This window comes from Tiliqua scincoides, chromosome 2 (assembly GCF_035046505.1).
Source record: "Tiliqua scincoides isolate rTilSci1 chromosome 2, rTilSci1.hap2, whole genome shotgun sequence".
NCBI classification, from domain to species: domain Eukaryota; kingdom Metazoa; phylum Chordata; class Lepidosauria; order Squamata; family Scincidae; genus Tiliqua; species Tiliqua scincoides.
This window is the reverse complement of record NC_089822.1, coordinates 127282462-127426640: the sequence shown is the minus strand read 5'-3', so window position 1 is coordinate 127426640 and position 144179 is coordinate 127282462. Positions and strand designations below refer to the sequence as shown.

The 144179-nt window shown below is 45.6% G+C and overlaps 2 protein-coding genes across 2 annotated transcripts; one reads left to right on the top strand and one right to left on the bottom strand.

The window, feature by feature from the left end:
• Positions 1-64441: 64441 nt before the first annotated feature.
• Positions 64442-88423, top strand: LOC136639450 (retinol dehydrogenase 16-like). Its single transcript, XM_066613643.1, has 5 exons — positions 64442-64528; positions 70469-70799; positions 73594-73852; positions 84634-84797; positions 86705-88423. Exons 2-5 carry the CDS (start codon positions 70487-70489, stop codon positions 86920-86922), a joined length of 954 nt encoding a protein of 317 aa, XP_066469740.1. The 5' UTR covers positions 64442-64528; positions 70469-70486; the 3' UTR covers positions 86923-88423.
• A 1768-nt stretch (positions 88424-90191) lies between these two features.
• LOC136639835 (unconventional myosin-Ia-like) lies at positions 90192-137952 on the bottom strand. Its single transcript, XM_066614406.1, has 29 exons — positions 137905-137952; positions 124568-124732; positions 123506-123621; positions 123108-123202; positions 121070-121174; positions 120042-120088; positions 119597-119660; positions 119002-119100; positions 117380-117483; positions 116455-116602; positions 115582-115700; positions 114847-114933; positions 111267-111332; positions 110766-110870; positions 109555-109617; positions 107090-107290; positions 105570-105796; positions 104633-104833; positions 104049-104142; positions 103357-103506; positions 101788-101856; positions 99911-99997; positions 97375-97449; positions 94882-95016; positions 94529-94635; positions 94306-94438; positions 92499-92651; positions 91469-91596; positions 90192-90635 (listed from the first exon to the last, which is right to left on the bottom strand). Exons 2-29 carry the CDS (start codon positions 124685-124687, stop codon positions 90515-90517), a joined length of 3219 nt encoding a protein of 1072 aa, XP_066470503.1. The 5' UTR covers positions 124688-124732; positions 137905-137952; the 3' UTR covers positions 90192-90514.
• Between the last annotated feature and the right edge of the window lie 6227 nt (positions 137953-144179).

Genomic DNA, 144179 nt, shown 5'->3' with positions numbered 1-144179 from the left:
GGAGCGCATCCAAGCCAAAGGCTGCTACCCCATTACATTCATAAAAATAGTTGTGGTTTCAAACTACGAGTACATTCAGGGTTTGCTAGGAGCTGGAGTGACTAGAAAGAATTGTGTAGTTCCTTATATGTAGGTCTTACAATCAATGATTGGCTCATGGGATCAAATCACTGCTGATATGAGCAATGTTGGGACATCAGAGCCACAAACCTTCGTAAGAGATTGTCCTGTCCATTCTCCTACCAGGTACAGCTCAGCCAGAGGAAGCCAGGCTGCTAGAGTTGTGCCCACTGTGACCCATTTGCCAGCCAATCAGCTTCCACAGCAACCTGTACTGCATGTCTGACAACTGCAGTCAGTTAAGAATTGAATGTATGCTCCTGTCACTAAATGGTTGTGTCATGTACAGATTTCACTGCAGCCTTGTCCTCGGAGCTGACTCAGGGATGGCGAAAATTGGGTGCCTAGCCCCAGAGCAATATACTAGTTATAAGTCTTCACCACAACAGCCCCAATGTGATACAGGCTCCGGCAGGATGAGCTGAGCCATATCCCAGCAGTAGTTGTTAGCTCCTTTCTTAACCAGGCTTAGTTAGGGTTCTTCCCACCAGCAGTCTGTGCCTTTGTAGTCAGATGCTTGAGATGCAGAAGCTGCTGCATAAGTAAGTAACCCACCATGACTCAGCATAGCTGAATTCCTTGCTCTGCTAGAGGGAGAGTGCAGGAATTTTTAACACCTCACTCTCACGCACACAAACACAGAGTTTGTTCTCAGTGCAGGAGCAAGACAGGGATTCCTGCTATGAGCCAGTACTTTCAGCAATCTCAAGGCACTGCACAATGTTATGGACCATGTCCCTTGAAGTCATAAGCACAGGCGGAGAGCAGCGGCAGGATACTCCAAAAATCTCAGAGGAAATCTGATGCAAGAATGGGCTGCAGCTCAGTAGGAGAGCATTGCTTTACATATGTAAGAGCACAGGTTCAGTTCCTGGCATCTCCAAGCAGGGCTGGGAAAAAGCTTTGTCTGAAGAACTGCTGCCTGTCAAGAGAAACACTGAGCTAGATGGAGCAATTGCTTTGATGCATTCAGCAACTGTTTCAGACATTCAGAATCCAAATGGGTTCAGATGACAATGCATACTGTTTGTTGCTTCAGTCAGTGCTGACACAGTGGTAAGTTTAAAGGCCTCACAGAATTCTTCTTTGGGTTGAAAATGTCTGTGTGGCTTCCAAGCTAACTCCATTTATCAGTAGGGACCAGAAAGGAAAGGCCTGTGGGCAAAAATATGGCAACCACAGAGATGTCACCTCCCTCCCCAGTCAACAAACCACAAAGCTGAGAGTACAGTGAAGCAAGCAGACAAGCACCCCTTCACTATGGTGTTTTGCCAGATCCCCAGTCCAAACTTCACTTAGAATTATGCCCACATTATGCTAAACAGCTCCCCTTCTTACCCCCCAAAATGACTCTAGTTCTGCCTTGCAGTACTGCTGGACCCCACCACCAGGGCAGCTCACCTGTACAACCTACAGAGGCCCTCCTTCCTCCCCTCTCATGCCAGCAGCTCCTCCTACCACCACTACAGCAGCACCTTGGTCCTACGCAGGTCTTAGGCATGGCAGCCAAACACCAATCTCAGTGTCTCCAAAGTCCATTCACACATCAGCATTCCTCAATTCATTACTCCAGTCCTCAAACTTTCCTCCTTCTACTACCCACACCAAACTCCCCCTTCATTAGGTGCTTTTATGCCTGAGGGCCCTATTACCTTCAAGTGGCTGCAGCTGGATACCCAGGCCATACTCATACTCATATACTCTGCTGGATACCCAGGCCTTACCCTTAAAGGGCCACTGCTGACACCACATCCTACCTCCTCGCCAGATCCTTTACGATTCCAATACATATGGGTCAAACTCTATTCATATCTCAGTACAGAGTGCTGTGCAAATAGTCCCATGAGTTATGACTAGACGGTTTTGAATATGGTGTTATTTATTTTACTCAGAAATAAACCTATTGTAATCAGTAAGACTTAGGTTGTAATCATATCTTACCAAAAACAAACACCTCTAGTTGTGATGCAGTAAACAGAGTCCATCCCTTCCTCCCCTCTCTATTGATTTCTACATTGTCTATATTGAATTGTAAGATCCTTGGGGCAAGGACTTTTCTCTCTTGCTTATGTAACTATGTGAGGTGCCATGTATAGAGATGGCACTGTCTACATGATGAAAATGAATTTTCCAGTATCTTACCTGTATTAAGTAGCTTTGCTAGAATCAGAAGCAACCATACTATAGTACCTAATCTGCAGTATCATGCTGTGGACAATTCTGAGAAACATGATTCAAGAAAGGGGGTTCAGAGGATAGGCACTAGGAGACAGTGGAAGAACTGCCATCTTTCCCACTAGCCCTACTGGTTTTCCTAGGAGCCAGAAACTCAAAAAGTGATGCTTTCTCCACCATTTATCTCCACGCCAGGACAAAGTCTCTCTTACTTGATTGTTGTGCATTATGCTGCTGCTGGTAAACACAGGAGAGCAAGGCCAATGGCTGCTATCCTCAACCTCATATCTCTTAGACAGGGTGGGGGGATACTATAATCAGCTCACTAGGCTCAGTATGGGGAGGTAGCCCTGCAGCTACTGTATGTATTTAGAGAGCATCTGGTGCCAGAAAGTCTCAACCTTCCTATCTGAAACATGCCCCATCCTGTTGGGCAGGAAGCAAACAGAAGGAAGCTCAGTATGGGATCCCCAAAGAAACAGGATGGGAGTGAGACTCAGACCACACATCATGCCACCACTGTCTTGGTTGAGTTTTGTTTAATTGAACATGTTTGTACCTTGCCGTTCTTCCAGATTGCTCAGGGATATTCATGTGGAGTTATTTTTTAAGTCATTGTGACAACCCTATGACTAGATGAGAGAGAGAGAAAGAGAGTGCCTGCCTGCCTGCCTGCCTGCTGCCATCCCATGAGCTACATGACTGAGAGGAGACATGAATCTGAGTCTCTCTGGTCCCAAGCCCCACCTTTGTATGGTTCTTTCTCATCGCTTTCCTTCTCAAAATGGCCTTCCGGCCAATGAAGTTTCTGATCAGGGTTTCAGTGTTTATGCATATTGGTTGATACAACCCCACTCCCAGCTCTCCTAACAGGAAGAAGAGATTGGAAGTACTTCTTCATGGTGCTTATTTTATGGCTAAGATGTGCCCAGGTAGGCTTGAGAGAAGGATGTGATTATCATTGTTCATAGCTTCCAGAGTACTTGAATCATCCTTTTCTAAGGAAGACAATTTAGGCCAGAGATGTCAAAGTAAATGGTCAAGGGCCCAATCCTATCCAACTCTGCAGCACCAATGCAGCTGCAACGTGGCCCTTAGCTTGAGGAGTTCCTTTACCTTGAGGAGGCCTCTGTGACTACCTCCCCACCGCAGGATGCAGCACACACCCAATTGGCATGGCTGCATCCGCATGGAAAGTTGGATAGAATTGGGCCCTTTGGACTCTCCATCCAGAAGATACTTGAGAACCACAACTGTTATTTTGTACCAGGAACCCCCCACCAACTTTGATGTGGGAGGGGACCGGCAGAAGGGCTAGTCATGGTTAGCTTCCAAAAATAATTCTTACCACTTAGTTCCACCGTGCCACTCATGGCTATCTTGCATATCAAAATTGAATTCCCATCACCTCCTGGGGCTGAGCACTTCCCTGTGAGTCACAAGTCCTCACCATCTAAGTCTTCTTTCCATATGCCAAGATCTTTTGAATGCCTGACAGCTGCTTTTCAGTTCTGCCAGACAGTCTCCCATTGACCATATGCTGACATTGCCGTCACCACCCTTATTCCGCATCAGACCCACTTGGCTGCACACTGGAGATAAGTATCTCTGGTCTCGTTCATGACTTCTGACACTATGACTTTAATGCAAAAGTATGAGTAGGAGTATGAGAAATTAAATGGAATGGGGAAGAGACTGGATGCCCTTTGGCATGCCATGGCAGTCATTAGTAGGTCAGCTCATTTGTCCTATTAAAGGCATATCTTCCCAGCCTTGAAGATGGCTCAACAGTGTGTGCAGAGTGTAGTTAGAGCACTGAGGAACATATTAGGTAAGGCAAAGGAGGTAAGGTAAGGAACATATTAGGTAAGGCCTCCAAGCCTAGTTTGACCATCCTGCCTTAGCTTCTATCCACACTGATGCAAAAGCACACTGAGAGTAAGCATTGGTCAGCTGCACACTGATGTATAACTGAGTCACAGGATCCACACAACAACTCAGCATGAGTTCTATTGTATCAGAAGTGGGTTGTTCCACTCATCAGTGGTTTGCAAGGGACACAGCAATTCGGGACCATTCCTTAAGCTGTCTGCTGCATTGAAAATGGAGTGTCAGAAACTGCGGACTTGCTCCTTTAGCCCAGAGATCTGTACAGAAGTTCTATGGGTTTAAACATTTTTATTTTTATTTTCAGTGTTTCTTACAATATGGATTACGTCTACCTTTGTACCACCTTAGATCCTATCTGCCACCTAATAATTGGTGTTGTCTTTGGTCAGTTTCCTCTCCTAGATTCTCAGAATTGGAGGAAGTGAGCTATACACAGCCTTGAAACAAGTGGAAAAAGCAGAAGGCAAAATGATGTGGCACTGCTGTGCAGGAAGGAGGGACTTTACTGATTGGTTTTGTAGGCTCATTTTAAGAAATGTCTGCTTGATTTGGTGCTTGAGAAGTAAATAGGGAACCACTCAACCCCACAACACAATTTTTAAAAAATTAATTCAACTAAACTTCTAAGGGCACAATCCTATTGGGTTCAATAGGACTTATTCCCAGGAAAGTGTGGATAGGATTGCAGCCCAAGTTGCTTATAAAACAGGGGGAGAATAGTTCATTGCACATGTTATGTCTTCTTCTTTTTTAGGTACACAAGCAAAATAGTTTTCACATGTCTCTATAAACCAGTAACAAATGTATGTCACACACGTGTCATGAGGGTATGTGTTAGAGAAATGAAACTGGCTATCACTCCCAATTGCAATACACATGCTACAGACATTGAACCCATAAGAACATAAAAACATAAGAAGAGCTCTGCTGCATCAGGCCTGGGGCCCATCTAGTCCAACTTTCTGTATCTCGCATCAGCCCACCAGGTACCTCAGGGAGCGCTCAAGACCACAAGATACTTGCACCTCAGTGACACTCCCTTGCATCTGGCATTCTGTTTACCCTCTCACCACCCAACGAAGACACCAGACTTTACATGGGTTTAACTTGTGCTACTTTATTAAACACAGTGACCAATTTTTAACGCATGAAACCTAGTGAACACACCTTCCCTCCTTCGCCAGTCTGGGGTAGGTGAAAAAAATCAGCAAAATGTGACACCCACATCAGAGCTGTACCACTCTGGCCTCATGTTGTGCCCACTTAGAGCGCATGCACATTGGAGCTGTGGGAACTGGAGCGATCGGAACCATGGAGAATGCAAACAGAACACTATGCACAAATCACCTGCTGCCCCTCATGACATATATGACAAGATGGTTTGTTAACACTCGTCCTCTCAGAATTCTAGTTGCAGCTACTCTTGCCCAGAGGGACTCCACTCACAAACATCCAAGAGGAACGTTCATACCACCAACCCAACAGGGGGAGCAAGGACAATGCCTCCCACACAGTTCAGCAATGAAGGGCTTACAGTGCCCCAGCACACTGATGCTGCATGTCTGTTCCATGTCTCTACCCCTCCCCCACCAAATAAAGGCCCTTCTGTATTGGCAAATGTGCCTTTGCTTTAAACCGTGTTGCCTAACCATCCCTTCTTTTGCAAAAGCTAATCGCAGTGAGTGTCTGTGATCTCTTAGCGAATGCCAGGTGCCCCAACCATTGCCACTGCTGGCCACTTGTCAGGAGCTCTTTTATTTTGAGCTCAGCCACAGGGGGGAGAACAGTCATTTCTCACAGAGTTCCAGTGCAACCTCCGTTGGGGATGGAAAGGCAATGCTTTCATGCACCATGCTCTCACCCTCAACAGGGCACTGCTGCACATGCACCCAGGTATCTCCCTCACAAACACTGAGTATGCATCCCAATCCAGAGATGTAGTAGCTTCTGCCGCCTGAGTCTTGCTGTACCCTCTGTGCTTCTCTTTGCTCTCCACAACTAGTTGTCCAACAGGGGAAGAGGACACAGGACCTTCCACCTGGCGGGCTGTGCAAACTTCAAGTGAAGCCCACAGCATGCCTGGCAGCAGTGACCATTGTTCTCATGTGGGGTCACGGACCTGTTAGTTCCAGATAGGCCCTGTTGCCCTGCAAACCCCATGGCAGGCAGCAATATCTCTGATGCAGATCTCACCAGCCCTGGTTACTTGGCTGTCTGTTGGGTAACTTGGAAAGACTGAATCACTCTCTTGGGATGACATAGTTGCCAACTCCACTAGTGTGTTTCTCTTTGAGATTCTGGGGATTCTAAATGTTCCATCAGATGCTCTTTTCCTATCTCCTATTATGGCTGAGTGGTTAGCAAGGAGCTTTGTAGATTGGCCAGTGTGGATTCAAGACATACTTCAACCTCTTCTGTTGTCTCTGCCATGCATGTTTCTGGCCTGTCACGTGAAAGGAGAATCTGCTGTTGCTTATGCCAAGCCCCTTGGCTGGACTGATGCCCTGCTGCTGCTGGCTCTCAGCCTGTGTCTCTGTTTATGTCACATGACTGTCTTTGCCCAGGGGAGCTAGTTCCCTTCCTTTATTCTGCTGCAGGTATTTCTTGGAAGTGTATGTTTGTGTGAGTGGCATAAGGAACTTAAGCTGTAGGTGCTGGGATTCCTAGCAGTCCTCAGCTTTTACCACTTTGCTCTCTGGACCAGGGGTGTCCAAAGTTTTTGGCAGGAGGGCCACGTCGTCTCTCTGACACTGTGTTGGGGGCTGGGGAAAAAATAATAAATTTACATTTAAAGTTTGAATAAATTTACATAAGTTTACATAAATGAATATATTAAAGATGAACTTATATGAATGAATGAAGGTCTTGCAATAGCTCAAGGCCTATAAAAGGCCTTGCACAAAGCAAGGCTGGCCTTTCCTTTGCTGCCGCTACTGCATCACAGATGTGAAACAGCAAGCAGTGGAGGGAGCCCTTATCCCACAGCTCATGCGAGGGGTCAAACAGTCGCCCTCACTCAGAGAGCAGTTGCATCGGGCCAGTGTGGGCTCAAACAAATCTCCAGAGGGCCAGAGTCTCATTGGAAACGAGGGGCTCCCTGATGGCCGCATTGAGAGGCCTTGAAAGCCACAAGTGGCCCCAGGGCCGGGGTTTGGGCACCCCTGGTCTGGACCATAGCAGTGCAATGGCTAGTGCTGTGGTATACCTGTTCATGTTTGTGGTGGGGGTTGTCACTGGGGCATTTCCCCATGGTTGGCAGTAGTAGCTATTGCTCTGCTATTCCTTGGGACCACCAGGAGGGTGTCATCCCAGCAGTAGCTAATGATTCAAGCTGTGCCTACCACCACTCCCTGTTTGGTTCACTCTGGTAGCACTTCTCTGGCTGCTGGCATTGGCACTGAATAGATTACAGTGACTCTCACACACATCAGGCTGATGTCAATGCTGCCATCAGGTCACCATTCTGAGATTGGTAGGATGTGTCAAAGTCTCCATGGACATTGGCAGAGTTACTGGGAGGCCTGCACCAACATGGAGTTGCTTGGGCTCTTGTTTCCCTCTCCCCTTTGTGACGGACAAACTTAGGATACAACAAGTATTGCACTGACACAGCAGCAACAAAGGTGCAACTTCAGCAGAGCATTGCATCATAAAGGCTGCTAGTGTGCCTGTTTGGTGCACTAGCAGGGATTGCCAGGGCTTCCCCCCAGCAGCCGGCAGCAGGTGCTAGCTGCCAGCGGATTGGCTGGCTATCCTGAGGAAGGGAAGGACCAGAGATCTGCTCAGGTGCACGTACATTCGGTACATTCAGACACTACTGGAGGTATGGAATTTGGAGTTTTTTTTAGAGGGTGATAGTGCTTGGCTCTTTGGCCACTGGTTTGGGCTCAGGAGGGGATCACCAAGGATCTAACATTCTTGGAGCTCTTTCCAATCATGGTGGTGGTCCATATGTGGCCTGAGGAATTTGCCAACTCTTCTGTTCGCTTTTGGTGCGATAACCAAGCTGTCGTCCACATAATTAACCAGCAGGCCTCCTGCTGGGTTATGAACTGGGTTAGAGTTTTTGTTAAGCAGTGCCTTGCTATCAGTGCAGTCTTCTCAGCAAGGCACGTCCCTGGGGTGGAAAACAGTATAGCTGATGCTCTCTCTAGATTCCAGGAAAAGCGTTTTCAGCAGCTGGCGCCCAAGGCCAGTCACTATCCCAAGCCTATGCCTCAATGGCTCTGGGACCTTGGTATGATGAGGCCCAGGAAGCCACCTGGGCATCGTTGGCTTCATCTACAGAGCCATCTACCTAAATAAGATCCTTGAGTTCTGTGCATTTTGCAGGTCAGCATCTTTTCTAGAACAGGGACAGTACACACCGCATATACTTATAGGACTGCGTGGCAAGGGTTTATCCTGCAAGCTCACGTCTGTTTATCTGGTGGCCATTTCCTTTCAGTTGAGGGCCTGGGGAGTTCAGGACTTCATCAAAGAGTTTAGGGTTCAGAAAATGGTGGCAGGACTATGAAGGGGATCCCCAGTGGCTCCTGATAAGCACAGGCCGATTACCCCCACTATTTTGCATAGGTTGAGTATGGAGTTTCGTTCTGTGTGCTCCTCAGCCTTTGAGTCGCTGTTGTTTAGAACAGTGATGCTTGTAATGTTTGATAGGGCTTTTCGTCCGGGTGAGGTGTTGGTTAAATCTACTTTAGCATCCCCTGTCAGAGCCCTTCAGTGGGATGACTGTGTTTTGGAGCAAAGAATATTGTCCCTGCACTTGAGGGTTTCCAAGACCAACCAAACGGGGCGCGGGCAGTGGGTCCGGCTTAAATGGGCTCCTGCGTGGCACCTGTACCCAGTATCTGCCATGGAGCAGTATTTTCCGTTGGGTCCTCCAGGAGCTGGTCTGCTGTTTCGTCACTTGGATCACTCCCCCCTTACCATTTATCAGTTTGGGGCCGTTTTTAAAAGGGCCCTAGCTTATCTGGGTTTGAGACCAGACCTGTATGGGCTTCATTCTTTTAGGATCGGGGCTGCCTCAGCAGCGGCTCACATTGGTTTCTCATCCCAGGACATCAAGCGCATTGGGAGATGGCACTCAGGCACTTTTAAGTGACTTTTATGTGACTTTTAAGTACTATGTTAATGTGATGCCTTGTTAGTGAAGGCTGCGCCTAATTTTAGGCGTGAGGGGGCAGTTAGTCAGCAATTCTATTTTTCAAGCCCCAGTGGGCTGCGCCCTGTTGGTGTGACATGTGTGTGTATGCCCTGGTCTACTCGGGCCATGGACAATGAGGGTTCAGCCATGACTGTGTTTGCCAGTGGTCCATTTTTGAAAGGGGCAATGTATTTTCTCTACAAAGTTATAGACCATGACTGTGTTTGCCCTTGGTCCATCTATGGAAGGGGCGATGTGTCTCTCTACAAAGTTATAGGCGTATTTTTATACCTCTGTTCAACTGTTAACTTATTGTATCTGGGAATTATGAGTATTTTCTCACAGAGTTTCTCTTGTCTTAACAGGGTCGCGAGGGAGGTTCCTAGCCAGGGTCCTGATCTGCGGACATTCCATAGATTTTTGGGCTTGGAAGCAAGCCATGTCATCTAGTTTCGGCTCCTAGTTGGACCTGCGTGATGTTGTTCACATTGACTGATTGGCTAAGAGTGGCAAGTGTTGGGGTCAATTCTTCCCAGCATTTTTAGAGTTTATTGCACTCAATCCCCTGCCCCAGGTAATCATTATTCACTTGGGTGAGAACGACTTGGGCCAGAGGATGTCTATGTCCTTGAGGCTCCAGGCCCATAGGGACTTTACAACTCTTGCGAGTTAGTTCCCTGGGATTTTTATCCTGTAGTTCGACCTTTTACCTAGGAGGGTCTTGAGGATGGGCTAGGAGTATTAGGAGGATAGACGTTGCTCGCAAGAGAATTAATGCTTACCTGGGCAGGGTCATCATGGAGCTCGGAGGAGCAGTGATTCATCATCCTGGAATCCATTTTGACCTACTTGCCTTTTACCATGGTGATGGAGTGCATCTTTCCCCCCTGGGTCATGGCCTGTTTTTATCTGACTTGCAACAGGGCTTGAAAACCCTTTTGGGTGCAGGGAAGGCCAAGCACTAGGCTGACCTCCCCTTGTGGCATTAGAAGTGCAGGGTGGGTATGCAGAAGACCTTCTCGGTGTCCAATCTAAGTCAGCAAGGACAGGGGTGAACCAGAACTGCTCCCATTATACCTGACCAGTTTGAGGAGGCCGGCTGGCAAGCCCCTTGCCTGAACTGGTGGGCCTTGCAGGGGTGACCTGCAAGGCATAGCAGTTCTGCTGACTTACCCACTTCAGGCATTGAGAGGCGGGCTTAATAACATTTGAGTTACGCCTGGAGTCAGGTGGATGCCCTATCAGACTGGGGGACGTAGATGGCTAGGGTCGTTTCCCCCACGTAGGACCCTGCACTTGAGAAGGGTTTTTTGTTTGGCCGTTTAGTTGCCCTGTTGCAATATTTTGTATTCAATAAAGTGGTCCATTTTTAATTCCATACCTGTTGTCGGCTGTCTTTATTTGGGGAATGCGTGGTAATATAATCTTTTCCACAGCATAATATATGAAGCCACTGTGTGTTGCCTATAGTCAGCAGTATCTTGGGCCAGTATATGCAAACACATCCCACTCTGAACTCACAATTAAAAGAGTCTCCCTCATTGGGGAGGGACAATCACATTGTCACATCAACAAAATGTTATATCTGAAACACAATTTCACTGTAGGAAAAGAGCTTTCTTGGGCACAGGCTTCCTGATGTACCCTCCCCACAACAATTGAGCAACAATAATATTTATGAGGCCCAGGGAACTAGTGGGGCATCTAATGCTGCAGCATTGCTGCAGTCGAAGAGATGCAGAATAAATTGACTGATTTATTCTCCCATGAATGGGAGACCACTGGGAGTTCCAAATGATGCTAAAAGATTGCATCTCTCTCTCTCTCTCTCTCTCTGTCTCTCTCTCTCTCTCACCATGTACCCTACATGGTGTTAGTCAGAATGTTTAAATGGGGGCTAGTATCTACCCCACAGTATGATTGTGGGTTCTCCCGCCAAACCTTATACCACATTATGTATGGCTGCAAACTGAGGGCATATACTGGCCCACGGTCTGACTTTTTCAATGAAGGTAACTCTGTCCTTGAATGGCTGGACGAACTGGACATTGACATTTGATGTAGTCTAATTAATATATAAGTCCATGTATTTATATATATGTATATGTATTAAATAAATAATCTCTCTCTCTCTCTCTTTCACACACACACACACACACACACACACACACACACACACACACACACACACCCTTTATGCTTAGCACTAGCAAGGATTTCTGAGTCAGCCAAAAAAACAAAGCAAAACAAAAAAAGCACCAGGCAGTGCTTCCCCACGTGTAATGAAGGCAAAACAAAGGCACTCTGCTTGGCTTCCTATGTTCACCTTTGTCACTGGTCCAAGAAACAGAAAGATCAAAGGCAAAAAGGAGGGAGCTGGGCCACATGGGTCTCTGAGGCTTCCTGTTGGACATTCCAGGGACGCCAAAAGCCCAGGAAATTAGGGCAAGGTGCTGCCAATCAACAAAGAGGCAATCCAATGGACACTTGCGGTAGAGGGTGGGATGCAGGTTTTGGCTCCTAGCAACTAGCACCCACCTCTCCCCCCTTTCTCTTTTGAACCAGAGTTAAATAGGGAGGGCAGTTAATGCTGTCACCACTCAAGACTAGGGAGAGAGACTATAGTAAGAGTAACAGTGAAAGACTACCTTGGGCAAAACTGCCTCCCAGTACAGTGAAGAGCTCCCAAATAACAAAATGATCCCTGATGGTAAAAAGTGGGTGGTCTGTGGACAATCAACTGCCTCCTGAGTGAACCAAGATTAGAAAGGTGGGTGAAAATAAAAAGAGTTTCTTACTAGAATGAAAAAAAAAAAAAACCAAAACGGGTGGAAACAAAAGAAAACCAGGCACTTTGGGGATCAGGCAATGGGCAAATGGGCAAAACAAGGTGGAAGGCTTAGAACAAAGCCTGGCATATAGACTAAAAGGCATGGGGTGGATAGAGTGGCTCTTGTCTCTCTCACACAATACCAGAACCAGGAGACATCCACTAAAATTGAGTGGTGGGAGAGTTAGAACAGACAAAAGGAAATATTTCTTTACCCAGTGTGTCATTAGTCTCTGAAACTCCTTGCCACAGGATATGGGCACCTGGCCTAGATGCCTGTAAAAGGACAGATTTATGGAGGAAAGGTCCATCGCAGGTTACAAGTCATGTTGTGTATATGCAATCTCCTGAGTTTAGAAGTTGGCTACCTCAGAATGCCAGATGAAAGGGAGCGGCAACAGGGTACAGGTATCTTGTTGTCCTGTGCATTCCCTGAGACATCTGGTGGGCCACTGTGAGATACAGGAAGCTGGACTAGATGGACTTTTGGCCTGATCCAGCAGGGCTCTTCTTAAGTTAAAGCAAATTATAAATCTTTCTGTGTACCTTCCCTATCCTATGTAGTCACTGCAGGAAATTGGTTCATACACCCTCATGAAGCAGGCAACTGTCACCTATTTACCTGCTGCTCTGGATGAGAGACCAGGACCAACTGTAATGGGACTTTCCTGACTTTGCTTCTTCTGAGCTCTGGGCATTTCCTAGATTGACCAGCTGAATTCTTACTTGGGGATCACCTGAACAATTCAGATTTGTTGCTCTGAAATCAGGTGGGCAATCCAATGAATAAATTCAAAGTCAACTTCTTTGTTTACTGGTCAGCTGGGAAAGAAGGTCAACAACAACACAGAATGGCTGCTACTCTGAGATGACTTAGCATCACCTTCTGGGTGTTGATCTATTACAAAAGCCTCCTTAGGGGAAAGGAAGGTCAAAAGCAGGTAGAAAATAGGGAGAAATCAAGAATTTTTCACCACAGCACCAAATATATGCTTGGTAACCCACAGACCTGGTACAGTACAAGCATTGGACTGGGAGAGAGGGAAGAAATGAAAATCATAAATATGGTCTTCTCAAGGTGTTCTTTACTGCACTGCTTGCAAAGGGATCTGATACATTTTATTTTGATCTTTGTCCAATACAAAAGTTTAAGGAGGAAAAGAGTTGCACTGAATGGGAGAGGACAGTACAGAGATTTGGCATAATGATGACGACAAACCTCAGGGTGGCATGGCTGTCTGTTTTGCTATAAGGAAATTCACAGAGGTGCTGCGTAACCAATCCAGTATCATTTCACAAAGGGCAGAGAAAGATGCAGACTCCCAGGGAGACTGGCACAGAGCTGAGGGGATGAAGTTGGTGCCCACAATTCAGGGGCTGCTGGGTTCTACCTTTGTCTTTTTGGGAGCCCTCAGGCATTACCCTTCCCTTCAGTATATTATTACCATGATCACACTGCCTGCAATCTTAGTTTGGCAAGGCAGCTGTACTGTTCATGTGGTGGAAAGAGGTGTGGCAGGGGGTGAATGGTAGCTATGCTTCTCCCCTCCAATGGATACACAGTTCACAGCACTGACAATGTGGAAAGCTGCTGTATTCCTGTGATGGCCATTGCACCCTGCGTGTGTGCAATTTAATTGCAGGCATTGCATTCACTATCTGAAAACCTCTGCTTTTTGGCTACATTTCTGAACCTCAAGCAGGGCCAGTACCAGGTTGTGCCTGTGTGCCCCTTCTTCCATTGCTGTGCTCAACCCCCACAGCATACCAGACAGTGGCAGGTGGACAGCAGCAGTGCCTTCCCCTCTGACCCTTGGGGTGGGTGGGAGAGGAACTGCCACAGTCACTGCTATGTCTTTGGTGGCAGGTCTTCCCCACTAGCCAGTGGGCTTTTCCCCAAAGGCTCCTGTGTCATGAAGAAATGTGAGGAGGAGCTGCCATAAATGAAGGCTGCAGTGGCAGAAATCCATCCATGGATTTGTGCTGCTGTTGTCGCCACACAAGGGTTGGTCTGGCGGGTGTGGGCAGGCAGGGACCACTGCCCACCTGTGACGTCCTTAAGTCTTCAATATCCATTTGAAAACATATGTAGGTGCTGCCTAGTGGAACCTCAAGAGCTAGAGGAGGAATGTGTAGGACTTCTGGTCCAGTTCCACCACCAGAGTTCTCTCCCATCACAATCAGCATACTGTAACACATCATGCAGTAAACTGTGGCCCAAAAGTGGGAATGGAGCACACTCTATGAACACTTCAAAAACCTATACAGACTCCCATGTCCTTGATGAGAATAGAATAAAAATAATGGAAGCACTTTGCTTTATGCTTCTCAAGTGACTACGGGCTCAATTCGATGGCTTCTCAAGTGACTACGGGCTCAATTCAATGGCTCCACATCAGACCCCTTTGACATCCGAAGCAGCGTGAAGCAGGGCTGTGTTCTTGCACCAACCTTGTTTGGGATTTTCTTCGCTGTCCTGCTGAAGCAGGCCTTTGGAACCACAACAGAAGGCATCTATCTCCGGACCAGATCAGACGGAAAGCTCTTCAACCTCTCCAGACTGAGAGTAAAGTCCAAAGTCCAGCTGAAATGTCTGCGTGACTTCCTCTTTGCCGACGATGCAGCTGTCACTACCCACTCTGCCAAAGATCTCCAGCAGCTCATGGATCGTTTTAGCAAGGCCTGCCAAGATTTTGGACTGATGATCAGCCTGAAGAAAACACAGGTCATGGTTCAGGATGTGGACTCACCTCCCTGCATTACAATCTCTGCGCATGAACTGGAGGTTGTCCATGACTTTGTGTACCTTGGCTCAACGATCTCTGACACTCTTTCTCTTGATACCGAACTAAACAAACGCATCGGTAAAGCAGCTACCACGTTTTCCAGACTCACAAAGAGAGTCTGGTCCAACAAGAAGCTGACGGAACATACCAAGATCCAGGTCTACAGAGCTTGCGTCCTGAGTACACTTCTGTACTGCAGCGAGTCATGGACTCTTCACTCACAACAGGAGAGGAAACTGAACGCTTTCCACATGCGCTGCCTCCGACGCATCCTCAGCATCACCTGGCAGGACAAAGTTCCTAACAACACAGTCCTGGAACGTGCTGGAATCCCTAGCATGTATGCACTGCTGAAACAGAGATGCCTGCGTTGGCTCGGTCATGTTGTGAGAATGGATGATGGCCGGATCCCAAAGGATCTCCTCTATGGAGAACTCGTGCAAGGAAAGCGCCCTACAGGTCGACCACAGCTGCGATACAAGGACATCTGCAAGAGGGATCTGAAGGCCTTAGGAGTGGACCTCAACAAGTGGGAAACCCTGGCCTCTGAGCGGCCCGCTTGGAGGCAGGCTGTGCAGCATGGCCTTTCCCAGTTTGAAGAGACACTTGGCCAACAGTCTGAGGCTAAGAGGCAAAGAAGGAAGGCCCATAGCCAGGGAGACAGACCAGGGACAGACTGCACTTGCTCCCGTTGTGGAAGGGATTGTCACTCCCGAATTGGCCTTTTCAGCCACACTAGACGATGTTCCAAAACCACCTTTCAGAGCGCGATACCATAGTCTCTCAAGACTGAAGGTTGCCAACAACGGGCTCAATTTTATCCAACTTTCCAGCACTAGGGCAGCCGCAGTGCAGCCCCGAGGTAAGAGAACAAATGTTTCCATATCTTGAGGAGGTCTCCAAGACTGCCTCCCAAACACAGGAAACAGTGCATACCCCATAGGCACAGCAGCACCAGCACTGGAAAATTGGATAGGTTTGAGCCCTTAGGCTCATGAAGGTAAAATGCCATGATTATATTCCTGGTCCCCACCTCTTTCTGTTGCAATTCATGGCTCTGAAATATCTTAAACAGAAAAGTCTCTTTCCTCTGTTCCTCTGATACAGCTTTTGACTTTGAGGTGCCCTCCAAGCATCACGTCCCATTGGCAGCAGGAGGTTGGGTTACAGTCACCCGAATGAAGATTCAGTTTCTTAGGCCTGAGAGGGGAAAAGCTCACAAAACTAGAGGCATCAAGGGTGCTTTCTCAACACTCTGTACAATGTTTGGGGAGCGCTTTTCAAACTTTTTAATCTTTCCAGGGATCCCATCTCAGTGTACCTCTTAGCTGAGTTGACACCTTCATTCCCTTATAGGAATTTGAGAGCCCAATCCTATCCAATTTTCCAGTGCTGGTGCAGTTGTGCTAGTGGGGTGTGTGCTGCATCTTGTGGTAGAGGGGCAATCACTGGGGCCTTCTCAAGGTATGGGAGCATGTGTTCCCTTACCACAGGACTGCATTTTGGCTACACCGGAGCTGGAAAGTTGGATAGGATTGGGCCCTGAGTGTTGATCAGTGATGTGCCTCCATCTGACCTTTGTCAGAGTCATGTGTCAAGAAGGAGAATACTGGGATCCATTTGGAACATACAGTACATATCTGTATAGGACGCAACGGCTGTATGTCAGTAAATCTTCCCCATACCAAGGACTGCGCTGCCAACCCAGAGGTGAAAATTAGGTGGAGGAAGAGTGGCATATAAACTATACCACGAGGGCAGCACTAGAGTTGAACAGTTGGGTGTTTGGAAAGCGTAGGCCTGGAATTTCCCTCTCATGCCATTCTGCCTCATGCCACTCCCTCTCATGCCATTCTGAATGTGGCCCTCAGCAAAACAAATTGCTAAGCTGGGTTGTCTAGTACCAAGGTCCCAGTTTAGCCTCCAGATGGCCTTGAGGAAGGGAAAGGAGGCTGAGGTTGCTCAGCAACATAGAAACTATCAGCTCAAAGCTAGTGGAACTAAGCATATTCACAGTTGCTAGGCAACCACAAAGTGCTTTCTCAAACACACACACAGGGGGAGGGGCAAAGTTGTCAAAGCATAAATTGACAGACATCTTCAGGTGAGAAAAGCCAAGACCAGGCACAAATTTGAAAAGAGGAAAGTGTACACTGGTAAACACACAGCTGTCACACAGCATTCATTGTTCATTCACTGTTCTCTATAACCAATCCTCGATATGCTAGTGGCAGGGCCCAGTGTGGTTAATCTACCTAGAAGCCTGGATCTGGGAGAACAGCCAACGTGCACTCTGAGCAGAGAGCTCCAAGCGATGATCCTTGGTGGATACCATCCTGCCCTGCCTTGAGCCACATTTGAAAGCTCATACATACGTGACAGCATTTTCTGTCTGCAGCAGTCACAACCCATGTAGTCTCATTATATGACCAACACAACACATATGGGGAAAAACGGCAGAAAACAGCAGTAGTGGTAACTTCCATGAATCGGTTCCTAATCACACAATACGTTGTCCATGCAAACAGGCCACTCTCCCAAGCTGCAAATAAACAGCCCAGTTGTAATGTGAGAATTAGTCCTGCACATTAATCCAGCAGCTTCCAACAAAATCTGGAAGCATACAACAACTGTCCTATTTGCCAGGGATAGCTCTGATTTTGGGTATCTGAAAAAAATCACTGTTCCTGTTTTGTCTTTATTTTTCCCTGCTGAGGATGCCCTGTTCAAATTGCACGTAGGTGACTTGCTGGTGTGTTGTCCTTCAGGCTTAAGCTTCTTCTTCACATCTCTAGAAACTAGATCATAGTAGGGGAGGGGGGCCTTTTGTCAAGTGCACAGGGAGATAAATGTATACATATGAACGTTAAGGTGCTGTGGCACACGTAGCTTGCCATTTTCACTCTGTAACTTCTGAGGTATATTTCAAACTCTGTGGATAACATATTGCAAGACAGCTGTGTTTTTCTACTATTTCTTCAATGAAAAGAGCAACCACTCTCCTAGCTTTTTAATTTGGTGGCAGACAGGCAGCTGTCAAGAAAACAAACTCAGCATACAGCAGGGGAAATGGAGCCTTTGGTAAGTTCTTAACAGTGTGAAGGGGCTCAAGCAGTGGTCCTTTGTATGAAAATTGGGGTATTGGAGGGGATTGGAGGGGAACATGAATTCTACTTCTGGACGGTCAAATGACAAAAGGGCAAAGCCAGTTGGTACTAGGAAATGGTTTATGAAGCATAATGTTGGTCTTAATAAACCTCCCAGAATTTCCAGTCTAGTTTCAACATCTGCATTTATTCTCAAGGCAATTCTGCACCCAATTATACAGCAGCTGATTGTGGAAAGGGCTTCTTTCTCCAAGCTTGGCTATTGTATAACTAGTATAACATTTTTCCCTGAGGACAAATGCAGATGTTCAAAACACAGAGATTAAACAGGCGAGGCCTTCCCCATCACTTTTTTCCCATGCCAGGAAAAGCGTCACCAGACAAATGCACCAAGGCAGGGACAATACAGACCTAGGCAATTTCACTTTGTATTACAACATATTCTCTGTGCATGCTTTGAGAACATCATCATCATCTAGTCAGCTGCTGCAAGAAGATTGTGCAGACTGACTACAAAGAAAGGCATGACAAAGTTGCAACAATAATTCACTGGCACTTGTGTAAAAAGTATAAACTGCCTGCAGGTAACAATGAGTGAAACCACAAAACGGAAAATGTGACAGAGAATGAAGAAATCAAAGTGCTCTGGGATTTTAGAATACAAACCGACAAACATCTGCCATACAACACACCAGACATAACCATCATGGACAAGAAGGATAAGAAAGTCTGGATAGTAGATGTTGCAGTACCTGGTGACAGTAGAATCGAAGATAAAGAACTGGAGAAAATCACCAAGTATAAAGACCTACAAATAGAAATTGAAAGTCTGTGGCACAAGAAAGCAAGAGTAATCCCAATAGTCATAGGGGCCTTGGGTGCTATCCCAAAACAGCTGGAAAAGCACTTGGATACCATCTGGATGAGCTCAAGCACCATCAGTCAATTACAAAAGGCTGCCTTACTAGGAACAGCACATATACTATGGTGATATTTGTAACATAACAACATAAAAACAAAAAATAGCTGCCTATCCTATGCCCTTGGGGAGGCTCAATAGGTGGATATATACAAAATCCAGTTAAAAACAACATAACTGCGCAAAAATTTAATAAATAATAATAATAATAATAATAATAATAATAATAATAATAATAATAATAATAATAATAATAATAATTTCACATGTCATGTGTTCCTGGGCTGTGAAAGGAAAACAGGTTCCAAGGGTTGCCAAGAGTTGTTTTGTTTTGAATGGCCTTGCCGTTAAAGACGAGGAGATATTTTAATCCCCATGTACAAAACAGAAGGAAGGCTTTCCCCCAATAAGCTCTCTGTTTACTGGTTCTGTGGTACAAACCAGACACATGTTGGGAGATGATGCTACATTCCATGGCAGGAGCACCTCACAAAAGGGGGCAAAAAACATTACTTTCTGGATCAGTCTTTTAAGGCTGTGTCTGCCTCAACACAACACAGCAGTCCCTAATGTTAGCCCAACAGCTGCTTCTCTATTCCAAATTTTTTTTTGGGGGGGGGGCACATTTTAAATGGAGAAATAGCAGGGATGTTCTTAACCCTTCCTCTGCCTGCTACTTTCCTCCTAAAATTCACCACTGCTCCAGGTGCTTCCCTGCCGACCCCCATCCCCCAGATTCCAAATGCACATTTACCTTGCAAACATAGGTCTGCAGGATACGACAGAGGATCAACTTGGGTGGTGGTGGTTCCTGGATAAAACAGGTTGAAGGATGAATTAAACACCTCCTCCTCTCCTCAGCAAATCCCCCATGCTTTCCAGTGGACAAGCAGCCATTGGGCTAACACCATATGCAGCTGTTATGTAACATGTAATTTGGACCTGTGCTTTGATGTAGTGGAATATTGGCAGGACAGTCCAGGTTCGTTATGGGGTTAACCCTTGAAGACTATCTTGAAATGATATCTAGTGCAAAATGTAGCACCTTGTCTTCCAGGGAGAGGAGATAGGACTGAGTGTGCTCCATTCATTTGAGTACATTTGCACCAGCTTTCTATGGTTTTAGCCAGGGTTGTCAAACTCATTTCATACGGAGGGCCACATAGCATTCATTATGCCTGCTGAGGGTCGGAAGTGATGTCATTAGCCAAGAAGTGATGTCATTAAACAAGTCATAACCAAAAAAACACACTTTTTTCTCACTTAGGAACTCATTAGTTGCAAATGACAAAAGAGAAAATATACGAATCTTGATCATACTTCAAGATATGGGAGAGCCCAATTTTCATGTGGGCTGCCCTTTCAGCAGTAACACCTCAGCACTACACAGCAGCTGAAAGCCTGAGGGCCGTATAAAAAGCTTCTGCGGGCTGCATCTGGCCCCCGGGCCTTATGTTTGACACCCCTGGTTTTAGCTGTGAGATTGCAGGTGGTGATCACATGCAAAAAGTCACGCAGTCTGTGTTCAATGAGTCTTTGGGAATGCCATCACCCATACGAACCCTTCATAAACCCCCTACTCTTGAGGAGCCCTTGAAGAGACGCTTTGTTTTGTATCCCAACTGTTTAGGATGCAGGCTAGAGCCTCGTTTGTTGGGTCTCTTCTAATTCTCTTCTAATTGAGGCCTGCCTGAGCCTGTCTCTGTCTGCCTTTAGATAGAAGGCAGGTGAAAACTTTTTGCTCTGCGTTGTGATCTGATCTGTTCCTATGCTCTTTTGTTAAATATTTTTGTAGTTTATGCATTTTAGCAGGAGGTCTGCCTGAAGATAACATCCACAAGGTTGCCAGTTCCAGGCCACCTGCACCGTGCGACCTTGAAGCAGCTGACAAGCTGAAGCCGAGCTATTCCATCTGCTCTGAGCGTGGGAGGATGGAGGCCAGAATGTGAAGCCAGATCGGAATGAAACACCTGAATGTAGTGGTTCTTGAAAGAAAGAACCTTCTTTCAATTGTAAAAATCCCTATTTAATAAGGGATTTAGATAAGCCTGCCTATGTAAACCACCTTGAATAAAGTCTTGAATAAAGACCAAGAAAGGCGGTATATAAATACCTGTTGTTGTTGTTGTTGTTGTTGTTGTTGTTGTTATTGTCTTCAGTTGTGTTTTCTAGAGGCAGTTGACAAAACACACTCATTGTACCTTATAAACTCAAACTCTCTACAGTACTTCTTTAATTTCTCACCTTTCTTCCATAGAACCAAAGGCAGCATCTACTATGTTTGCAGGCAATTACCCATGCAGGCACTGACTAGCTCCAGACCTGCTTAGCATCAGCACTGTGACTGCATCATATGTTATCTGTCCATACCCTGGACTTTTAGCTTAATACCCCTGGATTCTTGGTACTTCTGAATCAGCCCAGTTCTGTAAATGATAGTCAATTTTTTTGACATTGTGAAGAAACAAGATGACCCATGCTTTACAAGTCAAACTGATTAGGTTGGGTTATGGCTAATACACAGTATAGAATCAGGGTCAGATTTTGTCCATATTGGCAACTGGTACATGGAGAAAATCAGTTGTATGCTGAAAAAACAGATGCAGTTGAGGGGGACAGTTTGATGTGGGGTGATCTGCTGGTGCTAACTGCATGTACAACTCCCAGCAGTACAGCATATCTTCCAAGAAACCCATTCTCTCAAATCCCCTCTGCACATGCTCAGAAGCACTCTCTAATTCCCAGGTTACAGGATAAAAGTGCACATGCAGAACAGGGCTGAGTTTTGTTGCTCTTATTAAATATTGTATAAATGAAGAGGAGTTACTAGATCTGGGAAATCTAAAGTTAGGTTGAAGGAGCATATTTGAAAATTTTTCCAATCAGGTTAAAATTTTACAGCTCTGGGGCCCTAATCCCCCTACTCATGTCAGCTAATGTGTAGTCACTCTGATGTAGCCAAGAACTGCCACAGTTTGCAAGGTATCTCGGTCCCACCAGTCAACCCTTCGATGCAGGATCAGCCAGGAGGCAGGCAGGAAGAAAGAAAGTCACCCACGACCACCACCAGGCAGGCTCCACTCCCGACCTTGCAGGGAGGCTCACGTTACCCATTCTCCAGTGACATTAATAATGCAGGCCGGGCCGTGTCATGCTCAATGGCTTGCTGCTAATTTGCTGTTCTGTCCCTTTGTGTGCTGGCCGAACGGGACTTTAATGGATGTAATGATGAGAGGGGGAAACCTGAGAGCCGGATCCCAGTCCCAACCATGCCGCCAGCTGCGTGGCCCAGGCGCAGAGCACGCCACCCCCTCTGCATTGCCAATAGAGTGAGCCTTAGGTTTCCACAGGATCAGGGAAATTTGAGGACACTTTGTTCCTGCCCCTCCTCTCACGCCCTCTAGTATCACTTGTCCCAAGGGCGCTTTCTGCTTCTCCCATGTGGGCCTCCTCTCCACCCCAAAGGGGTCCAGGTGGGATGCTGCATCTGCATCCAGAGAGCACCAAAAAGTGTCCTGCTGCAGGCATATGCAGATATCCTTTGGAGACAATGTAGCAAAACCTGCAGGGCTCTGTTGCAGCCAGTGCCCACCCAAGCTTAGCCTCAGCATCTGTTTTTAAGTGTCAGGATTCAGTCTTGACAGAAACAAGTAGATAGGGAGGTAAACACAGCCAAGAGTCTGGTAGCACCTTAAAAGACCAAACCATTCATAAGATAAACTTTCATGGACCACAGTCCACTTCATTAGACACACAGAGTGAAATACATCAGGTGAAGTGGAGTATAGTTCACAAATGTTTAGGCTGAAATAAATTGGTTCATCTTTTAGGTGCCATAAAACTCTTGGTTGTTTTTTGGAGCAACAGACCAACATGGTTACCCAGTATCTGTAATAGGGTGCCTGTACTGGGCTGCAATAGCGTCAACCCCCTGCCCCCAGTGTGTTGGGTACTTCCACCAGTACTGATGTTAGAGTAGCTTGGTATAATTATTCCCAAGGCCTGGTCTGAAGACACATGATTGAGCCACTATGTCAAAGTTTTCCACGCTAGAGGTAGTTAGGAAAGAGATCAAGAATTAAGACTGCTAATATTATACTGTCCTATATAACAGCCCAATCCTATGCTTCCCCCACAGATTTAGGCTGGCCAGAACAGCTTGTGGTGCATCCTGCGAGGGGGAGGTCCCAGAGGTCTTCTCTGGGTAAGGGAATGTTTGTTCCCTTACCTGAGAGTAAGACTCTGTGGTGTGGAGGGGATCTATCAGACCCATGCCAGCAAAATCACTGGTGCAGATCCACATGGACTACGTCTTTGGTCAGGCAATTGGGATATTTGTCTACTTAAGAACATAAGAACATAAGAACAGCCCCACTGGATCAGGCCATAGGCCCATCTAGTCCAGCTTCCTGTATCTCACAGCGGCCCACCAAATGCCCCAGGGAGCACACCAGATAACAAGAGACCTCATCCTGGTGCCCTCCCTTGCATCTGGCATTCTGACATAGCCCATTTCTAAAATCAGGAGGTTGCGCATACGCATCATGGCTTGTACCCCGTAATGGATTTTTCCTCCAGAAACTTGTCCAATCCTCTTTTAAAGGTGTCCAGGCCAGATGCCGTCACCACATCCTGTAGCAAGGAGTTCCACAGACCAACCACATGCTGAGTAAATAAATATTTTCTCTTGTCTGTTCTAACTCTTCCAACACTCAATTTTAGTGGATGTCCCCTGGTTCTGGTGTTATGTGAGAGTGTAAAGAGCATCTCCCTATCCATTCTGTCCATCCCCTGCATAATTTTGTATGTCTCAGTCATGTCCCCCCTCAGGCGTCTCTTTTCTAGGCGGAAGAGGCCCAAATGCCATAGCCTTTCCTCGTAAGGAAGGTGCCCCAGCCCCATAATCATCTTAGTCGCTCTCTTTTGCACCTTTTCCATTTCCACTATGTCTTTTTTGAGATGCGGCGACCAGAACTGGACACAATACTCCAGGTGTGGCCTTACCATAGATTTGTACAACGGCATTATAATATTAGCCGTTTTGTTCTCAATACCTTTCCTAATGATCCCAAGCATAGAATTGGCCTTCTTCACTGCCGCCACACATTGGGTCGACACTTTCATCGACCTGTCCACCACCACCCCAAGAGCTCTCTCCTGATCTGTCACAGACAGCTCAGAACCCATCAGCCTATATCTGAGTTTTGATTTTTTGCCCCAATGTGAATGACCTTACACTTACTGACATTGAAGCGCATCTGCCATTTTGTTGTCCATTCTGCCAGTCTGGAGAGATCCTTCTGGAGCTCCTCACATTCACTTCTGGTCTTCACCACTCAGAAAAGTTTGGTGTCGTCTGCAAACTTTGCAACCTCACTGCTCACCCCTGTCTCCATGTCATTTATGAAGAGGTTGAAAAGCACCGGTCCCAGGACAGATCCTTGGCACCCAGATCCCATTGACACCCACTCTCTGCTTCCTGGCCTCCAACCAGTTCTCAAACCATGAGAGGACCTGTCCTCTAATTCCCTGAATGTGGAGTTTTTTCAGTAGCCTTTGGTGAGGGACCATGTCGAACGCCTTCTGAAAGTCCAGATATATAATGTCCACGGGTTCTCCCGCATCCACATGCCTGTTGACCTTTTCAAAGAATTCTATAAGGTTTGTGAGGCAAGGCTTACCCTTATAGAAGCCATGCTGATTCTCCCTCAGCAAGGCCTGTTCATCTATGTGTTTTGAGATTCTATCTTTGATGAGGCATTCCACCATCTTACCCGGTATAGATGTTAGGCTGACCGGCCTATAGTTTCCCGGGTCCCCCCTCTTTCCCTTTTTAAAGATAGGCGTGACATTTGCTATCCTCCAATCTTCTGGCACCATGGCCGTTTTGAGGGACAAGTTGCATATCTTAGTCAAGAGATCAGCAACTTCATTCTTCAATTCTTTAATAACTCTTGGGTGGATGCCATCAGGGCCCGGTGACTTATTGATCTTTAATTTATCAATGAGGTCTGAAACATCTTCTCTTTTAACCTCTATCTGACTTAACTCCTCGGTCAGGAGGGGCCATTCGGGCAGCGGTATCTGCCCGAGGTCTTCTGCCGTGAAGACAGATGCAAAGAACTCATTTAATTTCTCTGCCATCTTTAAGTCTCCTTTTATCTCCCCTTTCCCTCCCTCACCATCCAGAGGGCCAACCGCTTCTCTGGCGGGTTTCCTGCTTCTAACATATTTGAAGAAGCTTTTATTATTCCCCTTAATGCTGCTGGCCATGTGTTCCTCATAGTCTCGCTTGGCCTCCCATATCACCTTCTTACATTTCTTTTGCCACAGTTTATGTTCCTTTTTATTCTCCTCATTAGGGCAAGACTTCCATTTATGGAAGGAAGCTTCCTTACCCTTCACAGTCTCTCTAACTTGGCTCGTTAGCCATGCGGGCACCCTCCTGGATTTAGTGGAACCCTTCTTTCTTTGTGGTATACACATCTGCTGGGCCTCTATTACTGTTGTTTTAAGCAGCCTCCATGCACTCTGGAGAGATTGGACTCTTTTTACCCTCCCTTTCAACCTCCTTCCAACCAGCCTCCTCATTTGAGGGAAGTCCGCCCGTCGGAAGTCAAGGGTTTTTGTGAGAGATTTGCCTGGTATTCTTCCCCCAACGTGCATGTCAAAATGGATCACAGCATGATCACTGTTCCCCAATGGCTCAGTAGCATTTACATCTCTAACCAGGTCCTGTGTACCGCACAATATTAAATCCAGAGTCACCTGCCCTCTGGTGGGCTCTGTGACTAGCTGCTCTAAGCCACAGTCATTTAGCAGGTCAAGAAATCCGGTCTCCTTATCGTGACCAGATAAGTCTGAGTTTTCACAGACTGAGTGAAAACTGCCTTTTCACCTGAGAGTCCTGCATTCAAAGCACAGCTCAACTAGGAAGACGAACTTGGGCAAGTAACTCATTGTGCACCCTCAGCTTTTTGTGGAGTGACCAGCTGCAAAGAAAAATGGAGCTTCTCTACTTTGACAAACTGGGTCAGAAGCAGAATTTGGGTCAGGTGCTGCATGTTATATGGGGGGAAGGTTGTCCCTGTTTACATGCCTTCTGTTGTACAATGAAAGGAATAGGAGCCTTGTTCTCCTACTGGTAAAAAATGGAGGGAAGGGAGATGTTTAGAGAGAAGCATAGAGACATTTTATAACTTACACTCAGGGCCCAATCCTAACCAACTTTCCAGCACTAATGCAGCCACAATGCAGCTCCAAGGCAAGGGAAGAAACTTTCCCTTATCTTAAGGAGGACTCCATGATCCCCAGCCCTGCCACTGCAGGATGCAGCACACCCTATTGACATTGCATCAGCATTAGAATGTTGGAAAGTAGGATTGGGCCCTCAGACTGCAGCTTGAGAATGGGAAAGAATAGAAATTTAAATACTGAATAAATCATCAGAAGCCTGCCCCAGATTCCAGAAAAGAGAGGCACTTTCACAACTGTTGCATATATTACCCTACACATGCATAAATACCGTGGCTTCTGGCAAAGAACCCTGGGAACTGTAATTTGTGAAGGCAAAGAGAAAACTTTGCCAGAAATCTTAGGCCCTTCTTCACAAAACCCTGAGACACTGCAGCTGGAACAAATATTCACACATCTTTAACATTTTGTGGAAATTTCCAATTTCACTAGTCAAATTTTGAATGAGACATTTCAAATTTGGGTTTAGAATGTGAACTTTTGCCTCAAAATAAGGAATTTTGTTAGCTTCTCTTAATTATTTTTTGGCAGGTATCAAAGTTATTTCTCCATAAAGTCTTTGGCACAACAACCTGAGATGACTGATAGGGAGCCCTGATGTTGGTGCCTCCCTTCTTTTTCCAGACCTGCTACTATGCCAGGGGCAAAATCAGTAGTCACTATTGTCAGCACCAGGACAAAGCCAGACCGCAAGAGACTAACTTCAGAAGCCTCTTTTCCAGCCATGTGGCCAATTCCCATAATTGTACCACTGTGCCAGGTAATCCAGAGACTAGGAGGACAAGGGTAAGACTCTGACTGAGTTCAACCAACTGCAAGCAGATTTCAGGATAAAATATAAATTGAGTTTATTCTGATATGGGGGGGGGGTGGATAAAGAGTGGAGGAAAGAATATAACAAGCAGGCTTGGGAAATGCCTTGATTATTAGCAGTGCCCAGGTGTAGCGCTTAGCAAAAATACAAGCGGGCAATTACAGGCAAACACAAAAGCAAAATAATTCCCTAATTCATCTAAATCTCACAGCTGCCTAACTATATTTATTCCAAGATCAACTTGAAGAGTCCATCATACCTCTCTGATTCCTTGGGGGCGGGAGTGAAAGTGTGGCCACGCACAGATGCAATCTCTGAGGAAACCAAGTTAAAACACACCTAAGCAATCTTGAGCTTGACTTAAGAAACCCAGGTTTGGGCCACCCTTTTAGATGATGATAACCTGGGCAACACTACCTGCCCTCTGACCTGGTCAGATGGATTTGGATGCCAATTCAGCTGCTGCATGCCAGTTCCTGCAGGTGGGCTGACTAGGGCTATGTCCTGGCTGGACCCAGACAAAGGTAGCAGTGAACCCATGTTTGGCTGATGCAGTCTTTCTGCAGTGGTACTGATTTCAATGCACCGCAATGGCACTGGTTTCAAAGTGTCACAAGGAAGCCTCTTTCCTGTTAAATTTCGCATTGAGACTTAAGACACATTGGGACACACTGAAACGTCACATTGAGACATATTTCTCTTAAGAAAAAATATATAGGGGAGAAGAAAGGAGCAAGAGGAGCTCAGTCATCCCATTCCCAATCCAAATTCCCTACAGTAACAAAAGTTTAGGTATGTGTGACTGAAATAATTGTGTGTGTCCCCATTTATCCCTGCTTCTATTTCCCTTCCCTTCCACTGTCCCCTCCTTTCTGCCATTGTCTCCAGAATGTAATTTCTTCTGTGCAGAGACCTCTCATTCTTTGTAAGTGCCATGCTTCTACAATGCTAGGTAGGTAGGGAGAGAGAAAGATAAAACTGTCAGTTATCAAATAACATCACGCTAACTATCATGATATGTCAACTTTCAAATAATGTCAAATATTGAAATAAAATGTAATTGGATAAATTCACAATAGTCTGTGATGGCAACCACTGGCAAATGTTGAAATTTTCAGAGAGTACTCTATGCACAGGATATATGACCACAAGATTTGCAAAAGAAAATTTTAAGGATAATTTTTAGAGCAAATTGATTTCAACTCTAGAAGCCCAAGGGCCCCTCATTAGATGCATGAGCCGGATTAAAGGGCACATAATTTAAGAACATAAGAACATAAGAACATCCCCACTGGATCAGGCCATAGGCCCATCTAGTCCAGCTTCCTGTATCTCACAGCGGCCCACCAAATGCCCCAGGGAGCACACCAGATAACAAGAGACCTCATCCTGGTGCCCTCCCCTGCATCTGGCATTCTGACATAACCCATTTCTAAAATCAGGAGGTTGCGCATACGCATCATGGCTTGTACCCCATAATGGATTTTTCCTCCAGAAACTTGTCCAATCCTCTTTTAAAGGCGTCTAGGCTAGACGCCAGCACCACATCCTGTGGCAAGGAGTTCCACAGACCGACCACGCGCTGAGTAAAGAAATATTTTCTTTTGTCTGTCCTAACCCGCCCAACACTCAATTTTAGTGGATGTCCCCTGGTTCTGGTATTATGTGAGAGTGTAAAGAGCATCTCCCTATCCACTCTGTCCATCCCCTGCATAATTTTGTATGTCTTAGTCATGTCCCCCCTCAGGCGTCTCTTTTCTAGGCGGAAGAGGCCCAAATGCCATAGCCTTTCCTCGTAAGGAAGGTGCCCCAGCCCCATAATCATCTTAGTCGCTCTCTTTTGCACCTTTTCCATTTCCACTATGTCTTTTTTGAGATGCGGCGACCAGAACTGGACACAATACTCCAGGTGTGGCCTTACCATAGATTTGTACAACGGCATTATAATATTAGCCGTTTTGTTCTCAATACCTTTCCTAATGATCCCAAGCATAGAATTGGCCTTCTTCACTGCCGCCACACATTGGGTCGACACTTTCATCGACCTGTCCACCACCACCCCAAGAGCTCTCTCCTGATCTGTCACAGACAGCTCAGAACCCATCAGCCTATATCTGAGTTTTGATTTTTTGCCCCAATGTGAATGACCTTACACTTACTGACATTGAAGAGCATCTGCCATTTTGTTGTCCATTCTGCCAGTCTGGAGAGATCCTTCTGGAGCTCCTCACATTCACTTCTGGTCTTCACCACTCAGAAAAGTTTGGTGTCGTCTGCAAACTTTGCAACCTCACTGCTCACCCCTGTCTCCATGTCATTTATGAAGAGGTTGAAAAGCACCGGTCCCAGGACAGATCCTTGGCACCCAGATCCCATTGACACCCACTCTCTGCTTCCTGGCCTCCAACCAGTTCTCAAACCATGAGAGGACCTGTCCTCTAATTCCCTGAATGTGGAGTTTTTTCAGTAGCCTTTGGTGAGGGACCATGTCGAATGCCTTCTGAAAGTCCAGATATATAATGTCCACGGGTTCTCCCGCATCCACATGACCTTACACTTACTGACATTGAAGCGCATCTGCCATTTTGTTGTCCATTCTGCCAGTCTGGAGAGATCCTTCTGGAGCTCCTCACAATCACTTCTGGTCTTCACCACTCGGAAAAGTTTGGTGTCGTCTGCAAACTTAGCCACTTCACTGCTCAACCCTGTCTCCAGGTCATTTATGAAGAGGTTGAAAAGCACCGGTCCCAGGACAGATCCTTGGGGCACACCGCTTTTCACCTCTCTCCATTGTGAAAATTGCCCATTGACACCCACTCTCTGCTTCCTGGCCTCCAACCAGTTCTCCAATTTCTCAAGGAAGGGCACCCCGACCATCCTGCCTGCCTAATCTGCCTCATGGCAGGTGTTCTTCCCATCATGAAATGAGAGGTTGCATCAGAGGCCCCTGTGGCAGCCTCCGATTTCCCAGCAAGAGAGAGGCTTGTCAGGTTTTTCAGCATGGGGGGAGCAAACTTTCCCCAGTCAACTGCCTGGGGGAGATGACATCATAACTGGGGATGCCTCCCAGTCCCTTGGCTGGGAAGAGTCTGCCTTCTTCCCCCCTAGGCTAAAGAGGCTGACTCTACCCGCTGTACATGTATGCCTTGTCTGTGATGCTTGCTGGCATCTACTTACAGCACAATCCTGTGCATGTTTACTCAGAAATTAGTCCTACTGTGTTCAATGGAGCTTACTCCTAGGAAAGTTTGCAGCAGATTGCAACCTTAATATAGCTAATACTGAAACTTACCTGTGAACAGCACCTAATGGTTGACTAACAAATTTGTCCACCTTGCAGCTGTGCTTGCCTTTACTGAATTTTATAACTCCAGAAAAAATCATTGTACAGGTTGATTACCCCTTATCCAGAATTCCAAATTTCAGAATGCTCCCAAATCTGGAACTTTTTGGAATGTAGCACAGCTGGCTACCTCACTGGATAAAGAATGAACCTGCCATTGGTGCAGTCCACAATGTGGTGTTTGGTGGGAGTGAGACCCCAAGCTCACCCTTCCCCCTCACCTCCTGCAAGGCCCCTGAGCCACCCGCTCTGCTCCTCACGACCTTATAAGCCGCCTGGCTACCTTGATGGAAAGTGCCCCAGCATGCCTTGCACTATGCCAACCCATCTGGATTGGCACTACCCAGTAAGGCAGCACAGAAGGCAGCTGGGGGGGGGACTTGCAGGGGGTGATGGCAATGGGTTAGCCAGGAGCTTCACCCACAGTGGACAGCACAATGTGGACTAGGCCAACAGCAGGTTCATTCTTTACCTGCAAGAAGCAGGTTACCATCCCCGTATCTCATTATGTTCATGCAAATATTCTAAAATCCAGAAAATTGCAAAATCCAGAACACTTCTGGTCCCAAGCAGTCTGGATAAGGGATACTCAGTCTGTATTTTCAGAGTGAAGTGCTGTGTGTTACTCAAGGCATATATATTTATGACACCTAAACATGAATGTGTGCTTCCTGAATTGCAGCGGCATAGATTCATGGAATCAGGGATGTTTCCCAATTTCTCTGGTGGGAGGGACAAACTAACCAACTCCAAAGGAAAGTTGTGTTCCTCTGATTTGCCATACTAGGACTCTTAGCATTTAGCACAACTGCAGATCCTTAGGTCTGCCTTACAAAGTACAAAAGATACTTTAAGTGGATCACTGGGCATGATGTATACCATCATGGAAAAACTGGGATTTCACTAGTGTTGGTGCCTGTTTAAGGAGGTTTATGGAGCAAAGAATATTAAAAATAAGTAGACTGAACAGTAGAGTTTGGAGTACCTGAAGGTTTTTGATAACATGTAGATCCATGGTTGCAATTTAAGCATATCCTAAAGTTCACGTGCGGTAGTGACACATAATTGTACGAATATCATCCATGTCACAATTTTTGCTTTCTTTCCTGCACTGCAGCAGTTAATGGTGCAGAATATACACAAAATTGACCTACCCTGTTTGCTTCTATCAACTGTGGGAATGGCTCTCAAAGGTACCCAAAGATTCAGCACCCTCTAGTGTCTAGATATGGGAAAGACAGTTTCTCCTTGTTCCAGTAACATATTTTGTATCTGCAGCCATGTTCCAAGGTAGATTGACAGTGTGTCTGGAGTGACAGTGTTACACACATACCAAGGTTGGGTACTGCTGTATATGCTCAGGGCAATGAAGTCCCTGAGAGAAAGATAGGTGTACTTTCCCAAGGACATACCATGCTTGTTGTGAGAAGCAATCCAGTATAGATCTTCACACTGATATTGCACCTACCAATCTCAGCAATGATTATGAAGAAGAGAGCACCTCTGAATGTGTGGAGAGTTCATTTCCTTCACCATTTCCTTCACCCACTCTTGGATTATGAGGCAGCACATTTGGACATGGCTTACAGGGAACCTGAACCAGACCATTCTCCTTTGCATCTTTAAGAACATATTGCTGGAAGAGTGACACCATGGGAGTCAAGCTACCCAGTCATGCAAGGGCCCAATCCTATCCAACTTTCCAGAGCCAATGCAGCTACAATGCAACCTCAGGGTAAGGGAACAAACATTCCTTGCTTCTGTGACTGCCCACCACTACCATAGGATGCAGCACAAGCCCATTGGCATGGCTGCATCAGCGCTAAAACGTTGGAGAGGATTGGGCCCCAAGTATGTTAATATTGGCCTCCACCAGTAGAGACTGTGCTTAAAGGCTTGTGGGCTGCTCTCTCCTATTGTTACCAGACCTCTCCTTCTTTTCCTGTTTTCTGATTTCTGCCTTTGTGTAAAAATTACTGCAGTTCTTTCTTTGTCCAAGTAAAGATCTTGACAAAAGTCACTTTGCTGTGTGTAAATTGCTTAATTAATACAGAGCAAACTGTGTGTTAATTCCTGCTTAATTCCTTCAACTCTGTGAACACATACAGAGAGTTACCTCAGTCCGAGACCATAGGACCATCATGGGTCCATCAAGATCAGTTCAGTTCAGTTTTATTATGGTCACCAACCAGCATAAAAATAACAATACATTCATAGTATACAACTGAACATACATACGACCCATTACAGCATCCTAACATAGGCTCTTGACAACATAAAATACTAACAATTAATAGATCTAAGTCTAGATAAGACTAAGTTTGGTCTAGTTATTGTGGATTGAATGGAGTACAGTAACTGAGGAAGGTACTTCTGAAAGTCTTCTAGTCCATATTGAATTAAAAATTTATTCAGAATATAAATACTCCTCTATGAGCAATCTGGAAGTCCACAATCCACTCTCTTCCTCCAGATGCTAACTGCAGCAGTTAAAAATTTAGCCACCCTCCGTGTTACCTCTGGATTTGCATCTGATAGAACAGAATGACTATAATCTTGACCTGGGCATTTGGTGAGCTCTGCTAACAGTGGGGAGAGAAGGGATAACCGTATATCCTTATAAAAAATGCAATCCAGCAAAACATGACTGCTGGTTTCTAGTTGGTTTGCCCCACAAGGACACAGTCGCTCCAAAAATGGGACCTTCCGAAAGCGTCCTTCCACTACAGCTGAGTGATAGTGTGATAGCAAACTATCACACCGCCCCAGTGTACTAAATGCCCTTCTGTGCCTTGGGATTTCTAACTGGAAAAGGTAGGGAGCTGGGGCAGCTACATATCTGAGCTCCTCCTTGATACAAAACTTTCTGACATTATTAAAGTCTTCCTGGCGCTCTATGTCAAAGATCCGCTGCTTAATCCTAACTCCCGCCTGAGCCAGTCCCATGTCAGACAAAAATGGCATGGAAAATCCCAGAGAGGACAGTTTTCCTTCCAGCCCTATAATCCACCTGGATTTATACTCCTCTTGGAGGATTAGGGGAGCAATCCCTAATGGGTATAAGTGCAGTCTTAATCAGTAAGAGCAAATGGCTATCCAGACATGGGCCTCTATCCTAATCAGGCCTGATTCCAGATGTAAAAAAGTGTTTGAGACAGTACTGGATACACGAAAAGCGGCCCTAATAGACTGGACACACTCCATTATCGTGATGTTGGGGAAAAGGTCCCAACTGCACTCCATACAATAATTGGGCCACCACCTTTGCCTCAAACAATTTAAGGGCTGCTGGCAGATACTGGGCTCCTTTACTTTGCATAAATTGGAGAATAGCAGATGATGTTTGCTGACTGCTTAACGCGACATTCTCCATGGGCTTTCCTAGAACCATTTGTATGGAATACCACCCCCAAATATTTAAAGTGGGACACCTGCTCTATTTTATGGCCATCAATCTTCCAGCACCAAATTTTTGGTTTCCTGGAGAAGGCCAAGATCTTGATTTGGGCTAGCATATTTGATTTTTTTTAATTCAGTAAATGGAAGCTGGACTGGGCCCATGTGGATCAGGATCATGGTGTGAAGGAAGGGGATTTAACTCATGGTCTAGAATAGATAAAGTTCCTGCAGTGACTATTTGCTCAGGAAAAAAGTCCCTGTTGGTGTCAGTGGAAGATTCCCCTCAACCCCCCCCCCCAACAAATAGCAACTGAGCACAGAGGGAAAGGAGGAGGAACCAGATTGGAATTGTGGTAAGGGAAGCAGCTGAACCCTCTGATGTTGTGGTTCTGACCCACAGTGCCCTGACATGGCTGCTAATAACTGAATAAAAACAAACAAGCACTCCTGCCCCAACCATATGTTTGAAGTAAGATGTAGTGCAACCTTAACATGGATCTCTTTCAACTCTAATTCATCCTGGTGATTTGATCTGCCCTTATGCTGCTTATTATTAGTGCATTTCATGGTTCTAAATTGAACGTGCAAGCTGCCTTGAGGGTCTTTGCCAAGTAGAAAGGTGGAATAAGCATATTTTCAGCAAACAAGCCATACCTATCCATACTGCAAGGATTTGTAAGAGCTGAAACGGAAAACCCTCTCAGAACGGAAGCTGTTGGAAACCAGCCTCAGTGTGGGGATTCCAACAAATACGACACTGTCCTGGGAGCCAAGCAGAAAGACTAATCACATTCCAGAGTCTGCCATGCCTGCTTTTATTGGGGCAGGAAGGGGGGGGGAGGAGACTTCAGCTGGGGCATGATTTACATGGTCCAGGTGCAACTTGGCTGTGTACCCAGGCAGAGTCCCAGGTTGCAGTTCCAGTTCCCTCATTAAAGAGCTGTGAATATTTCCCTCGCCATGCGGTCTATATTTAGCATCCCTTGTGGATGCCGGACACATTCCCAGCCTCTCTCAACCCTAGTTAATCTTCCTCCTGGGAGCCTGCAGTCAAAGCAGCTCTTTTGTTTACCACCCTACGCTGGCTCATTGTCAGCCCCAAGGACATTGTAGGCAGGTTCTTGCCACTGGTCAGGTATGATGTCACTGGCACAGGATTATGACATCACCAGGAACAGGAGCGAAGAGAAAAAAGAGAAGACAAGATGCCAAAGACTGTGCACTCCACATTAGCAGGACTATTAAGGGAATACATATAGCCCTTGTGTCCCACACCTGCAGAGACATGAGCATTAAGACTCTGGGGAGTGATCTATACTGTTGCTACTACCAAAAGAGAAATAGCAGCCGGGAATCGCTCTCTCTTGAGAGTTTTCTGTCTCCCTCTTGCTAGTCCCATGGGACAAAAAATAAGAAATGGGGGTAGAACACAATGGTTGCTTTCACACTAGCCCCAAATTACCATCCTTAGACCTGAATTAACATCTTTAGGCCACTCACTTTTTGCACAGAATCCAGAAGACATTGTTGATGGTGCATTCCATTCCAGTATTTTCTGTGTCACTCTTACATTTTTACAGTTCTGATTTGTGGCTGATAGGGGGTGGTGGTAATAAAATCTAAATGCAACACCAGCCTATCCAGTATGGACAGACACTTTTCAGGTCCTCTGCCTTCAATCTAAAGCCTGGCTGAAGAAGAAGAAGAAATGTATTTCCTCTTATTTCAAGTAGAGCCTGGAGGATCACCTGTGAGGAATGCTACAGCAGTTAGCAATTTCCTGCACTGAGCAAGGGGTTGGACTAGGTGACCTCCAAGGCCCCTGCCAACTCTACCATGTGATGATTCTATTTCAGCTTCTCCATGGAGGGGGGCTTTAATCACTGCTGTCCTTTCATTTTTTTCTTTACATTTTAAAAATAAGAATTAGTGCATAAGGAAGGAGAGGAAAAGTTCCTGCTGCCTGCACAATCTAAAAGGAAAGACAGACACACATCTGATAAAAGAAACTTTAGTTCACCTTTACCACAGAGTCCTCATACCCATCAGCGGACTGAACGTAGGAAGCTGCCTTCTGGTGAGTCAGACCTTTGGTCCATCTAGAGCAGAGGGTTCTAGTCGAACTGGAAGTAGCTCTCCATGGTTTCAGAACCTGAAAGTTTTCCCAATGACTGTCAGCCCATCCATTAGGTGAGCAAATGTGGGTTGCATCAGGAGCAGTTTGTAGTAGTGTGAGAGGGTAGCAAACTTCACCCTAAGTCTGCCACTGCTATTGCCCCCTCCAGCCCACAATGGAGGCAACCTGCACTGATCTGCTACCCACGTGCTAAAAGCAAGCAGAATGTGGCTACCTGCCTCCTTACCATGTTTCTCATGCAGTTTCTTCAACCACAGAAGTGCAGGACTTCCTGTTTGATTTATAAGGACTATACAAATAAAAGAGCTCCTTCATTTGTCCTGCCCCTTTAAATCAAATGTGGAAGTCCTGCACTGCTGCAACTGAAAAAAAACACACATGAGGAATGCAATAGGCAGCTGCTTTTTCTTTTTCTTTTTTAATTGTGCAGGGGTGACAGACCCAAGGCAGCATTAGGCAGCATTCTGGGTTGCTCTGCCATTACCTGGAGATTCCAGAGACAGAACCTAAGAACATCTGTATTCACAGCAGTGCTCTGCAACTAAGGCCCAAATTCTGCACTGACACAGCTGTATCGCATGTGCTACATGCTGCAGTTGGGGGGCAGTCACAGAGGCCTCCTCAAGGTAAGGGAATGTTTGTTCCCTTACCTTGGAGTTGCATTCCCCTTACGTTGGTGCTGGAAAGTTGGTTAGGATTGTGCCCTAAACTGTATAGAACACAGTCTGATCCATCAGTGTATTTTGTACGTTATTGAGCACACATGCTTAAAACTCATTTCTGCCCAGCCCACAGGTGTAAACATTTGATCCTTGTTGCATACATGTAAAGTTGGGCAGAAATGGTTTAAGCTCACTTGACGCAGATTAGAGCCTCTACGTATGCACTCTTGCAAGAAGTAAGACATCCAACCCATCTCTCCTGCTGGCCGTCCTAGGGCTGGACTGCACTTGGGGGCAACAGGGAAGGCAAACCTCCCTGGATCAGTCCCAGGGTTGGCTCCTTTCTCAATGGGATAGTTTTGAAGACTTGAGCCATGGCATTTCTTGTTGCTTAGGATGTGGTAGAGCCAGGGCTCTCTGCTCCAAATACCAGTCTCTCAGCGCTATTTACAGCCTGCAACTTTGGAATTTTTGAGCTGCTCTGGCATGGCCCAATTGCTGGCTCAGATCCGTCCCACATACTCTGTAAAGTCACAGATTCAGGAAAGTTGGATGGATGGTTACTGGGCAGGCCTTGGGCCCAAACGTCCTGGGTTTCCTCCCCTATCTTTAGTTGGGATTATTCCCAACTGGCTGGTAAAAGCTACATTTAGTCCTCCCCAAGACTGAGCAGTCTCTCTTGTAACTAGAAAGACACCAAATTCTGCAGTTTCATTTCAAGCTTAAGAAATTGCTGCCCAATGATGCGTATACACAACAGGGACCAAATGTGTACACCTGTGGGCCGGGCAAAAATAGTTTAATTTAAGGATAGGGTGCTATTAATGCAGCTTTCTATTTGCTTTGAAGGGAACCAATGTTGGTTTAAAGACTAGTACTGTCTGGAACTTACCTGCTCCATCCTACCAAATTTGCATATTGTAAATACTGTATATGACATAAATGAACAAATATCACATGCAAAAAAATCATTAGTCTCCAGTTTTCTCCTGGCCCTGTAAAAAGCCTCCCTTAAAATGACCTATGGGAGGCACTCTGCATATACTCAGAGGCACCATTATCATCATATTGACCATCTGCAGCCCTGATTCCCAGTAAAGCTGCAAAGCTGATCAAGCCCTGTTTAGTATCGATGACTGCACATCACACCCACTTCCAGCAGGCAAACATACCATAAACATTTCTTTCCTTGTCATTGCCTGCACCAAAGAGACTGTCTCCCTCTGTCAAGCAAACCGCAAGTGTAAGACTTTCTCCTTTTGACTTCAAAGGAGGCATTTCAAGCATTAAGGGGTTCCAAACATGCCGAGCAGGAAAACTGGGAAGTGTGTGTGCACATGTGAGCAAGAAAGAAATAATTCATCTTAAGGTACATTCACAAACAGCCCCATTGTTCACCTGTCTCCCCATTAACTCCAGCAGTTCAACACTCCATCACTCTACCATTTGAACTTCAGTGGGGATCGAGATGTTGCTTCTCTCCAAGTTTTCCCCAGTCTGCCAAAAAGGAGCAGCAGCTCTGTCACTTTTTCATTGAGTAAGGTGCTAAGGAGAATTACAGTTGCCTCCCTTTGACTTCTGTGCTTTCTAATAGCTGAATGAGAGGCAGAAATTCCCCAAGTGCTGTGCCTCCCTGCTAAGCATAGCATCACCTGTGGAATTTCTGCTTGATGAACAGCTGTTAAAGGTGCAGGAATACAATTAGAAAATGGCAGTGCTGATACCTCAGAGGACAATACTGCTTTTGAAAAAGAACTCCTTCGTTCTACGCAGGAGAACAGTGGCATTTATAGCCTGTTCCATCTGCCCTGTCTTTTTCATGGAAAAAAGCAGGGATGCAGCATTTTTTACTTGTTCAGACACCTATGCTTTTAACAGCAGTCTTATGCATAGAGTTTTATCAGGTGGCATTTATCCTAATGTTAACAAGTAAAATAAAAAGGTGGCAACTCCAAAAGGACATCCACACTGCAATGGAAACATGTGGTGCAACTACCATAACTTTCCCCAAGTAGTTGAAGAGCTGTGCTACAGTTCCCAGGATTTACTGCAGGGAGGGAATGACTATTAAGCCAGCTCAAGACTCCACTGTAGGTATTCTTTAGCCATAAATTATTGCTGGAACTCCAAGGAGTAATGCAACACACCAATCAACTGTTGGTCAGCTGAGAATTCTTCAGCAAAGCATGCCATTTGAGTTATATAGCTGCCACCTTTCTTGCTGGCTCTGCTCCTGTGCCTTTCTCAGCAACTTGGCACACACACTGAAATTCAGCAGGTGAAGCTGTTCCTGGCATGGAGATAAGTCATAGGGATAAGCATTACCTCTTACATTTTTGTGTATGAGACTCCTGTTAAAGGCACAAGAACATGGCCAATAAAATTGTTGGCAATCCTAATACAAAAAGTCCCTTAATGGGCAGGGTGCCTGCAAGAAATGGAGAGGGGATTCCAGAAGAAGGTATTCAAAGGCTCTTATCATTCCCAGCCCCAATATAATAGCAAGCCTAGGTGTCAGTTGGCCAAAAGGTAGAAATTCAGTAGGTGAAACTTTTCCCTCATGCTAGCAAAAATTTCTGCCAGGCATGCAGTAATGAAAGGCACAGGAGGCCTACCAGAAGAGTTGGCTAACTAGTCCTTTCCATAAAGGTCTCTTTCAGGACAAGGAAAGAAAGAAAAAAAAACCAATTGCAACTTTTTAATGTGACTTGGAGTCTTGCGTGATTGTGGCCACAATCCTAATCAACTTTCCAGCCCTGACAAAAGGGCAATGCAACTCCAAGGTAAGGGAACAAACATTGCCTTACCTTGAGGCCGCCATGATTGCCCCCTAACTGCAGAATGCAGCACATGCCCCACTGGCACAGCTATGCCTGTGCTAGAAAGTTGGTTAGGATTGCGACCTGTGTCTGATTGCTCAGCTGCTAGATGCTTATCTGGTGGGTTTTTTCCTAAAAGTTGCTGCTTATTTTATTGTTAATTTGTCTTGTTTTATATTTTATTGGTTTAAATTTGATATAAGCCACTCTCGGTTTCCCATCAGGAGGGAAAAGCAGGGTCTAAATATTTTTAAATAAATAAATAAATCCTTGTCCTCTGATCCCACAGACAGGTGTGAGTTGTGGTTTTTCCAGGGCCAAAGTAGACAGGGTATCAGGCCCTAGTTAATACTGGGACTGCAGTATAGGGAAGGTGAAAACTTTTGCTTCCACACCAATCCCCACTTTAGGATTGCCCTCTCCAACACAGCTATTAGCCTGTGAGTATCTCCCTTAGCAGTTAAGAGCAGCACAGGAGAGGAGCTGATAACTTAGATCTGGGCACAGTGGAACAGCATTTGAGCTCCTTGCCTCTGTGCCATAGCTCTCATCAAATCACCCCTTCCATAGCTACTTTTTCAAAAAGACAAAGACACGGGGAATTCCAATTACTGTACATTTTCCCGTGCCATATTGAGTTTGTCCCTCCATGGTGGAGAAAAAATACTCTGTGTTCAGAGACACTTTATTATTTTTCCCCAAATTCCAGGTCTGAGCCGTTGGAAGGAATTAGATCTTGGGGGTGATGACTGGCTTAAGTGAAACTTCACAAGAAGTATGACTGGCACTGAATGTGTTCACATGGACTGCTGCGATCACAAGTGAGTGTTACCCATTGGTGGGAACAAAAAAGGAGTGGTCCTCTCAATTTGTGGCTGGGAAAGGAAGAAGAGAGTCTTGTGATTTAGGAATGGGAAGAAAACTAACTGCAACAATATAGAGTGCTACTAGATGCAAAAACCCTTATTTGGGCTTGGAAAGAGAAAAGCCACAGACTGAGGAACTGCCATTAAAAAAATCTAAAGCAAATACTTGTACTTAATATCAAACTAGAAGTTGATTTGCAGAGTCTGTTCCACACTTAAGGAGAAGATTTCCTTATCAATCCATCAGTCATTATAAACACCAGCTGGGAATATTGTCACGTCCCTTACCTGAGCCCAACATGGGAATGAAATCCACGGGCTGGGGAACAGATCACATGCAGACCCAGGAAAGGTAAGAGATCACAAAATGGAGATGCTACAGGAGGATACAGAAGTCCCAGGGAGGTATGGAAGCAAAACTCCAGCAAAGGTTAAACATCATGTAGGCCAGTTACTTTTGGAGATGGTCAGAAGCCACAAGGAGATCCGGCTGCAAGAACTGGAGATCACGTGGAAGCCAACTGTGAGAGTAGTCAGAGGTCACAAGGAGCCAAAGCCACGTGGCAGAATGCTGATCCTACCAGAGTGTCCCAGTTTGCTTCCCGAAGCTACCACAACATGACACAATGGGGTCACTGTCTCTCATCAAAGGCACAGAGCAAGAAGGCACCCAGTGCAGAGAGATGACAGCCAGGACTTGAAAAGCGGCACGCAGCCGTCAGTGTCTCATTAGCAGTCCTTTTACAGGAGGAGGGAGACAGAGAAGAGAGATAGGCAACGGCAGACAGATCCCCAAAGCCTGACGGAAAACAGTGGGAGATGGGAACCCTGGTGTCTTGCTGCCCAGCCTGGCCACACATGAGCTGTGAGCAGCTGACGCTGCCAATGGATGGTGCCGGGAATTCCTGTCCTTGCTGAGGCAACAAGTTCTGGAAGCTGGGCTGGGGAGGGGGAAACAGTTTGCACAGCTGGGATGTGGTGTTGGCTTTCATCCCTGAAGTCGAGCTCAGCTAGGCCTTTCTAAGAAGCAACAGAGTGGGTGTTGTAGGCACAGAAGAAGCAAGGAAAAACTTTAGAGTTCAGAAAAAGTACCATGGCACAAAGAAAGATCATGGCCTCTTAAGTTTTCCATCTTGTGTGTTAACTGCAAGGGATTCTAGCTCTCTGACATAGAAGTACAATTCCTGGGGAGAAGGCATGGCTGGCTATTAAACTGGTTCAAGCTTGAGGTGTAGATACAGTCTCTCTCTCCAAAAAAAAAAAAAAAAAAAAAAATAGCACTGGAACTCCCAGCAGTAATAAGGCCTGGGTTCAAATTCATATTGTGTCTGTTTTTGAATTGGCTTTTCTCCTGGGGCTTATCCCCTGGGGGCTGGGGGATAAGAATAGGCCCTCAGTTTAGATGGGACTCGTCAGCCTGGGAAGGCAGCTCATCTGAGAGAAGGAAAACTCTGATCCCAAACCTCCACTGCCTTGTGGCTACATCCAGTTATGGAAAAGGCTTCAGGAGTCAACCTCGAGGCAAAATCCGGAGCCGGAGTCCCTGAGGCAGTTCATGGCTGAACACAATTCTGGCAACTCCTGCGACGCCGCTGGAACCAACCGTATTGGCCTCTGCCTTTCCATTGGACCATTTCAGCGACGTGGAGAGGGGGGATTTGCTGCATGGGTAACAGCCTATCCTCCATACCTACTTTACCCAGGCTTCACGCACTGGAGAGTACACTCTGTTCCAGAACCACCATTCAGAGCGCGATACCATAGTCTTCTGAGACTGAAGGATGCCAACATTTCTCCCCACTGTGAAAAGCTTCATTTGCTTTTTGCAGACCCAAAAGCAGGCCAGTGTGGGGCCTGATCAGTTTGCAGCCTTATTCTACAACAGCTGGGTTTTAAAGAAGCTATATGTTGCATTCTAATGTCTGTAGGGTGTGGCATTGCCAACTGACTGGACAAAAGGCTTGGCTTATTCCTATGTCTTAACAGTAAGCAGTTTTACAGAAATTGACCAAGCTTTTCCATGGAAGTCAATATTGTGTCACCTGCCTCTGTAAGTAGAATGTACAGGGTGACCAGATACAATGGATACTGAGTGCCTATACCTTTAACCATTGTATAGAAGAGGGAGTTTTGGCAGGTGCAGCTCAGCATGGAAGGGTTTAAAAAGCTGCAACTGCTAGAATTCTCTCTTCCGTACAATGGTTAAAGGGGTAGGCACTCTGTCCTCCATTGTATCTGATCGCCCTGAGAATGTAGAGCAAGAGCTCTTAAAGGAGGGGCCCATAAACATGCTGGCAAAGCCAATGGGGAAAGAAGGTGGGTCTTTTTCTGCATTTTTACTGAATATTTGGGGTGTTGCCAGGTATCCCTGATTTTACATTAATCTCAATTTAAGCAGTCACAGAGAGCACTGTGCAGACATTAATGAGTGCTTTAGATAAACTCCTCCCTTTCCTAGTCAGGACTTGCTTAGGCCCCATGCAACAGCAACATCTTTACAGTAACTGCCTTCTACCGAGTCAGACCGTTGGTCCATCAACCTCAGTCTTATCTACACTGACTGGCAGCAGCTCTCCAGGGTTTCAGGCAGACATCTTTTCCAGCCCTTCTCACAGATGTTTTGGGGTTAAATCCGAGTCTTTCTGCACATAATGCAAGTGTTCTGCCACTGAGCTAGACCAGTTCCCAAGTGCCCAGAAACCTCCCAAATTCCCTTCACAATTCTTCGTAAATAGCACAGGAACCCAGCCTCCTTTGCATCCTCTAGGTCACAGCCTCTAGGTCACTCATATGCCAGAGATCCCCAATGTCTGTTTTGTTGCATGCATGATTTACAGACTTAGTGAGAGACTTTTGCCCTGCCTTTTTGTTAAACAAAACTGTCATCTATGCAGGCAATGAATACAAGGCAGATAGTGGCCCCTTGTGACACACCAGTGGTGTCACTAGGATTTGAGTCACCTGGTGTAGGAGGCCTGTGCGTCACCCCATGCAGTGGGCGGGGCAACACTCCAGGTGGTGGGCATAGTGATGTGCCATCGTCCTGCCCCCACTGGTTTTTTGGCTGTACCTTTTGTAAGAACACAGATATTTCAATGAGGTTTGTTTCATTGCATTCTGCATGAAATTACACATTGATTGACATATAACATGATGGTATTATTCCTCCAAATTCTGATTTTAGTGATTTTCAAAACTTGTAGAGTCTCACACATATGCACCCCTTGACAATTTACTAACACCTTATTGCAGCAGTTCTCAAACTTTTAGCACTGGGATCCACTTTTTAGAATGACAGTCTGTCCAGGACCTATTGGAAGTGATGTCATGGCCAGAAGTGACATCATCAAGCAAATTTAAAATAATTATAAATAATTAAATTAAAATAAAAGGAATAATTAAATAAGGGGGAACCAGTCCTGTTCCACCAAGTGAATCTACTCTGAAGTAAGACATTGTGGTCAGTGGGGCTTACTCTCAGGAAAGTGTGGGTAGGCTTGCAGCCTGAGCGCTCAAGCCTATGCATGTCTACTCAGAAGTAAGTCCCATAGTGGTCAATGGAGCTTACTCTGTAGTCTGCCTGCAATAACAACCCCCCAAAAAGAATCAGTGAGATTTCCAGCCCTCCCAGTGCCCAGTTTAAAGTTCTTCTATTTCAAGCATATCAATACAAAGACCCACCTGGCTTTGCAAGTGCAAAATAGAAAACTTTCCCCTTACCAGTTCAAGCCTCTTTTTGTGTCCTTTGGGGGGGGGGGGAAGGCTGCCTTCTGGAACATATGTTGAGCTTCAGTTCCATTGGATTGGGACCATTCTGGTGTCCTCACATTCACCTTTGCCCAGCCTAATCACCAGGCAAGGCTTGTCTGCCTACTCATGAGTAAATGCAACCGTGAGGCTGCTTCGCTTTCCATAGGGCTGGGAGGGAGGGACCTCTTTCTCCCTTTTGTGTTTTTGGGGGCTGCATTCATTGGATCAGGACCATTCTGACGTCCTTGGAGCCCTTTCAGCCTGCCCTGAGTCCTCACAGTCCTTGCCTGGACTAAGGCAAGTTTGCCTACTCATGAGTAAATGCAGCCACATGGCTTCATTTCAGGGTCAACAGATGCAGCTGGGAGGGAGGCAGGGACCTCCTTCTAGTGTTTTTTGGGGCTGCATTCATTGGATTGGGACCATTGTGGTGTCGTTGGATTCCTCTCAGCCTGCCCTTTCCGACAGACTATGGCAAGTACGCCTACTCACGAGTAAACGCGCAATACGGCTCACTTTCCATAGGACTCCATGTATTTTTTCTTTCCGGTTTTTTGGCCGTAACTTTTGAACAAAAAGAACGATTTCAATTCCGTTTTTTGCATTGCACTCCGCGGGGAATTCCGCATCCAATGGTGTATGGCACAGTGGGGTAGCTCATAAAAGCTGTGAAGTTAGCACGTCAACCCCCCCCCCCCCCCCCCGCACCCTCCTAGCAACACCAGTGTAACACACCCAGTGCAGTTGACATGGTGCTTCGCTCCCTCTCTCCACAAACCATCTTTAATTCTGGGATGACCGAAGTTTCTTCAGGTGGTCTCTGAAGCTGCACTAAACCAGAGGTAAATGCTCAACATCTGGCGGTTTCCTTGATATTTCCACTGCATGCTGAGGACATAACCTGGATTTCATGGTTTGAGCTTTCAGATTCAAAATTTAAAAAATAGACTTGCTTCTTCATCAGAAAAACAGACTAATCCATGGCTTTGATGCAGTGTAACTAAATGTAAGCTTTGAATTCCAAAAGGCAGGACATATCGGAATACCAGTTGGTGGAGGACAAGCAACAAAGAAGGGTGGTTGCCTTCATGTCCTCTTTGTGTGCTGCCTGATGCTGCCCATGGAGCACTGGACGTAGTGGTAGTCTTCTAATGTCTCTTCAAATGAACCCATATATGACTGTTCAATCATAACCACAAAGCACAAATGCAATTACTGAATTTTAATTTGGAAACTTATCAAGCATCCTCTGCTGTGATGGCCTTAAGAAATCAAAGTGTTGAGGCCTGTAAGGAAGGGATTGGGACCTTGGGTCCAAACCCATTGCAGTGGTCCCATAGGTATCAAAGATCAGGACCACACTCCAGGCACCCTGTCTTCATTCATTTTAAACCGCCCTGACCGGACCCTGCTATCCCAGCTTCTAGCAGTCCAGGGGTCTCCATGCCAAATTTAGGTTCTTAGGTAGGCCAAGCACTTAAGGGGTCTAAATCTCAGTTTAAGTACCAAGCCTATAGTTCATAGGCTGCAATCCTAATCACACTTTCCTGAGAGTAAGCCCCATTGAACAAAATAGATCTTACTTCTGAGTAGACCTAGTTAGGATTGTGCCCTTAGTTGCAGTTCTTTCATTCCTTGCAATTTCAAGGGGGCACAGTGTACCTTAAGACAGCAAGGCAAAGTTCTTAGCTAATTAAACCAAATTACCGAGTACCAAATCTTGGTAGAACTGCCACCACCCTGACTACACCAGTGCCTCAGCTCAGGGACCCTGAGGCCCTATGGACTTACACCAGCTGGCCCTAGACTTCCTCCAACTTAGGGACCCAGACTTCAGGGCTCTAGTCTAGACTGTAACTTAGACTTTCCTTGGTAGCTCAACCAAGCAACTAGGCTGGATAGCCTACTCCTGTTCCCAGTTCTCAAGACTAAACTCAGGCCTGTAAATATATAATTTGGCTTATTAAAGAAAGTTAAGGTTACTTATATTGTGGTGTTTTAGTGCTGTTTAAGCAGAAGCACACAGAAAGCCTTGATAATATGGCAATTGCAGGCAAACCTCCCTCTTGTTACGGCATGCCGGAAGGGGTGCTAGTTCTCAGGCCGAAGTGTGACAATAGCTGATACAGCACTCTGTGAAGAAGCACCCATTGTTCTCACCCCTGTATGAGATTCTAATGTGGCTTTATCTGAGAACTGAATGTAGCTGTTAATGTTGCAAGTACAATAAAAACGCAGGAGGAGGCTAGTAGAATCAGCTTTTCTCTCTCTCTGCTTTGAATCCAAAAGTCTGTCTCCCGTCTCTTCCTTGGCTCCCTGATTCTTTCCTGCACTTATCCAGCAACCTAGCCCGGGGGCTTGGTTGCTCCCCCAAGGGTCACTGCAACATTATGTATAACTCAAGGCAACAATTGCAAGACATACAAACTTCCAGAAATACATCAGTTCTAAAATTACAAAGCTAGCTTTCCAGTTACAATTGTCTGCATATCTGTCTCTTATCTGGGTCCTCTGACCACTGGAAAGCAAACAGCTCCCAGGCTAAGTGTCATATCAAACCAGGCACCCCTGATAACTAGTAGAAGCAAGCAGGGTAGCACCCAAGACTCACTGTCCAAGAGAACGGAACAACACCATCTGAGGGTCCCTTTTTATCCCCTTATGTTAATTATACCTGCAACAGCCATCCAAGTTAGCTGGATGGTCTGAAACTTCAAGAAGGGCTGACTAGCAGGCTATGGTTGGTCACTGTCCTATTCCTCCCAGCAGAAACTAAACAACTGCAGGGAATCTTCATTGATGAGCACATCCTTGAACCAGCAAGAAGCACTCTGCTCTGTGACTGGCTACCTTCTCTCCTTGGCCACTGAGAAGCAGACATCACATTATTTTCTCAAGCTGATTACCTCATTTCCCACTACTGCAAAGAAGTAGTTGTAGCTCTCAAGATCGATTCAGGCCTAGATTTTACCTGTTCATGACATCCAGGCCCTGATGGAAGAGGCCCTGATGGATCCCTGCCAGTGTTCCTCCTTTTCCAGTCTGGCCTCCAAACGCTACCTCTTCCTTCCCAGCCACAGGAGAAAGGCCATAATCGTCAGAGGATGCCTGTGGGGCTGCACATTGACTCTGAGGGCACCTTATAGTACTTTGGGCTGGGCAGAAATTAATACCAGGAATATAGTCAAGGGATAGAGGAAGCAGAGCTCTGGGCTTTCTCCTACAACAGGGATAGACTCAGTCTGCCTTTTGAAACTTAAAAAAAAAAAAGATTTTAGCTGGAGAAGCGTCAGGTTCTGCAGGAGGCAAACTGAGAAATTTGTCTAGGGGCATATGTTCAGGTCTAGAGGTTGTTATCTTTCCTTGCATGAGCTAGACCATGTCACTTATGTTACATTAAGGTTACACTCCTATGCAAATTTATCTGGAGGAAGTTTAGCTGAACACAGTGGGACTTAGTTCTGAGTAGACATGCATAGGCTAGCACACGAATATATACCTATATTTATCTGATATGTTTTTAAAATCAATTTTTCTATATTTGTTTTACATTACTGCAAGGGTTTGGGATCAAATGAGCAAGATCTTTAACCCATTTCTGCCCAGCCCACAGGTGTACACATTTGATCCCTGTTGCGTATATACAATGTTGGGCAGAAATGGCTCAAATGAGATGAAATAAATTTCAAAGACTGAATGAATGAATGAAGTGGGAAGAGAATACTCTAAAAAAGAAATTAAAAGTTAATATTTTTGTTGCATAGTCTTAGTGGGGTGTGGCTATGAGGTCATAATATGCTCCTGCACTTCAATATTTTTGATTACACCACTGGTTAATAGAAAAAGTTTAAATACTAGATGTTTCAAAGTGAATTTTAATAAGACATTGCCCTCTTGTGGCTGTTCTCTGATACTGCAACAAGGCACTGAGTATCTTTCTCATTTTGCTTCTGCTCCTGGGTATTTTTGCTCAGGAGTCAGATCTAGTTGGAGCAAGGATAATTTGAGTCAGGGTTTGCCATGGCTCAACCTAAGCAAGCCTAAGCCAGAACAGACATTTAGGGAGGTGAGAAATGTGCCTGTGTATTAATTTTCACATTTTTATACCACCCTTCCTCCAAGGAGCTCAGGGTGGTGAACAAGTGGCTATGGGCCCAATCCTATCCAACTTTCCAGGTCCGGAGTAACCACGTTGCAGCCCAGTGGTAAGCGAACAAATGTTCCCATACCTTAAGAAGGCTCCAGAGATTGCCCCTACACTACAGGATGCAGCGCACAACCCACTGGCACAACTGCATCAGCACTGGAAAACTGGCTTGGATTGGGGCCTATATTTCCATCCTGGGGGATTTTGGGGCATCATGACTGTCCATAAAAGCACTGGTGATTCCACTGCAAGATGGAATTCCACTCACATTCTCACTCACTGTTGCCTTTACCTCTCCTTTTCTTCTCCCTGCTGTCTCCCTCCAGTGCTGACAAGAAGATAGAAAGCTCCTTAGAGCAGGGCCTCTGAGAATTATTTTATTAAGGGGTACAAAGTTTTTTGGGCCCCTTCCCAAAGGGGGAGGGGCAATGGGACAGGCAGAACGGGGGGGGCAAAATAGGGTAGGGGGAGGGTGCTGAAAGCCAGAATAGTCTTTGGAGCCCAGGTCTACTAGGCTTCTTGAGGCAGAGCCCAGCTCTGCCCGACCATGGGGCACTGGCAGCTAGATAAAGTAATATGGAAAACCGAACACGCTCCTAAGTCTCTCTAAAATCTTTGAAATATAGAAAATCCATGGCAGAAAATTAGCATCATTGTAGTTAGGCTCACATGAGACTGGACAGTGTGCTGTGTGCACCAAAATGAACTTCTGCAGCAGCTGTAGCCCCACAGCTGTGTCCCTGAGCTCCTATACGGCTCCTTCATGGTAAGCAGATCCACAAGACAGAGAGCTCCTGTAGCAGGCCAGTTTCCTTCCAGATTTGACACTGTGTTAAGGAGGGTCATGGATGCATTCCTGGGCCTGGTGTGTATGGTTTGCAGCCACTGCATGCCCGCCATGGCATGCCCGCAATTGTGCCCCCAGCATCATGTGCAGGCAGTGAGTTCAGGTGAGACAGGAAAATGTAAGATCCTAGAAACCTCCTTTGACTCCTGGGCCCCCTTTCTGAGAACCTGGGCCTGGGTACAAATTACCCCCTTTACCCTCCTCTCCTATGCTTTGCCTTAGAGCAAGGCAGAACAGGACAAGGAAAGCTTGATAACTCTGTAAAGTGCAGTGTACAGTGATGGTACTGTACAGATGACATATTTCTTCAGGGCTGATCGGCTTTTCCCCATTTTGTGCGGCTTAGAATTGCTATTTGTAGCCCTTTGAGCTGCAAGCCTCTTTCTACAATGAGCTGGTCAACAGAGCTAGGAAGAGACGAGAGTCACATCAGTTGGGAGATATCATAAGATTCCCTATCAAGATACTCTTTGCCCTTGTAACATGGGGTCGGTTGAATCTCTTTTACATATATTTTCCTTCTGTCCACGGCATAACAGTGCCCGCTCCACCTATCTAATGCCCATCTTGGTTAATAGGGTGGGTCTTCCAGATATGGTAAAAATCAAGCTATTATTAAATGATTGCTCGCTTTTGGAATTAAAAAAAGATTTCAAAATTTTTGACGGCGGTGATAAGCAATCCTACTAAATGATGTTCCCAGTACTATAACTGAGAGGGTGGTAGTTTATCTGTGCAAATAGACCCAGGAGAGGCTATCCAGTATATTTTATACGTTAGGCCAGTATGTTCTATATGGGACAAATATATTTGATTTATTTGGTTGTTATGTATCTTTATAGATCATTCATTATAGTCTTGTACTCTCTACAGTTGTTCTGTTTGTTGTGTTTCTGTTTGTTAGGTATGCCAATAAAGGTGTTATCTACTACTAGAGTCACATACCATCACACAATTTATTAACATTTCCCATTTAAAATGAAATTTATTTTAGCCTCTTAACTTCCAGTGGTACGTACGGAAGATTTTCATCACAGAGATGCTAAGAGACAGAGCTTACCACATTGAGCTCCTACAGCATCATTGACAATGGTAACTTTCAACTTTCATCATAAGCAGGGCTGGCCCATCCACTGAAGTAGTTGCCTAACAGCCCAATCCTGAGCTTCCGGGCATGCGGGGCTGCAGCGGTGCCAAAAATGGCTGCTGCCACATCCTGCACACTCCAGGCAGCCACTGCCTACTCCTCGGGGGAAGGGGACGAAAGCCCTGCAATGGGGCTACTCAATTCTACAGCGACCTAAAGGTTGCGTAGAATCAAGAGTCTCATCGGGCGGCCAACCCGTCACAGAGGCTCTGGATCCGGTGCAACAAAGCTCCACCGATCCCACCTCCCTCCCCCAGAATGCCTCCTCCATGCCCTCCCTATGTCTCCTGCCTCCCCAGAACGCCTCCTCACCACCTCCCCCAACACTTCCACCTACCTCTCTGCTGCTCAGCGGTCCACGCATTCGCCCAGCACTAGCCCAGTGCCAGCCAGTCCAACCTAGAGAATTTATGCCCACTTTAAGCTAATTAGTTCCCCTTTTCACTCAAAATAGCCCTAATTCTGCAGAAAGTACTGCTGGGTACTGCCTTACCACCAGGGTAGCTGGTGATCATTAGCTATGCTTCTGGAGCAGACATGTGGAGAAGAGAAGGGTAGTGGGCTAGACTACTGGAAGAGAAGCTGGCACATTACCAGTTAAAGGGGAGTCCTCAGGGGGCAGCATTTAGCATAGCACCCCAGGTACCAGCAGGTCTTGGGCAGGTCCTTACCAAAAGGGTTCTTTCTCTCTTTGGCACTTGTTGTGTGCTTGTGACATACCGTTGTCAGTTAGAATACATAAACTGCTTCTGCCAGAAGGTAGATGATATTCTTTAGGGCAGACGCTGGGCCCAAAAAACCTTTGATCATCCTTCCCAGCGTTTTAAGCATCTTAAAGTATCTCAACAGACATCATATGGGAGGGTCCTTGGAATGATGAACAGCTCTGCTAGAGAAAGTCAGAGCAAGAATCAATATTTGGGAGCTAAAGTTGGATGAATTCCTTTTTGGGAGCAAGGCATCAGTGTCTTTAACGGAAAGGCTTGGGCAGACTGTCTAGGGAGAAAGATGGATTTCCCTTCACTTATAATCCTCCAGTTAAGATTTGATAACCCTTCTATGAGAGACACTTTAGCCAAGCACACGAAAATGAGCTTAATGCAAAAATGATAAGTGGAGGGAATTAATTCCCCTGCCAGCTTTGGAGATGAGCGAATGTAGATCACAGTTTCTGCAACCTCATTGGTCTGACACAGCCATTTTGTCACTCAACATTCACAGCAGAAGCCTATGCATGTTACTTTGAAGTAAATCGCACTGTGTTCCGTGGGACTGGTTGGCAACTTTCAGTCTCGAAAGACTACGGTATAAGCCTACAGCACCTGGTATTGCTGGGTGGTCTCCCATCCAAGTACTAACCAGGCCTGACCCTGCTTAGCTTCCAAGATCAGACAAGATCAGGGATGTGCAGGGTAACAGTTGCTGACTCCTTGGCAAGTGTGCATAGGATTGAGTCCAAGGCACTGTCCTTCCACCATGCCAGTGTTCCCTCCTAGCTACCAGTTTCAACAAGGCCCAGGCCTAGCTGTACCTCCCCTACGGTTTGCCGGCCCAATGAAACTTTCTTCATCTCATTTCCCTAGAACTTGTAGTCAGAAAGTAAGGCAAGACAGCTACCTCCAACAGCAGATTTGGGGCACTATCTGGGCAGCAGAGTGGCAGACAGGCCTGACGCCACAGCACACAATCCACTAGGAAGATGGTGTTTGTTCTTTTGGTTAGTGCTGTCCTGAGAAAGACATAATATATTCACAAAAGATAAAATAGCTTTCAACATGAAAGGTATGCATGAGCCTGCATGAAACGACAGACTCTGCTTTGCGTTCACGAGCCAGCACTGGGTGCGATGTTTATTTTCCTGGGTGGTCAAACAAGTAGCTACTGGTAAGCCTAGTTTAAGCTTTGTCAGACTTAGGCAAGCCAGTGCTGGGGAATGAGAAAAAGAACTAGGTTGAATCAGGCACATGTAGTGCGGAGGTGGCAGGTGAGGCAGAACTGCCCTGTTGCAGTTCTTGGAAAAGCACCTCAGCCACCCCATCCAATTAGACCTGAGAGGCTCTCCTTACACCCAAGAAAGCAGGAGTAAGGACAGCCTCATCAGGAGTAAGGGGGCAGGGCAGCTGTGGTGCTTTCCCATGAACAACAATGGGGCAGTTCTGCCTCACCTACTGCTGCCCTACACTGCATGTCCCTGGGGTGAATGAAGAGTAAAGACATTTTACAGAAGCATTAGCAGAGCTGAAAAGAGGGAAGGGCAGCTCCTTCCATCCGTGCTTCACAGAAGAATTCTATTGATCACCCACTGAACGTACAAAGCGGTGCTATCCAAAATCAGACAATTGATCTTTCTAGCCCAGTATTCACTTACTACCTGAACCTTTTAACTAGAAATATTCTAAATCAGTGATTTTCAACCTTTTTCATCTTGTGGCACACTGACAAGGTACTAACATTGTCAAGGCACGCTATCAGTCTTTTGACAAGGCACACCATGGTGAGGGCTCACATTCCCTAATGGCCCTACTAATAAATGTCCCTCCCCCAAACTCCCGCAGCATACCTGCAGACTATTCACGACACACCAGTGTGCCGCGGCTCAGTTGGTTGAAAATGGCTGTTCTAGATTGACCCTGGGACCTTCTACAGACAAAGTACTGTAGGTGCTTTGTGGCATGATAATAAACAATGATAGTGTTCAGCACCCATCTTCCAGAGGTCACAGAACATTTTTTAACATCTTGCCTCATCCCTGAGCATTAAAGAATAAGGGAAAGGAGGATTGAGGGCCCAATCCTATCCAACTTTCCAGCACCAAGGCAGCACCAATGGAAGCCCACCATTCAGGTTCAGAGCTCAGGACCCTGGGTGCTACTCTTTCAACAGTTAGGAATAGTGCAAGGAGGGGGGGGAAATGAAGCTACAGCAGTGACTCTCATCCATTTGACTGTAATTGCTTTGCCCTTTCAGCCATTTTCAGTTATAACCACATTTCAAATTTCATCCATCTAGGTCAGGGGTGCCCAAACCTTGGCTCTGGGGCCACTTGCAGCCCTCGAGGACTCCCAATTTGGCCCTCAAGGAGCCCCCAATTTCCAATGAGCCTCTGGCCCTACGAAAACTTGTTGGAGCCCATGCTGGCCTAATGCAACTGCTCTCAGCGTGACAGCCAACTGTTTGACCTCTCGCGTGAGCTGTGGGAGGAGGGCTTCCTCCACTGCTTGCTGTTTCACATCTGTGATACAGCAGCAGCAACAACGGAAAAGCTGGCCTTCTTTGTGCAAGGCCTTTTATAGGCTGTGAGCTATTTCATAACCTTCATTCATTCATATAAGTTCCATCTCTAATATATTCATTTATGTAAATTTATTCAAATTTGAAATGTAAATTCTTTTTTTTTCCGGGCCCTTGGCACAGTGTCAGAGAGATGATGTGGCCCTCCTGCCAAAAAGTTTGGACACCCCTGATCTAGATGAAACCTCTTCTGATCAATTTCATCCAATCTTCCACAATGTTCATCAACATTCTGATGTTTATTTTTCTATTATTTCTATACTGTATATTTAGCTTTAGTACACATTTGCATGTGTTATATAGTTAGTTATTTACGTTTTTCACCGGCCAAAATTCATTTGCAAGTTAAATAAGGCTATGCTTTGACATTCGTCCATTTTTACCTTTCATTCATGCTCTGGTCTCTAACAGACAAAAGTGCAAGCTTTTGCTATATGGAAAGAATACACCTCCTGCGCGTACCACAAAAGAAATAAAGTGTTTCAAGCATATGGATCAGTGGTTCTTAAGCTTTTTAGTACCGGGACCTACTTTTTAGAATGACAATGTGTTGGGATCCACCAAAGGTGATGTCATTAACCTGGAAGTGATGTCATGGCTGGACATGACATCATCAATTTAGGCTTCAAACCTAAGTCACAATCAGCCAAACATTCCTTTACACAGTGCGCTCATGCTGTTATTTTGCATAGTTTGAAATTCAAACATTCCAGCTCGGGAGTCAAAGCTGAACTTCAACCTTCTTCAACCACACAGCCCTCCCCCCTTCCCAGAGTCCCTTCTTCCCACTTATTCAGGGCAAAGAACCATGCCTCTCTCCCACTGGGAGTCTGCTCTGCCCAGCAGCTCTGTACCCAGTATTTTCAGATCTGAATTGTTGCTGAGCTAGATGCTACGCAACCCATCTGAAATTGGCTCATGACCCACCTAGTGGGTCACGACCCTCAGTTTGCAAATCGCTCATCTGGACAATACACTGTCCTCCAGAGTCCTGCAGGCAACCTTGCAATTATATCCCAACACTGAGGAAAGATGCCCCCACTGGGATGTGGAAACTGACTAAACTTTTTATAGCCCCGCTTTGGCAGCACTCCGGTTTTGATTCTAACACTTAAACCCAACGAACTGCAGCCCTAGGGCCCAACCCTATCCAATTTTCCAGTGCCAGTACAGCTGTGCCAATGGGGCATGCACTGCATTATGTGGTGGGAAGGCAGTCAAAGAGGCCTCCCCAAGGTACGGGAACATTTGTTGCCTTACCTCGGGGCTACATTGTGGCTGCACCGGTGCTGGAAAGTTGGATAGGATTGGACCCCTAGTCTGCTACTGAAATGCAATACAGTATCTGGATGCCTATAAATCCAGCTTAACCTTGTCCTGGTTCATCCTCCTTTTCCTGATCATAGCTTTAGAAATGGGTTTTTCAAATTGTGCTCCAAGATCTTTCATGGTATTGTGTATGGAAAAACAATCTCTTGCAAGTTTATTTAGATAAATACAGTAGAACCTCCAAAGTTGACCACCTCTCTATATTTACCATCTCCTTAAGTTGACCTAATTTTCACAGTATAGACAGACACTGCATATACACTATGGGAGACCAACCTCTCTATATTGACCACCTCTGTAAGTTGTATCTTGACCAGTTTGACCATAGAGTATTAATTTACCCTCCGTAAGTTGCCCACTGAACACTAACAAGGAAGCAAGACCACAGTTAGCAACATCAAAAAACGTAAAGATGAGTACTTTGGGAGATACAGTAAGGAAAACAGAGACCTCCAGCGGAAAAGAAAGAAAACTTCGCTTGATGAAGTAAATGAAGCTACTTTATGCTGGTTCAAACAAATGAGGGCAGTGAACACCAGAATCTCAGGCCCAATGATCCAAGCAATTGCTAAGAAGTTTGCGCAGGAATTCAGGGTAGACAATTTCCAAGCATCAAAAATTTAAACTGCGATCTAGTTTAATTTTTTATTTTTTTTAATTAAAATTTAAACTGATCTCCCAGAAAGTCTTGTGTGGTGAGTCAAATGAAGTTCCGGCAGTAGAATTCATTACTAAGTTCCCGGACTTTGCAAGAGGCTTCAAAGATGATGACATTTTTTATGCTGATGAGTGCAGACTCTTTTTCAAAGCAATGCCTGATAGAAGCCTCATCATGAAAGGTGACAAATGTAAGAGCGGAACCTGCAATGAACCTGATCTGGAAACAATATTCCAAGCAATATTGTCCGAAGTACAGCCCAGGAGAGAAGTGAAGGACGCACCCAGGGAAGAAGAAAGTGAGGACGACATGTACGCAGAGATTCCAAAGGAAGGGGATGTTGGGCATCTGATAAAACAGTTGAAGTCATTTTCCGTGAATAAATGTGCAGGCATGTTGAATGGGATAGCCAGCATTGATAGTGCATTCTCTCCTTATCTTTACACTAAAAGAAGAAGCAAACCAGGATTGACTCTTTTTAAAAAAAAGAATAATAATTCACATATAGTATATGTACTGTATATATGTAATTCTGAATGCATTTTTTCTATATCTTCACTGTATATATTTAGGTATGATATCTGTAATAAAGACTCTAAAAATATAAGTACAGTATTACATATTTTTCCTTATGTTGACCACCTCCCTATGTTGACCAATTCCTCCAGTCCCTTGGGTGGTCAACTTAAAGAGGTTCTACTGTATTTGTAAAACATGATGCATGCGTGTTCTGAAAAAAGGAGGAATCAAACTGATAGTAAAGACATCTTTAAAGGTCCATTTTGGATTATTAGCCAAAGAAAGTAAAGCAAACTAAAGCGCATAACAATCAAATGTGAAGGACAGAAAAAATTACATGGAACAATCAGGAAGGCTGAGAAATTATTAGAAGTATGAAATTTGATTCTTAAGATAGTCTCTCAGATAATAAACTTATTTGCCTCTCTGGAAAATAAATTTAAAGAAGGGGAGAAAAATTATAATGCTTCTTGAGAGAAGCGCAGACTCTCATCAAATCCCACACAGGAACTGATGGGAATGAGGAAGCTGATAGAAGCATGTTGCAAAAGAGAAATGAGAAGGTGTTGCCAATTAAGTCAACTGCTTTAAATGTAAGACTAACAGCACAAGCATCATCATACAAATTTTACAATATGCAAACTACATATATAAAACACAAACAACAAGCAACAAATTATTAAAACATGGTGAGTAAAATCATGAATAAAATTAAGTTATATATGAGCAGTTACTAAGTGACTATACCTATGGCCAAATATCTTAACAGCGCAATCCTGAGCTGTGCAGTGCATGGGGCTGCAGTGGTGCCAAAATGGCTGCTGCTGCATTCAGCACACCCTAGGCAGCTGCTGCTGCCTCCTCAGGAGAAAGGAACTTTTGTTCCCTTCCCCTGGGTAAGGCAAGTAGCCCCACAATGGGGCTACTCAATTCTATGGCGACCCAAGGGTCAACTTAGAATTAAGAGCATCCGTGTTGGGTGGGTGGCTGACATGGAGGCTCAAGATCTGGTGGAGCAAAGCTCCACCAATCCCGCTTCCCTCCTGCTCTGCTCCCTTTCCCAGCATGCCTTCTCCTCACCCTCTCCCTGCGTTCCCTTCCCCCACCCCAGAATGCCTCCTACCCACCTCCCCTCACGCCCCTACCTACCTTTCTCCTGCCCGGCGGTGTGCGCAACCTCTGAGTGGCAGAGCTCTGGTGCTCCACTGGCGCTAGAACCTAGAATGTGCCTTATGGCACATTTACAACAGTGCGCGCCGGCAGTGAGCCGGTGCATAATTGGTATGCAATTGTCTATTATTTAAATGAAAGCAAGTGACCTCAGTTTTACTTATATAAGGTTTTAGCCTCCAGCTCTCAAAAAACTTATCCATTCCCTTTAAATCATTTTCAAGGGCTTTTTCAGAGGTGTCAAAATCTTTGGTTTGTGTAATTAGCACAATATCATCAGCATATATAAACTTTTTTTGCATCAGTGCTTGGTAAATCTGATGTATGAATATTAAAAAGTAGTGGAGCCATCACAGAACCTTGTGACAAACAGTCATTTAACCTGTACTTCTGACTGATTTGACCATCTATATGTACTTCAATATATCTATTTGAAAACATATTATTAAGTAAAGTAGCTGTGTTCTTACAGGGCACAATACTTAAAAATTTTAAAATCATCCCTTCTCTCCACACTGTATCATAGGCTGGTGATAGATCAATAAACATGGTGACAGACAGCGGTGGATCTCCCCAGCCCCACACCCTGAGGCAAAGGTCTGCAATGGTGCCCCCCTGTTGACTGTCATCCCCCCCATCCACTCACCTGAGGCACACAGAGCCTCGCACGACCTGAGCCTGCATCGGGGAAGGTTCCTGAGGCTTCCCTGACGCTATAAACTGTGCTTCTGGAAAACTGGAAGCACAGTTTCTGACCCCATTGGGAGCCTCAGCAGTGGTGTCACGAGGGTTCGCTTCACCCGGTGCGGGATACCAGCACGTCACCCCCAATGCAGCAGGCGGGACAACACCCCAGGTGGTGGGCGTGGTGATGTACCATCACTCCACCCCCACTGGTGTTTTGGCTGTACCTTTTGATAGAACAAAGATAGAACACATTCTGGATGAAATTACACATTGATTGATATATAACATGCTGGTATTATTCCTCCAAACTGTGATTTCAGTGATTTTGGTCACTAGTAGTGTCACCCCCCCCCCCCCCGCCCCAGGTGCCAACTTACTAACACCTTATTGCAGCAGTTCTCAAACTTTTAGCACTGGGACCCACTTTTTAGAATGTCAATCTGTCAAACACCCACCAGACGTGATGTCGTGGTAGAAGTGACATCATCAGGCAAATTAAAATAAGTATAAATTTAAGTAAAACAAATAATTAAATAAGCAGAAGCCAGTCCTGGTCCACCAAGTGAATTTCCTCTGTAGCCTGCCTGCAATAACACCCCCCTCCCCTCCAAAACCAGTAAGGTTTTCAGCCCTACCCAGTGCCCAGTTCAATTTAACCAGATCACTCTCAGGATCCACCTGGCTTTGCAAGTCTCAAAAAAGTTCACCTTATCAGCTGAAGCCTCTGTTTTGACCCTTTTTAGTGGGGGGGGAGGCTGCCTTCTGGAGCATTTGTTGAGCTCCAGTTCCATCAGATCAGGACCATTCTGGTGGCTTCACATTCCCCTTTGCCTGGCCTGACCACCAGCCAAGGCAAGTTTGCTTACTCCTGAGTAAACGCGACTGTGAGGCTTAGTTTTGCGTTCCATAGGGCTCAATACATTTGTCTGCTTGGAGGGAGGGGCTACCTTCTCAGGTGTTTTTTTGGGCTGCATTCATTGGATCAGGACCATTTTGGTGTTGTTGGATTCCTCTCAGCCTGCCCTTTCTGACAGACTAAGGCAAGTTTGCCTACTTGCGAATAAATGTGCGATACAGCTCAGTTTCACTTTCTATAGGGCTTAATGCATTTTTTGTTCTCTGGTTTTTTGGCCATAGCTTTTGATAGAAAGGAGATATTTTGCTCTAATGTTTTGCATTGCATTCCGCTGGACATTCCATATCCAATGGTATATAACATGATGGTATTACTCCTAACCACCGCAATTTTAGCTTGTCACACACACCCCCGTGCGCATCACCCGATGTGGCCAGCACCCCCCTAGCGATGCCACTGAGCCTCAGATTGGCTTCGTGGGTCCTAGAGGCTCATGCCATCAAACATAAAGGGCGGTCTGCCACTGGTGACAGATTTCCCCCCCCCCCACTGGAATCAATTTTCTATGTGGGAGGTTAATGATAACACAGGCCTACAAAATTGAGGGTCAGAAAAGTTTTTCCCAAACTTTATGGTGGATTGATATGAATTTGGGATGCCGATTCAAAAAATGGCATCCGTTTTGCCCTATTACATCTAGTTTTGGAGATATAGTATAGCCTCATTAGTGAGTGGTTCAGGCAGCTTCCTTATGAGGAAGCCATGGTGTAGGCTTCCTCATGAAGAAGCTGCTTGAACCATTCACTAATGAGGCTATACTATATCTCCAAAACTAGATGTAATAGGGCAAAACGGATGCCATTTTTTGAATCAGCACCCCAAATATACCCAGGAATTGGTGTAATGTTTAAGGCAGGGTTTCTCAAACTGTGGGTCGTGACCCACTAGGTGGGTCACGAGCCAATTTCAGGTGGGTCCCCATTCATTTCAATATTTTATTTTGAATATCTCAGACTTGATGCTACCATGGTATCTGTCTGCATTTGGGAAAATGTTACAGACCTGTACTTTTAACAAGCTACTATGTATATTCTTTTAACAATGATAGTAAATGGGATGTAATCCTGGGTAAGTATGGGTAGGACAGCAGCCTAGGATTGCTAAAAAATTTTCCTGCTTGATGATGCCACTTCTGGTCATGACATCACTTCCAGTGGGTCCTGACAGTTTCTCATTCTAAAAAGTGGGTCCCATTGCTAAATGTGTGAGAACCACTGGTTTAAGGAAGCAAAATGTGCGTTGGCCTGTGCTATCATTGTTAAAAGCATAAGAACAGCCCCACTGGATCAGGCCATAGACCCATTTAGTCCAGCTTCCTGTATCTCACAGTGGCCCCACCAAATGCCCCAGGGAGCACACCTGATAACAAGAGACCTGCATCCTGGTGCCCTCCCTTGCATCTGACAAGGAGGTTGCACATACACATCATGGCTTGTAACCCGTAATGGATTTTTCCTCCAGAAACTTGTCCAATCCCCTTTTAAAGGCATCCAGGCCAGATGCTGTCACCACATCCTGTGGCAAGGTGTTCCACAGACCAACCACACACTGAGTAAAGAAATATTTTCTTTGTCCTAACTCTCCCAACACTCAATTTTGGTGTATGTCCCCTGGTTCTGGTGTTATGTGAGAGTGTAAAGAGCATCTCTCTATCCACTTTATCCTTCCCATGCATAATTTGTATGTCTCAATCATGCCCCCCCTCAGGCGTCTCTTTTCTAGGCTGAAGAGGCCCAAACACTGTAGCCTTTCCTCATAAGGAAGGTGCCCCAGCCCAGCAATCATCTTAGTTGCCCTCTTTTGCACCTTTTCCATTTCCAGTATATCCTTTTTGAGATGTGGTGACCAGAACTGGACACAATACTCCAGATGTGGCCTTACCATAGATTTGTACAACTGCATTATAATATTAGCTGTTTTGTTCTCAATACCTTTTCTAATGATCCCCAGCATAGAATTGGCCTTCTTTATGCCACCGCACATTGGGTTGACTGTTGCAGTGACTTTTGGGGAGCAACCAAACAGGTTGCTAGATGTAGGTGTGAGAACAGAAGCAATGAAAAGTCAGACAGAAAATCAAGAGACAGCAGGCATATTGAGGGTTGAAAGTGCAGAGAGAGAGACTGTTTTTACAAGTCTCTGAGCTGCTCTTTTATTGTACTTTTGCAACATTAATTCAAGTTACATTCCGTTCCCAGATAGTGCCACATTGGAATCGCATACAGGGGTGAGAACAATGGGTGCTTTTTTCTCAGAGTGCCGTATCAGCTATTTTCACACTTCGGCCTGGGTAACTTAGCACCCTCTTCGGTGTGCCGTTGGGGGGGAAGGTTTGCCGCAAAGCCTCAGTGCTCCTCTGCATAAGCACTAAAACACCACAGTCGACACTTTCATTGACTTGTCCACCACCGCCCCAAGATCTCTCTCCTGATCTGTCACAGACAGCTTAGAACCCATTAGCCTATATGTGAAGTTTTGATTTTTTGCCCCAATGTGCATGACTTTACACTTACATTGAAACACATCTGCCATTTTGTTGCCCATTCTGCCAGTTTGGAGAAATCCTTCTGGAGCTCCTCACAATCACTTCTGGTCTTCACCACTTGGAAAAGTTTGGTGTTGTCTGCAAACTTAGCCACCTCACTGCTCAACCCTGTCTGCAGGTCATTTATGAAGAGGTTGAAGAACACCGGTCCCAGGACAGATCCTCGGGGCACACTGCTTTTCAGCTCTCTCCATGCACTCTGTAAAGAATGGACTCTTTTTACCCTCCCTTTCAACCTCCTTCTAACCAGCCTCCTCATTTGAGGGAAGTCTGCTCGTCGGAAGTCAAGGGTTTTTGTGAGAGATTTGCCCGGTATTCTTCCCCCAACGTGCATGTCAAAATGGATCGCAGCATGATCACTGTTCCCCAACAGCTCCGTAACATTGACATCTCTAACCAGGTCCTGAGTACCGCACAATATTAAATCCAGAGTCACCTGTCCTCTGGTGGGCTCCATGACTAGCTGCTCTAAGGCACAGTCATTTAGCATATCAAGGAATCCGGTCTCCTTTTCGTGACCAGAACACAAATTGGCCCAGTCAATATGAGAATAATTGAAGTCCCCCATGATTACAAACCTGTCCCTCCTTTCACCTCCCTGATCTGTTTCCTCATTTCAAGATAACCTTCCGGTTTCTGGTCTGGAGGACGATAGTACGCTCCCAGTATTACATCACTCCTCAGGCCTGGTAATTTAACCCATAGAGATTCTATGAAGTCGGACCCACCTTAAATCTCTACTTTGCTGCATTCTATCCCTTCCTTAACATAAACGGCCACCCCACCTCCAACATGCCCCTCCCTGTCCCTCCTGTAGAGTTTATAGCCCAGGATTGCGGTATTCCACTGATTCTCTGCATTCCACTAGGTTGCCGTTATGCCCCCTATGTCAATGTTTTCCCTTGTCATCAGACATTCCAGTTCTCCCATCTTTGCTCGGAGACTTCTGGCATTTGCATAAAAGCATTTGCACATGGAATGCCCCAGGATGGGCTGCTTATTAGCTCCTTTATCCCAGAATCCTCTTATTGTGCCAAACCGTCTATCACATCCCATCACGCTACCATTCCCAATTTCTTCTCCTACTCTGCCTTTACCTTGTTGTTCTCTAACCTCCCCATCCTCGTCCCATAGGGATGAGGAGTCCTGAACCAGATGCCCCTTGGCTCCTGTCGGCTTTCCCCCAGGGATCAGTTTAAAAGCTGCTCTGCCACCTTTTTAATGTTATGCGCCAGCAGTCTGGTTCCATTCTGGTTCAAGTGGAGCCTGTCCCTCTTGTACAGGCCCCGCTTGTCCCAAAACGTTCCTCAGTGCCTAACGAATCTAAACCCCTCCTCCCTACACCACTGTCTCATCCACGCATTGAGACCCCTGATCTCTGCCTGCCTAGCTGGCCCTGAGTGCAGAACAGGTAGCACTTCAGAGAATGCTACTTTTGAGGTCCTGGCTTTCAGCTTCCTACCTAATAGCCTAAATTTGGCCTCCAGGACCTCCCGGCTACACTTACCCACGTTGTAGGTGCCAACATGCACCACAACCACTACCTACTCCCCAGCACTATCTACCAGCCTGTCTAGACAAGAAGTGATGTCTGCAACCTTCGCACCAGGCAGGCAAGTCGCCATGCGGTCCTCATATCCGTCGCAAACCCCCCTCTCTATGTTTCTAATAATCAAATCCCCCCAAGAAGCCTCTGACCCCCCTCCCACCGAGGAGTATCCTGAGTGCGTTTGGATAGGGGCCCGTCCCCTGGAGAAGGAGTCTTCCCTAGGGGATTGTTTCCCTCCTCTCCAGGATGATGTCCTCCAGCCCTGAGACTTCCCACCCGGGCAGCTGAGGAGCTGCACACCTGAGGTTGAGACGAAGCCTGATCATCCCCAGAAGTCTCCCCATGGTCCTTCTCTGCCTGCCTCTGCTTCTCCAGATCGGCCACTAAGGCTTCAAGGGAGCAGACACGTTCCCTTAATCCCTGGAGCTCCTTGCACGAGGACACACCCATGATTTATGCCCCAGAGGCATACAGAGGCATACATGTGGCACTCGATGCAAAACACTGGATAGCCCCCACCCTGCTGCTGGCTGTCTGACTGCATAGCTTTTTTATTTTGTTTGTTTTTGTTTAGGGGTACTTAAAAACCCTACACTGGTTAGCAGCCCTCTTCTCAAGGGAAGAGATAGGGCGGTATCTGGGGCCCTGGCTTCCTCACCCTGCTGCTGAACTGGCATAGATGCTAAACTCCTGGTGCCTTACCTGGCACTTTGTTCTCGAGGCACTTGGTTTCCCATAGGCCACGTGTGCTTCTGCAGAGAGGCGCATGTGGTGGCAGGCACTAGCTTTATACTCCTAGCTAGCTAGCTAGCTAGCAAATACAGAGTAGCCTGTTCAAAGTACCGATCTGTCACATTTCCCCATATGCAGTCACATACCATGGCAGCATCAAGTCTAATATTAAAAATAAAAGATTGAAATGACTGGGGACCCACCTGAAATTGGCTCGCAACCCACATAGTGGGTCCCAACCCACAGTTTGATAAACTGAATACTATACGCATTTAGCTGGGAACAAGACCCACTAAACTGGGTGTAAGCTCTTAGTAAGCAGGCATAGGATTAAACCTTGATGCTTCAATCCTATGCACACTTCCCTGAGAGTAAGCTTCATTGAAGACAATGGAAGTTACTTCTGAGTAGGCAAAGCACAGGATTGTGCTCTAAATCTCTCCGCCTCCTAGGCGCCACAATACTCTTTGCTGCTTTCACTTGTGCACGGAATCTTTTGGCCAGCTGAGCAGCTCAGCATTACTCAGAGAGGTTCCTTGAGTGATCCTGACGCCATTGCCCTGAAATCTTGGCTTGCGCTTCCGAAACTGAAAACTCTTCCCAACTAGTGGGACTAGTTCCTCATTCATTAGGCAGAAGAATTTTTTCGTCCTTCCCTGAGGCTTTCCCTGCTAGGATCACATGCACTGGCGCTCCCAAAGGGTCAACCCTGGTGAGCAAAACATCACAGCCTGCGCTCACTTGTTCCAAACTAGGGCCACCTCCCGGCCAGCGGGAGGCTGCGCAGTCTTGCAAAAGGAGGCTTGTTTCGGTTTCTCTGCATCCCCCCTTCTGAGGCTGGGCGGGACCAGTGTGGCTCCATCAGTCCGCCCTCCTTGTTAAAGTTCCCTGATCTCCACGCTCCTGCTGGAGAGCGACGCATAGGTCGGGGACGTGCGGAGGCTGTTTTCTCTGCTACAAGGCAAGCCTTGGAGGTACCCCTTGCGCTTTCACAGTGTGTGGTCTGCTGTAACTCTTTGGGGGGGAAAGAAAGCCTCACTGCTCGGGGAAGTGGAAGGGGATGTTGTGGGAAGTTTTGGAAAAGGTGCTGGGAGAGGGAAGATCATTTTCTATCTTCAGATTGTGTATAGGCTGCGATCCTATGCACATTTACCTGGGGCTTACTGACATGCACATTCAGTGGGGCTTACTTCTGAGTAGACGTGCATAGGATTATGCTCAGGGTGACTAGATGTCCTCCTTTTCCAGGACACATCCTCTTTTTTTAGCCTCATGTCCTGGAAAAGACCTTAAATGTCCTCTTTTCCCCTGTGAACAGGCCCCTGCCAGCAGCTCATAGCCTTCTTGGAATCAATAAATTATATGCAATCTAGTTTTAAGTTTAATAATAAGTAGTATAGTGTTTATATTAACCACATGAAATAATATATCAGTTTGTAGCCTTTTCAGCCACACTAGACGCTGTTCCAGAACCACCTTTCAGAGCACGATACCATAGTCTTTCAAGACTGAAGGTTGCCAACAACAGTTTGTAGCTTTTATTTTGTCATGCCCTACATTTTTCTTGGATGTCCTACATTTTGGGGTGCCTTGTCTTCTTTTGCTGTTATGACATCTGGTCACCCGGATTGTGCTGGAAGATTGGCATGTCCACTGAGGGGCATTCTGGCCAAGAATGCAACCAGGCATCTGAGCCAAAGTACTGTATATCTTTTGCTGGAGCACCGTGATTGGAACTCCTAATAGACTGAAGGAGGCATTCTGGACCGAGGGACAAAAACCTTTCCTCCAGGTTCATTCCTGACTTAGGGCCAAATCCTGTCCAATTTTCCAGTGCCAGTGCAGCAGTGCCATTGGGGCGTGCACTGCATCCTGTGGTGGTGGGGCAGTCACAGAGGCCTCCTCAAGGTAGGGGAACATTTGTTCCCTTATCTCAGGGCTGCATTGTGCCTGCACCGGTGCTGGAAAGATGGATAGAATTGGGCCCTTAGGGCCCAACCCTATCCAACTTTCCAATGCCAGTGCAGCTGCAATGCAGCCCTGAGGTAAAGGAACAAACATTCCCTTACTTGGAGGAAGCCTCAGTAACTGCCCCCCTACTTCAGGATGCAGCGCATGCCCTGTTGGCACTGCTGCACCAGCAGTGGAACATTGGATAGGATTTGGCTCTTAAATCGCCTCCCTCTCCCCACTATTAGCTACAACAGGAAAAAAAAGTTTAGGGTAACAGTGTCATCTCCCCCTCCCTGAGAGTGCAGGGCAATTTGGATCTGGACAGGTTTGATTCACCTGTACCATGGACCCGATCCAAATAACCACCTCCCTTGTTTTGGCACAAAGGAAAATTGGGCATTCTAATCACAGATCTAAATCAGAATGTGTTGTTTACCATTGAACAGTTAGCAGGAGTTCAAATCATCCCTGACCATGAACTCGCTGTGTGGCCTTGGTGAAGTTGTTCCGCTACTCCTTCTGTGAGGGGAGACCAAAACATTCTTACCCTCACCATGATCTGGATATGCTAAGGATCTGAAATTTGGTCCACTGACTCTTCTTTCTCTACATATCTACTTCCTGGGGCCACATACTTCTCACATCTATGGAAATGTTCTTTAATACCATTGTCATGGAAGTTGCTGATTTGGAGGCAAACCAGTTCTCTTCATCAATGACCTCCTCATCATTGTGGAAACTTTTTCCCTATAAACATTTCTTCATATTTGTTTGGAAACAGGAAGAAGTGTGAAAGTGCCAGGTCAGAAGAATATGGGGGATGGGGCAGGGGTTCATAGCCATAATTGAACATGAAAATGACTGTTCTTGCAACTGGATGTGCAGATGCATTGTCAGCTAGCAGCAACACACTTTTGGACAGCAGACCACGTATTTTCATTTATAATATCCCATTACATTTGTAGTAAATTCCTGTAGGTTGCCCTGGTTGTTGTCAACCCTTTTAAAGTAACTTGTCAATATTATGTCTTTGTTGTCTCAAAATATGGACAACATTACCTTGTTGGTTGACTGCTCCACCTTACCCTTTTTGGGGGTGGGTGACAAGGCATGTTTCCACGTTTTACTCATTTCTGGTCATATACAGTAGGTATACACAGCATTCATCCATGGTCATTAATCGGTTTTAAAAGTCCTCATTCTTGTGGTACGGGTCTAAGATGCTTTCTGTGCATTCCACACATTGCTATTCTTGGAAAGGCACCAAATGCCAGCCCAGCAATGCCAGCCCAAGGTGTCATATGCCAGCCCAGCGATCGGCCCATGCTTTGCTCCCTCTGATAGATCCATGTGCTACAGCCTCCCTGTTTGAGGTGATGCAAGTTGTCACATGCTGGATGAGGTACTTTGAGAACTACCTTGCTGTGCTGGGTAATTAAGAGAACAGCTTTTTGCAGAGGCTGATTTCGGTTCTAGACCTGCCTTCCCCTCTTTTTGTTATCCCTGCCTTGGGTGTTTCTGGCCAGTCCTGCAAAAGGTGGCTGCCTTGCTGGTTAGGGCAAGTCCTTTGGCTGGGCTCAAACTTGCCTTTCCTGGCTTCCAGGCTGCATTTTTGTGCAATTAACTACCCACACCTTGCTTTGCCTGAGTGCTGTTAAGGCTCCTCTTGTTGCAGTCCCTCCCCGGTGTAAGGGCTCCTTCCAGCTGGTGGATAAACCCACATGGACCCTTGCCATGGAAAAAAGTGTGTGTTTCACATGGCTGCCCTCTTCCAAGGGAACTCTATGCTCTTGTATGCACCTTGCCCCCTATGGCTCTTATCTTGGTTTCAGGAGAGTTGCAAAATAATATCTTGTTAATAATTATCTTATTGAACTCTGAACCACTATTACCAGCCCAATATATAATTCCCAGGTCTGCTTCCTTCTTTGGGAATTGCTAAAGCTAAGGGGAATCAGTAGGAGTGCTGAGTAAGCAAAAAGTATGACAATTCAGAATGCCCCTTCTACTTTTCCCTATATGGAAGAAACATGCAATTATTTCGCACAAAAATCCAAATTTTGTTCTCACTTTTCTGGGTAAAATGGAAAGGCTCCAGTAGGTCTTCCTTCTCTTCACACATCAGTGACTGTGTTCTGAGTTTGTTTAGTAACACCCTTTCCCCCCACCTCTTGCTATCCTTTTTTCTCTTCCCCTGGAATCTTACTGTTTTCTGTGCACACCCCAATTGTAGCAATCGCCATGTAGGCATTGATAGGAGCCGCAACCTCTTGAGCAGCGTTGTCAAACATAAGGCCCGTGGGCCAAATGCAACCCCTGGAAGCAGTTTATTCGGCCCCTGTTATAATTGGGCTCTCCCAGCTTGATAATTGGGCTCTCTCATATCTTGAAAATATGAACAAGATTTGCACATTTTCTCTTCTGTCACTTGCAGCTGACGAGTTTCTAAATGTGACCAATGTGCTTATCTATGACCATCATCTGCTTAATGATATCACTTTCTGCTTAACGATGTCACTTCTGGCCTTGTTAAATGGGCACCACGAATGCTAACTTCGGCCCTCTGTACGAAATGAGTTTGACATCCCTGCTTTTGAGCAATCACAACTTTACATACAGCAAGTCCTCACTTAAAGTCGTTTCATTTTAAGTCTTTTCATTATAAAGTTGTTGAGAAAAACAAAAATCAATTCCTGGCAAGAGCCACTGTCCGTGTGGAATTTGCTTCTTCTCCCCATGTCTGTGTGGGTTTTCTCTGGCCAAGAAAGCTCACATTTATTTCAGTGTGACATTAGAAACATTTTTGTTCTTTATTTAGAAGTTTGGTGATTTTTTTTGCAACCGGAAATATGCTGTAGGAACTTAATTATTGTTTTTGTATATCAATTAGCTTACAGTAAAACCGGTTTCATTATAAGTCACTTCACTGAAAGTTGCAGTTTACAAGAACCTATTGACAACTTTGAGTGAGGACGGTGTACTTGGTGGTAAAGGTCTGGTTTCAAACTGTGTTGTTTTCTCTTTTTCCTCTGGATCTATCTCCTCCTTTTTGTTTTCCTCGTAGAGTTACTTTGGCTATCGGAACACACACCACTCCAATTAGAAAAGGGCTTCCTTCCCCTCCTTCCCTGGCTGAGTGTCAGTAACTTTCTTTTCCTTTGGCTCAGAACCTCTACTACTTGGATGTTGTTTTTTTTAAAGCAGAGGGAGCTGTCTATTGTGTTAGATCCTTGCTAGAAGAAGGTCATGCTTTATTTTGTGTGATTGTGATGGTGGCTTATGAGTTTTGTTAATCCCTTTCTCATTGTTATGTTTATATTTTTGTAACAACTATATTCTTATAAGCTCAATATCTTTTTTTTTAATTTCTAAGTCTGTTTTAACCCTGCAGAATGCCAGTGTTAGTGTGCCATGCCTTTAGAGTCAAGATCCCAGTAAACATATGTGCTCTAGGATACACAGGAATGTACACAGACATGTTCAGGGCGTGTGTTTTGCCACCACTTTCCTCTCTATCCCTCCCCTCTTTTTTAATCCAAGAACTGGGGAGAGCAATGGAAGCAAGCGGGCAGATGGAGGGGTGCCAATCTGCCGCCTGAGATGCTGCCTGAGTTTCAGTCAACCCAGGGATGGGTTGGCCCTGCCTGTAGTATGTAAACTGGCATTATGGCTCTACATTTTGAATTTGTACCCTAGTCTGACCTGTGCAACCACAGTTGAGGGAGAGTGAGAAGGAAAGGTATGAGAAACATTTGTTGTGATAAACACTATTTAACTTGCAGAAAAGTGTTTGGGATGAAAACAGAAAGTAGTTTCCCAGACAGAGAGGCAAAGCCGTTTTGGCAGCTCTTTGGAATGGACCCCCCACTCTGGCTCAGTCTCCTGCAGGGGATTCTTACCCTTCTCTGGGATCCAGGAGATGGCCTCCTACTCTCCTTCCTTCTCTACTCTTCCCTCCATCTCCTGCTGCTGGATAACACCTTTAAAGGGCTGGAATTACTCCCACTGTTAGCCAAATTGCTCAAGCCCCTAAGGCAGTGGTTTTCAAACTCTCCAGGAGAGTTTGAGCCACTGTAAGTGCTGGCCGGGGGGGGGGGGGGGGAGACAGCAGGAGTGGGTGGAAGGCAGTGGCACGATCCCCAGGATTGCACTGCTCAGGGGGCTGCAGGGGCTTGGGAGCACTTACCTAAGCCTCCTGCAGCCTCCCCAGGTTGCAGGGAGCCTGGTGCAAACCTTTGTTAGAGCTCCCCACAGCAGTGAATGTAAAAGCGGAGCAATTGCGCCCCGCCTCCACTAAAGCGGAAGTGGAGCGCAATCGCTCCACTTTCACTGCTGCGGGGAGCCCTAACAAAGTTTCGCACCGGGCTCTCCGCACCCTGGGGAGGCTGCAGGAGGCTTGGGTAAGTGCACCCAAACCCCTGCAGCCCCCTGAGCGGCGCAGTCCTGGGGATCGCGCCGCTGCCTCCTCCCTGCTTCCAGGCTGCCCCTGCACCTTAAGGGGGCAGACGTCAGGGCCCACAGGCTGGGGCGTCGCAGCGCCCCAGTTTGAAAAGCCCTGCCCTAAGGGCTGATTGGTTCAGGCAAAATCAATTTGGAACAGGGCTGAAGTTTGGAAAGCTTCCAAGTTTACTCTGCAGGAGAGAGACAGGCAGTTGCACAAGGAGCAAACAAGCAGGCAGTCTCTGTCCCTCCTTGGAGTCAGGGCTTCATTATTTACAAGTGATTTCAAGCAAGTACGGTAAGTCTCTGTCCCCAGCTCATTACAGGCAGAGCTCATTACAGTGATCGAAGTTACGTTCCCATCCATTCACTCTTACCTTTGCCTTTCATCTTTTGAATGGGTTTCTGAATTCTTCAGGAACTGCTTTCTGTCCAGCCAACTGGCTACTTCTGTGGTGGGAACTGTTCCTGCACAAAATATGGAGAGAAGCATGTCAAGCAACATCTTTTTTATTTTGCAGGATTAGCAATCCTTGACCATGTGGCTCTACTTGGCAGCCTTGCTGGGTCTCTACTTCTTACACCGATGGCACCGTGACAAACAGATCTTGAAGAACCTGACAGAAAAATACGTCTTCATAACTGGCTGTGATTCTGGGTTTGGCAACCTGCTGGCCAAACAGCTGGATGCAAAGGGCCTTCGCGTCCTGGCAGGTTGTCTTACACAGCAGGGGGCAGAGAAGCTGAAAGAAGCTACTTCGGAACGGCTGCAAACCACACTTGTGGATGTCACCAGCACTGAAAGTCTGGTCAAAGCAGCGGAATGGGTGAAAGGCCATGTAGGAGAAAAAGGTGAGGTGAAGTGCAGAGGGTCTCAACTTCAATGTGCTCTTCACCCTGCATCATTTCTGCAGTGAAGTACCATATATCATTTTGTCCCACCCACTGCTCAAGAAGCTTAGGGTGATGTACGTGAGGGTTATCTAAACTTTGTCCTCACAACAGTCCTGTGAGACAGTCACCTGGTAAGCTTCATGCCTGAAAAAAGAGTTGGACCCAAGTCAAAATGTCAAACCAAATGTCAAACCAATGTCAGACCAAAGTCATTTTCACTATGCCTTGCAGGTTCTTTATATTCAAACATAAAAAGACACCCTACTGAATCAGACCAAAAGGCTAGCATTCTGTTTTCCACAGTGGCCAACCAGATGCCCTTGGGAAGCCTACAAGCAGGGCATGACGTCAGCAGTCCTTTCCTGCTGTTGCCTTTCCCCAACAACTCGTTTTTAGAGGTATATTGCCTCTGAACATGGAGGTGCTACATAACCACCCTGACTAACAAATACATTAATACTTTTAAAACCATCTAGGCCAGGGGTGTCAAACTCATTTCGTACAGTGGGCCAAAGTTAGCATTTACAGTGCATACTGAGACCAAAAGTGATAAGCACTTATTTCTCAAGTAGGAACTCATTAGTTGCAAATGACAGAAGAGAAATGATGCAAATCTAGATCATGTCTTTGAGATATGGGAGAGCCAGTTATCACATGGGCTGCCCTTTCAGCCACACAGCTTCTGCCAAGCAGTGTTCCTGCTAATATTTTGCCTACTGTGCGGAGCAGTTAATGACCTGAGGAGGATATAGCCACTGTCATCTTAAAACAGGCACTAGCCAGTCTGATCTCTAGGTAATGAAAGAGGTGCTGCTCATGCATCCCAACTACAGCAGTCAGGTGGCGTGCTTACTTAGAATTGTCATACACAGCATACAGTGTTTCATGACCATTTGGCTCCACTATTCCAAACTGACAAAAAATATCCTCCATCTAGGTAGTGCTAGGTATTCTGCTAAAATGATGATAGACCCTCTGACAACACAGATTTACAAGCCTATGCATATCTACTCAAGAGTAAGTTCCACTGTGTTCAATGAGACATACTCCTATTAAAGTGTGTCTAGGATTCCAGCCTTAGACTCAAACAGCCTGCTCCTGTACTGCCTTACTGCTGGCACTGCAGCCCCAGTACCATCGGTGGGTGTTGCAAATGTGCCATAAGGCACATTTGCATTACCCAGCAAGTAAGCGGCACTAGTGGGGAGGCTTGCCCAATTGACGCTGTTTCAGGAGCCCCAGCCACTGGTGATGAGGAGGTAAGTGGTGTGGGGTGGAGAGTGGGGGGAGGGAATGGAGGAGGTGTTCTCTGGCAGAGAGGGCAGAACAGGGGGGAGGGATGGCCCGGGAGGGGGGACAGAACTGGTGGAGGCTTCCTCCTTTGATTCCTATACTACTTCCTGGGCTTGGAAGCCCAACATGGGGCATGTTGAGTCCACATCAACTAAACAGGCACAGTTCTGAGAAACCCATTTGAGAAGGCTGGGGATTTACTCATGGTAAGGGAAAAATGTCCCCTTCCCCCGAGGAGCCCTTTGGCCTGCTTGTATCCCACACAGGTTGCAGCAGTGGACGTTTAGCACCCACTGCTCCTGTGAGGATAAGACACTGGGCTCTTTATCAGGATCTGTTAGCAGAAATGCCAGTCCTACCTGGGCATGCCAAGGATTGAAGCTGGAAGTGGGACCTTATCTTTATTAAACTTCCTTAAGATTTTGTTTCTTTCTGCGTGGTATTAATAAAGCTATTACTATATTATGACTTTTTGAGGTTCTTTCTGCTTCCCAGTCCAAACCATGTCTAATTTCATAAACTTTCTCCCTGCCCCTTTTTTCCTTAAGCTAAAAAGCCCCTGATCGTTTTGGTAGCCCTTTTTTGCACCTCTGTGCAAGGTACAGGGCTCTTTGTACCTTTTCCCACTATATTCTTTTGGAAATGAGGCAAATAGAAGCACACCTCTTTCTGAATGGCGCATGCACCCCTGCATCACTTCTGTTAGTGATCAGCACACTTTGCCTGGCTTCTCTCCAGTATTCAAGAATTTTGTCTTTGAAAGACATAAGCTTCTTTCAAGTTCCTTTTACAACTTTATAGCTGAGAGCAGATAATAATAATCGAGAGAGCCCAATTATCACACTTCTCAAATAGGGAGCCTCTGCAGGCCTGATTGTCTGTGGTTTTTATGTTTGACACTCCTGCTCTAGGCCAGTGATCATCATCATGTCTTCTGGCAGTGCATACAATAAACGTGTGTTGTGTGAAGTACAGACTGTTTGGAATTTCTTGCCAATGAATTTCCCAAGTTATGGTATTGTGAGAGAGGGAGGAAAGAATTCTTTTAGTTCACTTTGTCTGTCCTTTGCCAAATATTATAAACTTCTGTCATGTGGCAGTTTGTCAAAGTTGTATCCCTTTTTCATTACTTTTGCAAAGTACCAATAAGTAACAGAGCCTGCTATACCATTAGGCAGGGTGAGATAGTAAATGTTTGGGCTCCATTTAGGTGAAGCAAATGGGTCAGTTCTGTAGTTTATTATATTATACTTTTTATCACAATGTGAGGTACCATTTAAATTTTCTACGTCAGGCTCCAAAATATCTCAGACAGTCTCTGGTGTGTACACCTTGGTGCTGTGTTGCTCAAGCTGGGCTTTAGCCGGTCTGGACAGACGGGGCACTCAAGAGGTGTGTCTGCAGAGAGAGAACTTTAGTCTATCACATTACCAGTCTTTCCCCAATCTTCTTCCTTCAGGACTCTGGGGATTGGTGAACAATGCAGGTATTTCATTTCCATCGGCACCCAATGAGTGGCTGACCAAGGAGGACTTCAAGAAGATTTTGGACATCAACCTTGTTGGGGTGTTTGAGGTCACAGTACACATGCTGCCGCTGGTGAGGAAAGCCAAGGGAAGGATCGCCAACGTGTCCAGCATAATGGGGCGGATCTCCTACTTCGGAGGTGGCTACTGCCCTTCAAAATATGGGGTCGAGGCTTTCTCTGACAGCCTCAGGTAATTGCTGTATAATTCTTTTTTTCTCATAGTATTGGGTGCAATCCCCTTTCAGCCAAAGGAGAAGATTTCTTAGAGGGTAGGATGCCTCTGCAAAATGGTGAATGCCCCCTCCCCATTACATTCTGTTGTGGTACTAGAGAAGAAGATGAGCTCCAAGTTTGGGAGCAGCTTTGGCAAGGTGACCGTGGCAAGGTGATGAAGTGGGCAGGTGTTGGCAACTGCTTTGAGCCAACCTTGTTGCTCATTGATGGGGTACAACTGATTGCCTGCCCTCCATCTTGTGAGAAGCAGCTGCCTTCCCCACTCAGCCTGGATGGTGGACAAACAAGCAAATGGCAGCAGGGGTAGCAGCCACTGCTCATTGTCCCTTTTTTGGGCAGTAGTTGTGGCTCTTTTCTCCTTTCCCAATTATTTGTGTCCCGTCCCCCAGAATGGCCAACTGAGCAGTGAAAGTGGGTAGGAGCAGATGTCATTCACAGCTGGGTAGACAAGTAGCCATCACTGCCCCTGCCCGCTCATCTACCTGCTCTTGCAGGTGAGTGCACACCTGGCAGCAGAAGGAATAGCAGCTGCTATGGCTTGTCCATGTATGGGCTGTAGTGGTGGGGAGAAGAAGAACTGCTAATGCCACTGGTACTAATGCAACACTTGGGTGAATGATGTCCATATTTGCCTGAGCATCTGCTATTTATGTCCTATGATGACGTGTAGAATTTAAAAGGCCACTCTCTGGGAGACCTGTGATAAGGCAGAATTTTGTACCACTTCAGACAGCAGGTGTGGGGTTATGTTTCAGAATATTTCTTCAGGGGAGAAAAAAGATCTTGTATAGTAAACTAGCATGATATCCATGCTTCTCTAAGGTATTCCACTACTTTAAATTCATTTTGATTCATGGGATGACCTTTGCACTGAGGCTCTCGTGAAGCTCCTATTGTGGTAGACCTTGAAGACTAAGGGTGCAATCCCAACCCACTTTCCAGCACCGACATTAGGGCAATGAAACTCTGAGGTAAGGGAACAAACATTCCCTTACTTTGAGGAGGCCTCCATGAGTGCCACCCAACTGCAGGATGTAGCACATGTCTCATTGGCACAGCTATGCCAGCACTGGGAAGTTGGTTAGGATTTGGGCCTAACTTGGAACAGTTGCCCAGCTGCCTAACTCACATAAACCACCATAAGTCAACGGTCAGGACATGTGACACTCACTGTCATGGGACATGAGGAAGAACTCATCCCAGTTGTCCACCACGTGCCTCACAATGAGTTCATGCACCTCCCTAGCCAATAGCTGAGTGTCATACATGAGATAGGAGAGGGACTGGAACAGACAAGCTCCACCTCCTGTGATGGGGACAATAGTGTGAGGTACCATCTCTCAGGTGACATTTAAATACTCAATTGCTATACCAACTTAAATTGAGGGACTCTCAGCTGTTATTACAGCAACTATAGTCAAGAGAAAATGCCTCCTGTGAAGGAAGCTAGATTGCACCACACAACTCTCAAGCCAGTGCCCTTCCCTAGCTCTCCTCCAATTGGAACTCAGGGAAAAGTGTTTAGCCAAATTCCATTCCAAGCTTTATCTAGAGAACTTACGCCCACTATAAGCTAATTAGTTCCTGTGGCTCAAACCCTAGCCCACTCTAGCAGCTTGCCAAACTACTACTGACCTCCAGCACTAACGGGAAGGTAACTAATGGGTGGCTTGCATGTGGGGCTGCAGGGTCTCTCCTGCCGGTTCTCAAGGCAGCAAGCCTTCTGAGTACAGCAGCTCTCCTGCTGTACATTCGTTTTTATATGTATACACGAGCACAGTGGCAGGGAAGTTCAGTGCAGTCCTTTCTCTTATGATAGTGCCTGATACTATCATATCAGTTTTTATCATATCATATCAAAACTATCATATCGTTTTTTTGGCTGAGAGAGGATTCAGACATGACCCCCAAAACTGCAGTCAGAAATTGAACAGCCCAGAGTTCTACCATGTTAATTTACAGCCCAATGCTATCCTCAAAATGGCGCCAGTGTATCTCCATGTATGCTGGTACAAGGACAGTCTTGCCAGTTCACCCTCTGACAGCTGTGAAACAAATACAGATGCAACACTGGAAAAACAGTGTGCCAACATAACTCTGATGCCACTCAGATGCCAGCACATCTCTACCAGTAGAGAGGCTGAAAGGGGGGGGGGGAGATTGGGGCTTGATGTAAGAGGGACAAGGACAAGTGACATATGCCATATATCTTAATCCCCTTTCAGAAAATGGACATGCCTCTGGGCCCAATCCTATCCAACTTTCCAACACCAGTGCAGCCACAATGCATCCCCAAAGTAAGGAAACACCTCTGTGACTGCCTATGACACTGTAGGATGCAGCACATGCCCCATTACCTCAGCTGCACCAGCACTGAAAAATTGGATAGAATTGGGCCCTCTGCCACCAGAAAAACCATACACCAATGACAGAGCTGGTGCAAGTAACCCCATAAAGAACAACAAGGAATGGAAAAGCAACTCCTATCATCACAATCCCCCACCCAGTCCTACCACAGAGCATAGGATTCAGATTACATTTGGCAGCAGTAGCAATGGTTACAATCTGTGGTATTCACCAAGCAAAAGCAGACTGTTAGCTGCTGCAAAAGGAAAGGATGGTTAAGCAATAGAGTAGCAAAGACACATTGGATCTTCCTGGAGTAGGGAATAGGCACACGAGACAGAGGTGCAGCATCCTTGTGGGCCAGTTTGAGATTGCCTCTCCTCTCTTGCTTGGTTGTAGTGAGGTGGAGGTTCCTGGTGGGTGTTTGTGTGTAGAGCTCTTCTGGGGTAGAAACCTGCAATAATAATTCTGAGAAGGCCAGTGTTAACTCATGCCAAGAGGTTGTTTGTGCAAAGTGCTCCTTGGTGCATCAAGTGCCCTTTCACCAGGGTTCCAATCATCAAAGATTCCCTTTGAAAGTCCAGAGAGGTATAGTTCCATGACACAAATTTTCTTACCTGAGCTATAGCCTCCTTTACTGCTCGGAATGGTCTGCTGTGATTGGCTGCCAATCTGTATAGACTGTATCCTATGTTTCATCCTGGGGAGGGGCAAGGCAGGGGTTGGGAGAGATGAGATTTCCTGAGTTTTTTTTCCTCTTCACTGTTGTTCCTTGTGAGCTTAATCACAGGGATTAAGTGCAGTAATTGGCATCGTTTATCTGTTGTTTGGGGCACGTTCATCAACGAAGTGGGCTTGGGATATAGTATGTGCTGACTCCCCCTTGTCCCACCCACATCCTTTCCACATCTCTCAGCACTGACTTCTGAGCTGCATCAGCATGGCGTTTTGGGCATTGTTCTGTCATCCATGATTCATGTATCAGTGGGCAGACTTCTACTCTGGCAGGGCTGTTGTGTCAATTACATGGAGATATCTGACCTATCTAAAAGATAATATTAAGCTATATCTATTTCTTGACAACAGATTGGGCAAGGAAAATGCAGCCTACATGTCAGTTCCCATTAGCACGCTCCCAGTAAATGCTTTCATACAGGAAGAGGTTCACAGAGTTCCTACATCTTCTTTAAAGTTAAACTTCTTTTGTTTTGAAGCACAAAGTTTGCTTTTTATCAGTTACAATCTGAAGAGACAGATTGTTGGCTCAACACTGCTGCTCTTCTGATTTATTCTGAAGAAGAGTACATGCCCCAGTTCTTGTTAATTAGCTTCTCCTTAAAGCTTCTCCTTACATGCAACCCAGGTGCTTCAAGTCTGGCTTAGGTTATATTTACTATTTATATACCACCATGCTTGTGCATAAAACAGGGTCAATGGTCACAATTGACTTGGCTGACTAGTTAGGCCCAAACCCTAACCAACTTTCTAGCACTGGCATAGCTGTTCCAATGAGCCCTGTGCCACATCCTGCAGTTGGGTGGCACTCACAGAGGCCTCCTCAAAGTAAGGGAATGTTTGGTTTATGTTAAGTCACAGGAGCTAGTGCCATATCCATTTACAGAGATCCAGGTTTGGTCCACTTCACAGGCACTGGAGTGGAAACAACCCTTACGCCTTTCCTGGGGCAGATTGTCCCAGATGAGTAGAGCACGCCATTCTCTAAAAGGGCTCTGGGAGCCTCTTCCAAGCCAGAGGCAGGCCTCAGCAAGAGTGTGGGGCTGGCAAACCTTCCCCCAGCTCCTATCCCCAGGTAGGAGCCCAGGGAGGAACAAACACTGCCTGCTGGGCTCCTTATGAACTCAGCAGCCGGCCCCAGGGCTCCACCCCTTCCAGCCATGTGATCAACCTGTGTCCTACTCCCAGGGTGACCTCCTCCTGCCTGGGGGCTGTGTCCAGGAAGGACTCTTTGCTCCCCTGCTCCCAAGGAGACCCCTGCTCCTGAGTAGACCTGTGTAGCCCAGGTGATGCTCCTTTACCTCAGAGCTGAATTGATCCGATTCAGTTGGAACTGAAAAGTGTTAACATTAGATGTTGTAGGATCCCTGTTTTGTCCCAATGTGAGCAGGTTGCAAGAAACAGCATATACAGCAGAGTACTTTCAAGCAGCAGTTATATTTTGAGCAAGGGATATCACAAGCAGAGTAGTCAATAAACAGTCCCAGTCAGCACGAAGATCAGTCAGTCCAATGATAACAAATCCCAATCAGTTTCCCACAATACAAAGTCAAGGTCCAGTCCACAGTCAGTAATCACACATATACATACAAATATCCAGCCTCCACAGTCACTGGCAGCAGTTTCTCAGTTATCTCCAACTACACCCCTACTACTGCACTGGAGGTTCAGCATACTAACCCTTAAGTAGTTAGATCAGCCAATCAGTGCAGGCTTGGTTACACCCAGGGTGTGTCTGTCACAGGTGCTTGTTGATTTTGCTAACTCAGCAGCCTGCACCTGCTCCTGGACCAATTCGTTAGCTGTGTTTCTGTTTCACTCAGAACCCAGAGCTAACAAAAAGTGGATTAGGATTGCACCCATAATCTCTGTTTATGCATGGCATCAGCTCCCTCTTCTGCCTCAAATCCTCTGGTGTGCTCTGAGAGCTTGGGAAAGAGGTGGGGCAGAGAAAGTAAAATCTGATTTAATTCTTGATACCAAGTAAGAAAAAAACATGTTTATATAATGTTGCATATAGCTGGCATCTCACTCAAACCAAGTCACTCGGTCTGCACATGCAGCCTAAGCATTCTTAGGATCTGTAGCCCATGTGGGTGCCATGCTGGCACTATACCATGTTACACATAGCGTCTAATTTAGATAAGAGACTTGCATGCAGTGCTGTCCAGATAGGCTTTCTTATCCATCCAGCACTGCATTTAATTTGGGCCTGAGAAATAGCAGGAGGGACTCCTGCAGGGAGGGAAAGGGGAGATAAAAGGAGACTTAGAGATGGCAGAGAAATTAAATGAGTTCTTTGCATCTGTCTTCACGGCAGAAGACCTCGGGCAGATACCGCTGCCCGAACGGCCCCTCCTAACCGAGGAGTTAAGTCAGATAGAGGTTAAAAGAGAAGATGTTTCAGACCTCATTGATAAATTAAAGATCAATAAGTCACCGGGCCCTGATGGCATACACCCAAGGGTTATTAAGGAATTGAAGAATGAAGTTGCAGATCTCTTGACTAAGGTATGCAACTTGTCCCTCAAAACGGCCACGGTACCAGAAGATTGGAGGATAGCAAATGTCACGCCTATTTTTAAAAAGGGAAAGAGGGGGGACCCGGAAAACTATAGGCCGGTCAGCCTAACATCCATACCGGGTAAGATGGTGGAATGCCTCATCAAAGATAGGATCTCAAAACACATAGACAAACAGGCCTTGCTGAGGGAGAGTCAGCATGGCTTCTGTAAGGGTAAGTCTTGCCTCACAAACCTTATAGAATTCTTTGAAAAGGTCAACAGGCATGTGGATGCGGGAGAACCCGTGGACATTATATATCTGGACTTTCAGAAGGCGTTTGACACGGTCCCTCACCAAAGGCTACTGAAAAAAACTCCACAGTCAGGGAATTAGAGGGCAGGTCCTCTCCTGGATTGAGAACTGGTTGGAGGCCAGGAAGCAGAGAGTGGGTGTCAATGGGCAATTTTCACAATGGAGAGAGGTGAAAAGCGGTGTGCCCCAAGGATCTGTCCTGGGACCGGTGCTTTTCAACCTCTTCATAAATGACCTGGAGACAGGGTTGAGCAGTGAAGTGGCTAAGTTTGCAGATGACACCAAACTTTTCCGAGTGGTAAAGACCAGAAGTGATTGTGAGGAGCTCCAGAAGGATCTCTCCAGACTGGCAGAATGGGCAGCAAAATGGCAGATGCGCTTCAATGTCAGTAAGTGTAAAGTCATGCACATTGGGGCAAAAAATCAAAACTTTAGATATAGGCTGATGGGTTCTGAGCTGTCTGTGACAGATCAGGAGAGAGATCTTGGGGTGGTGGTGGACAGGTCGATGAAAGTGTCGACCCAATGTGCGGCAGCAGTGAAGAAGGCCAATTCTATGCTTGGGATCATTAGGAAGGGTATTGAGAACAAAACGGTTAGTATTATAATGCCGTTGTACAAATCTATGGTAAGGCCACACCTGGAGTATTGTGTCCAGTTCTGGTCGCCGCATCTCAAAAAAGACATAGTGGAAATGGAAAAGGTGCAAAAGAGAGCGACTAAGATGATTACGGGGCTGGGGCACCTTCCTTATGAGGAAAGGCTACGGCGTTTGGGCCTCTTCAGCCTAGAAAAGAGACGCTTGAGGGGGGACATGATTGAGACATACAAAATTATGCAGGGGATGGACAGAGTGGATAGGGAGATGCTCTTTACACTCTCACATAATACCAGAACCAGGGGACATCCACTAAAATTGAGTGTTGGGCGGGTTAGGACAGACAAAAGAAAATATTTCTTTACTCAGCGCGTGGTCGGTCTGTGGAACTCCTTGCCACAGGATGTGGTGCTGGCGTCTAGCCTAGACGCCTTTAAAAGGGGATTGGACGAGTTTCTGGAGGAAAAATCCATTATGGGGTACAAGCCATGATGTGTATGCGCAACCTCCTGATTTTAGGAATGGGTTAAGTCAGAATGCCAGATGTAGGGGAGAGCACCAGGATGAGGTCTCTTGTTATCTGGTGTGCTCCCTGGGGCATTTGGTGGGCCGCTGTGAGATACAGGAAGCTGGACTAGATGGGCCTATGGCCTGATCCAGTGGGGCTGTTCTTATGTTCTTATGTTCTTATGTTCACTTTTGCAAAGGGGCAATATGAATGACAGCTTTGGAGCTGCAGGAAGATGTTGAATGTATTTGTGGACGGGGAAAATTGGTTTCCTTTTACATCCCAGTGGGCTAAAGCTGCACCAGCAGAAAAAACTAAAGGCCATAATTGTAACTGAAATGCATCATATGGTTTATTGATTTATAGGAGAGCTAGCACTACATGTTAATATGGAGCATATAAAGATACTAAATAAAAATGAAATTGACAAAGCCACAAACACAAAATCACGATGTACAACATGTGAGGATAATGACTAAAAGTGGGGTAATTATTAAACTACACATGACCACATGGCATAACCAAATAGTACTATGCCCTCTACATAAAGTCAAAAGCCTGCTAGGTTAGTTTCAGGCTGCAGTCCCAAAAATATCCCCCAGAGATAAACCTCACTGCAGATAGTGAGATTTTTTCTGAGCAGTCCTATTCAGGTTCACACGAAGTTACCTAATTTAACCCAATAAGCAAACCTCCAGTAATATGGAAAAAAAATGATCCAGTTTATGGTTCTCTGATGTACTTGAATCTGTTGGACTGATCGGTGAAGATGGAAAAAAGATTCAATAGAACAGCCATTCTCAATCAGAGCCATTTGGCTCCCTGGGGAGCCCTGGCACATTGGAAGGGGCCACAGACTGGTGTTCAACAATAAATTTTATGTTTATCTATTTGTGCTGTATTTTTGTTTTGATGGGGGGGGGGGGCTGGAATCTGAGAAGACCTCCTAAGGGGCTGTAGCCAAAAAAAAAAAAAAAAAGGTTGAGAATGGCTGCTCTAGAAAAGAGTCATAATCTACAAAAATAATTCCAAATTGAAAGCTAGAACCCAGTCCTATCCAACTTTCAATGCTGATGCAGTTGCACTGCAGCCCCAAGGTAAGGAAGCAAACATTCCCTGACTTTGAGGAGGCCTCTCGGTGTCATACTGATGCTCAGTGACAGCATGGAGGTCATGCTACTGCTGGGCCAGCCCAAGCCACCGCTGCAGAGCAGCTGTAGCATTGAACGCATGCCACCACAGACTCTGGGCTGCGCTGCTCCTGGAAGTCAGTGGCAGAGATGTGTCATGGGCGGGAAAGGGGAATATCAGGGGAGGAAGGGTTGGAATCTGGTGGTACTGGTGTGCACCAGGATCCTATACCCTCTTCTTCATCTGGCCCATTTTCACTCAACTTACTCTTGCCATGTTTTTGAATCTAACAGTGGTTGTACCACCGTAGATCTGCTATCTCATCAACCCTGTTATCTCAGAATGCGATTGCTTGGTTCCACTTTTATAAAGGTAACCAGTATATCCCTGCTGCCATTCATGCCCTCCAAATACAAGTCTACCCCCAATTATTATATGGAGTAGCTGTTTGGATCGAAGCAGCTAATCAGGAGATAGATAAGGCAGCTGCTAAATTTTTGAGAAGAATTCTTGGAGTTCCAAATTTAATTAGGTTGTCCACTATGATATTGAAATTGGGTATTCATCTCCCCACTACTGTAGCTTGGACTTCCACTTTTAAGTTTTGGCTTAGACTCCATCTTATTCATCCAAATTCCATTCTCTTAATAAAAGACCCTTTTGCATCTAATTGGTCTAAATTTATCCATGCTAAATTATCTTCTTTAAATCTTTCTCCTGAACTCTTAGCTGATATGGACCTTCAAAAAGCGCATCATCTTATTAAACTCAAACTCTGGGAGCAAGAATACGTAACTCTACTGTCTAATTTAAATCCGACCTGTTCACCCCTTTTTTTTTGACTGTCCCCCTCCCTTGGCCGCCCTGCAAATTATTTTGTTCAATTTACTAATCCGAGCAAAAGAAGGGCTTTCATGTTAGTGAGACTGAACATATTCCCATCTGCAATACATCAAGGGAGATTTTCTAAAATCCTGCGTACAGATAGATTATGCTTGTTTTGTTCAGTTGAACCAGATACTTTGGATCACATCCTTCTTCGGTGCACTGTCCATCATAATCTCAGGTCCTCCTTACTTGATCCTTTTCTTTCTTTTCTTCCTGTCTCTCTTGCTGATCCTCTCCCAATTCTTCTCAGTGACTATTCCCCTTCTATCACCAATTTGGTGGCGGAATTTTTAGCGGTAGTTGCTAAGGCAAAGATCAGAAGCTAATACCCCGTAAAGTTGCATTTATTTCCTGTGTTATAATGTTATTGCTTGTGGTTTTCCAGTATGCCAATAAAGGTTTATTGAAGTAAGTAGTACTTGTACAACACTTAGAATGTGTTGAAAGGACTTTGTCTCTATAATCTTTTCAATGTTACTGTATGTTAGTTTTGTTATCCCTCCCTGCATCTCAGATAAAAGCAAGGGGTGGAGGGAATGGTAGCTTGTTCCAGCCTCCTAGTGGGAATTGATGGCAGAGGTGAGATCCTAAATCCAACTCCTCTCTCTTTTCATTATTGTGTAACATGTAATCCATTTAATTGGACTCAGTTTCTTCAGCCACAGGTGAGACTTGACTTTGATCATTGGAAGGGCTGTGAGGTTTTTTGCCTGCGTAGCATAGGGAGTAGGCACAGAAAGCAATATTTAAGAACCTGCATGTACATACCTAGGCGAGCCCATAGATCAGCATCACAAGCTGTGCTCTGAGGTGGACCATTAGCAAATTCAGTTGGCATGTATCAGAAACTACCTCCTTGGGGAGACTTGCCAAGCCCCTGCATTGCTCTGTCTGCCTCTAAACAGACCTTTTAAAATGTTGCTATATTCCAGAAAGTTTTATGTAATGACTAATGATGTGGTGCTGGCGTCTAGCCTAGACGCCTTTAAAAGGGGATTGGACGAGTTTCTGGAGGAAAAATCCATTATGGGGTACAAGCCATGATGTGTATGCGCAACCTCCTGATTTTAGGAATGGGTTAAGTCAGAATGCCAGATGTAGGGGAGAGCACCAGGATGAGGTCTCTTGTTATCTGGTGTGCTCCCTGGGGCATTTGGTGGGCCGCTGTGAGATACAGGAAGCTGGACTAGATGGGCCTATGGCCTGATCCAGTGGGGCTGTTCTTATGTTCTTATGTTCTTATGTTCCGCTGGTTTAAATTGGGATGCTGCTTTTACGATGGTGTGTCTCCATTGTATTTGTTCTTTGTGGGTTTCCTACTTTGGTGTATGCTGATAATTGCAGTTTTATTTTATGGTCAAGATATGAATAATAACAATAATCTAGTACCAGGAGGATGATGCTACTTCCTCCTAAACCCTGCGCTGTGGATCAAACTAAGATGTTACTTGAGAGAGTGTGGATGCCTAGTAGCGATGACAACTTACTAAAAGCTCCAGTTCCAGAGGGAGTACCACTGAGGACCAGATTCTGGGGACAAAGCTCCTGCCTTGCTTACGAGCACCCAGGAGCCACTGTGAGCTCACTGTCGAAAACAGGATGCTCGATTAGTTGGTCTCTTGATCTGATCTAGAGGGGTTCTTTTTATTTTTCATTCTTATCACTTTGGAGCACATCTGTTTCCCAAGTGCTGTGACATTCTTCCTGTTTTTAGGCGTGAGATGATCGACTTTGGAGTGAAGGTCTGTATAATAGAGCCTGGCTTCTTCCGAACAAATATCACAAGTGACAGAATCTTCCTGGAACAGATGAATCGCATTTGGGAGCGGCTTCCAAAGGAGACTAAGCAAGCTTATGGGGAATCGTACATGCATCGAAGTGAGTGCTAACATCCTGTCTTCTTAAATCTTACAGTGGGCTCAATGACTATCTTGTGGAAACCACATGGTTGCAGTGTTTCAGTGAATACTGTATAGGCTGCTGCATAAACTAGCTAATGCAGCCCGACAGATTGCCCTCATTTACACATTTATGTATAGGAATAGGCCTATGAACCTCCACTCAGGTGTAAGTCTATGCATGTGTAGGTCTATACACATTTACATGAAATTCTTTCTATATTTCATGTTGCTTTAATTGGTTTTTATTAATTATGTGGTGTTATTTTTTTTAACGCCACTTTTAGCATTGAAAAAAGCGTTATAAAAATCTTTTAAATAAATAAATGAATTCAGTGGGACTTGTACTCAAGTAAGTTTGCAGCCTTAAGAAACTGAAAGGGCTGTATCTACCCAAATCCAGAAAACAAATATTCCGCACCCAGAATAATGTGGCATCCTTCAGTTGTGCTTCTGTTACTACATGAAGGACTGAGGAGTCATGCAAGAGGGTTGAAGCTCGGCTGCCCCCACCCCCTCCTGTTGTTACAGATTCTGCACAAGACCATACGTATGTATGTGCATCCTCCCACACTCACTTTATAAATTTTGTTAGACATTTGTCCATAGACTTTTAATCCTGTCCTTGCAACCAATCAGAAACTTAACTCCAACTCAAATTGGAAACCGAGATGCTCAGGATGGTACGTGCTTTGCCCAGGAGCAAATATTGTACTACACAACAGGTTCTCATGTATACACCTAGCCCTGAATCTGCATAATGTCATCCAAACTGAAAGACAAAATGACAAAAAGAATAAAATTAAAATAGAGATCAGGCAGACTCTTGTGGCCCAATCCTAAAGGCGCCTAGTGCCCTAGTGGAACAAGTTTTCCAATGGTGCTAGGTGCTTTCTGGCTGTTGCAAAAGGCAGCACACCAGAGTGTGTGGCATGGCCACCGCCACAAGGAAAGATCAAGCAGCTCTGCACACCAGTAGACTCTAGATGAGCTGGTGAGTACCCACAGGGGTGGGAGGGAGAGGGGGTATGTGGAACAGGGTGGCAATGGGGATGGGGAGGAAAGTGGATCAGGATCAGAAAGGGGGTGATTTTGGTGGCAGTAGTGCACGCCAAAACCTAACCCCCTTCCAACTTTGATCCACTTCCTGGGTCCAAGCAGACTTGCTTTAGCAATATCACTGGTGCGTGTACAAGTAGACCCAGTGGGCCACTAGTGGCTTACCCTGGGGCTAAGGAAGAAGTATTTCCTTATCCCAAGGAGGCTTCCAAAGGCCAAATCTCCGCTGTGGAATGCAGTGGGCAACACATTGGTACCACTGCACCAAGACGTGCATCCTTCCCTCCGGAAATGCACTTTAGATAATGCATCAAAATTATGACTCTCGTGAAGAGCCTAGAAGGGATGAGGCAAGGCTTTTAAACCAAGTCCAGCAAAGGGCTGGGAGCATCCCATGGTATAACTTCATTGAAACAAATCAGGTGTGGACCTAATCAGTGTCCCAGGGGGAGACTGTCGGTTATCACTATGTGTCCTGTTGTGAACAAGAGCTCCCTCTATATTCACATATCCCTGGATCTAGACTTCTCCATATCCAAACTATCCTTTTCACCATTGAAAGTTGTTGCTTAAAGCTTGTTTTCTAGTGATATAATATTTTAAATGGCAGCCACTGTATCCAAGAAGTTAAATTAGGGTTCCAAATTCTGTGTTTGCCTAATGCATCTGCAGGTGCGTAGAATGCACACATTTCAGGGAATTTATTTCCTGGAAAAAAGAGTGTTCCCAACATGGAAGGTGGGGGTAGCAAAGGTGGAAATAATGCACACTTTATTCAGAGGCATTTGTATTCACTGATGTTTGACTTACCTTCTCTCCCTGTTGTAGTGTGTAAATCAGCCTCTGAAATGCAAGCCACCTGCAATGCCAACCTCTCTCTGGTTACCAACTGCATGGAGCATGCCCTGACTGCTGTGCACCCTCACACGCGCTACTCAGCGGGCTGGGATGCCAAGCTGTTTTTTCTCCCTATAAGCTACTTACCGACATGGGTGCCAGATAGCCTATTCAATCTGTCTTACCCGAAACCAGAACAGAAAAATTAAGACTAGGGGATCATTATATGTGGCATCTACAACAATGGGATCCACTGAAAATGTTGCCAATAAGTGGAATGCACTCTTTTCTCTCTTCAATTATTATTTTAGAAGAATCTTCATACCAATAGGATTGTTGGAAGGGTTTCTTTGAGATGCTTCCTTCTCTTGTTACCTTTAAAATGGCATGAGGGTTCCAAACTAGACCCTAACCAGCCTATACCTGCCTCATTTAGCATGATGGACCAGTCTCTTCACATCCTTCCTAGCATTTTGTGGTCTTTTGTCTATACTTTTGTAATCCTTTAGGTCAGATTCTATACAGGGGATGTGGTGTTCTTCCATGACCTGCCTCCAAAGCAGCCTCAGGGTAATGAACCTTATCTTGGGGTGAGCCAAACCATCCATCTTTACCCTATCCACTTTCACCTGATTGTTGCTTTCCAAGGTTTGAAGCAGAGGCTAGTAGCCATTGGTTTTAAAAGGAAAGTTGGACACATTCGTGAGGAGGTACATCTATCAGTGGCTACTAGTCATAATAGTATGGCTACTAGTCATACTATTTATGGAACCTCCACATGCAATATACCTCTGAAAACCAGACATCAGGGAAATGTTGTTGCCTTCTTGTCCACCTTGTGGAATTCTCAGATGCATCTAGCTGGCTACTGGGAAACTAGATACCAGACTAGACTGCTCTGCAGTTTAATTCAGAAGCAGTCTTGCCTCCCATTTATTTAAAAGATCCATGAAGCTGTATTTACACCAGTGGCCTTCAAAGTCACTTAAACCAAGCCAAGGAGCCAGCTGCAGTATCTTCAGCAGCCTTGGGTGGAATGACTGGCTGCTAAACAGGAGAGACCTTCTTAGCTCCTCTCTAGAAGTCAAGAAACCTCCTTTAGTTTCCTTTTGTATTGAAATGGAAGCTCACTCAAATTTGGAAGGGATGAGATGGATGATATCCAAGTAAACCCTGCTCTTTGAACACTGTGAGTATTTTGCTTCCCAGGTTTTCATGCACAGGGCTAGAAACTTTCACAACATTCTGAGCACAAGTCTATGGACAGAATACGAGCTGCCTTGTTTATAGCTGCAGGATCAGATAACATTCTAGAACCGAAACGATACAACTCTGGCCCTTTCAAATAGGGCCATCCTGGTTTCATCCTGTTAGGTATCGTCCTGTGTTTTTCTGAACAGATACTTGCCAGCCCAAATAGGAACTAGAAAAACCGGTGCACTGTGCAAGGATATTAACTGCCTGACCCCAAGTGCTAAATGTTCTGGATGATCTTATGAAATCGCATTAATCATAGCACATCATGTCTTGATTCTCAGTACCCATACTTCTCCCTTCCCTAACCGCTTTCACTTATGCTTGAAATTTATTTTGTAATCTCCTGAGGGCAGGGATCCGTTTTGTTTACGAAAACCTGAAAAAAGACTACGTATAATGATGGCACTGTTTTATTATTGTTATTACTAATACTAATAAATTCTGTAATGTGTGTGTGTGTGTGTGTGTGTGTGTGTGTGTGTGTTTAGATTTTTTAAAATACTTCTTTCCATTCAAGAAGAAAATTCACAGTGGCTTAAATAGATTCTGAGCCCAATCCTAGCCCCCACCATCTTCTGCCATGCAGCTGCACTGATGGAGTATGTACTGCATGCAGTGGTGGCATGAGCCACTAGGCAGCCTGAGAGGGATAAGTAAAAATAAATGGTCTCCTCCGTCTCCTCAGACTTATGGGTCTCCGGCTATTTTACTACTGTGAGTCTGAGGAGAGGCAGAGGGTGTGTTGAGCTGTGAATATGGGGTAGCATTCCAGTGTGCATTGCTGGGATCCACCCCCTCCTGCCCTCAAATTGTGCTACCTGATGTGCACCTCCTTCCTGGCTTCACCAGGCACCCCCTCCCACCCTAGTCTCCACCCCGTTCCTCCCCCTCCCTGCATGTTCCACCCACCTCCCGCACCCACTTATCTGCACCCAGACTGTTCAGAAGGCTACAGGCACATCATTGTAATCATGTGCAGCAGCTGCCCAGCTAAGTGGAACAGCAGGTTGCACTTTACAACCACCGCAAAGCGTGCTGCGCCACCTGAATATGAGTTCCTGCAGTACAGTGGGCCCATTGAATGGGGCTGAAAACCTGTTCATTGCCAGTGTGAGAGTCAAATACTATGAAAACATCTAACCTGATCCAAGGATAGGACCCTGTGGCCAACCCTAAAATCTGACTGGGTACATTACATAAGGGGCAAATTACGCATTGTGTTATCTTGTTATTAAGAGTAGCACTTGAAATAAAGTAGCCACACTGTGACCCAGATCCAGACTGCTACATGCAGGGAACAGAAATTAACATTTTCCCCGGGCACTATTTTTCTGCTTAAAATCACCTCCCCCGCTCCATGACTGCAACAAATTCTCACACCTGCACATTGAATATGAAATTGTTTTCAAACTGTCACACCAAAATTGGTATTGCTGGGCAATCAGCTGGCTGTTGCTTTCATGTACAATGCATGCAGTTACTTAAATATACACAAAGAAGGCAACACTGAAGTGTGTTGTCTTTTGTACATCATTGGATGCCTACATGCATCACACCTATTACTAAAGAGAGAAATAATCACTCATTAGTAAATCTTCCTTGGGAGCTTGTACTAGTGCCCATGTAGAAACATTTTTAAAAAAACATATACCAACATTAATTTCCAGCATTCACAATCACAGCAAAGTTGTACTTGCTGTGCTCTTACATCAATGCATGCTTGTTTATTGCTGAAGTCAAAGACACAATAAATAGTAGCTCTTCACATTATTGACTTAGTATGAGTGCTAAATCAGAAGCTTGGAAAACACATGGGAATAATGATTTAAAATGCTACCTTTTGCCTGTTTTCAACTCCGACAGTGGTGCTCATTGCATTACTAGCTGATTGCCCTTCTCTGGTTTTGGCTGCCTGGCTCAGAAGTGGGGGAGATAGCACTAGACTGGACTTCCATATGTATCAAGCACACTATACTTCTACAGCTTATCAAGATCACCATGTATGTGCCCTGGGTGCTTTATTAGCCTTTTGCAGCTTTACTTTCACAGCTCTGTTCCATTAAAATGTTTCTGGCCACACCTTCAAAAGAAGATAATCTAAGATTTTTAGCACTCCAGGAGAACTTTTGCCCAAGAACGCTGCCCAAGAGTTTTCGAACAAAGCAGATAAGGTGTTTTATTTCACTTGGCTGTTTTATTGACTCTCCCCTTTCTCCCTGTATTCTCCATCCAAACAAACTGCAAGTCTTTTTCAGGAAAAAGGTCATTTCTGAAAATCAGTCACAATACAGATATAATTTGTCATTTGTGTCTTCAGCCAGCAGAGAAACTGACATGCCTCCGTGGTTTCCACATGCATACATTTCAGAAAGCTGCCCCAGAGGTAAACATTCTGATGGAGTGAGAGCCCAAGAGGAGTTGAAATTGCCAGTAGACCAAATCTAAGTCAACTGATTCCCAAATCCAAAATCTCAGGGAGTCCCATGTAGCTGCCTCTGGACAACAAGCCTCTTCCTGGTCCCTCTGCTCTAGCCCAGCTTTGGCTCAATGAACCAACACCTCCATTCTTCGGTTACCTTTCTTCTTGCAGATGGGTGCTGTGCCCTGATTGGCTGTCTCCACCACCTTGACAGTGATACTGCTTTGCTTGAACCTCACAAGGAACCTGTAGGAGACCAGATGAATCTCAGTTTAGGAAAATAAGGCTCCACCCCTAACTAAATCCCCCAGCACTGATGCATGTGTGCCAATGGAGCAGTAAGGGAACATTTGCAACACCATAAAGGCATATATGCAGGCTCTAATTGCCCTAGTTTACCCAGAGAGGATATTGCAGCATTCTAGTTTGCTCACTGCAATTCCAGGCTCAGTTTCAAACCAATTAAACATAAAAGAGGAGTCTCAACATGTTACAACCACTGCAATCAATCTTGGTTTAATCTTATGGCGGATCTTTGCCAAGCTGGGCCTGACCTGCAGCGTCTATATTCATTACCCTGTTTCACTCAAGGAAACTTGGAGCTTGAGCTCTGCCATTTTATATAGGGGCCAGTACTGCTAGTAAAATCAAACACAGTGTAGAATTCAATAATTTGTGGAAATAGTTGGATATCTTTAATAGTTGTGATGAATGCCAACTCCCTTGGGTACAAAGGAGAAAGGCAACACATGGCATTTAAAAATGTGTCATCTGAACATAGACTATGTAAAATTCACCCGCGAGATGGGCCACACAAGAAAACTGTATATAAACAGTATATGGATGATGCCAGTTAAACCCATCAGGGAACGCGTGTTGGTGTGGGCAGTGTTGGTCTCCTTTGTACCCCTGGGGACAAAGGGTGGGTAGTATTAGTCTCACCCTCAATCCTGCAGATGACAAGGTGGTTTTCTTTGTGAAAAAAATAACAGTAGAGGGAAACAAAACACCCCTGCAAGGACTCAACTACTTGACACAGATCATTCTCTGTCCCCACCCTCCACCAGTTCTTCCCTTACTCATCAGCCACTTGAAGTTTCAGTTTCTGCCTTGTGGCCTCTAACAAGGTCTGGCTGAGCCGAGTGACCAGTTCGATCAGGTGGTTGCTGATGAGTAGGATGTCCCCTTTAGAGCCTGCCGTGGAAGTCTGCAAGAAGAAGAGAGGTTTGGAGGTTTGAGGCATTGTCTTGGTCTTTTACCTGACCAACCTTGGTCTTTTACCTGCTGCAGATCTTGGCCCTGACAGTCTGCCACCTTATCAGCAGGCCAATGACCTCAGGAACCTCTGCCTGATAAGTGCTCTTACTCTCCATAGAGTTGAAAACCATATGGTAGTCAAGTGTGCCCATATCTGCTTCCTTTGATGGTTGGTGTCTGGATATTTGGGGTTCCTTTTTTCAGTAATCCCTTGTGGAGATTGGTTCAGGTAAATCTTGTCATGGAGGAAGTCTGATGAGGGCACAGAAGTCCTGAATCTTCCTAGTTGCAAGGTGTACCCGTATGAGGGAGGAACAAGGAGTTATGACAGGAGACCCATGCTTTAAACACAGAATTGTTAAGTATGGGTCAGGATTTCCAGCAAAGTAGCAGCAGGAGGGACTAAATCCTTCCCCTGCGTCTTTCTTCAAACGTTTCTCCTCAACTGGGCTCTAGAACTAAGCCAGCTAGGAGAAAAACAGCTTGGGAAGAAACGGTGCAATGGAATGGTGTTCAGCAACTCAATTATTAAAAGATATGACTAATCAGCAACAACAGAAATTCCCTTAAATAGGTTGACAGCCCTATTGAGAATGGATCAACCAAGTTTTTGGTTTTAAAAGTGTTTCTTAAAGCCAAATCTTTAAAAAAAAAAAAGAACCAAAACATTCATTTCACTGAACATTGATTTCAGATGTTGCAGGTCTCATGATTCTGAATGTTCAATGAAATGACACCTACATCACCAAACCAATTACACAGGTAGTGTCAAATTCTCAAGGTTTATAAGAGGTGAAGGGGGTTAGAGGAGAGTTGCATAATCCCAAACAGGTTGCCTGCCCCGTGCCACACCTCTCTAAGATGCAGAACAAATAACCCATCGGAGAAGCGGCTGACAGAGACACTGTCGATGTCACTCAGGGTGATCACTGTTTTGGGCTGGGCAGCCTTGGGGTCGGCCAGGATGATGTGGCTCTTGGTGAGAAGGAAGAGTCGCGGAGAGGCCTGGTACAGAGACAAGGCAACAGGAGTTAGAATGATCCTGGAAGGTCCAGACTCACTTGAGAGAACAAATTGTCATTTTGACCACCTTACAGCATTCTTATGTCAGCTCTGCAGGTACACGCCTAAAGTCTCTCATCTAGACTCTAGACGCTTCTGGGAAGCTTTCAAGCATCAGTCATCTCCTGTCATTTTCCACAGTATTATTATTATTATTATTATTATTATTATTATTATTATTATTATTATTATTATTAACAGTATTTACATACCGCTTTTCAACTAAAAGTTCACAACAGTTTACAGAGAAAAATCAAATAACTAAATGGCTCCCTGTCCCAAAAGGGCTCACAATCTAAAAAGATGCAAATGATTCTAGCAGACAGCCACTAGAACAGACAGTGCTGGGGTGAGGTGGGCCAGTTACTCTCCCCCTGCTAAAAAAAGGAACACCCACTTGAAAAAGTGCCTCTTACCCAATTAGCAGGGGTTCAAAGGTATACTTCCACTGATCATGTAGGTTTAATTTACTTATCATGACCTAATAAGATTTTATTCAGGACTAAGGAACTGTTGTAGGTAGTCTTAAGAACTGCCTTGTTGCATCAGAACATTTATAACCATTTAGGGAGACTAGTATTCTTATCTCCACATTGCAAATGGGAAGAGGAAGCTGAGGTAGAAGGCCTTATACATGCCAGCCTCTTATTGACTACAACCAGCATCTGCCACCATTTCAGTGCTGCCTCTCTGCCCGTCTCCTACCCTCCTATAAAGGAGGAGAGGAGGGGGCAGCTCAGTCACCACTGAGGGGCTGACAGGGAGGCAGCTTCTCGCTGCCTCTCCACAGTTCTCCTGGGTGCTCCTCCTCTGGCAGGGGGGGGTGAGGCTTGGGGAGGTGCCCCTGGAAGGTCAGCGCCAGGGGTTTTTGCCCTGTTTTCCCCCCTTTAGGTACACCAGTGACCCCCAGGATGGTGTGCCTCCATCACAACCTTGTCCCCAAAGGCAGTATTATAGTGCCAGCATTACAGGAAGTGTGTGCTTAAGAAATCTGCGCTTTGGTTTTTCACAGTAAATACCATGTGGATTGAGATGACAGGGTGGAGGGGAGCTGCAGTGGTTCCAACTGGTTTTGGGCCCTTCAAGGCTCTCTTCTTCCCTTGACATAGTAGCTGTGGACTGGGACCATGGAACAGTCCTTTTGGGGTGTGTTGGACTTAGAGCTGGACAAACTGAGTTCAAATCCCTGCTAAGCGCTAGAGCACTAACAGGAGCCATTAGGGAGCTCTGCGCAGGCCGGAAAGTCGCTTACCCAAGGGCTGAACCCTTTTCTTCAGTGGGACAAGGACTAAGAACTCCCTAGCATTTTATTGTAATTTTGTATTGGTTGTAGTTTTTAAACAGTATTCTCCACATTGTAAGTGGCCTTGAGTTCACCAAAAGGGAGGAAGGCAAGGTAGACATTATTTATTTTTAAATAAATAGCCCTAAAAGCCTGGAAAGCCCTAAGCCTGGAAGCCCCAAGTTTGCATTTCCTATAATGCTCAGCTTGACCTTCACTGCTTCCCTTAGGAGTGAATACCAGAAAGAAACAAATCTCCCCACACAGCTCAGCTCTCTTTCTTAACCCCATTCTTTTATATGGGATGTTTCTCACCTTTCCATCGCCTCGGTTGACTTTACTCACGTTGTCGGCCATAACCAGCTTCCCATCAGCTGTGGACTGGAGCTTACGATATTTGGGGTTCTCCTTCAAACCCAGGTAATCGCCCCGGAAAGGCTGTGGGAGACTGAAAAACGCAAAATACAGCTTGTAATTCAGTCTCAGCAGCCTGATCCCATCAGTCAAGGCTGGCGTTGGCTTCTGCATTTGCACTCACCTCTTAGGGTACAAACTTTTCTTGCCCCGAAACAGCTCACTGGCACACAGCTTGTCCTGTAGGGCTGCTTTTCTCTGTGCTGGCAGCTGGTCTCGATATCTCTTACACTACACCAGTGAAGGAGAGGGGGAACCAAAATGAGATAACCTGAGCATTACAGTAGGCAGGAAGAGAACTGGGGAAGGGGGGAAAACTCAGATAAATTTATCTCACCAAAATTGACCTGCAAAAGTTTTCAAATTGGTATCTGACTAATTTGATTGGGCAGGTTCGTTTACAATTATACCAATTATTAAAGCTTTTAGAAAATGGAGAGGGACTCAGGGGAAAAAAAGAGCTGCATAGTTGCTAACCCTCCAATGGTGAAAGATCCTCTTCAGTTCTTGATTAGAATCCGTGAAAAACGTGTATGGCGAAGGTGGCCATGCATGGTCTGTCACTGTCATGGACGGGAGTTTGTCTTTCAGGCCCAAGAGACATTTTTGCGCCTGTAAGGAAGGAGAGAGAGAAAAAAAACTCCTCACATGTCTGAGGGTCACCTCTAGATTTGAAATAGGGTTTGGGCTTCTAAAGTTGATATAAAGTTTATTACAAAGCCTAAGGCCGCAATCCTAACCAACTTTCCATAACTGACATAAGGGCAATGCAACTTCAAGGTAAAGGAACAAACATTACCTTACATTGAGGAGGCCTCCATGACTTCCCCCCAACTGCAGGATGCATGCCCCACTGGCAGAGCTATGCCAGTGCTGGAAAGTTGGTTAGGATTGCGCCCTAAAGGAATTGAGTTGTATGGCAACACTTCTGTCCCACAGACCACTGTCTGCAAAATAGGGCAGCCATCAGAATACAAAAATTGACCATCCTAAGTCAAAAGACCTAAAATGTGGATGTGGTAGGGTGGATGTAGAAAGCCATGAATGAATAAAGGCCACTGACAGCAACTATTGCAGGGTACAGATAATTTTCTCAGGTTGAGTTCAAATGGCTTGCAGAGTATTTAGCTGCTGCTGCAGGGGAAGGGTAGCAAGTTCAACTGTGAGTGGGGAATGTTGCAATTTGGCACCTCCTTGCTTCCTGTAGTGAGGACCCAATCCTAACTAACTTTCCAGCGCTGATGCAGCCATGCCAACAGCGTGTATTCTTTATCTTGTGTTGGGAGGGGGGCAGTCACAGAGGCCTCCTCAAGTTAATGTATGTTCCCTTACCTCGGGGCTGCACTGCACTGCATTGGCACTGGAAAGCTGGACAGGATTGGGCCCTTAGTTTTTGGAAAGGAATGATATACAGGTTGAATCTCCTTATTCGCACAGGTTCCATTCCCACAACTCATGAGGAGGGCAAAAATCGCATTAAAGCAAATCCATTTAAAAAACAATGTCCCTTTGCTAGGTGAAGTAAAAACAGCCTTGTTGACCTTTGTGATGCAAGACAGAATCATTAGGCAGACAATCCATCAATCAGTCTCTCTCCAGGTGCTTAGAAAGGTTTCACTCTGAGCCAGTGACCCCTCCCTTCACTCAGAGCACAGCGCTGGGAAAGAATGCAAAGTGATTATCTTTCTTTCACGTGCTCAGAGGGAAGGAGGGGTCACTTGCCTTGGAGTAAAGCTGTTCTAAGTGCCTGAAGAGAGAATGATTGATGGACTGTCAGCCAGTTGCCTTCTCTCGCATTAACGAGGTTATTGTTAAACAACTTTTTCCATTATTATTATTATTATTATTATTAACTTTATTTATATCCTGCCTTTCTCCCTGCAGGGACCCAAGACGGCTTACAACAATGGTTAAAAACATTAATTAAAAACATAATTTAAAAACAAGATAAAAATATATTTGCAAAACACATCTTAAAAACAGCAGTCAGACAAAAGTGTAAAAGAGCACAGAGAAGACCTTAATTTAAAGGGCCCTTCTCATAGCACTGAGATAAAACTGTGGGTGAAAAATCCGTGGATAATTAGTTTATACCTGTATATATAGTTTAAATGATTCCCTGTAACTGAGAATACTTGAACAATCTTGCTTTAACATTTTTTTTCTCATCTCACCAGGGAGCTAGCTGTGGATGTGATTTGCAAACAGTGCTCCCTCACCCAGCATAGTCTTTTTAACCCCCAAGTGCCATTTGTACAATGTCATCTCTGAGGTTAAACAGCTGCTGGGCTGGGGCAATTTTCACGGGAAAATATCACAGAAGTAAAGAATTAAGGACACCCATCTATGGCTACGATCTGAACTGCAGCCCTGGAGAGCCACAACTCAGAAATACACATAAGCAGTTAACTAAGAGCCCAGTCCTAGGCTCGGTGCGCTGGCTCACTGCACTGTTGTAAATGTGCCGGAAGGCAAGTTTGCAGGCCCTACAGCCAGATGAACACTGGTGTAGCCCAGTGCTGGCCTGTGCAGGACTACCGTCATGCAGGCACCCAACCTCCATCACTTGGCAGTCACATGGACCGCCATGCAGTGGAGAGGTAAGTGGGGGAGTCGGGGAGAAGGTGTTCTGGGGTGGGGTGAGGTGGGCAGAGGGCAGGGTGGGGAGGGAGGATACTGGAAGGGGGAGGGAAGAGGAAGGGAGGGAACAGGGAGGCAGGACCGGTGGAGTTGCGCTTGCTGCCCTACATGGAGGCTCTTGATTCACCACTGTCCCTTTCTCCTGAGGAGCTGCCGGTGGCTGCCCGAAGTGTATAGGATGCGGCGGCAGCCATTTTTTGGCTGAGCGCTCCAGGCAGCTCAGGACTGGGCTGTAAATTATGATTATCACTACATATAGTTTGGTTCCTAAATGCCTTCTTTCTTCTTACTATATCCCCCTCTGAGAAAAACTGCCAGGAACATACTTACCAGGCTCCTATAGATAAAATTGGCAATGCGCGCAGAAGCTCCAGAGCGGAAATACTTCTTGTAGTTCTTCCGTGTCTGTGAATGGACAAAAACTCTCCTTAGCAATACTTTGCCAGCTATGTAGTGGTAAAGGTTGACGTACAGGAGTTAGGACAAACTTGGGGGGGTGGCGGCTACGGGGGCACACACCCCCGGAGCCAAGCCCCACAAAGACCATCCAAAAAAATCACCACAAAAACATCAATTTTAAATTTCTTCATTACAAGTATTTTCTTCCCCTACCACTTATTTCCACTTTGAAACATTTCAAGCATATATACAACAGCCCAATACTACTGCTTCCCACAAGCTAGGATGCAGTGCATGCTTCAGTGGCACACTTGCATCATTGGGGTGGAGTGTAGGTAGAACTGGGCTGAAAATAAAGCATACTTTATCCCAGTGGTTCTCAGATGTTTAGCACTGGGACCCACTTTTTTAGAATGAGAATCTGTCAGGACCCACCAGAAGTTATCTTATGACCAGAAGTGACATCATCAAGCAGGAACATTTTTAACAATCCTAGGCTGCAATTCTGGCCACACTTACTCAGGAGTAAGGCCTATTTATTATCATTGTTGAAAGCATATACAGAGCAGCCTGTTAAAAGTACAGAGCTGTAACATTTCCCCAGATGCAGTCACCTACCATGGTAGCATCAAGTCTAATATATTAAAATAAAATATTGAAATGAATGGGGACCCACCTGAAATTAGCTTGCAACCCACCTAGTGGGTCCGACCCACAGTTTGAGAAACACTACTTTATCCCAAACCTCTTGAAGTGGGTTTGCACAAATCCTACCTTTCAATAAACCTTGAAAGGTAAGATTTTTTAAAAGGGTGTATTACAGTGCAATCCAAGGCATGTTTACTCAAAAGTTCTACCTGTTTCTACTGCCTGTATCTCCTATGTCCCCTCATTAAATGAACTGAACTAAACAAGACCCTAATCCACTCCTTAGGGGGAAATATGATCTATGCTTATTTTCTCCCTTCTTTAACCATCATGTCTATCCTTTCCTCCGTACCCCCTCCCCTAATTACAATCTATGTACATCTGAGGAAAGCACAGGCAGTTGCTTAAATCCCTAGGCAAATTTCCCAGTTTGCAACCTGCTGAGCCTGACACCTCTCTGCTAAAATTCTTTGGAAAAAGTCTCAAAGATAGCATCTGCTGATGACATCATTGCCCTGCTGTAGGAGAAGTCCTGGTGCTGATGTGCACCCTGTTCCCTCTTGGGGACACCCCCTGGAAACAGCACAGTGTCTTGTAGCTTCAAAAGGACAAACAGATTTACAATAGTGTAAGCTTTCATGGACTACAGCCCACTTCAACATGAGCTCTATTACTGAGTTATGGCACTCTGAAAGGCCTGCATGACTCACATTTCTGTAAGTTGCTTTTTTCACAACATAAACACACTTTGGAAAATGGAGTAGATTAAGGGTCACCCTTTCATGGCCTGCTGCAAACCCAACTATGGAGCCTGGCAGCACAGACCAAAACTGCAGAGCTTTGAAATGCCACTAGTGAAATCTTTGGTGTGATCACCACAAAAATGAAAAAATAAAATAGGTTCTGATATCTGTCCCTCTGGGGGCTAGGATTAGATGACAGTCAAATAGCCTGAAGGCAACTGGATGCTTCCAGACTTCTCCTTGGATTAATTCATGTACCATATATTTAAAGTGACTTTAGAAGTTATTTCCAATTCCCAGGGCATCTTGGGAAGTGTAGTTTCCCAAGTTTCATCTTGGGGAAGGCTAGAATCTCAAATAGAAAACTTCCAATTGACAATACCTAGAATTCTTCAAGGGAAGCCCTCACAGAAATGGTGTAAACACAGAATGAATATGTAGTGCAAACTGTTTTTCATTTTGGAAACCCTTTCCAATTAACCTGGAAGTCTCTTCTATTCCCCCATCCCCCTTACAAGCATAGCTGGACTCTGGAGAAGAGAAGGGTAAGTCCATATTGAGGCAGTATGGGAAGAGGGCAGGACAAGACAGGCATACTGCATTGTTTTGTACAGTGGCAGTGCTGTGACAGGGAAATAAATAATCACATACAACTTAAATCCAAGGGACAGACAAGCAGGGGGGGGGGGGAATGAAAAATGAGTCTTCCAATGCAAATAAAATTCCTCTTTAAAGCTTCCTCTCCTGCACAGTCTCATCACTCTGCTGAAGGTATAATGAAGGAGGGAGACAAACTTTGGATGTTTCAGGGATATGCCTTTGTACAATGACAACTCTTAGTATTCCTAATGTTCTTCAAACTGCATATAAAGCTTTTTTACAAGGTCATTCTCAGATGAAAGGGATATGAATCAAGAGGTGAATGGAGCAAGCACCTGCTTAACAAAAGTGAAACCACCACACCCCTTGTGGATGGCTACTGCAGTGTGGAAAGCAGGCCAGTGGGGCCACCAGTGGTACTAATGATGGGCCAATGTGCCCACCAGAGAGTAATGTTTTCAAAGTGCATGCGTTACCCGATAACCCTTCCAGTGGGCAGAAATAGTGGTTGCAGCCTGAGTGCGCCGTTTCTGCTCCTTCAGTTCACGCAGGACCCTACGAGACTGTGGAGGAAGGGAAGGGATCGATAAGAAATGCACTGAAGCCCAGAGAAAAGGAAACACAGGCAGAAAACAATCACAGTGGGTGTATTTGCTGCTTTCACAGAGCTGTGTCTTTTGCTAGGCCAATAAGCTTTTACCAGTTTAAATCAGTAAACTGATCAACTAAAGCAGGGCTGGCATCAAGGGCTGGCCAGGCCAGGCATTGACTGAGGTCTTATTCCCAAGAAAGAGTCCACCTGGCTAGGCAAACCCCTGAATCCACAATACCAGCAGTAGTGATAGCAGCCAACATACCATCCAAGGACACCATGGGGAGATGCAGTGCAAGGCTTTGCCTCAGATCTGTCAGCAACCTGGAGTCAACACTGATAAAGCTTTAAGATGATCAAACTGCAGAGACCAGTTTTAATCATTACACTAAGGGCATGCCTGCAATTTTTTTTATTTGTGAGGCCATTTTCATAACAGTGAATGAAAAAGCAGGGTTGTAGCTTCAGGGATTGAGCAACTCCTTAGCATGCTGAAGGTGTGAAATCTTCGCACCCCAATACAGGACTGAGAAAGACCTCCCTGAAACCCTGGACAGCCACTTCCAATTCCAATTGTAGACTGACCTGCACTAGTTACTTGAACCAACAGCTTGACTCAGGATAAGGTAACTTGATGTCTTCAGATCAGTGGCATAGCAAAGGGCGTGCAGGGGGTAGCAATTATACTGGGCAACAAACTTTAGGGGAGCAACAACCTGAGCTTGACACTAGTGGCCAAAATTGTGAAAATCTTGGTATGTACGAATAATACCATCATGTTACATATCATTGGAAAGGTAATTTAATGCAGAATGTGATGAAATAAAATATCTTGTTTATATCAAAAGTTATAGCCAAATAACCAGAAAATAAGAACATAACTGCATTATGTAACAAAAACTAGATTTTCTTAACTCAAAACTGGTCAATGAGACTGATTGTTCCAAGAGCCAGTTAGGTGTTATTATGATATAGCAGGGAACCAATAAGGTGCTATTATGAGGGGGAGCCTGGGGAGAGGTTGCAGAGCAAGTGGATGGCGAGCTGCTGGGGGGGGAAGGCAGATTTCCTGCCATTTTCCCTTTTTTAGAGTGAATGGGAGGTCTGCCACTGAGTCTTTTCAAGGAAGCAGCAAGCAGAACCCTTCAATGGGAGAGGGTTGTTTCATAGTCATCTGAATGACATGAATTCAGAGGTGCATGCATACAGGAGCAAACATGCAGAGAGCAGACGGGGTGGGGGGTGGGGAACAGGGCAGAACTCCCCTGGGTCCTATCACAAAGAGGCAGGTGGTGCAATCATATGGTCCCATTGCGTTACACAATTATCTGAACTAACCCAGAGGCGCATGCATACAGAAGCAAACAGACAGAAAACAGCTCTCAAGGGAGGGGAAAAGGACAGAACTCCCCAACAGTCCACTCACAAGGAGGAGAATTGTACAATCATACAGTCTTATTGCACTGGTGGCCCATCATTGTTGGTGTAATACCTCATAATCGAGTTGAACCATGATCCTTCACCTGGGCTATGTAGGTAAAGTGGGAAAAGAGGGGGTGCAGTGGCTTAGGGGTCTCCATTTATGTCAGTGGAAGTGTTTTAACTTACATTGTCTCTTTTGCTGGCCATTATTGGAGGCAGAACCAAAGTATGGGTGAACCAGCTAAGGCCTGCTCGTCCGCCCTTCTCCAACACTCCCTCAAGTCACCCATTTTTGGTCCCAGCCCTGGCTGCACTCATATCTGTGGCACCACCACTCACCTTCCAGCCTCGGACATAGGCCTGGATAAGTAGAACCGACATTTTTATCTTCACATATTTCTTCTTTTGCTGCAAAATAAAATGTTTCTTTGAGTTAAGAAACTGACCATAGACAAACAGAGGGTGATTTGATTACTATAAACAGCAGTTGGAGGCCTTGTGGGCACACACTACATTTTTGCAGCATGTAAATTGGTTTTATCCCAGTGTAAGTTCCGTCTTCATGTCATGCTAAGTGCATTGTGCAGTTTCCCTTCAGGGACATCTACCTGCAAGGAATTGTCTCTAGCCAATTAAAAAGTGCATGTTACTAGAGGTAAGTTACCTCGTAGGAATTACCTACAGTACAAAACTTCTAGCAATTTGAAGCCAGCTTAACTGTTGTAGCTATTCCTAAAGAACCTTGGAAATTATATTTTGGTAGGGGTGTTGAGAACTCTGTTAGAGACAATGAGATTCCCCAGTCCAGAACTACATTTCTCAGTATTCCCTGGGGAGAAGGATAAATTATTAAACCTGTTTAAGTCTGTGGTGTAGATGTGTCTTAAATACAACAAACAAGGTGGTAAACCATAACAGATGCATAAACCAATGAAGCACAATTTACGGCCAGATTAGCTATTTGCTGCATGCCTTTCACTTGTGTATACTGCCTTTTTTTCCTATCTCTAAACAGCAACAAGAACAGGTCCCTTGCAAACTGGGAGTGCTGACTGGGAGCTATAATTCTTTGTTCCTATTACAACTCTGATCCAGATCTGCTCCATGGTTGCTATTTACCTTGGAAAAGAACCTCCCTGCAGTGAAGGCAAAGGGTTAAAGCACCCCTCCCCCCAAACTGCAGTCTCATGGATGGGTGCCCCCTGTTCTTGCTGCTGCTTAGAAAAAGAACAATGAAACACACAAGTCAGTCACAAAAATCTCATCTGGTTTGATCTTTTCAGGTAAGTCTACCTTTAGTCCTCCAAGTGCATGCTAGGCAGAGATGCCATATTGTATGACCCCCGCAGTGTTGCAAATTGTCGAAACCAATGCAGCCTACAAGAGGAAAGATCTCCAAGTATCTAGAACAGGGGTGTCTAAAGTTTTTGGCAGGAGGGCCACATCGTCTCTCTGACACTGTGTCAGGGGCCGGGGGAAAAAAAGAATTTATTTACATTTAAAATTTGAATAAATTTACATAAGTTTACATAAATGAATATATTAAAGATGAACTTATATGAATGAATGAAGCTTTTGCAAGAGCTCAAGGCCTATAAAAGGCCTTGCACAAAGCAAGGCTGGCCTTTCCTTTGCTGCCACTACTGCATCACAGACATGAAACAACAGGCAGTGGAGGGAGTCCTCATCCAACAGCTCACGCGAGAGTCAAACAGTTGCCCTCACGTTGAGAGCAATTGCGTCTGGCCAGTGTGGGCTCCAACAAATCTCCGGAGGGCCAGAGGCTCATTGGAGACTGGGGGCTCCCTGAGGGCTGCATTGAGAGGCCTCAAGGGCCACAAGTGGCCCCAGGGCCTGGGTTTGGGCACCCCTGATCTAGAATACAATGCACGTTGGTCCACATCTTACCACATGGCCCCGGAACCGGGCAGAGATGACAATCTGGCTCTTGCGCATCTGCTGATAGTGCTTACGGCATTTCCATGCCCGGAAGGTTGCTTGGATGAGGGCAGCCAGCTCTCCTATCCGCTGCTGGCGTTGGTCCTCCAGATAAAAAAGCTGTATGGTTTGAAAACCAGCAAGTTGAGGTCAGATCCAATCACAATGGAAGTTCACCCTCATAAGCACTCACGCTGCCTTTGATGATTCTACAGCTAATAGAGATATACTCGAGATTTTAAAAGATGTTTTATGGCCTGAAATGGCCATTCTGAAGCCCTCCGAGGCCACAGGCGGATTCATGCAGCTCTGCGGACTTCAGAAAGCCCTCTGAAGGCAACCAGAGCACAGCTCCAGTCACCTTTGGAGGGCTCAGGTTGGGCCAAATCTGGCCCAACGTGGGCCCAGGGGACCCACATTGAGCCAGATCCACAGATGCATAATCCACAAATATGGAAGTTCCACCTGTATCTGCACAGTATTTTTTAGAAGAAACATGTCCCACTGAAATTGCTAGTTTCAACCTGAAAACCCAAGTGCAGAATAATCAGCGCAGTTAGCCCTATTAAGTAATAGCCTTTCCTGCACTTCACTATGGGAGAGCTGGTAACCACATCCTTCTCTCCTTGTTCCCCACAACCTCTGTAGCATGAGCGGTTCACCGTGCTTGGTGTGCGGATGAAGATCTTGGTGAGTCCATATGCCAGCTCCTTGGGGTCAATGGACAGACTGCTCAAGAGGGCTTGGACACCATCCCTGTACCAAGAACAGAATGACAGGGAAAAGATGAGAAATTTTATGTAGTCGAAAATCACAATGTACTCAGTGCTGGGCTGACTCAACATTGATTTGGAGGAATACTACCGACGATGGCTTCCAGCATGCCCAAAAGCAGGCAACACTGTGGTTCACCACCACAGACCAAATTTCCCAGCTGGCCGCTGAATCTTATGGAAAAGCTTATAGCCAGAATATATGTGATGGGGGAGGGCTGAATGCACTAAGGGCAGGCACCTAAATGCAAGTTGTTGAATATATTTAAATTACAGTTAATACTTTAGAAGTACAATCCTATATACGTCTGCTCAGAAGTAAGCCCCATTGAGTTTAATGAGACTTACTGCAAGTCCCATTAATCATAGCCTTAATCATTCTAACAACATTAACATTTAACAGTACCAAGGGCCCTGGTGTGGCCCTCTGGCCAAAAGTTTGGAGACGCCTGCCCTAAACAAAGCAGTCCTACCTGGGGCTTCCCTTCCACTGTGGCCAGGTCTCCTTGCAAAGCATCTTGTAACGGTCCAGGCACGGCTCATAGACCTGACGATAGGCATAGCCTGCCCTCCGAACTCGCACATTCTCCAGCAGGCCAAGGTAGCGCACCTGTGCTCGAACCACAGCATCTGTGAATACTGCAGGTTTTTTGGTGTCATTGGGCTTGATGCACCTGGCAGCAAAAGGAAGAAAATAACGGTTTTTACTGTGTCAACCAGTTACCTGCCTCCTGTTCAGGTCCCTATCTATGAGTACATTGGCCAGACCCAAAAACTGCCCAGATCTTTCCCCAGATCCCACACAGATACACACTCAGCTTCCACACAGATACACTTTGCTGAAGTTAAACAGATCTGGGTCAGCTCCACACCTGGATGGGAGTCTGCCTCTGAACCCCCACGTACCCCTAGGTTCCATTATGGAAGAAAGAAAAGAGAAAAATGTGATAAATAACATAAATGTAAATGTAAAAAATAAAGCAAATAGCATTAAAATAAATAACATAAATAAATACTATACACGTAAATGTAAACATTAAAATAGGGTAAAGGTTTCCCTTGCACAGTTGTCTCCGACTCTAGGGGGCAGTGCTCATCTCCGTCTCCAAGCCAAGGGAGCCAGCGTCATCCAAAGACATCTTCCATGGTCATGTGGCCAGTATGACTAGATGCCAAAGTGCACCTTCCCACTGAAGTGGTACTTATTTATCTACTTGCATTTACGCATTACGCTTTCAAACTGCTAGGTTGGCAGAGGCAAGTAACAGGAGCTCATCCTGTTCCACAGCACCAGGGTCTTGAACTCCTGGGCTGCCGACCTTCCAGCCGACAGTCCAGTGTCTTTAACCACTCAGCCACCGTGCCTCCGCAAATGTAACATAAATGTAATAAATAACATATACAAATTACCTGATGTAGTTTGGGTTCTTGGAGTAGAGGTTCTTCATGAGGGTGGTCACAGAGGTTTTGAACTGGGAACCTGCAGTAGGCGGGCGCTTAAGTGAGGCTTTCTGGGGGTCCCCTTCAGGGAAGAGGGAGTGCAGCAGCTCATGCTTGGCCTTCCACATGGCTTGCGACAAGTCCCTAAACAGCAGGTCGTTGTTCTTCTCTATGAATCCTGCCACATTGTAGGTCACCTGGTGTGAAGGAAGTCAGTGGCTAGGCAGATTTCAGGCACACCCATTGGCAAGCACAGAGCCTTCATCACTGATGTGATGAGAGAGGGGCAGATCTTGGGGTGGGACCAATGTTCCCTGATACACACACCCCAGTCCCTTCCTTGTTGCCAAGGAGTGAAAGGCTCTGCTTTGCTGAGATTCACTGCAGAGGTTCAAGTTTCCCCCAGGACTACCCAATCTCCTTTTTCTCAGGAGATGGAAGCCCACCAGCAGACCTACTGGGCTCATTTAAGCCTAGTTCTCACTCAGATAATAACCCTCCACCTGACTGCAAGAGGTTTGGCATCCTTCTAGTGGTCCTTCTAGGCAGGGCTAGCCTGCACATGTTAGTGGCTTGAAGTGGTTGTGTGTTGTGGCATGCTTGGAGGGGCAGCAAACAGACTTTCAGCGCATCTCTCCACCTCCCTCATCAGTCTCTCTCTTCTAAAGGCGCTCCAATGCTTTTTCAACTCATTGGGAACAAGTCAGGAGAGGATCACATAAGCAGCAGCAGCCCCCACCCCGGGGGAGGGGGGGAACACTGGTGGTTGGCAACCTTCAGTCTCGAAAGCCTATGGTATAAGCCTACAGCACCTAGTATTCCCAAGCGGTCTCCCATCCAAGTACTAACCAGGCCTGACCCTGCTTAGCTTCCAAGATCAGACAAGATCAGGCATGTGCAGGGTCACAGTTCTGCAGCTCCAAATCACTTCTCTCTGCCTATTTGGTGCTTATGGAGCTTCCCTCCCCCTTCACCTTCCAGTGCAGCTGGAAGAAGGGGAGGAGGAAATGCTGCTGAGGCTCCAAATTGCCAACTCTTGCCTATCTGCCAAATAGGCAGGTACATTTGGAGCCCCTGCTCCCCTTTACTTAATGTCCCCTGCTACTGTTCATTTCAAGCAGAAGCAGTGCAGAGCAGGAAGGCTGCATGCCTGGATCTTGGTAAGCAAAGGGAAGGGAGGACAGGGGCATGTCTGTTCATTTGCCTGCTCACTCACACTCCCTTTTATTCATGGGATGGTGGTGCATGGGTACAGTCAACAATGAGTAGGGAATTCAGGGGAGTGGGGGCACACGCTGCCCATTCATCTAGGTAAGTAGTCCCTGCACTGACTGACAGCAGGTCCCCAGGTTTTCAGAGAGCTGAATTTCCTGGCCTTATCTGGAGATGCCTATGATGGAACCTGGGACCTTCTGCATGCAAAGGAGGTGTGCTACCCCTGAACGATGGTCATAGCCCCTCCTGCTTACCAACAGCTGAGCAGGACTCACCTTGCCAGCATAGTGGTGAATACGAAAGCAGTTGGCAGACAAGCTGGCATCCATTATGTACTTGGCATTCTGGGTTACCCTGCTCTCGTAATGTTTGTGCTTTTCAAACACATGATTAAGTTTGTCCAGGAATGTGGTTTCATTCACCTCCCCTGGGCGGAGGCACTCCTCATCCAGCATGGCCAGGATCCCACCTTTGCCCTGTGCAAATAATTACTTATATTACCCTATAGCAGGGGTCTCCAAACCCCGGGCCGGGGGCCAGATGCGACCTGCAGCAAGCCTCTTTCTGGCCAGCGGCCAACCTCTTGTCCCCTGAAAACCTCTGGCCCACCCAATTGAACATGACCAGAACTGTGCTCTGATTGTGTCTGGAGGGTGTTCTGAGGGCCAGAGAGGTTGAATGAATGAGCCCATTCATTCACTCATCTAAGTTCCATCTCTAATTTATTTAATTAAATTTTATATTTAAATTTTTTTTTCTGGCCCTCCACACCATGCCAGATATTTGATGTGGCCCTCTGGCCAAAAAGTTTGGAGACCCCTGCCCTATAGCATAGTTTCTTCCCATGATGCTCTGCCCTGACCAGGGTTCAGCTTAGACGAATTGGACAACTGTCCTAGCTGCTAGTGTGGAAGAAGCAAAGATGAGAGCAGTTGCATGCTTCTACAAGTGAGAAAAAGAAGCCCCCAAAGAAAGAAAGAGAGAAAGAAATTAGGTATGAGCTAGGAATGCACCACTTTCAATTCCTCACACCAATGAACGTGCGGATTGACTGTAGACAAGTCACACTTTATAAGCCCATTCATCTGTAATATGGAAATAATAATACTGGCCTACCTTACAATGTTGTTGTAAAGAGGTAATACATGGAAGGCAAATAGAACACATTTGCCATATCCACCTCCCTATCCCTCTCCCCTCCACCCCCCAAGAAAACAGATCCCTTCCAGAGAGAGCTTGGCACCAAAAAAAACTTGAGGAGTGAGTGAAGAATGAAGGGCAGGTCTATGTCGAAAGAGGAAACTTGTACTTGCACTGTACTTGTACTTGTACAAGAGGAAACTTGCACTGAAGTAAAGGAGGCAGGGAATACCAGGTGTGGAATGTGATAGGAAAGAGACTGTGGAATGTGTTAGGAAAAGGACAGATCCTAACTGTGCCCGGGGCCGGTGCAAGGCCCTTGTGCTTGCCTGGGAGGGTCGCAAACATGCTGTAAAGCACGTTTGCGCCTCCATGGTAGTAAGCCCTGTTGGTCGAGCTTGGCCGGTGCAGGGGTCTGGGGTGGCAGAAGGCAGGGAGGAGGTGTTTTGGGGAGGGGGGAGAATGGGCGATGGGTGGGTCCATGCGAGGGAGTGTGGGGCCAGAACCCAACAGTGATGCCAGATCCTAGTCTCCATTCCTGGGAAACGCGGAGTGGCTCCTAGTTGTTCTGTTCTGATTGGATCTGCACTGCCTTGTCAGGTCGCACAGATTCAGGTAGCCCCATTAGGGCTGCTGAGGCTCTCAGGCTAAGGGGAAAAGTTGCCCCTGGCTGAGCCAGTCGGCCCCAAACTTGCGCTGGATACAGCACAGGCCCACTGGCCTGCTTGTTCCAGCGCAAGTTAGGATTGCACTGCCCATTTCTCTTGTGTACAATAGGGAGGGGAAAAGGGGAGAGAAATGATTTTAGAAATGGGCTATGTCAGAATGCCAGATGCAAGGGAGGGCACCAGGATGAGGTCTCTTGTTATCTGGTGTGCTCCCTGGGGCATTTAGTGGGCCGCTGTGAGATACAGGAAGCTGGACTAGATGGGCCTATGGCCTGATCCAGTGGGGCTGTTCTTATGAGAGTGTTTTAGTTCTGAAAAAAAGGTGCAGGAAGCATGACGTCTGTCCTTTAAGCCTTATACCTTCATGCTTTGTGGAGAAAGGCCAGCCTGCAGAAGCTTGACAGAACTCCCTTCCTAGAGGAGACCAAATGGAAAAAGGCAAGCCCAGGACAGTGAATCAGGTAGAGATGCAATGGACGGTCTACTCCATGGGTGGGTACTTTGGTTGGGCTCACAGGAGCTTTTAACTGCTTATGCTTGTTGAACCTTTTTCTCATGGCATACTAAGAGTTCTCTTGTGACGCATAGTTTGAGGACCACCTTTCTCACACCATCCGGTTTCCCTTTCCAAGAAGAGATTCCCTTACACTGGTGAAGAAATCTGGGGGAACAGCATGGCTATGGTGAGATGGGATGGGATGTGTTTGTTGAGCATAAATGTATGTCTGACATTGGTATCCAACCTCTCCACCAAGGAGCACAGAGCAAAGGCTTAAGCCTTACTGCTGCAACACACTGGCCCACCCACGCATGACTAACTTCTAACCCCCCACAAGCACTGAAAGAAAACAATGGTTGCAAAAAGGATAGCATCTGCATTGAAATCACACCCTATCTCCACTCTGCCTGCCATAATTTTGAAAACAACTTACATCCTCTATCAAGTTACAGATGATCGTATTGTCAAAGAAGTCCACAGGAGTCCAGGCAATGCCCTATGAGAGACATAATAATGTCAGCAGTGGAAGGGAAGACTCACTATGGTTCACCCCATTTCACCTTGAAACACATTCTCTGCTCAGGCTGCCTGACCAACAACTAAGCACATCAGTGTAAAAGTGAAAGAGAGGAACCAAACCGAGCCAACCACTGGTGCGGGGGGGGGGGGGGAGGAAGGCTGTCTGGCTCTAGAGTCATTAGGAAATTTCATGCTGTAGCACAGGAGTTGGCAACCTTTCCCCGCATAGGGGTCCATGTCTGTGAGTGGATAGCAGGCCTTCACTGCAGATCTCTCCATGCTTCTTGGCAGCAAGAGTCGCACCACAGCTTGGTGAGTCCAGAGGTCACTGCTGAGCTTGCAGTCTGAGACTACACAGCCCTGAAATGGCAGAAGCTTTTCCAGCCCCCTCCCTGCTTCCACAGCTGCAAATGTGGGGCTGGTGACAATGAAGTGGCAGTGATGCTATTTCTTTTGGGAGCTACAGGACAGCTTATATCAGGAGGCGAGCTGGATCCCACCCATGGGCCGTAGGTTGCCAACCTCTGCTATAGCAGTTAGTCTGGAAGGCAGAACAAAATCTGTAAACTAGAGAGTCAAACCAGAAGGTGGGTAGCTCCAAAAAGTCATCAAAAAGACCATAACATCAGGAATGTGGCCTGGTTAACGGAGGGAAGCCAGGTGGCGTTGGTAGCTGCTATTTTCCTTGGCATGCAAGCACTGAGGTTTGGGAAAGCATCTTGGGCTGCCTTAGAATTATTATTCTTTATGGAGAAACTCTTAAAAAAGGGAAGAATCTTCTTTCTTGCTTCCATGTAAACAGTCAGTTTTGAGGAAGAAATTATATTTCTGAAGAAGTAACTACCATTGCTCAAACCAAGTTTGTAACTTCCTTTCTGGATCTTGTATAAGGGTGCGCACAGTACAAGGTACTTGTGTGCATATTGTCCTATGTTTATACTATCACCTCTCCCCCCCCCCCAAAAAAAAAAATACTTATGACAAAGCTTTAATGGCTTGGGGGAGAGACATCCTGGAGGTTATTAACACCTGAATTTTTGAAGATTTCAACACCTGCACCTGCACATTTTTGCACAGAGTATCTGACGGCTATGAACCAGGCCAGACTGCAGAAATATTGTCTACCTCCCGAATGTACTCTTCTTGCTCCTCCTTCAGTGTCAGCAGAATGAAGATCTGCTGCAGTTTCTCATTACAGTAGTTGATAATAAACTGCTCAAAACTGTTGTCCTATAAAGAAAAGGGACAAAGTAAAAGCAAAACAGGAAACTACACCGAACCAGGCCAAGGCTGGCACAATATTTGGCTCCCACCGCACACCGCACATACAGAACCCTGCCAACATCCCCCTACACCAAACCCTGTTCATTCCTCACAACATAAACTTAGTTCTTATTGAAGCTCTTGCATCTCTCTCTCTCTCTCTCTCTCTCTCTCTCTCTCTCACACACACACACACACACACACACACACACACACACACACTGTACAACTTCCCAATACCTTTACCAGACCTCTGCTTTAAGCCATTTCCGCCAAACATTAAATATACACAACAGGGACCAAATGTGTACACTTGTGGACCAGGCGAAAATAGATTAAGAAGAGACTTTCAAGAATATTCACCTGAAAAATCTCAAAGCCATAAATATCCAGAACACCCATCACTTTCTTCTGTTCAGTGGTTTTCACCTAAGAAAACAGAGACAATGACAATCCATTTCAGTGGTCACAGTTTCTCTAAGGTTTTCACACTGCCTAATCAACATATATAGTTCAAACCTAACTAAACACCCCTACCAATGCAGCTGTGCCAACAGAGGGCCCAATCTTATCCAATTTTCCAGTGCCAGTGTAGCTGTACCAGTGGGGCATGCAGTGCATCCTGTGGTGGGGAGGCAGTCATAGAGGCCTCCTCAAGGTATGGGAACATTTGTTCCCTCACCTCAGGGATGCATTGCGGTTGCACCGGTGCTGGAAATTTGAATAGGATTGGGCCCACAGTGAGCACTGAATTCTGGGAGGTCCCAGAGACCTCCTCCCAGAGGCCTCCTTGAGGTAAGGGAACTAATGTTTCTTTACCATGGAACAAGCCTCCACTATCCCAATGGGACTCCTCGGATCTGGATCCGCTGTTTTACTGATGCAGAACCAAAAAGAGTAAGTTGAGAGGGAAGAGGAAAGGGAATGGGGAAAGGATCCTGGTACATGCCAGTCCTGCCAGGATCCACCCCACCCTCCCCCATTCCACCTCCTGCCAACCCCATTCCTCCCACCGGCTTACTTGCGCTCCTGTGGGTATCTGGCTGCAGCAGGAAGCCGACACCACCACTGCTGTTTGCAGAAGCAAGTCTGAAATGGTCGTTGGCAGCGAGCCACTGTGTGACCATTTCACAACAGTGGAATATCTGTTCCACTGCCATAAAGCTTAGTTAGGATTGGGCTGGTAATCATTTAACTGAAAAAACTATCACACAGAAAAATAGTGTTGGAGAGGGTCTTGTAGGCCATCTAAACCCCTTGCTCAATCACCTTGTTTCGGCTTTCCCAATCACAAATACAGATTAAAACACCACCCCTAGTGGCAATATTTATATTTGAATTCCACCCTTCCCTCAAAGCAGGACATGTGGATTCTCATACACCCTCTAACATTTCACAGATGCAAACAGATGATGTTTTAGCAATCTGATTGTCTCATTAAGGACAGCTGCTCAAGCCACACTATTACAAACTGCTGAAGGCTCTCCTCCATTTTCAATATGCAGACGGTTAGTGTCATCTAATGCAAGAGCTCTTTGTGTCACCCTCATGATGGACCTCCTCCCATACCAGACCATACAAAATAAATCACAATATCATACACACAACCTAAATGCAGTGGCATCACTAGGGTTGGGTAACCCCCATTAATTTTTTTGTTTATTTATTTAAATATATAACTGTACAAGTCACCCAACAAATCATTAACCAACAAAAAGCCAGTGGCCAAACTTGATGGCACTCACATAACCGAATAAGGGCCCAATCCTATCCAACTTTCCAGCACCTGTACAACCTCAGTGCAGCCCAGAGATAAGGGAACAAGTTTTCCATACCTTGAGGAGGCCTCTGTGATTGCCTCCCCATCACAGGAAGCACTGCATACCCCATTGGCACAGCAGCACTGGCACTGGAAAATTGGATAGGATTGGGCCCTAAGAGGTCTAGTATTAGTGCTGATGCATGGAAATGAGAGCTAACGCATACCAACACCTCATTGTTGCTTGGACCAATCAGTCTCATTGGTCAGTTTTGAGTTAAAGGAATCCACTTTTTGTTACATAAGGCAGTTGTGTTTTCCTTTTCTCGTCACTTGGCCATAACTTTTGATAGAATACAGATATTTGCACAGGTTGTTTCATTGCATTCTGCATAAAATTCCACATTGAATGAAATATAAAATAATGGTATCATTTGAAAATACCAAGATTTCACAATTTTGGCTAGTAGTAGTGTCAACCCCTACACTGATTACATCACCTGGTGCGGTCCACACACCCCTAGCTACACCAAAGGCAATATGCCACATTGGTTTACTGTGCCATTGCCTCTCCCGCTGATTTTTAGATCCCAAACATTATTGGTTCTTTTGGCTAACGATATATTTGGATAACATCATTGTCCTCCAATAGTTATCAATAAAATATATCTCAGCAGCTGCCATGTGTGAATGGGCAGGTGATGCACTCCCTGGTGCTTTGGTATTAATGTGCATGCATTTACAAGGATCTATGCAAGCCACAAGATGCATCCATTACTCTCTCAAACATTTAGCTTCTGGTTAAAGGAGCCAAGGGAGGAGCTTGGAGAAGGAACCATACTTGTATTTCTAGTGAAGGATTGAGTGAGAGAGCTTTAAACACGGCTGGCCTCAGACCTACTAGCCCCTGAGACACTGCATTTCCAAAGCACCAGCTGACGTGTCTTCCCTTCCTTCCCTCCACTAGGGGACAGAGTGGTCAGATGCCCTCTTTTTCCAGAACATGTCCTCTTTTTTAGCCTTGTGTCCTGGAAAAGAACACAAGTTCTCCTTTTCCCTGTGAGCAGGCAGTGCAGAGCCTTCTTCTCATTCATTAATTCTATGTAATAAATTACAAGTAATATAGTTTTAAATGTAATGATAAGTAATATTGTGTTTAAGTTAACCACATGAAATCAATACACAAGTGTTTTTAGCTTTTATTTTGTCAAGTCCAACGTTTTTCTTGGATGTTCTACATTTTGGGGTGCCTGGCCCTCTTCTGTGGTTACAACATCTGGTCATCCTGCTAGAGAAGGCAGTTACCCCTCTAGGCCACTGCTCTCCCTGACACTTCCTCTTCTGCTGTGTTCTTTTCTTTTTAGAATTCAGGAAGTGGAAGAAGCAGGAGCAGCAGAAGTGGGTGGAGATAAGCATTGGGCATCTCCTGCAAACTTGCTACCTGAGGCAACTGGCACAGTCAGCCTCATGGATGAGCCAGCCCTGGCTTTAAAAAAAGATTAAACACAGTCCTGAAGAATAGGTCCACCCAGTGGTTATTAGCTGTGATGGCTAAATTGAGCTTCAGAGGACACATACCTCTGAATACCGGATGCTGGCTCAAACCCACAGGGAATGGGCTCCCAACAGCATCTAGAGCCAGGATGCTGTAGTGGTTCAAATCCCTGCTCAGTCATGAAGCTTCCTAGGTGACCTTGGGCCAGATACTCTCTTCACCTCACCTGCCTCACAGAATTGTCGTGAGGACAAATGGAGGGGAGGAACTATGTACACCATCCTGAGCTCATTGGAGTGTGGTATAAAAGGGTGAAAAATAAATAAATATGCTGTTTCTAGAAAAGAGAAAAGGGAAGTAACCTCTCACATATACCTTAATATTAAGTGACAGAAACAAGCATACCCCTTTCCTAAAAAAACTTCTTCAGGAGAATCTGATCCTATTTGTCTTTTTCCCAAGCAAATGCAGTTTAAGAGAGGATTTGTAGAACACTGACAGCAACTGTTACCCTGCACATGCCCAATCTTGTCTGATCTCAGAAGCTAAGCAGGGTCAGGCCTGGTTAGTACTTGGATGGGAGACCGCCTGGGAATACTGGGTGCTGTAGGCTTATACCATAGTCTTTCGAGACTGAAGGTTGCCAACCATTTTTGTTAATAAGACGAATATCCAGCATGCGTGCTTACTTTAATACTCTCATTGATCCTGTTAACAAGCCAGTTAAAGAGTCGGCTATAAATGTTTTTTGCCAGGGCATCTCGTGCATAGTAACCCTAGGAACCAAGGAAGAGGTGGTTAGTTATTGAAATACAATCAGCTCTGAAAAGCAAATACCCTGAGTCAGAATTCACTGCTTTGGGGGACGGCTCAGCCCCAGAGATCTATTAGGGGTTCTTCTGGATTACAAATCTTCCCTGGAGTGTTGTCTACCTTTCCTATCTAAATGAGTCTGAAACCAGTTTTAGAGTCATCACTTTTTCCTTCATGTAACCTTGGGGACTGTAGGTTTGCTGAGAATTTTAATAATAATCAACTGTTTAAAGAACTACAATTCCCAGAGTTATTTGAGCGGAGGAAATTCCATAAACCAAGTACACCACCAAAAAGCCTCTGCTTTTTGTAGCTGCCAGTCTAACTTCACATGACTGTATCTTTGCAGCCCAAGTTTTATACTTGAGAAACTGGGTTTGTGCCAATGCTAAGTGTTTGCACTAGTGTGCCAAAAGCAGTCTTTTGTGGCACAATGTATCATTATGACTGGCTCACCACAGAACAGAATGGCTGAACTAACATGAGCAAAGGTTTTGAGAAGAGGCTTGCATCTCTCTGAAGGAAGAGTTGACTGAAATGCACGTGAGGTAAGCCAACATTTCTGTGTGGGAAGCAGCAAAATACTAGAAATTGTGCGCATGCACACTCACTTGTGAAACGCTTAAGCATGTCACCACCTTCTCCTGATGGGCCTCCACTGTACGAGAGCACAAAGCCTGTTCCAGTGCAGCCTCTTGCAGTTGGATCAGCTGACAGATCTCACGCACCACTGCAAAAATAAAATTGGGACCAAGATGGTAGAATTCCTGTCAGTTCCTCTCCCTGAAATTGTTTCCATGTCAAAGTATCATCAACTAAGACAGAAAGGCTCATACAATTGATAAATAATTTTACATGCTCAGGTCCATAAACTACCAAGCACTATTTGGTAGTAGTGAACAAGCCTCATTTTCCCCCAATGACAGTGCTTGGTGGACGGAAGCTCAAAGAACTAATTCAAGGACAGCCAAAATTGGAAAGAATTTTTTTTGGTGGGGAAGGGGGACAGTTACACAATACATCAAACAAAGCGGCCAGTCAAAGCTACAAGAGCTAACACAAACACTAACCATGGAAAGTTTGTCTAAATTAAAAGGTCATTTAAAACAGAGACAAATTACTGTACATGCAACATGAAACGTATTAGGGGCTTGCATTTACTCATGTCTAGTAACTGCGTGGAGCTGTGATTCTGATAAGGACCATGGCACAGAGCGCATAACCTTTTACTCTTGTGGCATTTTCCCACTGAAAATCCTCCCCCACCTATGTAAACGCTCAGATACCATTGTAGCAAATGGCACTGCACTGTTTTAGGCTGGAAAACGGTGCAGAGGTAAAGGGCTAACCCTCTTACTGCTGTGCTACGGCCTGATCCAAATCATGGACTGACACAGTGGCTACACATTAGTATATACATAACTTCATACAATCAGACAAAGGCTAAGCTCCCCCCACCCTGAAGATGGCACAGCCCGGCTGACCTTGGTCATTCTGGATTTCACAAGATTGGGTTCCGCTGCCCTGAATTTGCTCCCCCAGCTGCAGATTGCCTAGTTTCAGGACAACAGCGGTCACCTCCAGCACTGCTGTAATCTCGGATGGAGAGAAGCCGATGGCTCGCATGGCGTCCTTCAGGTAGACAGTATCAGGGAAGGCCATTAAACATGAGAACGCCCAACTCACCTCCCTCCTGATCCAAGCAAAGTCTGTCGCACCCAGACACATTTGAGAGTCTTGGGATTTAAGGTAAAATCCCTCCAGGAGAGGCTTGAACATCTCCAGGAATCAGCATTAATCTCCAAGAGATGATTGGACGCAATTCTGGAGATCTTAATAGTTTGGTATTGTGTAAAAAATGTTTGGGGAGTGGGGAGGGACTTTTCCAGGAAGAATTTCAGAGCTGCCTGCCCTATTCTGCACTGAGGTCCTGGAGCCCTTGACATGAAGACTACTTTTTATACAGGGTTCATAATGAGCTTTGAGCATGAGGAAAAGTTGCAATAAATAGAGTCCATATTTGGAAATATATGAAACACCACACAAAGAAACACACTTCTTGTTCACCTTTTTTATCATAATATAATTAGTGTGATGATGCAAGAAGTAATTGTCATTTGCTAGAATGACAGATGAATGCTTTTGTAAAACACTACAGGGGGAAGCATCAGTGAAGTATTTTGTTTGGCATACAGTAGTTACCCAAAAATGTACATACACATAAGAAAACTGTACATGTGTGCTGTACAAATGAACCATGACAACTGATGCAGTCATGTATGCTATTTATGAACACCATTTGACATTATCCCACCAATGTCAAACTTGACCAGCCACCACTGCATAATTTGACCCTCACAAGTCAGTGCAATTCCTTTTCCAGCCCCACCATAATAGAGGCAGCCATACCTGAACAGTTCTGAAGTTGGCTGCATCATCCACACCTTGCAGGCTTGGCGCCTCTCTGTTGAGGTAGCCATAAAGGCCGCAATCTCGCTCCAGCCTCAGCTGTTCTGTTGAAAAAGAGGAAGCATTGACACAGCCTCTTGAGCTCACCCTGTCTTCATAGCTACTTCTTTACATCAAGAGTAGTCATTTTCTGGCCTCAGGACAGACTCAGGTCCCAACTGCCACCAGCCAAAATCCCCACTCCTGTTCCCGCTTTTAGCCTGCTATGCCCCACCTCCATGTGCCCATTACAGGTTTTGAGGCAAGAGGCAATGGCTGTCTTTTTCTCTCTTTTTAAGTTATTTCAGTTAATTCTTTTATTCATTGTAATACTTCTGCTTTGGTAAAATTAGGTGTTTGGTTTCTTCCTTTATGATATTGTATACTTTAATATTAATACATTACTGCTTTTATTAGTTATTTACTGTTAATCTCTTCAGGTAAAGGTTTTTCAAAAGGCACTAGATCAGGGGTCTCCAAACATTTTGGCCAGAGGGCCGCATCATATATCTGACGAGGTGTAGAGGGCCAGAAAAAAATTTAAATATAAAATTTATATCAATAAATTAGAGATGGAACTTAGATGAGTGAATAAATGAATGAATGGGCTCATTCATTCAACCTCTCTGGCCCTTAGAACACCCTCCAGACGCAACCAGAGCACAGCTCCAATCATGTTCGGCCAAGTGGGCCAGAGGCTTTCAGGAGACAAGAGGCTGGCTGCGGGCCGGATAGAGGCTGGCCATGGGTTGCATCTGGCCCCAGGGCCAGGGTTTGGAGACCCCTGCACTAGATAAATGGGCAGCCCAATCCTATCCCCCATGTCCATAGTATGTAGTGCTGCCAAGAGAAAGTGTGCCGCATGCTATGGTGGAAGAGGCAACTAGATAGGAAAGGTAAGTAAAAATATTTTTTACTTTCCTTCTGGTAGGCTGCCTGGTTGCCACTGGGTCTCCTCAGACCCATGCCAGCTCTTTTGCTGGTGTAAGGCTGAGGACAATCAGGAGGCAGATCTGGGCCAGGAAAGGGGAATAGCAGCATGCTGCTCTTGCTGCTGAGATCCACCTCTTGAACCGCCCCAGGTTACTCCCCTGAACTGTCCCAATCCTACCTCAAACCATGTGTGACCCAACTCACTGCCACTATCATTCCAGTACATCCTGGGTGAGCCATTGGCAAACATACAGAGCCTCTGGCCATTTGAGCTGGCGGCTCCAGAGAGCCTGACAGCAGCATGCCTTACACACCATCGTAACTGGGCTTAAGGCAGCAGATCATGAAATAAGGATAAGACTGGGCTGTAAAATGCATACTTTTAGCTAGCTTCTGGCTCAATCCTTGATGAGTTCCCAATCCATTTTAATCCCCATTATCCAGTTCTGCCCACTATGCTTCATACCTCACTAGGCTGCCTTGAAATCCCCCAATAACAAACTTCCCAAACTTCCCACACAGTCTGTTAAACCATGTGGATGAATCCTTACACATTTTCCTCAGTTCAAAGAGATACTTCCTCCCCCCCCCTCCCGCCCTGTGGCACAAGGCCTGACCCCACAGAAGCAGCAGCAGCAGTGTGAACGTACTGAGCAGCTGGTCAGAACCTCCAGACAGCAGTTGGTAGAAGATGTGGAAGTTCCTCTCTCCCTTGACATGATGCACCACCCGGGATTTCTCAAGTAGGTCTGACAGTCAATGTGGGATGAAGGAAACAGAGAGGCAAAGGTTGGAAGAGCACAAGGCAGCTGGAGAATGCCCCTTTGGCATTATCTGCATTGCCAGTGTAGGGTTGCTAACATTTGATTTCCAAAATTCTGACAACTTGGACAAAGTGTTTCTGAGAATGTAGAGTGCCTTTATCATGGAGAGAGAGAGTCAGTTTTTGTTTTCAGTGCTGGGCCCATGGACACAATGTCCCTTTTGATGTATCCAGGATACTGGATGATCCTCTGTGAAGGGAACCAGATTAGCTTTAAGATATCTAAGGGCTGAGCAAGGTAATCTGTGACTGAAAAACAAAAAGGCACAAATTTGAATAGAAGACAAAGATGTCAAACATTTCTCCCTTCTGCCACATCCATGCAGCCCCTCCACCCTTTTGAAATCTGTAAGCTCTATGCAGGAGGAAAGGACGACTGAAGGAGGCCCCTTTGCTTGGCAGCTATGGAAGTTCATACTCACAATTGCTGATGACACCACCTAATGGATCACCCTTGAAGTCAAACTCAATATCCATGTATTTGCCCTAAGAAGAAAAGGAGAGTCAGAAGGAAAACCAATTTGGGGTACGTCTAACATCCTTCAGAGATTACAAGCATCTCAACTTGGTTTTCAACCAGAGAGAGGAGGGATCGAGCTCTCCCTACATTTGGGGCAGAAAACCCCTCGCCTAGCAAGTGAATGGTTCACGTCAGCTCCCTCACCCTTGCAGTTTGCCAGCCCATTTGCCTCCACCCTAAAGGGGGTTTCCAGGTGAGCATGCCCCTTTTTCCTGGGCAATCCAAACCCACAGAACAGAACAGGCTGTTCTGTTATGTCCCTGACATAATAATAACACACATTTGACTCCCAAAACATGTTCCTGTAATACAAGCTATGCCAACATTCCTCATTGAAAATTACTTACAAATCGCGAAGAGTTGTCATTGCGGATGGTTTTGGCATTCCCAAAGGCTACAAGGTGGAAAGAGAAAGAAGACAGGTAAGGAGTTGGACAGTTCTCCAGGAATGTTCCAACCAACTCAGCTTGACATCACAGGGCTAGGTTGTGGAAAGAACAGGTAGCAACCATTGGGGGACAAACAGGTATCTCTGCAGTTTAACGATCAAGGGATTATGACAACTCAAGCTTTCAGCTTCACAGCCCAGGATTTCCCAGATGCACATGGATAATTTAGGAGAGCTTCCACATACTTGTTCCTATTCAGCTTTTTTCACTATGGATCTGTGCTCAAATTAGAAAGAACCAGAGGGGATTCAGTCCTTAACTTCTGTAAAACTAGAGATAGCATGATTTAATAGTGCTGTGGCTTGGCTGCTTCTTTCTGGACCAACCCACACCCATGGCTCTACTGTGTGTTTGCATGTCTATGTGTTTAATTATTTCATTTATTGTTGATGCATATTGTACATGTATTGTGGAACTTCGTAAGCTACGTTGGGCATTTGCTTCAGCATGGGAAAGACAGGGTATAAATTTTTCAAATTATAATAACATGAGGAGCACAGTAAGGAGGGAAATGATCTACTTCAAGCAAGGAGGATGCAGATCATGGTGGCTTGCACTGGTGGCAGGTTGGAGGGGGGCAGTGACTGCAGAAAAACACCCCAAATCCACTGCCCCCTTGGACCTCTCGCAATCTGCTGCTGATGCAACTTGCATCAGCTGGCCTCAAGGATGAACCGGCCCTGCAAATGCAAGTTGAGAGCATGAGGAAAGCTAAGGTTTAAAACAGAAAAAAAGATGGAGTGACCTATGAGGGCCAAAATTTGCCATGGAGCTAAAAACCACATGGCCAGGATCTGACGGAATGCTTAGGGTAGCATGGGAGTTCTTCGGGAGCCAATATACATATTACGTTAAATTTGCCATTGGTTCTGTCCTGCACCTCTATCCTTGTCCCATTACCTAGAAAAGAGGCAGCAGGAACATACCTTCCAATACAGGGTTGGACTGTAGCAGTTGTTCCTTGACTCGATTCACCTGCTCCCCTTTCCCGCATACGGCTGCCACGTAGGACATCACTTGCTTGCTGGCCTCTGGTGGAGAAAAAGTGTGGGGAACAGTGACTGGAGTCTGCATTGGAACTGAAGTGTGGCTGGAAGCACCTCCTACTTTGTTTTTGCTGCTCTCCGTGGACACATGCTTTTGCTCAGGGGTGCATATAAAATTGTTTATGGTTTTTATGTGAGATATGTAATGTAATGTAACATGTATGTTAGATGTTGTAATGGTTTATGTGAGATATCAGGGACTGGGAACAAGCCATTTGTATCAGGTGGTGTGGATGAAAAAAACAGGGAAATCTCATGTCCTGCAGATAGTTGCGTCAGAGAAGCAGTATCAGACTAGTTAACAAAGAATGGGGCTCAAAAATGAATACTATCCATTCTGAAACTTTCTGGCCCAAGGTCACCCAGTTAGCTTCATGGCCAAACGGGGATTTGAAAATGGGATTCCTCATCGGCATGCTGGCTCTCAAGTACATCCACCACCATCCCATTTTAATCCTTTTACCTCACCACTGCTTCTGCAATCCTACGTCATGAATTTGCCAGTTCACCTCTGATCATTTAAAGTTGACAACTATAAAACATGCCACAAACTGTGTGCCAGTTAGGTTCTAGAACAGCTCAACACATGGCCTGTAGCAGGGCCTAGGAGAGGGGGTAAAGGGGGTAATTTGTACCCGGGCCCAGGGTCAGAAAGGGGGCCCAGGAGCTAAAGGAGGAGGCTCAGAAAGTTCCTGGGACCTGACATTTTCCTGTCTCACCTGAATTCGCTGCCAGCGCATAATGCTGGGGCACCACCACGTGCATGTAGTGCTAACTGCTGCTGCAAGCCATACACACCAGGCCCAGGAAAGCACCCATGACCCTCCTTAACACAGTGTCAAATCTGGGAGGAAACTGGCCTGCTACAGTAGCTCTTTGGCTTGTGGATACCATAACCATGAAGGAGTGTATAGAAGCTGAGAGACCCGGCTGTGGGGCTACAGCTGCTGCAGAAGTTCATTTTGATCCATTCTAGTGTGAGCCTCAATACAATGATGCTAATTTTCTACAATCAATTTTCTATATTTCAAAAATTTTAGAGAGACTTGGGAGTGTGTTTGCTTTTCTGTATCACTTTATATAGCTGCTAATGCCGCATGGTCCGGTAGTCCTGGGCTCTGCATCAAGAAGCCTAGTAGACCTGAGCTCCAAAGACCATTGTGGCTGTCAGCACCCTCCTCTGCTCTATTTTGCCCCCCGTTCTGCCTGCCCCCATTGTCCCCCTTCCCCTTTGGGAAGAGGTGCAGAAGAAACTTCGTACCCTCTGACAAAATTCCTCTCATAGGTCCTGGCCTGCAGACCACATGCAGACCATGAGGCCTGTTACGGCAGCCCTCAGGATGGCATGCAATCCCCCCATTCCCCCCAACAGGCCAGCCTCATGAGAACACCCTCTCCCAGCATGCCTTGCCCCGCTTAGATAAGTGCTAAGGTGCTCCACAGTGCCTTTACATTTGTTAGTTCCAATGGGGCAGGGCATGCTGGTGGCTTTTCAGTTCCCTGTCGTGCTGTTGCAGCTTCTCCTTTGGAGAAGCCAGAATGGTGTGGCAAGGAGATAGAAAAGCCCCACTGCACCACTGCTGCCTCCGTGCTTGTGTCCTGAGCCTGCCACATGACTTCAGCAGGCTCAGAATGTGGAAGTAATTGGTGGTGACATCATCACATCACCACTAAATACTTCCAGGTCAGCCAGCCAGGGATCACACAAGGGTAATGCAACCCCCCAGCTGCCAAAAGGTGGAACACCCTGTTGTAGAACATATTTTCCCTCTAGAAACCCTGTCTCTCCTCCCAGCTCTTTTGGCTTCCCTTGATTGCCCCCCTTCATCTTTTCCTCTGACAAGTAACTGTTCATAGACACATCCCTGTTCTCCTGCTGCACAATGTCCCCCACCCCCACCCCACCGCAAAGTCTCACCTGTTTTTCCAGCTCCACTTTCACCAGTGATAAGAACACACTGATCTTTGTCCTGGTCTCTCAGTGAACGGTAGGCGTCATCAGCAATGGCAAAGCTGTGGGGGGAGGGGGGAGTGGAGATCTATTAGGAGGATCGGCTGGATTTCCAGCAGCACCTCCAGCAACCCATCTAAACATGTGCATCTGCTTTATACCGAGTCAGATGCTTTGTCTACCTAGTTCAGCATTGTCTGCACTGGCTAGCAGCAACTCTTCGGGGTTTCAGGCAAGGTGTCTTTCCATGCTCTACCTAGAAATGCCAGGGACTGAACCTGGGACAATCTACATGCAAAGCAGATGCTCTTTCCCTAAAACTGTCCATTCATTGAGTTTTCACACTCCTACAGGATCTCACTTACATGTGGGGTTTCACAGCAAAGAAGTTACAGTTCTTATACTCCTCCACCGTCGCTTCTGAGTAAATGGGCAGTGGCTCATACGGATTCACTGAGATCACCACGTTTCCAATGTATGTCTAGGTCAAGAATATTATTATTACTACCAAGAGGCTGATCAAATGGTGTGTGGAAATGTGACCACAAAGACAGGATGAAATGGAGTGTGTGGACCATGGTTCCCTTCCTGCTGGCTTTGCCTCACCTTCCTTTGCCTTGGCCCAGCTTCCTCCCTCCCTCCCCATCCCTTGAGATGCTAACTGACCAAGAAAAATTATCCAGCTCTTGTGCCTTGAACTGCAACTTCACCTGTAGAAATCAGCAGGTGGTGCTTGCCGCAGCATGGATATAAATCTGCTAATGTTTACACATCAAACTATTGCTAAAGGCACAGCTACAGAGGCCAGCTGAAAAATGAGTGACCCTGTTTGGGGTACATGCTTCTGTCCCTGTTTTCCCTTGTTTGGTCACTCAGTTGAGTTTCCAGATAGCAGCTGTGCAGGGTATTGCTGCTTCTTTCTATACAACCAAATTCATTTCCGACCTTTTGCTTCCATGTTTGTTACACATAACAGCAGAGGTCAATGCAGAAGTCATTTTAATTGCCTTTTTGAATTGGGTGATTGGGGCTGCAGGGGGAGGCAGAATCCCGATTGGGGCAATAGAGCAGGTGGAGGGAACATTTCCCCCTGTGCCATCTTCCTACTGAAAATTGTCCCTTTCAGAAGGAGAAATGTGAATGAAACGGGATAGTAATTTAACAGGGACAGGTACAAGCAAATAGGGACTGTCCCTGGTTAATAAGTAGTATGTGTGCTTAACCAAGTTTGAATTTCTTTCCCAACTATACAAGGCATTTCTCTTTCTCCATCATCCTCTCCATCCATCTTTTCCCATTTTCATCAAGCTTCCACTTCTAGCATCACAGGAAAAGTGGGTCTGAGAACTCCAAACCTCCAGTTTCCACCCTAAAGTAGAAAAGCTCTCAGCTGCTCAGTGATTTCCCCTGTCCTAAGTCATTCTTACATAGATTTCCTTGTGCTGGAAGCGTTTCTCCAGGTTCTGCATCACTGTATCTTCTGTCAGAGGATCCAGGAGCACGAGGTCTCCCACCCCAATGGTGTCAAGTACAGCCATAGCCTCCATGGTTTAGGGGAGGGGGTGAAAGGAATTCCAAATATCAACAGCAACCTGAGAGAAGGCGGAACAACTAGGTTAGTCCCCTTCAGACAGACTTCTAAAGGAATGGTGACCTGGTAGGGGTGATGTGCCAAGGGGTGCATTCATGGCAAGCCATACGAACCCAACCATATATTTGAAATTAGCAACTATAAGTAACTGAATTCACAATATAAATCACATTTATTAGTCATAATTTGGAATACCAAACAGATCAGGCATTTAGGTTCCGTATCTGCACAAGAACAATTAAATTCAAAGTTAAAATTGTTTCTGCAAACAGGTATATGAGTATGTACAACACAGGCAACTAACACTACGCATGAAAAAAATAGGAAATTGATAAAATTAAATGTTTTTACTTTGGTCATTTTTAATTTGTTCTTATTTTGGGGAGGGTTTCACAGGCAGAAGACTATCAGGTAGAACTGGGGAGTGTTACGCTTTGCTTTGCTAAAAAAGGAATTCAGATGATACTTGCCACAGAAACAGAGGCCTTCCTATAGTGAAATGTGCAAAGCTACTGCAGACAGACAGAACTGATTGATACATAAGACACAGAACCAGCAACAACCATATAAATATAAACCAACTGTCTGTCTCAGGTTGCTGTTCCATTTTGTCCAGATCCTGACACAGTCGATAGTTCCTTCACAATAAAAGATGCAAAAAGCACTGTACTCTTGATGAAGTCATTTTGCCATTGCTAAATCACTCCAGATTAACTCATCCTCTTCTAAAAAATTACTCTAATAGTGTGTGTCTTTAAGTTAACATTGTATTGTGAGAATGTTCCAATTAATAGGGAAACAACCGTTACATGAGTTTTTATTTAGTTGCCCAGATACAGACATCAGAGACCACCATGATGTTTAAGATCAGTCGATAGTACCCTCTTGGGTAGGATTTTGTGCGTTTGCCATTTGCAGGGCTGGCCCAAGCCTCCCACAGGTGCCTGAGGCAACATGACAAATGCTGTTCCCCTTACCTGATAATGTGCCGGTCTCTGTTCCTTCCACTCCCTGGATTGGAAAAGGAAGGGGGGCAGGGTGGAAGAAAAGAGAATGGTGCACTAGAGAACTGGAGATCCCATAGATGGGCCTGCCCTGACTCCTTGATTACTATGAATGAGTCTGTCTCAATGGTTTTGCCTAAAGGTGGAATGGAAACCAGGGATTTGACACAGAAGAACCTCAATGCCCTTCAGTGGTTTCCAACATTTTTGACTGGCAGCTCCCTTGACCTACTGGGCCATTGGTTGTGACTCCCCATTATATATGCATTGTATAGGGAGGTGGGGTTTTTGTGAGGATTCTGCCGTTCCCCTGGCTGGTTTTTGCGGCTTCCTGGGGAGCCACAGCTCACAGTTTGGGAACCTTATAGGTGTTTCCTGGATGGGGAATTCACCTGCAGGGTTTGGTCTCAGGCAAGTAGCATTTGCTTGGCAGATCAGGTGAGAGAAACAGGTGGATAGTGTAGTAGTTCTGGAGTTGGACAATCTGGATCCTCCCTCCCATATGCACTATTTGTTCTGGAGTAAGAAGCTCTTATTGGAGAAAAGAGATGCTCTCTCACCCCCCCACCCCCGGGCAAATAGCACATATGGAAGACAAGATCTTGAGACCACATTTTGGAAGTCTGAATTCCAGTACCCTAGCTGAACCAGGTCAGGGGTATTATTTCAGATTAATTAATCCAGAATTTCCAGAAGGATCTCCTCTATGGAGAACTCGTGCAAGGTAAATCACAGCTGCGATACAAAGACATCTGCAAGAGGGAACTGAAGGCCTTAAGAGTGGACCTCAACAGGTGGGAAACCCTGGCCTCTGAGCAGCCCACTTGGAGGCAGGCTGTGCAGCATGGCCTTTCCCAGTTTGAAGAGACACTTGGCCAACAGACTGAGGCAAAGAGGCAAAGAAGGAAGGCCCATAGCCAGGGAGACAGACCAGGGACAGACTGCATTTGCTCCCGGTGTGGAAGGGATTGTCACTCCCGAATTGGCCTTTTCAGCCACACTAGACGCTGTTCCAGAACCACCATTCAGAGCGCGATACCATAGTCTTTCGAGACTGAAGGTTGCCAACAAAAATCCAGAATTTTAAGAAAATATTTCCACATGGGGTACAGTTTCCGTGTTAGCCTGTTGGAGCAAAAATAAGAGTCCTGTGGCACTTCTAAAGATTAATGAATTTATTGCGGCATAAACTTGCGTGCATTACGGCCCACTTTGTTCTATGCATAAAGTGTAATCCTCAATTGGATAGAGCTTATACATATCCACCAGATGAGGATATCTGTTTTATCTTACATCTGATCCAACAAGCTCTAGTCTAAGAAAGTGCATAAATCTGCCAGCATTCAAAGCGTCACAAGACTCCATTGTGTTAAATTTGTTTTTAAATCACCTCTCACCATGACCTCTGTCCTCTGTCATGAGGAACTGGAGGAGAGGAGCAGGTAAGCATGAGCACAAATGCAGTCTCCCACGGCAAGGAAACAACAAGTAAGGGAAACACATGCAGGGAGGGCCAAGCGGTTGCCAGCTCAGAAGTTCTTTGTAAGAGGCTATTCTTCCCCCATCCTGCAATGCCATTGATTCCCAGGCCAGCTGACAGCTGTTGGCAGTCCAGCTTCCTGCTCTGAGTCACTCATGGCCTTGCAAGCCTGGGTACTTCACGGTGGTATTAACCTCTTCACTGCTGTTTCCAGAACCCAGCTACAGTATCTGCTTCAGCCTGTATCTCCAAGCAAAATGCCTTCCATAGTGAACAGCACCATCCTAAGCACACTTACTCAGAAGCATATCCCACTGATATGGGTCTTATTCCCAAGTAAAGCATGCATAGAATTGCTGTTTGGGATTGCAATCCCATGAGTTCCTTGGAAGCAAGTCTTACTAAATCAGTGGCACTTCCAAGTAAACATGGATAGGGTCAAGCTAAATAAATCCTGCTTATTCCAAGTCCACCTTGTCCACTGCTGCTTCTTGCCTGTACACCTGCTGTCTTCCATTAATGTGTCCAATCTAGTGTTAAAAGTATTTGAACTGGTGTCACAATATTGTCCAAGTAAAGATTCATCGCACTTACATCTGCATCCTGCCCTTTAAAAAAGCTCATAGGTGCAGCTTCATCTATGAGACAAGTTTGGCTAAGAGGTCATAAGGTGCTCAAGTCCACCCAGAGAGCTTCTTAACAGGGAGGCCAGATAAAAAAGAGCTCATCTATTAAACATTCCCTAGTATAAGATACTTCCATTGCTCAAGGAAGCCCCAGTTCTTGCACTTGTGAGTAACCTTTGAGCTCCCAACATATGGGTCACTGAGGAGACTAGCAAAGAACACTTCCTGTAGGCTGGGAAATATATAACCTTGCTTTGATGATGTCATCATGTTACTTGGAGGAGTGGAACCCACCTGGATACTACATCCTGCCCCTCCCCCCACCTAGATGGACAACTTTGGCTGTCCAATCTCTAAGTGCATGCCAATCCTGGATGGGGGATGGGTAACCATGCCAGACAGGAAGGGAAGCTGAATTGGTAAACAGCACATGTTTGGGGAATAATGCAGTTTCCAATCAAAGAATAGTTTGCTTGCAAGATAGTGCCTCAGCAGTTTTCATAAATTGCTGAACCTACAGAGGAGTTCCTGAGGAGTTCAGTGTTCCAAAACATAGAAAAAATTGTAAGATCACGGGGAAAACAGGTCATTCATCATATTCTTCAGGATGCACACAGTGTGCTAACCATTTGACTATGTTTCTTTCCCCTTATTTAAACCTCTTGCACTAGGATGGGGGATCCTATGGCAGGTGGGCCTGCTGCTCTCACCTGGGACTACAAGCAAGAAAACACAGCATTTAGTCATTGTGAGTCCTTTCCGGCCATAAAGCTCTTTTATAGTAAGGCTAATGGTCGAGCTAACAGGAAGTCCTGGATGAGTGCTGCTGATGTAGCTTTATCAGGTTTCGTTGCTGAGTCTTCTCTGGGGTAAACAGCAATCTGCTCACCCAGACAGTGGCTAAATGCTTTGATAAGCAAGCCTGGCATGGGAATTGTCAATCGGTGCCAGGAAAAAGAGTACTTGTTGGCTCCCCACTCTCCGTTCCACTCCCAACCAGAGCTACAATGATCTGCTACAACAGTGACATGTACCACAGTTCTAATTGCTCTTGTTATTTCAAAATTCCAGTTTCTGTTTATTTAAGGGGTTTAGGAAGGAAGAAAAGAGTAAGATAACTGAAGTGAGCACACCAATATGTTTGCTTTCTTTAAAAGAGTCCCTCAAAGCTGAGTTTCAAAAGCAAAGTCTGGAAAATGGTGAAAAGGCAGATCTTTTGAATGCAACACATTTTGCCAAAATTGTGTTATATCTCATTACAGATTTTAAACTAGGAAAAATAAAACCTATCTGTAAGCCCCCAAGCATTAAACATAGCTGCTTTATGTTGAGTCACCACACTGGTCAAGCTTCTGATGAACTGCCTATTCTGATTGACAGTGACTTTCCAAGTGATCCTTCCCAGTCCTGTTACCTGAGCTTATTTTAAAGGCGGGTGCCAAAGGACGCCACGACAAACCATGAGCTCTGCAAGTCCAGATGGCGCTTTCACATTCAGCAGCTAGTGCAACTTCTAATTTTAAACACTTACTATGCCTGAAAATATTGGTTAACACTTTCAATGCTGTCGCTTAGTGGTTCCTAACCTGTGCACTGTGGCACCCTGAGGTGCCATGGCAAACTCACAGGGGTGCAGCGGGATGCCCCTGGTGGCATCATCTTCCTGGCTCTCCTGGGCACCGCTATCCTAGTCAGGTCAAGATCACGCTATTCTCGCAAGATCTCTGGGGAGTGCTGGCGCGCAGCCGCCACAACAGAACACCATGGAAGAAGGGTGCTGTGACCATGGGAACTTTGGGAACTGCTGCCCTAGCTTCACTTTAACAGGACAAGCAAGTGGTATGTTACGTGCAAATGCTATGTAATGAAGACACAACTTTAAAAAAAAAATGAAAAGCATCATCTGGAGGGATAACTCTGAGCACAGGAGTGGCAGCAGGGTGGAAGGCCCTTTCTAAGGCACAGAGAGGCCTGGGAGGTGAATTTTTGAGGTCTCACTGCGCTCTGCATCAAAGTTACTTTTCTTCAAGTGGACTGTACTGCATGCCAGTGTTTCCAATGCTCTCTTTCTCTGTGACGCTCAGCACAGTTCCATTCTTTTAAAAAGCGGCCTGGGGGAGGAGTTACTTAATCTGTACAGTACTTTGTCCCTAACAGCTAAACATCCCTATCAGTTGTTTAATCCAGCCTATTTTATAACAGATCTTCCAAGGGTGGAAATCAGAACCTTCTCCAATAGTTGGTCCTACTGTGCCTAGCTGGTAGTAGTATTCATAAGATTAAGGGTGCAATCCTAACCCACTTTCCAGCACTGACATAAGGGCAATGCAGCTCCAAGGGAACAAACATTCCTTTGCTTTGAGGATGCCTCCGTGAGTGCCCCCCAACAGCAGGTTGCAGTACATGTCCCATTGGCACCACTATGCTGGTGCAGGAAAGTGAGTCAGGATTTGGGCCTAAGAAATCTTGCCACTGTGCAGCCCCCATTTTTTTGTCTCTTACATTACTGTAATTCAAGCTCATCATACTCTCCCCTCAGTAGCGACCGAAAAAAAAGTACTGGCTGCTTTCTGATTGCAACAACATCTGCCTCAAAAAATTTAACTTAGGGCGCAATCCTAACCCACTTTCCAGCACCGACATAAAGGCAATGCAACCCCAAGGTAAGGAAATAAACATTGTCTTACCTTGAGGAGGCATCGATGACTGCCCCCCCAACTGCAGGATGCAGCACATGCCCCACTGATACAGCTATGCCAGTGAAGGATAGTTGGTTAGGATTGCCCTTTTAGAGCCCAATCCTGAGGTCTGCAGCACGGCTCCACGCCGCGGACAACAGTCACAAACATGCCGTTTCTGACAGACTGTGGGGTTCACTGTTGGGCTCCCGCCGGAGCTAGCCCAGCGCCGACCGGAGCTGGGCTAGTGCGCTGTGGTGGCCCGTGTTCCATGGCTTGGAGGTCACCCAGACCACCGGGCTGCGGAACGGGAGGAGGGGGCGTGGCCGGGGGCATGGGGGAGGCGTTCCGGGGAGGGGGGAGGCTGACGGGAGGCATGTCGGGGGCAGGGGAGAGGCGGATCTGCGGAGCTGAGCTCTGCAGAATCCAAGGCACTCATGGAGGGCTGTGCGCCCTACACAAGTGCCTTTACTTTAGCACCAACCTTTTGGTCGGCACTTAAGTAATTAGCCCCATTGTGGGGCTGCTTCCCTTACTCGAGAGAAAGGGAAGAATGTCCCCTTCTTCCAAGGTGCCTCCCACGGTAGCGCGGGAAGCACAGGATCCGGTGGGAGTCCTGCATGGAGCCGCCGAGCCTGGGAGCTCCTGGCAGCTCAGGACTTGGCTGCCCGTCAGAACACTCTCTACTCCTCCTTAATTTCCAATAGTTTTTGCATTCCAAATAATTTACAGGCTTGTCTGGCTTCAGCTCTGTTCTCAGGAAATGTTTACACTAATGTAATGTTTACCTTAAATCATATTTACACTAGTAGCTTTCTGGAAAGGTGCCTATCTCAACACTTTGTAGACTGTAACGAATTCAATTTGAGAAAGGTTGAAATCAATTTTTATTTTGTGACATGGTGAATTATGTACAAATATGATCTTGATTTCCTCTGGTTAAAATTCCATATATTCTGATAAGAAGAGAGCAACATCTTTACTATGTCAATGATTTGGATTTGATCACACCTATCTTGTTTTAATTGTTTTTAATTGTTTTTATTTTCAATGTTTATTTGTATCTTACTTTGTTTGTATTTTAAATTGATTGTTAGCCGCCTTAGGTGCCCTTTGGTGAGAAAGGCAAAATACAAATCTAATAAATAAACAAATAATTTTATGCTACACTGAGCATTTTTATTTACTGTATTTATTTTTTAACTTTTGGATTTTTTTTCATTTACTGGATCATGTATTCAAAGTATATCTTTGTAAACATGATCCAGAAATAAAAAATAAAGAGTTTACACAGGAAAAAAAATGGTAAAATGAGAGATAGCATGCAAGAAAACAAAACAAAAGGCTACCTGGAAGGAAGGGCTCTGTTCTTTGAGGAGTCTGGAGCCCTTCAGAGACATCTCTTCTGTTTAACAAAGTAAATGCTTGTAGTAAGCGCATTTCAAATTTATTAAACATAATAAAAAAAATCTGTGACTTTCAACAAATGCATTTCAAATGTATTGAAAGCATCTAAAATGCTTAACACACTTAAACCTTTTAACAGCACATCAGCATTTTGAGCTGCAGCAAATCATACCTTGTAGACCTGCTCAGCAAATGCTTTTGAAGGCTGGTAGATGTTTGTACAGTATTTATTTTATTGATTTTAAAAGTTCATACCCATCTTTAAAAAATTCAAGGAGTCCCCCCCCCCCCAAGTAGGCAGCAAGAATGATACAGTAAGGAAGGGCCCCCACCAGTTCTCCTACAAGAGGGAGGTCCATAGCTGTGGTGCCATCACAGAAAATGATCAATCAATCAATTAATCAGTTGATTGAAATTTCTAACCTGCTCTTCTACTCAACCATCACTCATAGCAGCTTACAAAAACTGTGAAAGGCACTAAAAATGGCTGCAAGCAGCATCCTAACTGCACTGGGTAGATGCTGGTAGCTCCTCAGGGAAAGGGGACATTTCTCCCCTTCCCTGGGTAAGGAAAGTAGCCCTGCAAATAGGTCTACTCGACACTATGCCACCTATTTAGCCAGAGTAAAGAGGCCTTGTATTGGGTCACGAGGCCTGACATGGCCCCACCCCTCCCTCCCCACTTCCTCCCCTGTCATACCTCCTCCCACCCCAGAACAGAACCTCCATGTCCCCACTCACCACTTCACTGCCTGGCGCTTCTCACAGAGTGCTGGGCTATGGTCTGCCAGCTTCCGACCAGCTCTGTCCCAGCATAGGCTTGTGCTGGGCCAGCTCCGATGCTGGGCCAGTGGTAATGGTTGCAGACATGGCTTATGCCACATTTGTGACAGTGCGCGCAGGCAGTGAGCCAATGGCATTCATCAGGATGGAGCTCTAAAAGGCTCCGCTCTGAACCTGTTTGTCAGAGCCAAGAGTGCTGTGCAGAGTCTCCTTGGATGACCTAAATGGGCAGGGTAGGCAGACATGCTCCCTTTGAGCTTCAGAGCACAAGTCACTAAGTGCTTTAAGAAGCATTACCTTGAATTGATCCTGGAAGCAAAGTGATTGCCTATTCAGCTGCACTATGGGCCCAGTTGAGTGTTATCTTAAAAGCATAAAAGGGCCTGCTGTCTTTGCTCATTTTAAAAGAAAACAGTAGCTGGGTGGGAATGAAAGAGACCAAAACTGCAGCAGGATATGGGGGGAGGGGGTTATGACTTTGTTCTTGCTATGGTACCACTTCTAATCACACACAAATACCCCCAGGCACCATTTTAAAGGGAGAAAAAGCTTCCAATGAAGCATTTTTCCTCTTCAAAATAGCATGTAGGGAGGGTGATCAGAAGTGGAACCACAGGATGGGCAAAGTCCTTCAGTCTTTCCAAAGCCCCTTGCAGCTCTGCTCCCTCTCATGCTATCCTGCCAGACTTTTTAAAAGAAAAAGAGCAAAGATACTGCACCATGAGCTGGATAGGTTTACCTGCCTGGCAATCTGTAGGGGGGGGGGGCAGGGGCTGCTCAGTTATCCAGGTTTACATTAAGCCTTTCAAAAAAAAGGCAACCCCAAACCCAGAGAAAACTGCCTTTTTCTGAAGCAGACTCCTAGCCCATGTAGCCCTGGGCTGCCTGCTCTGGCTGGGAGCCGCTCTCTGGGAGTCCCAGGCATGGTATTTCCTAGTCCTGTAGTCTGGGGTGCTTCCGGATGGAGATGGCAGGATTTGAAACTGGGCCCTTGTGTGTACAAAGCATGCGCCCTGCCACTGAGCTATGCCATCCTCCATCAGCAATAACAGGAAGGAGTAGCTATATATGGGAAAATGCAGGAAAAGTGACACGAACAAGCTGATAGACAAACCAATCTATGTATAACTATGACAGAAGGGGACTGGTAGAGATGCAACAACTTCACATTATATATAACATTGAAAGCCATTCTGTACAAGACTACAGGTCTAAACACACTCACAGGAGGTAAGGCACACTGAACTCAATTGGATTTACTATGGAGTAAACATGCTTAAGATCATGCTGTGATGCAATGTACATTGCATACATTACATGTACAACATTGCATGCCTTAATTACATACATTACATGTGTAATGTGTACATTGCATACGAATGCATTTTGCTTTGTGTACTTGCTGCATAGGTTTGTTGGGAAGCCACAGCCACTCATAGCTTCCCAGTGTATGTACAGGCAACACACTTGGCTCATGTGTAAAGATTTCTATATAGGTGGTGTGCTAATTTCACCATAGTTGTGCTTTCGATGTGAATGTGTGATAACGTTTCATCAAACAGCCTAAACCAAGTCATCATTGTTCAGAAGGAACCTCATTTTGGTTACACAAACTCCCTTCCTTGGCTTTGTGCCATATCCTGCATCTGTATATAACAACAGGATCTGTAATTAAATTCCTTCTGTTGTTAAGGTCAGGAGATTAGCACACCATCAGTTTAAGAAAAAATGAACTCCCATCTGCCTTTGTAGCACTTTATAAAAGAGCCAACCTTCACCTTTGATTTATGACGCTGACCATGGACTCTGCACCACTGCCATAAAATCTTAGGAACCTTATCAGTCCTGCTTGAATAAAGTTCACTTCTGCAGTGAGTAACTTTTTGCTCTCTCAGGGCCCAATTCTATCCAACTTTCCATCACTGGTGCAGCTGCAATGCAGCCTCGAGGTAAGGGAACAAATGTTCCCATACCTTGAAGAGGCCTCTGTGATTGCCTCCCCAACACAGGACACAGCGTACCTTCCATTGGCACAGCTGCACTGGCACAAGAAAATTGGATAGGATTGAGCCCTCAGTTAGTTAGGGTTGGTCCCGAAGAGGGCGCAACAACTGCCAGGGATCAGGTAGCTAGTCTCCAACAAGAACACGTGTCCCTGTGCAAACTGCATGGCAGCATGGCTTTAGAAATGATACTTGAAGGGCTAGTGTGCCACATGCCTAGTTCACTGTTTGAGATGGTGCTGTTCTATCTATACACCACAGTATGGCATGCATCCCTCCTTCCCCCAGGTGGCTTTGAATCTAACGTATCTACCAAAGGAGCAGGCACGATCACCTGTGAAGCAGCCTTTTACAGAGTCAGACCACTGGTCCATCCAGCCCAGTACTGTCTACTCAAACAGAGCAGTTCTCCAAGATTGCAGGCAGGCAACTTACCCAGCAATGTTGTATGAGATTTTTTAACTGGAGGTGCCAGAGACTGAACTGTGGATTTTGCACATGCCAGGTACGTGATCTACCGCTGGCCCTTTCCAGGTCTTTCCCAGTCCTCTACTTAAGAATCTTCTGGAGATAACAGTGAGTGAACCTAGGGCCACCCTCATGCAACACACATGCTCCACCATTGAACTATGGGCCCTAAGGTACCTGTCCATGTGTGTCTCTAACTCCTCCTGCTTGAATATGATGTAGAAAGTCATGTTCTGGTGTTGACAATTGATCTGGTCAATGTGTTAAAGTCCAAGGCTGCAAATTGCAGCTGGTTTGGCTGCTTAACAGTCCAATTCTATCCCTGCCACTGCCGCCAGGTGCAGCAGTGCCAAAATGGCTACCACTGCACCCAGTGGGTGCACCGGACACCTCCTTGGGGGAAGGGAAATGTCATCCCCTTCCCTGGGAAAAGCCCCAAGGCCTGCAATGGGGCTTCTCAAGTCTGCGCTGGCTATTTAGCCAGAGCGAGAACCTGCGTGTCAGGCTTTGCAGCCCAACACAGAGGGTAAGGTGCGGTGGATCAGGGCTCTGCTGGTCCCGCCCTCCTCCCACCCTGGTTCTTCCCCCTGCCCTGCCTTCTTCTTGCCCTCTCCCTCCCTGGAATGCCTCCCCCATCCCAAGGCCCTCACATTCACATGGAGCTCTTACCATGCTCTCTAGGTCAGTGTTTCTCAAACTGTGGGTCAGGACCCACCAGGTGGGTCACGAGCCAATTTCAGGTGGGTCCCCATTCATTTCAATATTTTATTTTTAATATATTAGACTTAATGCTATCATGTATGTGACTGCATCTGGGGAAATGTTACAGCTCTGTACTTTTAATAGGCTACTATGTATATTCTTTTAACAGTGATAGTCAATGGGACTTACTCCTGGGTAAGTGTGGGTAGGATTGCAGCCTAGGATAGTTAAAAATTTTCCTGCTTGATGATGTCACTTCCGGTGGGTCCTGACAGATTATCATTCTAACAAAGTGGGTCCCAATGTTGAACATCTGAGAACCTCTGCTCTAGGCAGTATCCATTCGGTGCTGGGCGCTGATGCTTACTCCTCTCTGGGTGTCACGGACTTGCCTTATGGCACATTTGCGTCACCCAGCACGGGTGCTGGAACTCAGTGCCACTGCTAAAGGCCCATAGGATTGGCCCTAAATTTCATTGACAGCAATGGGATTGAAGCCACCTAACTGTGTGCACATGGACTGAGGCCCAACTTCCCAAGACTCCTCAAAGACTATTTTGTTAAGATCCAACCTACCCCTCCCCACAAATCCCAGCACTCATGAAGAAACAGCTCCTTGATTCTAAATTCCTGTAGTTTAACTCAACTGAAGAATATTTACTATTGTTTAATATAAGGGAGTCTTAGCCATGGGTCATAGAAAATTCCCTAAGCAAGGCAAAAGCTTTGGACCCCCCCCCTTTCCTTTTCCCCAGTATAACAAGCCCATTCCAGAGTAGTAAGCAGACTGCAGCTGTCAGATGTGAGGAATGCACTTCAACCACTTTCCTACCTCAAGGAGTGAGAAGGCTGCTTTGCTTGCAGAGGGGAATAAGCCTTTTCTTTACTAGCCAAATGTTGGTGAGGAAGACAACATGTGGCCTAAAGATAGGCTCTTAGAGAGGGAAGAAGGAGCCCCTCCTCCCCATCAACCCTGTGAGACAGGACATTGTGTTAAATGAGACAAGCACTGAAGTAGAAAGACCAGTGTTTTTTAACCTCTTTTTCTTGATGTACCACTTCTCACGTTGTAATTATCTTAAGTGCCACAATACCTAAAATACCTAGGGCCATGATGTCACTTCCAGGTTCACAAAACCGGGTTCACAAAACTTTGCTCCGAAAAGCAGTCGCTGCATTCTGTTCTTGCGACCACTCACGAGAACAGGGTGCAGCAACTTGGCAAAGATCACAGAGCAGGGCGCAGCAACCGCTTTGCAAGTATGCCTCTGCCTGTATCTTGCTGGCAGTAACACCTAATTCTAGATTTGCCAATTCTAGATTTGCCTAATTCTCCAGATTTGCCAATGCTCACTAGGGCTCAGCCCCTGAATCCAATACCAAAGTAGATTCCATGGAGCATGGAGCTAGGTTGTGCACTTTCCACTTCCCTGAGCCATGAGAAGCACAAGCAACAGCACAACCTAGAATTAGCTTTTTGTGGATGGGAGAGCATCCACATGGAGACCTCCGGAGTTTTTAAAAATATTATCTTTATTTGCAACTACACGAACAGGGTGTACATGGAAGCAAACAGCAAGCGCTCCTAAAAGACAGTGACCCACATCAGATCCTTAGGAGGAAGCTCCTTAAGCTCCTAAAGTGCCATAAACCAACCCACTGTTGTTTCTCTAATTCTTTCAAACTGCTGGCTTCTGCGCCTCATTCACTCACCCTCTTGCCCTCTCTCCTAAGCTGTAGAAGTTAAGCTCTGCTGGCTCTCACCTTCGAAACACTAGAGAGCACAACCAACAGGAGACCATCTCTTAATCCATTAGCCATCCATTCAGAACTCTTCAGCGCTAATCTGCCTAACAAAGAAATATCAACTAGCAGCAGCAACAATAATAAAGAAAAGGGTCTCTGGGAACATGCAGAGTGCTCCCCCCCCCCACCGAAACCCTACAACCTATCACTGAAAATCAAAGAGCAGGGCTTTGAGAGAATGCACTATGGTTTCCAAGAAAATTTGAGGCCCCCTACCTTTCTTCTGAGAAATTAAACTGTCCGGTTGCAAGTGGCGATCTCTTTTCTAACACACACCTTCTTTCCTTCTCTTCCCTTTCCCCATCAACTCATTCCTGAAAAATGAAATAATTTCCGTAAGCTCAAACATGGAAGAAATTTTTTTTTTGTCTTAGCAGCAGGAGCAGTTCCATACAAGGCTTTTGGCTTCTCCCCAGGAAGTATCAAGGAGGGGAGGGATACAGAATACAATTTTAAACACTTCCTCGCAAAATGAGAAACAAGACAGACTTTAAATGCATGGGGATTTCCTACAGACAGAAGTAGTCTCCCTGAAGAGAGAGGACTGTTTTTCTAATAACACAGAGAGGATGCCTGCCCAGAAAAACAAACAGTCTTTCAAGGCTGTAGATTTCTTCTTCAACCTGGGGAGGGGAACATAGAATTGGGCCTTGATGTACAAAGCTCTGGGACAGTAGCAAAGTGGCCTCATTTGAAAGCAAAAATAAAGTTGGCAAGAAGGAAACTGCATCATGGAAAAATAAAAATTAAGACTGGTTTCTACTCACCCTGATTAAGATGATGTTCAATAGATCTGCAGTCACGGACCAAATCCTTTTCTCCAGTCTAGTCCTGGGTAGGATCCAAGAGAGCAAGGAAGCCTCAGGAACCCCTGCTCAGCAGGAGCTGTCCATGGTTTGTGACTTCTGAACTGCCTGGTCTCCCTCACAGCAGTTTTTGCCACACCTACTTCCTCCCTGTACTGCCTGCCACCACTGACCTCCTCCTCCTCTTAGAGCACACGGCTGCAAAGTCAACAGGGTTAATCATTACAACTTAGCTAAGTGCCCATCAATATGATGATGTGTGCATGCATGTGTGTTTGTGTGGTAGGAGGACTTTTTTATGGTAAGGATCTCATGGGAGTGCTGTGCATTTCTGCTTAAAGAGACACATTGAAAATATACACCCCTCCCAGACCACTGCCAATAAGGGCTAGGGCCATCCAAGATAAGGGGTGAACCATAAAGACATAAAGGCTTTTCTTTTCCTTGCAGCAATGAATGGCAGTTATTCACTTATGTAGGAGAAAGTGAAGCGCAATTGTAAGGGAAGAGAGAAAGCAGACCAGGCATAGTTCCTAGTGGTTAGTGACTGGCACCCCAGCCCCTGTTCTTCTGCTTCAGCCTCTTTTACTGAAGAAACTGAGACTAAATTGAGAGAAGGTAGTTCAGTGCCATCCCCAAAGCTAGAAAGCCTGGGTATTAGGAGTTCACCTTGAGAAACCCTCTCTCCCAGAATAACAGCTAATGCCAAAATCTGGGAGGATCTCCTTAAAATAATGAGTAGCAGAATGTGGGAGGTCTAATAAATAGTAGCAAAACATGGGAGGTCTGGGAGGAGAGAGATCTCTCCCTCCTGAGCGATCTGAGGTTAGGCAGGAAAACCGTAAAATAAAAGGAATTTATTAAAAGACTGAAAAATCAAAGCAATGGAGAGGAAAATGCAAGGGATAAAAACAAGGCACTAGCCAGCTACAGAAGAGGGGGGGGGGCTGTCAAACGATGGTAAGGATGCTTTAAAGCAAGCAGCCAATAAAACAAAAATTCTGATGCATTATCTCTGGTCACTTTCCCTTCCCTATTTACTCACGCTGTCCAGGGTCCTGGTCCTGGCACCCACCCTTGCAACAAGGTGACCAAATGAGCCCTTGTTGAAATCAGATGCTTAAACATCAGACACAGCCAAATATGCAAAGAGATGTGTGTGACCCTGCTTTCTGTAACCTGTAGGTGTCAACCAGGTTTCACCTGGGGGAGTGGGGTGCTGGGCAGAAGTTACCTAGCCTCCTGAATTTCTTACTCTTGGAAATGGGCTTCATGGTTCAATGAACTGGCACAAAGTCCTTTCTTTATCAAGCAGCTGGGGAAGATTCTCAAACAACCAAGACGATAATAGAGCAAGCACACCCCCTCACTTTGAATGACCACTTCAGGACACTGAGGCATCATAGAAGCCTCTGAGATGTTTGAAGGGTCCAAACCAGATGGAAAATGGGGAAAGGGGGGGGGGAGAAATTTTCACACCACAGGAGCACTTGGAGATACTATTGGAGTGGGGGTTAATCTTGCTTCTTGCTCCTGTTGACCCCAGTTACTAAGAGCTATGCTTGCACTTGCCTGCATAGCCCTTTATCTGTACAGCCCCAACTTGGATTCTGTTTGTTGGTCAAAGCAAAAGGAGATGGTAATCTATGGACCAAACCATCCTGCAGGGGACTTTGCATACTGGTGGTCTCCAGGAGATAAGGGGACATTCGTCTTCTTGCCCCAGGCAAAGCCCCAGCAGCCACAATGGGACAACTTGGACCTCCGCCTGCTAAATTACCAGTATAAGTCCATGTCCCCCCATGTCATCAGATCAGGCCTAGGAAGGGTTAGGGTTCGGGTTAATGAGGAATTTTTTTTTAGTATAGCAGATACAGTCATTGGTAAGATTTTAGGATTACTGGCAAGATGATAATGATTTTGGTAATATCCTTGAAGACCTACCTCTAGACCAGGGGTGTCCAAAGTTTTTGGCAGGAGGGCCACATCATCTCTCTGACACTGTGTCGGGGGCCGGGGAAAAAAAGATTTAATTTACCTTTAAAATTTAAATAAATTTACATAAGTTTACATAAATGAATATATTAAAGATGAACTTATATGAATGAATGAATGAATGTCTTGCAATAGCTCAAGGCCTATAAAAGGCCTTGCACAAAGCAAGGCTGGCCTTTCCTTTGCTGCCGCTACTGCATCACAGACATGAAACAGCAAGCAGTGGAGGGAGCCCTCATTCCACAGCTCACGCAAGAGGTCAAACAGTTGCCCTCACACTGAGAGAAGTTGTGTTGGGCCAGTGTGGGCACCAACAAATCTCTGGAGGACCAGAGGTTCATTGGAGACTCGGGACTCCCTGAGGGGCGCATTGAGAGGCCTTGAGGGCCACAAGTGGCCCCAGGGCTGGTGTTTGGGCACCCCTGCTCTAGACAAAAGGCTACCCCTCTGAGTTAAAGTGCTATCTAAACTCCAAAACAGTGGCTTCTCCACCTTATCATCACTTAAATAACTGTTTTTGGAAGAAAAAAATAACATGAAAGACATTCAATCCAGAAAACATTAAGTTCTTTATAAGAATCAAGGCAAAAGAGATTGATTACATATCTCCAAAGAAGAAGGAACTGGATATTAAATTGGATGATAATGGTTAGAATTTTGTGTGCAGTGGATGACAGTTACTTTCTGCTCATGTAACTGTGAGAAAAGCAAGTTTTAAGATGATTGACAGATGGTACAAGTCCAACCTTGTTATACACGGATTTTTTATACACTGATTTCACTCAACATGAATGACCACAGCAAATGAGAATGAATGTGCTGATCCCTGGAGAAGGGGAAAAATGCATCTCTTTAAAATCACAGTTTTTTAAAAAACCGCTTTTCTTACTGTTGTAGAGAGACAGTCATACAAGCAATCATTCCATTCTTCAGCTGAGACAGGCAAAGGCAAGGGGTCTTTGCAATTCTAATTGCTGACCGCCTTTCTACAACAGTAAGAAAAGCTGTTTTTAAACTACAATTGTAAAGGGATGCACTTTTTAATTTTTTAAAACTGCTTTTATTTAACACATTTTATGGTATCAACAGGGAGTCCCAGAATCAAATCCCTGCAGGGTTTGATTCTGGACAAGACCTTATTAGGAGCAATGGAGGAGCAAGAAACCTGGAAGTGGGTCTTTAAATCTATTTTTCCACTTTTTTTATCCACAGATTTTTTTTTTATCCACTAGGGGTTCCGGAATGGAACCCTAGCAGATAATGAGGGACAACCTGTACATAGCTCACTGGTGACAGGAAAAAAAAATTGTCAAGGCTAGAGCTGCTGCTGAGAAAACTGTGATTTTAAAGGTACATGTTGCTGCATGCAATTGGGTTGTCCAAAATTTAAATCTTTCTGGCATGACATATTAAATATAATTATTACAATGACCAGTTATATATTGCCTTTGAAGGCTAGTGTAATTTGGACTGGAAATGCTGAAAGTTAGTTCAAGAAAAGCACCATAAATTATATTCAGGAAGATTGATAGCCGCTGCAACATTTATCCCATGCATCTGGAAACATGGAAATGGTTGGGTCTCTGTGCTTCAGTGTGGCTGAGATGCAACCTCAGAGACTATTTGGAAATGCCTGATTCATTTTGGTTCTAAAGATATTATAATACATAAAATATTAAAAAAAAAATAATGTCCTTTTTCTGAAGTCTCCAAAGGACCTAGCAATTATTGAACAAAAATATGAATATTGTTCTAATGAGAGAAGGAAGAATCCATGTGGACCACCTAATTGGAGTAGTATGACAAATGTTTATTGTCTTTCAGAAGAATCATGGCCAGGAGTACAGATTAATAAAGATATTATCTTACCGAAGGGAGCTTCACTCCCTCATTAAGTCTTTGCAGGGGAACGGCAAGGGCCGGGAAGCAATTCCCAGGATCACGTCCCTAAGGGGGATGAGGGGGGGTGCTTTCACTTACTTGGACAGTGAGGGCTGCTGGATGCTGTAGGAGGTGCAGGGAGCCCAGTGCAGCCCTCCGCAGGGCTCCCTGAGGCTTGGAATCTTGAAATGGAGATTCCTGTGGAGGAGCCCTGCAGGGAGCCCTTCCTCTGTTTCAAGATTCCAAGTCTCAGGGAGCCTTACAGAGAACTGTGCTGGGTTCCCCGTACCTCCTGCCAGCCTCCAGCAGCTCTCACCAAGTCCAAGTAAGTGAAAGCACCCCCCTTAGGGATATGATCCTGGGGATCGCTTCTCTGCCTCTCTTCTTCCCCCACCCCTTAAAGGGACAGGGGAAGCGCTGCATGAACTGGTGGGTTGCAAGCCACCAGTTTGAGAACCACTGCATAAAGTTTAAATGATGGTGTGGGCTTTTGTTTTTCAGAAACTATCATTTCCACAAAATCCACATCAGGTTTAATAATTTTTAAAAACAAACCCAATTAACACAAAATGCACTTCCTCTGTGTAGATGAAGAAGTGCATAGAGAGTTCCTGTAGTGCTTGAGAGGTGCTTGTTTTAACCTACATAGTCATTCAAATTGTGCTTTTTATTACCATTTTTTTTAAAGCCAGCAGCTTTGTCAGAGTTTTATTTTAGAAGAATATCACACACACAAACACACACACACACACACACACACACAGAGAGAGAGAATGTTTTACTGCAAACAATGGCATACATATTTTGAAACCAATGCAAACAATGCCATTATACGTATGAGGTAACTTTTAACAAGGCCAAAACAGAATAAACCAATACTTCCGTAAACAAAGTACCAGGAAATAGTGACAAAAAATGCAACAGTGTACAGTACAGAGGGAGAGGTAAATCAACATATTCATTCTGCAGCAACAGAAAAAAAAATCAGTACTAAGTAGTGGAGCAACAATCACCATGGAACTGTAAAAACCTCCCCTATGAATGACTTTAACACAAATACAGTACAGACATGAGCAAACTTCCCATGTTTTCCACGGGAGGGTGGTTGGTTGCCTGTCTTTTTCACCTTGTGTGTATGCTAAAATGTCAGCACTCTCAGTAACCTGGACGAAACTCAATCATTGCAGTGTACACTGTGAGCCTCCCATCTCCCATCTTATGTACAAACATCCTCCTCCTATTGCCTGAGATGTGTGACACAATTGTTTGCATGTGCATATGGCAGTGGGAGCATGTAAGGACAGCATGACCCAAAACAGTCTCATGGCACGTGAAGAGGCCACACAGTTCTCACTAGTCTCAACAAAAAATCAAAGGTTTTTGGTCAAAGCAATCTCACTCTCTAGCTTGCTCACTAGCTCACTTGCCTTTCTTTTGTTTCTTCTGGGAAAATTCCACAGCTTGCTTGCACAGGACTACTGTAAGTATTCAATTCCAGGAGTCTAGTTCAAGGATCTCTAAACTTTTAGGCCAGAGGGCCACATCAAATATCTGGCATGGTGTCGAGGGCTGGAAAAATAAATTTTAAATATAAAATTTAAATAAATACATTAGAAAGCCTCAGAAAGCCTAAGGCATTCAGATGGCCCAAAAAGTCACTTCTGGTTTTTCAGGAAAACCAGGATGTTTTTAGGCCTTTAAGAAGGCATTCTGAAGGGAGGCGCATGTCTTCTCTGGCCCGCAGAACACCCTCCAGATGCAACTGGAGCACAACTCTGGTCACATTTGGTTGAGCGGGTCAGAGTCTTT

Excerpts from the sequence above, each read along its gene's own strand:
- LOC136639450 (XM_066613643.1), top strand. The coding sequence starts at position 70,487 with ATGTGGCTCTACTTGGCAGCCTTGCTGGGTCTCTACTTCTTACACCGA. Across the intron at positions 70,800-73,593 it reads AGGCCATGTAGGAGAAAAAG|GACTCTGGGGATTGGTGAAC; the intron begins GTGAGGTGAAGT and ends TTCTTCCTTCAG. Across the intron at positions 84,798-86,704 it reads GGAATCGTACATGCATCGAA|TGTGTAAATCAGCCTCTGAA; the intron begins GTGAGTGCTAAC and ends TCCCTGTTGTAG.
- LOC136639835 (XM_066614406.1), bottom strand. The coding sequence starts at position 124,687 with ATGGAGGCTATGGCTGTACTTGACACCATTGGGGTGGGAGACCTCGTG. Across the intron at positions 117,484-119,001 it reads AGGTTCTGACCAGCTGCTCA|AACAGCTGAGGCTGGAGCGA; the intron begins GTACGTTCACAC and ends CTTTTTCAACAG. Across the intron at positions 94,636-94,881 it reads GGATCTTTCACCATTGGAGG|TGTAAGAGATATCGAGACCA; the intron begins GTTAGCAACTAT and ends TCACTGGTGTAG.